Source organism: Haliotis rubra, unplaced genomic scaffold (assembly GCF_003918875.1).
Source record: "Haliotis rubra isolate DU_JTF1 unplaced genomic scaffold, ASM391887v1 Scf855, whole genome shotgun sequence".
Lineage (NCBI taxonomy): Eukaryota > Metazoa > Mollusca > Gastropoda > Lepetellida > Haliotidae > Haliotis > Haliotis rubra.
The window spans coordinates 301,375-436,796 of record NW_025767585.1 but is presented as its reverse complement, the minus strand read 5'-3'; the positions used below and the strand labels follow the sequence as shown (position 1 = coordinate 436,796).

Here is a 135,422-nt window from a genome sequence, read left to right as displayed (position 1 = left end):
CATGTCCCAGTTAGGGCTGCTACAACAGCAAGTGTATGTAGGCTACATGTCCCAGTTGGGGCTACTACAAGAGCAAGTGTATGTAGGCTACATGTCTCAGTTGGGGCTGCTACAACAGCGGGTGTATGTAGGCCACATGTCTCAGTTGGGGCTGCTACAACAGCGGGTGTATGTAGGCTTCATGTCCCAGTTGGGGCTACTACAAGAGCAAGTGTATGTAGGCTTCATGTCTCAGTTGGGGCTACTACAAGAGCAAGTGTATGTAGGCTACATGTCTCAGTTGGGGCTACTACAAGAGCAAGTGTATGTAGGCTTCATGTCTCAGTTGGGGCTGCTACAACAGCAAGTGTATGTAGGCTACATGTCTCAGTTGGGGCTACTACAACAGCGGGTGTATGTAGGCTTCATGTCCCAGTTGGGGCTGCTACAACAGCGGGTGTATGTAGGCTTCATGTCCCAGTTGGGGCTGCTACAACAGCAAGTGTATGTAGGCCACATGTCTCAGTTGGGGCTGCTACAACAACGGGTGTATGTAGGCCACATGTCTCAGTTGGGGCTGCTACAACAACGGGTGTATGTAGGCTTCATGTCCCAGTTGGGGCTGCTACAACAGCAAGTGTATGTAGGCCACATGTCTCAGTTGGGGCTGCTACAACAACGGGTGTATGTAGGCTTCATGTCCCAGTTGGGGCTGCTACAACAGCGGGTGTATGTAGGCCACATGTCCCAGTTGGGGCTGCTACAACAGCAAGTGTATGTAGGCCACATGTCCCAGTTGGGGCTGCTACAACAACGGGTGTATGTAGGCTACATGTCCCAGTTGGGGCTGCTACAACAGCAAGTGTATGTAGGCCACATGTCCCAGTTGGGGCTGCTACAACAACGGGTGTATGTAGGCTTCATGTCCCAGTTGGGGCTGCTACAACAGCAAGTGTATGTAGGCCACATGTCTCAGTTGGGGCTGCTACAACAACGGGTGTATGTAGGCTTCATGTCCCAGTTGGGGCTGCTACAACAGCAAAGTGTATGTAGGCCACATGTCTCAGTTGGGGCTGCTACAACAACGGGTGTATGTAGGCTTCATGTCCTCAGTTGGGGCTGCTACAACAGCAAGTGTATGTAGGCCACATGTCCCAGTTGGGGCTGCTACAACCGGCGGGTGTATGTAGGATACATGTCCCAGTTGGGGCTGCTACAACAGCAAGTGTATGTAGGCTACATGTCCTCAGTTGGGACTACTACAACAGCGGATGTATGTAGGCTACATGTCTCAGTTGGGACTACTACAACCCGCGGGTGTATATAGGCTACATGTCCTCAGTTGGGACAACTACAACAGCGGGTGTATGTAGGATACATGTCTCAGTTGGGACTACTACAACCGCGGGTGTATATAGGCTACATGTCTCAGTTGGGACAACTACAACAGCGGGTGTATGTAGGATACATGTCTCAGTTGGGACAACTACAACAGCGGGTGTATGTAGGATACATGTCTCAGTTGGGACAACTACAACAGCGGGTGTATGTAGGATACATGTCTCAGTTGGGACTACTACAACAGCGGGTGTATGTAGGATACATGTCTCAGTTGGGACTACTACAACAGCGGGTGTATGTAGGATACATGTCTCAGTTGGGACTACTACAACAGCGGGTGTATGTAGGCTACATGTCTCAGTTGGGGCTGCTACAACAGCGGGTGTATGTAGGCTTCATGTCCCAGTTGGGGCTACTACAAGAGCAAGTGTATGTAGGCTTCATGTCCCAGTTGGGGCTACTACAAGAGCAAGTGTATGTAGGCTACATGTCTCAGTTGGGGCTGCTACAAGAGCAAGTGTATGTAGGCCACATGTCTCAGTTGGGGCTACTACAACAGCAAGTGTATGTAGGCTTCATGTCCCAGTTGGGGCTACTACAAGAGCAAGTGTATGTAGGCTACATGTCTCAGTTGGGGCTGCTACAACAGCAAGTGTATGTAGGCCACATGTCTCAGTTGGGGCTGCTACAACAGCGGGTGTATGTAGGCTTCATGTCCCAGTTGGGGCTACTACAAGAGCAAGTGTATGTAGGCTTCATGTCTCAGTTGGGGCTACTACAAGAGCAAGTGTATGTAGGCTACATGTCTCAGTTGGGGCTACTACAAGAGCAAGTGTATGTAGGCTTCATGTCTCAGTTGGGGCTGCTACAACAGCAAGTGTATGTAGGCTACATGTCTCAGTTGGGGCTACTACAACAGCGGGTGTATGTAGGCTTCATGTCCCAGTTGGGGCTGCTACAACAGCAAGTGTATGTAGGCCACATGTCTCAGTTGGGGCTGCTACAACAGCGGGTGTATGTAGGCCACATGTCTCAGTTGGGGCTGCTACAACAACGGGTGTATGTAGGCTACATGTCCCAGTTGGGGCTGCTACAACAGCAAGTGTATGTAGGCCACATGTCTCAGTTGGGGCTGCTACAACAACGGGTGTATGTAGGCTTCATGTCCCAGTTGGGGCTGCTACAACAGCGGGTGTATGTAGGCCACATTTCTCAGTTGGGGCTGCTACAACAACGGGTGTATGTAGGCTACATGTCCCAGTTGGGGCTGCTACAACAGCAAGTGTATGTAGGCTACATGTCTCAGTTGGGACTACTACAACAACGGGTGTATGTAGGCTTCATGTCTCAGTTGGGGCTGCTACAACAACGGGTGTATGTAGGCTACATGTCTCAGTTGGGGCTGCTACAACAGCAAGTGTATGTAGGCTACATGTCCCAGTTGGGGCTGCTACAACCGCGGGTGTATGTAGGATACATGTCCCAGTTGGGGCTGCTACAACAGCAAGTGTATGTAGGCTACATGTCTCAGTTGGGACTACTACAACAGCGGATGTATGTAGGCTACATGTCTCAGTTGGGACTACTACAACCGCGGGTGTATATAGGCTACATGTCTCAGTTGGGACAACTACAACAGCGGGTGTATGTAGGATACATGTCTCAGTTGGGACAACTACAACAGCGGGTGTATGTAGGATACATGTCTCAGTTGGGACAACTACAACAGCGGGTGTATGTAGGATACATGTCTCAGTTGGGACTACTACAACAGCGGGTGTATGTAGGCTTCATGTCCCAGTTGGGGCTACTACAAGAGCAAGTGTATGTAGGCTTCATGTCCCAGTTGGGGCTACTACAACAGCAAGTGTATGTAGGCTACATGTCCCAGTTGGGGCTGCTACAACAGCAAGTGTATGTAGGCCACATGTCCCAGTTGGGGCTACTACAACAGCAAGTGTATGTAGGCTTCATGTCCCAGTTGGGGCTGCTACAACAGCAAGTGTATGTAGGCTACATGTCCCAGTTGGGGCTACTACAAGAGCAAGTGTATGTAGGCTACATGTCTCAGTTGGGGCTACTACAAGAGCAAGTGTATGTAGGCTTCATGTCTCAGTTGGGGCTGCTACAACAGCAAGTGTATGTAGGCTACATGTCTCAGTTGGGGCTACTACAACAGCGGGTGTATGTAGGCTTCATGTCCCAGTTGGGGCTGCTACAACAGCGGGTGTATGTAGGCTTCATGTCCCAGTTGGGGCTGCTACAACAGCAAGTGTATGTAGGCCACATGTCTCAGTTGGGGCTGCTACAACAACGGGTGTATGTAGGCCACATGTCTCAGTTGGGGCTGCTACAACAACGGGTGTATGTAGGCTTCATGTCCCAGTTGGGGCTGCTACAACAGCAAGTGTATGTAGGCCACATGTCTCAGTTGGGGCTGCTACAACAACGGGTGTATGTAGGCTTCATGTCCCAGTTGGGGCTGCTACAACAGCGGGTGTATGTAGGCCACATGTCCCAGTTGGGGCTGCTACAACAGCAAGTGTATGTAGGCCACATGTCCCAGTTGGGGCTGCTACAACAACGGGTGTATGTAGGCTACATGTCCCAGTTGGGGCTGCTACAACAGCAAGTGTATGTAGGCCACATGTCCCAGTTGGGGCTGCTACAACAACGGGTGTATGTAGGCTTCATGTCCCAGTTGGGGCTGCTACAACAGCAAGCAAGTATGTAGGCCACATGTCTCAGTTGGGGCTGCTACAACAACGGGTGTATGTAGGCTTCATGTCCCAGTTGGGGCTGCTACAACAGCAAGTGTATGTAGGCCACATGTCTCAGTTGGGGCTGCTACAACAACGGGTGTATGTAGGCTTCATGTCTCAGTTGGGGCTGCTACAACAGCAAGTGTATGTAGGCCACATGTCCCAGTTGGGGCTGCTACAACCGCGGGTGTATGTAGGATACATGTCCCAGTTGGGGCTGCTACAACAGCAAGTGTATGTAGGCTACATGTCTCAGTTGGGACTACTACAACAGCGGATGTATGTAGGCTACATGTCTCAGTTGGGACTACTACAACCGCGGGTGTATATAGGCTACATGTCTCAGTTGGGACAACTACAACAGCGGGTGTATGTAGGATACATGTCTCAGTTGGGACTACTACAACCGCGGGTGTATATAGGCTACATGTCTCAGTTGGGACAACTACAACAGCGGGTGTATGTAGGATACATGTCTCAGTTGGGACAACTACAACAGCGGGTGTATGTAGGATACATGTCTCAGTTGGGACAACTACAACAGCGGGTGTATGTAGGATACATGTCTCAGTTGGGACTACTACAACAGCGGGTGTATGTAGGATACATGTCTCAGTTGGGACAACTACAACAGCGGGTGTATGTAGGATACATGTCTCAGTTGGGACTACTACAACAGCGGGTGTATGTAGGCTACATGTCTCAGTTGGGGCTGCTACAACAGCGGGTGTATGTAGGATACATGTCTCAGTTGGGGTTACTACAACAGCAATTGTATGTAGACTGCATGTCTCAGTTGGGACTACTACAACAGCGGGTGTATGTAGGCTATATGTCTCACTTGGGGCTGCTACAACAGCAAGGGTATGTAGGCTACATGTCTCAGTTAGGGCTACTACAACAGCGGGTGTATGTAGGATACATGTCTCAGTTGGGACTACTACAACCGCGGATGTATGTAGGCTACATGTCTCAGTTGGGGTCTGTGACATTTACCAGGAAATAGTGTTAACATCCGTTCTTGAGATATGTCGTTTTTCAGAAGCATGAACGGCATTGTTTTCTTTGGTGGATTTTTACTTTGTTTCCTGATGCTATCTGGACTGAAAATAAGACCATATCTGCCACATTCTGGCACTGGCGTTGTTGATGAGAGGAGCTGGCGTTAAGCCATCGCAATGCAACGTGGAGTGAGAGCTGGATATGGACATTCCGTGACATAAACATACATAATCTTTGTGTTTGTCATATAGCTTAGTCTGCAGTCAAACCAACACAGTAGTCGATCTTCGCAAAGGTCACCGTTAGTTCATGTTCACAGACATATGTGTATACGAATATGTTTCTGTGTAAGTGTACATGTTTAATGAATGAATGAATGATCTTTATTTCCTCCAGTAACTCCGGAGAGTGACATATGTTCGTTACTCTGTTAACACAACATTCTTACAGAGGCATTATAAAGAAAACTTGAAGTTTTACAAAGTCACATATTTACATGATTATGGCGGGAAATAAGTCGTTGTCTTTAGATCACTGTCTATAGATACAGCAGTGATCGCAGGCTCTTGGATCTTATGATACACATCCTATGAATTCAGCCCAAGTGTCATTGTAATCTTTACACACACAAGTGGTTATACCACCTGGTAATGTCACAAATTTGACTTCGTCATCTGCACAGTGTTCGATACAGATGTACTGTTCCAAGCTTAATGTGTCAAACAGATGCTCATAAAGAATGTTTCTTGCATCAGCTAAAGCTGTACAGTATACTAGTTGGTGTTTTATTATATCATTGAACTCTTCATTACACATTAAACACTGACCAGGTGTTATCGGTAGTGATGGTTTCACAAGTGCATACACAGGTCTGATTGGGATAGTGTTAGAATACACATATTCCAAAGTCTATGTTCAACAAGATTACTGTGGATTCTACAGAATCTGTTCAATTCTGAGCGATCTTGCAGGCAAGTGTGCCAATGAGCAATACCATGTGTGAGTGTACACGTAAATATACACATACAGACGTGTCTAGTTATGTTCTGGAATGTTCGTTTGGAATCGAATATATGTTTGTGAATGTGTATTCGGATGTGTTTTTGTGAACGAAATTGTACGAATATCTGCGATTACAGAAAGAACAAATAGTCAAAGGGGCGTAACTGGCATTTGGAAGACGGGCGAAGTCTTGGTCACCATCCGCTGATGTAATCTCAAACGCGCACGTAAAATCATTATTCTAGCTCACCATTCCTCCGGTGTTCGCGTAGCAGCAACTTATGTGCTGGTAATTTGTTTTTCTAAAGTATTTTGGACACTTTATCTTTTTAGTCAATACTTGTAACTTGATATGTAGCCTGGGTCAATACTTGTAGCTTGGCATGTAGCCTGGGTCACTACTGGTAGCTTGGTAATTAGCCTGGGTCACTACTGGTAGCTTGGTATTTAGCCTGGGTCACTACTGGTAGCTTGGTATTTAGCCTGGGTCACTACTGGTACCTTGGTATTTAGCCTGGGTCACTACTGGTAGCTTGGTATTTAGCGTGGGTCACTACTGGTAACTTGGTAATTAGCCTGGGTCACTACTGGTAGCTTGGTAATTAGCCTGGGTCACTACATGTAGCTTAGTATGTAGCCTGGGTCACTACTTGTAGCTTAGTATGTAGCCTGGGTCACTACATGTAGCTTAGTATGTAGCCTGGGTCACTACTTGTAGGTTAGTATGTAGCCTGGGTCACTACATGTAGCTTAGTATGTAGCCTTGGTCACGACTGGTGGCTTGGTATTTAGCCTGGGTAACTACTGGTAGCTTGGTATTTAGCCTGGGTCACTACATGTAGCTTAGTATGTAGCCTGGGTCACGACTGGTAGCTTGCCATTTAGTCTGGGAAACTACTGGTAGCTTGGTATTTAGCCTGGGTCACTACATGTGTAGGTAGTATGTAGCCTGGGTCACTACTTGTAGCTTAGTATGTAGCCTGGGTCACTACTTGTAGCTTAGTATGTAGCCTGGGTCACTACTTGTAGCTTAGTATGTAGCCTGGGTCACTACTTGTAGCTTAGTATGTAGCCCGGGTCACTACTTGTAGCTTAGTATGTAGCCTGGGTCACGACTGGTAGCTTGGTATTTAGCCTGGGTAACTACTGGTAGCTTGGTATTTAGCCTGGGTCACTACTTGTAGCTTAGTATGTAGCCTGGGTCACTACTTGTAGCTTAGTATGTAGCCTGGGTCACTACTTGTAGCTTAGTATGTAGCCTGGGTCACTACATGTAGCTTAGTATGTAGCCTTGGTCACGACTGGTAGCTTGGTATTTAGCCTGGGTAACTACTGGTAGCTTAGTATGTAGCCTGGGTCACTACATGTAGCTTAGTATGTAGCCTGGGTCACGACTGGTAGCTTGGTATGTAGCCTGGGTCACTACATGTAAGTTGGTATGTAGCCTGGGTCACTACTTGTAGCTTAGTATGTAGCCTGGGTCACTACATGTAGCTTAGTATGTAGCCTGGGTCACTACTTGTAGCATAGTATGTAGCCTGGGTCACTACTTGTAGCTTAGTATGTAGCCTGGGTCACTACTTGTAGCTTAGTATGTAGCCTGGGTCACTACTTGTAGGTTGGTATGTAGCTTGGGTCACTACTTGTAGTTTGGTATGTAGCCTGGGTCACTACATGTAGCTTAGTATGTAGCCTGGGTCACTACTGGTAGCTTAGTATGTAGCCTGGGTCACTACATGTAGCTTAGTATGTAGCCTGGGTCACTACATGTAGGTTGGTATGTAGCCTGGGTCACTACATGTAGGTTGGTATGTAGCCTGGGTCACTACTTGTAGCTTAGTATGTAGCCTGGGTCACTACTTGTAGGTTACTATGTAGCCTGGGTCACTACTTGTAGCTTAGCATGTAGCCTGGGTCACTACTGGTAGCTTGACATGTAGCCTGGGTCACTACTGGTAGCTTGGTATGTAGCCTGGGTCACTACTTGTAGGTTAGTGTGTAGCCTGGGTCACTACTTGTAGCTTAGTATGTAGCCTGGGTCACTACTTGTAGCTTAGTATGTAGCCTGGGTCACTACTTGTAGCTTAGTATGTAGCCTGGGTCACTACTTGTAGCTTAGTATGTAGCCTGGGTCACTACATGTAGCTTAGTATGTAGCCTGGGTCACTACTTGTAGCTTGGTATGTAGCCTGGGTCACTACATGTAGCTTAGTATGTAGCCTGGGTCACTACTTGTAGCTTACCCGAGATGTAGCCTGGGTCACTACTTGTAGCTTAGTATGTAGCCTGGGTCACTACTGGTAGGTTGGTATGTAGCCTGGGTTACTACTTGTAGCTTAGTATGTAGCCTGGGTCACTACTTGTAGCTTAGTAAGTAGCCTGGGTCACTACTGGTAGCTTGGCATGTAGCCTGGGTCACTACTGGTAGCTTGGTATGTTAGCCTGGGTCACTACTTGTAGCTTAGTGTGTAGCCTGGGTCACTACTTGTAGCTTAGTATGTAGCCTGGGTCACTACTTGTAGCAGCTTAGTAAGTAGCCTGGGTCACTACATGTAGCTTAGTATGTAGCCTGGGTCACTACTGGTAGCTTGAGTATGTAGCCTGGGTCACTACATGTAGCTTAGTATGTAGCCTGGGTCACTACTTGTAGCTTAGTATGTAGCCTGGGTCTCTACTTTTAGCAAGGTAGTATTAGCCTGGGTCACTACTTGTAGCTTAGTATGTAGCCTGGGTCACTACTTGTAGGTTAGCATGTAGCCTGGGTCACTTCACTTGTAGAATAGTATGTACCCTAGGTCACTGCACTTGTAGGTTGAGTATGTAGCCTGGGTCACTACTTGTACGTCAGTATGTAGCCTGGGTCACTACTTGTAGGTTAAGTATGTAGCCTGGGTCACTACTTGTAGGTTGGTATGTAGCCTGGGTCACTACTTGTAGCTTAGTATGTAGCCTGGGTCACTACTTGTAGCTTAATATGTAGCCTGGGTCACTACTTGTAGCTTAGTATGTAGCCTGGGTCACTACTTGTAGCTTAGTATGTAGCCTGGGTCACTACATGTAGCTTAGTATGTAAGCTGGGTCACTACATGTAGCTTAGTATGTAGCCTGGGTCAATACATGTAGCTTAGTATGTAGCCTGGGTCACTACATGTAGCTTAGTATGTAGCCTGGGTCACTACTTGGCAGCAATTCTACACTGGTATGTAGCCAGGGTCACTACTTGTAGCTTAGTATGTAGCCTGGGTCACTACTGGTAGAGTTAGTATGTAGCCTGGGTCACTACTTGTAGGTTAGTATGTAGCCTGGGTCACTACTTGTAGCTTAGTATGTAGCCTGGGTCACTACTGGTAGCTTGGTATGTAGCCTGGGTCACTACTTGTAGCTTGGTATGTAGCCTGGGTCACTACTTGTAGGTTGGTATGTAGCCTGGGTCACTACATGTAGCTTAGTATGTAGCCTGGGTCACTACTTGTAGCTTAGTATGTAGCCTGGGTCACTACATGTAGCTTAGTATGTAGCCTGGGTCACTACTTGTAGGTTAGTATGTAGCCTGGAGTCACTACTTGTGGCTTTAGTATGTAGCCTGGGTCACTACTGGTAGTTAGTGTGTAGCCTGGGTCACTACGGCTGGCAAGCTTAGTATGTAGCCTGGGTCACTACATGTAGCTTAGTATGTAGCCTGGGTCACTACTGGGGTCAGCTAATAGCATGTAGCCTGGGTCACTACTGGTAGCTTAGGTATGTAGCCTGGGTCACTACTTGTAGGTTAGTGTGTAGCCTGGGTCACTACTTGTAGCTTGGTATGTAGCCTGGGTCACTTAGTAGCCTAGCCTGGTCAATACTTGTAGTAGCCTGGGTCAATACTGGTAGTAGAGTAGCCTGGGTCACTACTTGTAGCTTGAGTATGTAGCCTGGGTCACTACTTGTAGCTTAGTATGTAGCCTGGAGTCACTACTGGTAGCTTAGGTATTTAGCCTGGGTCACTACTTGTACTACTTAGGTACCTTGGTATTTAGCCTGGGTCACTACTGGTAGCTTAGTATTTAGCGTGGGTCACTACTGGTAACTTGGTATTAGCCTGGGTCACTACTGGTAGCTTGGTAATTAGCCTGGGTCACTACATGTAGCTTAGTATGTAGCCTGGGTCACACTACTTGTAAGCTTGGTATGTAGCCTGGGTCACTACATGTAGGTTGGTATGTAGCCTGGGTCACTACTTGTAGGTTAGTATGTAGCCTGGGTCACTACTTGTAGCTTAGTATGTAGCCTGGTCACGACTGGTTGGTATTTAGTTGGTATATAGCCTGGGTCACTACTACTGTAGCTTAGTATGTAGCCTGGGTCACTACTGGTAGCTTGCCATTTAGTCTGTATGTAGCCTGGGTCACTACATGTAGCTTAGTATGTAGCCTGGGTCACTACTTGTAGCTTAGTATGTAGCCTGGGTCACTACTTGTAGCTTAGTATGTAGCCTGGGTCACTACTTGTAGCTTGAGTATGTAGCCTGGGTCACTACTTGTAGCCTGGTATGTAGCCAGGTAGCTTAGTAGCCTGGGTCACTGGTAGCTTGGTATTTAGCCTGGGTCACTACTGGTAGCTTGGTATTTAGCCTGGGTCACTACTTGTAGCTTAGTATGTAGCCTGGGTCACTACTTGTAGCTTAGTATGTAGCCTGGGTCACTACTTGTAGCTTAGTATGTAGCCTGGGTCACTACATGTAGCTTAGTATGTAGCCTTGGTCACGACTGGTAGCTTAGTATTTAGCCTGGGTAACTACTGGTAGCTTAGTATGTAGCCTGGGTCACTACATGTAGCTTAGTATGTGGCCTGGGTCACTGACTGGTAGCTTGGTATGTAGCCTGGGTCACTACATGTAGGTTGGTATGTAGCCTGGGTCACTACTTGTAGCTTAGTATGTAGCCTGGGTCACTACTTGTAGCTTAGTATGTAGCCTGGGTCACTACTTGTAGCTTAGTATGTAGCCTGGGTCACTACTTGTAGCTTAGTATGTACCCTGGGTCACTACTTGTAGGTTAGTATGTAGCCTGGGTCACTACATGTAGCTTAGTATGTAGCCTGGGTCACTACTTGTAGCTTAGTATGTAGCCTGGGTCACTACATGTAGCTTAGTATGTAGCCTGGGTCACTACTTGTAGCTTGGCAATTAGCCTGGGTCACTACTTGTAGCTTAGTATGTAGCCTGGGTCACTACTGGTAGGTTAGTGTGTAGCCTGGGTCACTACTTGTAGGTTAGTATGTAGCCTGGGTCACTACTTGTAGCTTAGTATGTAGCCTGGGTCACTACTGGTAGCTTGGCATGTAGCCTGGGTCACTACTGGTAGCTTGGTATGTAGCCTGGGTCACTGCTTGTAGGTTAGTGTGTAGCCTGGGTCACTACTTGTCGCTTAGTATGTAGCCTGGGTCAATACTTGTAGCTTAGTAAGTAGCCTGGGTCACTACTTGTAGCTTAGTATGTAGCCTGGGTCACTACTTGTAGCTTGGTATTTAGCCTGGGTCACTACTGGTAGCTTGGTATTTAGCCTGGGTCACTACTGGTACCTTGGTATTTAGCCTGGGTCACTACTGGTAGCTTGGTATTTAGCGTGGGTCACTACTGGTAACTTGGTAATTAGCCTGGGTCACTACTGGTAGCTTGGTAATTAGCCTGGGTCACTACATGTAGCTTAGTATGTAGCCTGGGTCACTACTTGTAGCTTAGTATGTAGCCTGGGTCACTACATGTAGCTTAGTATGTAGCCTGGGTCACTACTTGTAGGTTAGTATGTAGCCTGGGTCACTACATGTCGCTTAGTATGTAGCCTTGGTCACGACTGGTGGCTTGGTATTTAGCCTGGGTAACTACTGGTAGCTTGGTATTTAGCCTGGGTCACTACATGCAGCTTAGTATGTAGCCTGGGTCACGACTGGTAGCTTGCCATTTAGTCTGGGAAACTACTGGTAGCTTGGTATTTAGCCTGGGTCACTACATGTAGCTTAGTATGTAGCCTGGGTCACTACTTGTAGCTTAGTATGTAGCCTGGGTCACTACTTGTAGCTTAGTATGTAGCCTGGGTCACTACTTGTAGCTTAGTATGTAGCCTGGGTCACTACTTGTAGCTTAGTATGTAGCCCGGGTCACTACTTGTAGCTTAGTATGTAGCCTGGGTCACGACTGGTAGCTTGGTATTTAGCCTGGGTAACTACTGGTAGCTTGGTATTTAGCCTGGGTCACTACTTGTAGCTTAGTATGTAGCCTGGGTCACTACTTGTAGCTTAGTATGTAGCCTGGGTCACTACTTGTAGCTTAGTATGTAGCCTGGGTCACTACATGTAGCTTAGTATGTAGCCTTGGTCACGACTGGTAGCTTGGTATTTAGCCTGGGTAACTACTGGTAGCTTAGTATGTAGCCTGGGTCACTACATGTAGCTTAGTATGTGGCCTGGGTCACGACTGGTAGCTTGGTATGTAGCCTGGGTCACTACATGTAAGTTGGTATGTAGCCTGGGTCACTACTTGTAGCTTAGTATGTAGCCTGGGTCACTACATGTAGCTTAGTATGTAGCCTGGGTCACTACTTGTAGCATAGTATGTAGCCTGGGTCACTACTTGTAGCTTGCTTAGTATGTAGCCTGGGTCACTACTTGTAGCTTAGTATGTAGCCTGGGTCACTACTTGTAGGTTGGTATGTAGCTTGGGTCACTACTTGTAGTTTGGTATGTAGCCTGGGTCACTACTTGTAGCTTAGTATGTAGCCTGGGTCACTACTGGTAGCTTAGTATGTAGCCTGGGTCACTACATGTAGCTTAGTATGTAGCCTGGGTCACTACATGTAGGTTGGTATGTAGCCTGGGTCACTACATGTAGGTTGGTATGTAGCCTGGGTCACTACTTGTAGCTTAGTATGTAGCCTGGGTCACTACTTGTAGGTTACTATGTAGCCTGGGTCACTACTTGTAGCTTAGTATGTAGCCTGGGTCACTACTGGTAGCTTGACATGTAGCCTGGGTCACTACTGGTAGCTTGGTATGTAGCCTGGGTCACTACTTGTAGGTTAGTGTGTAGCCTGGGTCACTACTTGTAGCTTAGTATGTAGCCTGGGTCACTACTTGTAGCTTAGTATGTAGCCTGGGTCACTAGCTTAGTATGTAGCCTGGTCACTACTTGTAGCTTAGTATGTAGCCTGGGTCACTACTTGTAGCTTAGTATGTAGCCTGGGTCACTACATGTAGCTTAGTATGTAGCCTGGGTCACTACTGGTAGCTTGGTATTTAGCCTGGGTCACTACTGGTAGCTTAGTATGTAGCCTGGGTCACTACATGTAGCTTAGTATGTGGCCTGGGTCACTACTGGTAGCTTGGTATGTAGCCTGGGTCACTACATGTAGGTTGGTATGTAGCCTGGGTCACTACTTGTAGCTTAGTATGTAGCCTGGGTCACTACATGTAGCTTAGTATGTAGCCTGGGTCACTACTTGTAGCATAGTATGTAGCCTGGGTCACTACTTGTAGCTTAGTATGTAGCCTGGGTCACTACTTGTAGCTTAGTATGTAGCCTGGGTCACTACTTGTAGGTTGGTATGTAGCCTGGGTCACTACTTGTAGTTTGGTATGTAGCCTGGGTCACTACTTGTAGCTTAGTATGTAGCCTGGGTCACTACTGGTAGCTTAGTATGTAGCCTGGGTCACTACATGTAGCTTGGTATGTAGCCTGGGTCACTACATGTAGGTTGGTATGTAGCCTGGGTCACTACATGTAGGTTGGTATGTAGCCTGGGTCACTACTTGTAGCTTGGTATGTAGCCTGGGTCACTACATGTAGGTTACTATGTAGCCTGGGTCACTACTTGTAGCTTAGTATGTAGCCTGGGTCACTACTGGTAGCTTGACATGTAGCCTGGGTCACTACTGGTAGCTTGGTATGTAGCCTGGGTCACTACTTGTAGGTTAGTGTGTAGCCTGGGTCACTACTTGTGTATGTAGCCTGGGTCACTACTTGTAGCTTAGTATGTAGCCTGGGTCACTACTTGTAGCTTAGTATGTAGCCTGGGTCACTACTTGTAGCTTGGGTATGTAGCCTGGGTCACTACTTGTAGCTTAGTATGTAGCCTGGGTCACTACTTGTAGCTTAGGTATGTAGCCTGGGTCACTACATGTAGGTTAGTATGTAGCCTGGGTCACTACTTGTAGCAGTATGTAGCCTGGTATGTAGCCTGGGTCACTACTTGTAGCTTGTATGTAGCCTGGGTCACTACTGGTAGGTTAGTGTGTAGCCCTGGGTCACTACTTGTAGGTTAGTATGTAGCCTGGGTCACTACTTGTAGCTTAGTAAGTAGCCTGGGTCACTACTGGTAGCTTGGTATGTAGCCTGGGTCACTACTGGTAGCTTGGTAGGTATGTAGCCTGGGTCACTACTTGTAGGTTAGTATGTAGCCTGGGTCACTACTTGTAGGTTAGTATGTAGCCTGGGTCACTACTTGTAGCTTAGTATGTAGCCTGGGTCACTACTTGTAGCTTAGTATGTAGCCTGGGTCACTACTGGTAGCTTAGTATGTAGCCTGGGTCACTACATGTAGCTTAGTATGTAGCCTGGGTCACTACTTGTAGCTTAGTATGTAGCCTGGGTCACTACTTGTAGCTTAGTATGTAGCCTGGGTCTCTACTTGTTAGGTTGGTAATTAGCCTGGGTCACTACTTGTAGCTTAGTATGTAGCCTGGGTCACTACTTGTAGCTTAGCATGTAGCCTGGGTCACCACTTGTAGGTAAGTATGTACCCTGGGTCACTACTTGTAGGTTAGTATGTAGCCTGGGTCACTACTTGTACGTCAGTATGTAGCCTGGGTCACTACTTGTAGGTTAGTATGTAGCCTGGGTCACTACTTGTAGGTTGGTATGTAGCCTGGGTCACTACTTGTAGCTTAGTATGTAGCCTGGGTCACTACTTGTAGCTTAATATGTAGCCTGGGTCACTACTTGTAGCTTAGTATGTAGCCTGGGTCACTACTTGTAGCTTAGTATGTAGCCTGGGTCACTACATGTAGCTTAGTATGTAGCCTGGGTCACTACATGTAGCTTAGTATGTAGCCTGGGTCACTACATGTAGCTTAGCATGTAGCCTGGGGCACTACATGTAGCTTCGTATGTAGCCTGGGTCACTACTTGTAGCTTGGCAATTAGCCAGGGTCACTACTTGTAGCTTAGGTATGTAGCCTGGGTCACTACTGGTAGGTTGGTGTGTAGCCTGGGTCACTACTTGTAGGTTGAGTATGTAGCCTGGGTCACTACTTGTAGCTTAGTATGTAGCCTGGGTCACTACTGGTAGCTTGGCATGTAGCCTGGGTCACTACTGGTAGCTTGGTATGTAGCCTGGGTCACTGCTTGTAGGTTAGTGTGTAGCCTGGGTCACTACTTGTAGGTTAGTATGTAGCCTGGGTCACTACTTGTAGCTTAGTATGTAGCCTGGGTCACTACTTGTAGCTTAGTATGTAGCCTGGGTCACTACTTGTAGCTTAGTATGTAGCCTGGGTCACTACTTGTAGCTTAGTATGTACCCTGGGTCACTACTTGTAGGTTAGTATGTAGCCTGGGTCACTACATGTAGCTTAGTATGTAGCCTGGGTCACTACTTGTAGCTTAGTATGTAGCCTGGGTCACTACATGTAGCTTAGTATGTAGCCTGGGTCACTACTTGTAGCTTGGCAATTAGCCTGGGTCACTACTTGTAGCTTAGTATGTAGCCTGGGTCACTACTGGTAGGTTAGTGTGTAGCCTGGGTCACTACTTGTAGGTTAGTATGTAGCCTGGGTCACTACTTGTAGGTTAGTATGTAGCCTGGGTCACTACTGGTAGCTTGGCATGTAGCCTGGGTCACTACTGGTAGCTTGGTATGTAGCCTGGGTCACTGCTTGTAGGTTAGTGTGTAGCCTGGGTCACTACTTGTCGCTTAGTATGTAGCCTGGGTCACTACTTGTAGCTTAGTAAGTAGCCTGGGTCACTACTTGTAGCTTAGTATGTATGTAGCCTGGGTCACTACTTGTAGCTTAGAATGTAGCCTGGGTCACTACATGTAGCTTAGTATGTAGCCTGGGTCACTACTTGTAGCTTAGTATGTAGCCTGGGTCACTACTTGTAGCTTAGTATGTAGCCTGGGTCTCTACTGTTAGCTTGGTAATTAGCCTGGGTCACTACTTGTAGCTTAGTATGTAGCCTGGGTCACTACTTGTAGCTTAGCATGTAGCCTGGGTCACTACTTGTAGGTTAGTATGTAGCCTGGGTCACTACTTGTAGGTTAGTCTGTAGCCTGGGTCACTACTTGTAGGTCAGTATGTAGCCTGGGTCACTACTTGTAGGTTAGTATGTAGCCTGGGTCACTACTTGTAGCTTAGTATGTAGCCTGGGTCACTACTTGTAGCTTAGTATGTAGCCTGGGTCACTACTGGTAGCTTGACATGTAGCCTGGGTCACTACTGGTAGCTTGGTATGTAGCCTGGGTCACTACTTGTAGGTTGGTATGTAGCCTGGGTCACTACATGTAGGTTAGTATGTAGCCTGGGTCACTACATGTAGGTTGGTATGTAGCCTGGGTCACTACTTGTAGGTTAGTATGTAGCCTGGGTCACTACTGGTAGCTTGGTATGTAGCCTGGGTCACTACATGTAGCTTAGTATGTAGCCTGGGTCACTACTTGTAACTTAGGTATGTAGCCTGGGTCACTACTGGTAGCTTGGTATGTAGCCTGGGTCACTACTTGTAGCTTGGTATGTAGCCTGGGTCACTACTTGTAGGTTAGTATGTAGCCTGGGTCACTACTTGTAGGTTGGTATGTAGCCTGGGTCACTACTTGTAGCTTAGTATGTAGCCTGGGTCACTACTTGTAGGTTAGTATGTAGCCTGGGTCACTACTTGTAGGTTGGTATGTAGCCTGGGTCACTACATGTAGGTTAGTATGTAGCCTGGGTCACTACATGTAGGTTGGTATGTAGCCTGGGTCACTACATGTAGGTTAGTATGTAGCCTGGGTCACTACTTGTAGGTTAGTATGTAGCCTGGGTCACTACTTGTAGTTTGGTATGTAGCCTGGGTCACTACATGTAGCTTGGTATGTAGCCTGGGTCACTACATGTAGGTTGGTATGTAGCCTGGGTCACTACTTGTAGGTTGGTATGTAGCCTGGGTCACTACTTGTAGGTTAGTATGTAGCCTGGGTCACTACATGTAGGTTGGTATGTAGCCTGGGTCACTACATGTAGGTTGAGTATGTATGTAGCCTGGGTCACTACTGTAGCTTGGTATGTAGCCTGGGTCACTACATGTAGCCTTAGTATGTATGTAGCCTGGGTCACTACATGTAGGTTGGTATGTAGCCTGGGTCACTACTTGTAGCTTAGTATGTAGCCTGGGTCACTACTTGTAGCTTGGTATGTAGCCTGGGTCACTACATGTAGCTTGGTATGTAGTAGCCTGGGTCACTACTTGTAGCTTGGTATGTAGCCTGGGTCACTACTTGTAGGTTAGGTATGTAGCCTGGGTCACTACATGTAGGTTGGTATGTAGCCTGGGTCACTACATGTAGGTTGGTATGTAGCCTGGGTCACTACATGTAGGTTGGTATGTAGCCTGGGTCACTACATGTAGTTTGGTATGTAGCCTGGGTCACTACTTGTAGGTTGGTATGTAGCCTGGGTCACTACTTGTAGCTTAGTATGTAGCCTGGGTCACTACTTGTAGCTTAGGTATGTAGCCTGGGTCACTACATGTAGGTTGGTATGTAGCCTGGGTCACTACTTGTAGGTTAGGTATGTAGCCTGGGTCACTACTTGTAGGTTGGTATGTAGCCTGGGTCACTACATGTAGGTTAGGTATGTAGCCTGGGTCACTACTTGTAGGTTAGTATGTAGCCTGGGTCACTACTTGTAGGTTGGTATGTAGCCTGGGTCACTACATGTAGGTTGGTATGTAGCCTGGGTCACTACTTGTAGCTTAGTATGTAGCCTGGGTCACTACATGTAGGTTGGTATGTAGCCTGGGTCACTACATGTAGCTTGGTATGTAGCCTGGGTCACTACATGTAGGTTGGTATGTAGCCTGGGTCACTACATGTAGGTTGGTATGTAGCCTGGGTCATGTAGCCATTGTAGGTTGGTATGTAGCCTGGGTCACTACTTGTAGGTTGGTATGTAGCCTGGGTCACTACATGTAGAGTTGGTATGTAGCCTGGGTCACTACTTGTAGGTTGGTATGTAGCCTGGGTCACTACTTGTAGTTGGTATGTAGCCTGGGTCACTACTTGTAGGTTGGTATGTAGCCTGGGTCACTACTTGTAGCTTAGTATGTAGCCTGGGTCACTACATGTAGGTTAGTATGTAGCCTGGGTCACTACATGTAGCTTGGTATGTAGCCTGGGTCACTACTTGTAGGTTGGTATGTAGCCTGGGTCACTACTTGTAGCCTGGTATGTAGCCTGGTATTGTCACCACTTGTAGCTTAGTATGTAGCCTGGGTCACTACATGTAGGTTAGTATGTAGCCTGGGTCACTACATGTAGGTTAGTATGTAGCCTGGGTCACTACTGTAGGTTGGTATGTAGCCTGGGTCACTACTTGTAGGTTGGTATGTAGCCTGGGTCACTACTTGTAGGTTAGTATGTAGCCTGGGTCACTACTTGTAGGTTGGTATGTAGCCTGGGTCACTACTTGTAGCTTAGTATGTAGCCTGGGTCACTACTTGTAGCTTAGTATGTAGCCTGGGTCACTACATGTAGGTTGGTATGTAGCCTGGGTCACTACTTGTAGGTTAGTATGTAGCCTGGGTCACTACTTGTAGGCTGGTATGTAGCCTGGGTCACTACTTGTAGCTTAGTATGTAGCCTGGGTCACTACTTGTAGCTTAGTATGTAGCCTGGGTCACTACTTGTAGCTTAGTATGTAGCCTGGGTCACTACTGGTAGCTTGGTATGTAGCCTGGGTCACTACTGGTAGCTTGGTATGTAGCCTGGGTCACTACTTGTAGGTTGGTATGTAGCCTGGGTCACTACTTGTAGGTTAGTATGTAGCCTGGGTCACTACTTGTAGCTTGGTATGTAGCCTGGGTCACTACTTGTAGCTTAGTATGTAGCCTGGGTCACTACTTGTAGGTAGTATGTAGCCTGGGTCACTACATGTAGGTTAGCATGTAGCCTGGGTCACTACATGTAGCTTGGTATGTAGCCTGGGTCACTACATGTAGGTTAGTATGTAGCCTGGGTCACTACATGTAGCTTGGCAATGTAGCCTGGGTCACTACTTGTAGGTTGGTATGTAGCCTGGGTCACTACTGGTAGCTTAGTATGTAGCCTGGGTCACTACTGGTAGCTTGGTATGTAGCCTGGGTCACTACTTGTAGGTTAGGTATGTAGCCTGGGTCACTACTTGTAGCTTAGTATGTAGCCTGGGTCACTACTGGTAGCCCTTGGTCATGTAGCCTGGGTCACTACATGTAGGTTGGCATGTAGCCTGGGTCACTGCTTGTAGGTTAGTGTGTAGCCTGGGTCACTACTTGTAGGTTAGTATGTAGCCTGGGTCACTACTTGTAGCTTAGTATGTAGCCTGGGTCACTACTTGTAGCTTAGTATGTAGCCTGGGTCACTACTTGTAGCTTAGTATGTAGCCTGGGTCACTACATGTAGCTTAGTATGTAGCCTGGGTCACTACTTGTAGCTTAGTATGTAGCCTGGGTCACTACATGTAGCTTAGTATGTAGCCTGGGTCACTACATGTAGCTTAGTATGTAGCCTGGGTCACTACTTGTAGCTTAGTATGTAGCCTGGGTCACTACTGGTAGGTTAGTGTGTAGCCTGGGTCACTACTTGTAGGTTAGTATGTAGCCTGGGTCACTACTTGTAGCTTAGTATGTAGCCTGGGTCACTACTGGTAGCTTGGCATGTAGCCTGGGTCACTACTGGTAGCTTGGTATGTAGCCTGGGTCACTGCTTGTAGGTTAGTGTGTAGCCTGGGTCACTACTTGTCGCTTAGTATGTAGCCTGGGTCACTACTTGTAGCTTAGTAAGTAGCCTGGGTCACTACTTGTAGCTTAGTATGTAGCCTGGGTCACTACTTGTAGCTTAGAATGTAGCCTGGGTCACTACATGTAGCTTAGTATGTAGCCTGGGTCACTACTTGTAGCTTAGTATGTAGCCTGGGTCACTACTTGTAGCTTAGTATGTAGCCTGGGTCTCTACTTTTAGCTTGGTAATTAGCCTGGGTCACTACATGTAGCTTAGTATGTAGCCTGGGTCACTACTTGTAGCTTAGCATGTAGCCTGGGTCACCACTTGTAGGTTAGTATGTACCCTGGGTCACTACTTGTAGGTTAGTGTGTAGCCTGGGTCACTACTTGTAGGTCAGTATGTAGCCTGGGTCACTACTTGTAGGTTAGTATGTAGCCTGGGTCACTACTTGTAGGTTGGTATGTAGCCTGGGTCACTACTTGTAGCTTAGTATGTAGCCTGGGTCACTACTTGTAGCTTAGTATGTAGCCTGGGTCACTACATGTAGGTTGGTATGTAGCCTGGGTCACTACTTGTAGGTTAGTATGTAGCCTGGGTCACTACTTGTAGGCTGGTATGTAGCCTGGGTCACTACTTGTAGCTTAGTATGTAGCCTGGGTCACTACTTGTAGCTTAGTATGTAGCCTGGGTCACTACTTGTAGCTTAGTATGTAGCCTGGGTCACTACTGGTAGCTTGGCATGTAGCCTGGGTCACTACTGGTAGCTTGGTATGTAGCCTGGGTCACTACTTGTAAGTTAGTGTGTAGCCTGGGTCACTACTTGTAGCTTAGTATGTAGCCTGGGTCACTACTTGTAGCTTAGTATGTAGCCTGGGTCACTACTTGTAGCTTAGTATGTAGCCTGGGTCACTACTTGTAGCTTAGTATGTAGCCTGGGTCACTACATGTAGCTTAGTTTGTAGCCTGGGTCACTACATGTAGCTTAGTATGTAGCCTGGGTCACTACTTGTAGCTTGGCAATTAGCCTGGGTCACTACTTGTAGCTTAGTATGTAGCCTGGGTCACTACTGGTAGCTTAGTATGTAGCCTGGGTCACTACTGGTAGGTTAGTGTGTAGCCTGGGTCACTACATGTAGCTTAGTATGTAGCCTTGGTCACTACTTGTAGCTTAGTATGTAGCCTGGGTCACTACTTGTAGCTTAGAATGTAGCCTGGGTCACTACATGTAGCTTAGTATGTAGCCTGGGTCACTACTTGTAGCTTAGTATGTAGCCTGGGTCACTACTTGTAGCTTAGTATGTAGCCTGGGTCTCTACTTTTAGCTTGATAATTAGCCTGGGTCACTACTTGTAGCTTAGTATGTAGCCTGGGTCACTACTTGTAGCTTAGCATGTAGCCTGGGTCACCACTTGTAGGTTAGTATGTACCCTGGGTCAATACTTGTTGGTTAGTGTGTAGCCTGGGTCACTACTTGTAGGTCAGTATGTAGCCTGGGTCACTACTTGTAGGTTAGTATGTAGCCTGGGTCACTACTTGTAGGTTGGTATGTAGCCTGGGTCACTACTTGTAGCTTAGTATGTAGCCTGGGTCACTACTTGTAGCTTAGTATGTAGCCTGGGTCACTACATGTAGGTTGGTATGTAGCCTGGGTCACTACATGTAGGTTAGTATGTAGCCTGGGTCACTACTTGTAGGCTGGTATGTAGCCTGGGTCACTACTTGTAGCTTGGTATGTAGCCTGGGTCACTACATGTAGGTTGGTATGTAGCCTGGGTCACTACTTGTAGCTTAGTATGTAGCCTGGGTCACTACATGTAGGTTGGTATGTAGCCTGGGTCACTACTTGTAGGTTGGTATGTAGCCTGGGTCACTACATGTAGGTTGGTATGTAGCCTGGGTCACTACTTGTAGGTTAGTATGTAGCCTGGGTCACTACTTGTAGCTTAGTATGTAGCCTGGGTCACTACTTGTAGCTTGGTATGTAGCCTGGGTCACTACTTGTAGCTTAGTATGTAGCCTGGGTCACTACATGTAGGTTTAGTATGTAGCCTGGGTCACTACATGTAGCTTAGTATGTAGCCTGGGTCACTACATGTAGCTTAGTATGTAGCCTGGGTCACTACTTGTACTACATGTAGGTTGCAATGTAGCCTGGGTCACTACTTGTAGCTTAGTATGTAGCCTGGGTCACTACTGGTAGCTTAGTATGTAGCCTGGGTCACTACTTGTAGGTTAGTGTGTAGCCTGGGTCACTACTTGTAGGTTAGTATGTAGCCTGGGTCACTACTTGTAGCTTAGTATGTAGCCTGGGTCACTACTGGTAGCTTGGCATGTAGCCTGGGTCACTACTTGTAGCTTGGCATGTAGCCTGGGTCACTGCTTGTAGGTTAGTGTGTAGCCTGGGTCACTACTTGTAGGTTAGTATGTAGCCTGGGTCACTACTTCTAGCTTAGTATGTAGCCTGGGTCACTACTTGTAGCTTAGTATGTAGCCTGGGTCACTACTTGTAGCTTAGTATGTAGCCTGGGTCACTACATGTAGCTTAGTATGTAGCCTGGGTCACTACTTGTAGCTTAGTATGTAGCCTGGGTCACTACTGGTAGGTTGGTCACTATGTAGCCTGGGTCACTACTTGTAGGTTGAGTATGTAGCCTGGGTCACTACTTGTAGCTTAGTATGTAGCCTGGGTCACTACTGGTAGCTTGGCATGTAGCCTGGGTCACTACTGGTAGCTTGGTATGTAGCCTGGGTCACTGCTTGTAGGTTAGTATGTAGCCTGGGTCACTACTTGTAGCTTGGTATGTAGCCTGGGTCACTACTTGTAGCTTAGTAAGTAGCCTGGGTCACTACTTGTAGCTTAGTATGTAGCCTGGGTCACTACTTGTAGCTTAGAATGTAGCCTGGGTCACTACATGTAGCTTAGTATGTAGCCTGGGTCACTACTTGTAGCTTGGTATGTAGCCTGGGTCACTACTTGTAGCTTAGTATGTAGCCTGGGTCTCTACTTTTAGCTTAAGGTAGTATTAGCCTGGGTCACTACTTGTAGCTTAGTATGTAGCCTGGGTCACTACTTGTAGCTTAGCATGTAGCCTGGGTCACCACTTGTAGGTTAGTATGTACCCTGGGTCACTACTTGTAGGTTAGTGTGTAGCCTGGGTCACTACTTGTAGGTCAGTATGTAGCCTGGGTCACTACTTGTAGGTTAGTATGTAGCCTGGGTCACTACTTGTAGGTTGGTATGTAGCCTGGGTCACTACTTGTAGCTTAGTATGTAGCCTGGGTCACTACTTGTAGCTTAGTATGTAGCCTGGGTCACTACATGTAGGTTGGTATGTAGCCTGGGTCACTACTTGTAGGTTAGTATGTAGCCTGGGTCACTACTTGTAGGCTGGTATGTAGCCTGGGTCACTACTTGTAGGTTAGTATGTAGCCTGGGTCACTACTTGTAGCTTAGTATGTAGCCTGGGTCACTACTTGTAGCTTAGTATGTAGCCTGGGTTACTACTGGTAGCTTGACATGTAGCCTGGGTCACTACTGGTAGCTTGGTATGTAGCCTGGGTCACTACTTGTAGGTTAGTGTGTAGCCTGGGTCACTACTTGTAGCTTAGTATGTAGCCTGGGTCACTACTTGTAGCTTAGTATGTAGCCTGGGTCACTACTTGTAGCTTAGTATGTAGCCTGGGTCACTACTTGTAGCTTAGTATGTAGCCTGGGTCACTACATGTAGCTTAGTATGTAGCCTGGGTCACTACATGTAGCTTAGTATGTAGCCTGGGTCACTACTTGTAGCTTGGCAATTAGCCTGGGTCACTACTTGTAGCTTAGTATGTAGCCTGGGTAACTACTGGTAGCTTAGTATGTAGCCTGGGTCACTACTTGTAGGTTAGTGTGTAGCCTGGGTCACTTCTTGTAGGTTAGTATGTAGCCTGGGTCACTACTTGTAGCTTAGTATGTAGCCTGGGTCACTACTGGTAGCTTGGCATGTAGCCTGGGTCACTACTTGTAGCTTGGCATGTAGCCTGGGTCACTGCTTGTAGGTTAGTGTGTAACCTGGGTCACTACATGTAGGTTGGTATGTAGCCTGGGTCACTACTTGTAGGTTGGTATGTAGCCTGGGTCACTACATGTAGTTTGGTATGTAGCCTGGGTCACTACATGTAGGTTGGTATGTAGCCTGGGTCACTACATGTAGGTACGTATGTAGCCTGGGTCACTACATGTAGGTTGGTATGTAGCCTGGGTCACTACATGTAGGTTGGTATGTAGCCTGGGTCACTACATGTAGGTAGGTATGTAGCCTGGGTCACTACATGTAGGTTGGTATGTATGTAGCCTGGGTCACTACATGTAGGTTGGTATGTAGCCTGGGTCACTACATGTAGGTTGGTATGTAGCCTGGGTCACTACATGTAGGTTGGTATGTAGCCTGGGTCACTACATGTAGGTTGGTATGTAGCCTGGGTCACTACATGTAGGTTGGTATGTAGCCTGGGTCACTACATGTAGGTTGGTATGTAGCCTGGGTCACTACATGTAGGTTGGTATGTAGCCTGGGTCACTACATGTAGGTTGGTATGTAGCCTGGGTCACTACATGTAGGTTGGTATGTAGCCTGGGTCACTACATGTAGGTTGGTATGTAGCCTGGGTCACTACATGTAGGTTGGTATGTAGCCTGGGTCACTACTTGTAGGTTGGTATGTAGCCTGGGTCACTACATGTAGGTTGGTATGTAGCCTGGGTCACTACTTGTAGGTTGGTATATAGCCTGGGTCACTACTTGTAGGTTGGTATGTAGCGTGGGTCACTACATGTAGGTTGGTATGTAGCCTGGGTCACTACATGTAGGTTGGTATGTAGCCTGGGTCACTACATGTAGGTTGGTATGTAACCTGGGTCACTACATGTAGGTTGGTATGTAGCCTGGGTCACTACTTGTAGGTTGGTATGTAGCCTGGGTCACTACTTGTAGGTTGGTATGTAGCCTGGGTCACTACATGTAGGTTGGTATGTAGCCTGGGTCACTACTTGTAGGTTGGTATGTAGCCTGGGTCACTACATGTAGGTTGGTATGTAGCCTGGGTCACTACATGTAGGTTGGTATGTAGCCTGGGTCACTACATGTAGGTTGGTATGTAGCCTGGGTCACTACTTGTAGCTTAGTATGTAGCCTGGGTCACTACTTGTAGCTTAGTATGTAGCCTGGGTCTCTACTTTTAGCTTGGTAATTAGCCTGGGTCACTACATGTAGGTTGGTATGTAGCCTGGGTCACTACATGTAGGTTGGTATGTAGCCTGGGTCACTACATGTAGGTTGGTATGTAGCCTGGGTCACTGCATTTTCCTTCTTCTTAACTAGTATAATATATGCGCCTTGTTTCATGTTATGAGAGACAGCATATAACATACATAAGCATGTACATAAATGCAATGTCAGTGAATTTCTCATCGGACAATTCAGTTTTTATTTAAAATAAATAGCTTTCATATCAGAAAATAATCTCAACTTAATAGGCAGTTGTTTTGTTATTTAGGTTTACAGTGAAACACATTTCCCAAATATATTCATTTTTAAGATTTGAAATGATATAGCAATGATATGATAGAATTTCCTGGTTACAAACATCCACATACCTGTATAGATGTGGTTACATGATGAACTGATCTTACATCTTACATCATGAGAACAGTCTGGTACTCATGGTGGTGCAACATCATCGTGATGAAACTCTCCTTTAGATACCATTTAAAGCAATGACGGGACATTCCATTTGGGGGATATTACTTAGGAACCAAGTTGTATGATTGAATATGGATACATTTACAAAAACGATTATTCTATTCACAGCGTGTTATTAATTTCGTGCAAACACGCCAATTTCGTGGAAGTGTTTTTCATGATATGCACATGAACATGGTCGGGGCAAAATTCAAATTTACATTGAAACGTGGCAGGGTGTTTCTGCACATTTTAGTGATAAAAGCCACTGAGAGTTGTTTTGAGAGTTGTTCGATATTGTTTCAAACTCAGCTGAACGGATTTTTCACCTTCTCCTTCTGTCACGTCACGAACGAATTGGAAATGTGGCTCGAGCTCTTAACGTTCTTGACGTTGGACAGGCAGACATTAACACATAACAATCACGATATCGACAGAAAACGTCGCGGACAGACTCCGATCTGGGCGACCAAGGGCGACAACTGGCCCACAAGACCGTTTCATCAGAACAAGTGTGTAACGAAACCATGGTCAATGTGCCTCTCAGACTGGAGATGATCGTCTCCTCTTTCCCCTGAACACAACAAACTAATCCAATCATAACATAGCGGGATACTTACGATGCGCTGACTGACCGCAGTTTATTCATTGTTTCATATCCACACCAACCTCTCCAAAATCATTATCGACACATCTCTATTGATATGTGACTGACTGAGTTTGGTTTTACGCCGCTTTTAGCAATATTCCAGCAACATCACGGCGGGGGACACCAGAAATGGACTTCACACATTGTACCCATGTGCGGATTTTGAACCCGGGTCTTCGGCGTGACGAGCCAACGCTTTAACCACTAGGCTACCCCACCGCCCCCATTGATATGTGAACTGATTCCCATATCCATCATATATAAACAGGCATCAATTCCTAATCACGTATTCTAATGGCTCGTCAGCGCATACCCAGGGTAAATCCCAAATACATACTCTCATGACTGGAGTATTTGAAACTCTAGCAATAGATACCGATCCATCCCATAACGTATTGTAATGGCTCGTCAGCTCAACATGCGCACAAAGCACACCATCCTAGTCATCATATAGCAGCAGCTACGTAACACACAGACAGACCTGGAACATTAGTCCAGCTTATTTTTCATGGACACCCCGTTCAGTACCATGCATAAATGATGAATTCAAATGTTCAGTATCTACAGATGAGTGGACTGACGGACGTAATGTCCACATGTCTCACGATTGACGGACCGTTACATGGAAGGTGTTGATGTCAGGAGAGGCCTCGCTGGACGAACCGTTGATGGGCAAATGTTATGTTTTGGGATGAATCAGAGACCATATACCGATATCGGTATATGGTCTCTGGATGAATCAAGGTTCAGTTGGAGTTTCTAGACAGGCACAACAGAGGCTGACGTAGATGCAATTGGTGTTTCTACGCCATTAACGTTAGACAGAGCGATCGTTTTGGGGATGGCTCAGTAATGGTGTGGGTGGGATCACTGCCAGGCAGAACACCTTTCCATGTCATTCCCGAGCGTGTCACTGGGCAGTTCTACCGAGACAACTTCCATCTGCACTCTGACGTGGGCATCTTTTTATATTTCATAACAACGCAAGAGCACACAGGGCTCGTACTTTTACTGAGTACCTCCAACAGGAAACATAAGCACGTTACCATGGCCAGCACTCAGTCCAGGCTTGTCACCCACTGAACATGTCTGGGATGACCTTGGACGTCACCGTCAGCAACCACCGATCACTCTCGACTGCCCTGCAGAACAAAATGGGATGGAATGAACAGAGCGGATACTGGAAATCTGATTAGAAGTATGCCTCGTTGAATGAGGGATTGTCTGGAGAATAGCTCTAGGCGGATTCACGCCATATTAATGACATTGGTACCGTTCCTGGCAAACGACGCAATGAACAGTGGGGCGCTTTTGGCCAATCATCTTACAAAACTGACTTTCAACGACTGATGCAAATTTCAGTCCGATGTCCGTGTTACTCTGTTGAACTATATATTTATCTCATTAAAGAAATAATAGTTGTGATACATTTATATTGAATATCCCCTACTTTGTCAACGGTATAGTATTGGACCAATGGGGATTCGTGGTTACATAATGGCCACTCCTGCTTGTTGTTGGAGGAAACTAGGTGGATTAGGTGGACTGCCTGTCAGCATGCCTCAGTCACACGGGACGTTGCCTATCACAGTAGTCACTGGTTTGTCAGTTCAAGACTTAACAATCACGTGAATGTTCCCTCGAGCTTCCTAGTACATGTGTATATACTACTGGAATAAAGTAACTTGCATTATTTGATGTTATGACGTTTTAATGCAAAAAGATAATAACATGATTTGTGGTGTTTTCCTTTATCACTGTTTAACTGTTGACAGGATAATATCGAAATCTGTATGATCTGACACTAGGCATCTTGACACGTCCTTAAAGAGATGTATTGTCAAAGGTCAGTTCTCAAATTCAATATCGTGTGTCTTCCCCATTGGGGTTGATGCTTTCTTGACAACAACGACGCATAGACGTCACTAAGCGATTGAAGAAAGCTTGGGGAATGTTGTTCCATGTCAGAACCAACGCTTGTCCCAATACAGTTACTGCCGCTTGGTCAGTGAATATTTCTCCTTGGTTTTATCTTTACAATACAATTTGATTTATGACATTTAGAATCTAAAAACAATTACATTATGCACAGCTGCTGATTGGTGTCTTAGATATGTTACCTGAGAAAATCGATCAATTTGTCTGTTTCGGCACACGTTTTCATTTCAAACGCGGTAGGGGTAGGGTGGATGCAAATATATTTCTTAACCCAGTTTTCATTAAACCAAATTGTATTTACACCCCAAAAAAGACACAGATTAACGTTCACTAACTGTTGCAGGAATGAGTTGTTGGTACATATACAACATTTACCAAGCGTGAGAATAATTCTTTCAATTTTGCAATTGCATAACATACTTTGTTTTGCTTAAGTATAGCATATCAACACTATAGTTCAGTGGTAGACGCTTAGCTATGGCCTATCAACACTATAGTTTAGTGGTAGACGCTTAGGTATGGCCTATCAACACTATAGTTCAGTGGTAGACGCTTAGGTATGGCATATCAACACTATAGTTCAGTGGTAGACGCTTAGGTATAGCATATCAACACTATAGTTCAGTGGTAGACGCTTAGGTATAGCATATCGACACTATAGTTCAGTGGTAGACGCTTAGGTATAGCATATCAACACTATAGTTCAGTGGTAGACGCTTAGGTATAGCATATCAAGACTATAGTTCAGTGGCAGACGCTTAGCTGTGGCATATCAACACTTTAGTTCAGTGGTAGACGCTTAGCTATGGCCTATCAACACTATAGTTCAGTGGTAGACGCTTAGGTACAGCATATCATTACTATACATGTAGTTCAGTGGTAGACGCTTAGGTATAGCATATCAAGACTATAGTTCAGTGGTAGACGCTTAGCTATGGCATATCAACACTTTAGTTCAGTGGTAGACGCTTAGCTATGGCATATCAACACTATAGTTCAGTGGTAGACGCTTAGGTACAGCATATCATTACTATACATGTAGTTCAGTGGTAGACGCTTAGGTATGGCCTATCAACACTATAGTTCAGTGGTAGACGCTTAGGTATGGCCTATCAACACTATAGTTCAGTGGTAGACGCTTAGGTATGGCCTATCAACAGTATTGTAATTATTTATCATAGTAAATGCTTTGGGTCAATTTTTTTAACGTACCAACATTGTACTTTTCGTGGTTGTCGACAGCGGTTACTGATTCGTAATAATTGTGTGCGTGTTCTAAAGGATATGTCGATTAAAATAGAACAGATGGGTTTGATGTTGACTCATGTACACCTCATAAGCTGAGCAGGGGGCAAAGTCCAAAGTACGCGGGACTTTACCCTCAGTGTGCAGAAAGCAGGTAAGTGACTTAAGTCACGGACATAAGTACCATTTCTACATCTCTGGCTATGTTAGTATCTAACTATCAGCATTGTATCTCATTAGATATACCTCTATATATGTGTAGTAGTAAGATATTGTGTTAGGTGTGCTGGAAGTTTCACTATGTGGTATTAGGTGTTATGTTATCTAACATGTTATAAGATATCATATATCAGGTGATCAAATACGTTTATTTTATTCGTTATATTTAGGTTTAAGGTACATCTGGTTGATTACTTTATCTTTATTTTACATTCATCAGCAGGTTCAGTCTATATTGTAAGGTACAACAGTCTATATTGTAAGGTACAACAGTCTATATTGTAAGGTACAACAGTCTATATTGTAAGGTACAACAGTTGATGAATTAAAACACAAAGGGTGACAGTTTACGTTAACACACAAACTTACACACACGCGCGCACGCACAAGGGCGACGGTATTTCTGTTACGATGTATACATAAACAAAACTAAACAAATATATAAACGACTGACAAAAAGGGAAAACGTGTTTTTTTATACATAACCTTATAATAATGTCTGTTTTACAGGTTTATTCTCACCAGTCAACAATGCTCCTTAATCCCTTTCTACAAAGATATTACCGTAAACAATAGAATATATAAACTGAGAAATTACTCAGTCAGGTGCCAAAATGTGACGTTCCCGTCTTTTCAGATTGTCCACTATATATATGTTTGAGTAGTGGCGTACCCCCTCGACAGTGTCTGGGTGTGGAACTCTCTACTTGGAACATTTCTTGCTAGCATGAATACTAGTACATCATTTGTAGTCACTTGTAAGGATTTTTGTAAGAAACACAATAGCTTTTCGAACAATGCTTCAAACGCAATCCTCAAGTGTGAGAGGAAGAAATGAAAATTAAGTTAAATGCATTCTAAACACTTTTAAATCAAATCCATCAAACTGTGCTTTCTCCATTAGTGCAAGAGCAATTGTACAACATGACACTAACTTATTTAAGACAACTTCATCTTAAACACAAGTCATCCGAGTATTTACTAGTTTGTGAGGCGCGACCTGCCTTGCTACAGTCGTCCGAATACGATGTATTATACCACATGTATATATATATGTACATCTACTGGTGTAACACGTACGGTAGGGTTTGGGGGGTGAAACCCAAGGACAAATTCACAAAACAAATCCCAAATCTATTTTGCCACCATTTGATTGGTGGTACCAATGTATGTTTTGCTCCACCCGTGGCCATTCTCGTGAAATGTATCATAACAGTTACAGCTGTCAAAGTGGGGTCAGGGCTGTGCGAATTGTGGTGCAAGGGAGCTAACTCTAACATCCACAACGGAAGTTTGACTCAAAGATGGCGTCTGCCTTATTTCGAAGTGGCCTTACGGCTGAAAGATTAGCCGTCCAGCATGCCGCGCGGGTAAGTTTCCATGAAACAATCTTTGTGGGTAGCATTCATTTTACGACAAACAATATAGTAAATATTGTCTTGCATGTACATAGTGTTCTGCTGACGCATTTTGTCTAAATCGACTCTGCTGTAACAAGTTTGACATTGCAATGTCAATGGCTGTATCCCTGATTCTGCTACATATTTTGAGTATACCAGTCACATGATTGTTTACGTTACACTCACGACTAGTAGTTGCAAACACTGACGAATTTATGCAAATATTGGATGCGTCATGTCGGATTGGTGGGGAGGCGATATCTCCGCCATCACGATAATGCATATTTGTTTCGGATCAAATGCTTTATCATGTTTATAGCAGCTCTATAACACAAGACTGACATTGGATCCCAGAAGTGAAATGATCTGAATATATATACAGCAAAAATGAATATAATCACTGATAATACAAATGGAGCCCAGAACAATTCTTAAAATCTAAGAGCAAAGGTAATCTAGACTTGACAAATCTTAGCCTAGACTAAGAGTAAGACCATTTTTATATTCATTCTTTAGGGTCTTGCAGGCAGGATATACAAAAACATTACTACTGAGGTTATGTCTTGTCTCTTCTTGCCCACTATACACAGGGCAGACATGCACTTGAGAGTAACCATGGTTATGTTGTCCCGAATCATCTTGCAAGTGTTCAAGCCCATGAATCAAGTTCTCATTAACCTACTAAATGAAGGCAAAAACGAGATGGCGGCGTGCTTGTCGCAATTTGACAACTCAATTTTAATTGCACTATTTCAAAGAAACTTGAATGTACCTACCTAATATTTTGTGATATACCCCTTAGACACAAGAACTTGACGTATCCTCTTTCGAATGCTTAAATACAAGTTTCTTATGTATGCAAGCGGCAAAGACGTCCACACCTCATTAATTGCTGCTGCAAGGTCCTCTTTTGAATGTATGCGATAGGTGCGACACTGCAATTCTCTCTTAAGCCTATGCCACACATTTTCAATTATGTTCAAGTCCGGACTCTGGGCTGGCCATGACATGCCTTTTAAATTATTTTCTGTCTTGTAAACTTGAACAGTTCTAGCCCGATGGACTGGGGCATTATCATCTTGAAATATGTATTGGTCATCAGGAAAATGACGAGCAATAACTGGCCAAATATTGTTATCTATAATTTCAACATATTTCTCAGCATTTGTGTTACCTTCTACAACGGCTACAGTTCCCACACCATGGTATGTAATGCAACCCCAAATCATCAAAGATAGGGTAGGGGTTTGGGGAACACCCAAACACTGGGGGGCCCACTGTTCACCAACTTTTCTCCAAATGAATACTTTTTTCCTTTCCATCAATGATCATTTTGCACTCATCACTAAATATGACTTTGTTCCAATATGTGTCCACAGATCGATGTAATTTTCCCCTGCACCATGCTAATCTATTTTTAATGTTCACTTTCCTGATTCTGATTTTCTTTCGAATTACACGTCTATAAAATCCTTCAGAAACAATTTTCTTTGAACAGTTCTGTATGACACATGCTTGTTGTTGTCCTCATTAAATATGTTGGTAATATCCTTCAAAGATCGCCGACGAGAATTTTTTAAAATCCGAAAAGTTTTGCGAGAGTCACTCTGAGTCAAAAGTTTCTTCCTTCCCGTTCTTGGCTTGTTTTCCACAGAACCACGCGATTTATACCGATGAATCACATGATAGACAGTTGATGACGATAAATCAAGTAATTCTGCAATATTTGCAGGTTTCTTCCCGTGCTCATACAATTTTACTATTGATTCTTTTACGCCAATGTCCAATTCTTTTCGTTTTGGAGGCATCTTGTTTACCGCCGTGAATGTAAACAAGCAGACGACATTCTAACCGGAAGTTACGGTCACGTGACTCGCACGTGATCCACTATCTAAAAATATACATCAATATCGGTAAAGGTAACACAGCGCGGTACAACAATGCGTCGAAATAATGAATCGTTTTCTTTAAACTGTCCGCGGTCATTTCTGCCTTCATTTATGGCACAAAGCTGTAACATTAACATGAGGATAACACTACAGATATGATACCCTTTAACTTTATGCAGTTTTAATAACAAAACTTCTATAATGTTAGATTATTCATCATAATGACATTAGATGTGATTTGGAAAAAGATTGATTGCTTTCCCGCACATACCACACCTGTTTCCATGACAACCAAATCTGCTGATTGGAAAAACTCACTGGAAACACTGGATGAGCTAACATTCTTTCAGTTGAATTTTAACATACTCACCTTTACTCGAACTTTAAACGACAAATGCGATGATATAAAGAGAAACTTTGGAACTTTAATACAATGAAGCATGGCATACACAATTAAGTGTCGTGAATATAGAAACCCTGCGAGGCAGATAAGATTACGGACACTTAAGTGATACCCCCAAATAGTTCCTCAAACCAATAATTACTACTGGGAGGGTGGGTTGGGTGTTGAAAGCCTGACGCCGTGTGGGTGCTGACGTTAATGAAAGGGAGATAACTGCAGCGATACTGTTGTAGAAGCAAGGGACGTTACTCGTACCATACCGTAATCAAAATCTATTTTACTTTGTAAAATATGACTTTAACATACTCACCTTTACTCGAACTATAAACGACAAATGCGATGATATAAAGAGAAACTTTGGAACTTTAATACAATGAAGAATGGCATACACAATTAAGTGTCGTGAATATAGAAACCCTGCGAGGCAGATAAGTTTACGGACACTTAAGTGATACCCCACACCCCAAAGTAAGAAAGTTACAAATACAATAGGCATGAAGGAGATAATGATTTGTGAAAGGGGGATAGTTATAAATAGGCAAAATTTCAATAGAAAGATTTCAAAGTTAATTAATTCGCAGGTAGACATGTACCAAAAGTCAGTAAAGCATTGAATTTGCGCTGAGAACTGAACTCAAGGTAACGCAAATATGCTGAGCTCTTCCAGAACCCAATGTCCTGAATCAGCTCTCCAGGTATGCCGATGTTGAACGCCCAGGTCGCACCATCGGCGTCGGAACGAGTGACCGGTGATGTCTGCTGCAAGTCCCTGTCTCTGCAATATTGCTCGAACAGTCTCCATGAAGGTACTATATGCTAGAGGAGAGACGTCCTCGAACAGTCTCCATGAAGGTACTATATGCTAGAGGAGAGACGTCCTCGAACAGTCTCCATGAAGGTACTATATGCTAGAGGAGAGACGTCCTCGAACAGTCTCCATGAAGGTACTATATGCTAGAGGAGAGACGTCCTCGAACAGTCTCCATGAAGGTACTATATGCTAGAGGAGAGACGTCCTCGAACAGTCTCCATGAAGGTACTATATGCTAGAGGAGTGACGTCCTCGAACAGTCTCAGTAGTAGAGGGAATGATTGTACGGGACCAAGTCCAACAAAAGCCTCTGCAAAGCCTTATTCCCCAAATAAGGCTTTGGTCGGACCCTTAGCTCTTGCTACCATTACCCCTACTATAAAAAAGTTTGGGACGCTAGCGGGATGCGAACGCACCTCTTAGCCGCACCACTTAACCGACTGAGCTACCGGGGACATTGCTGAAAGTATGTTGGTATCCTGGGATTGCATCATCCAATACTGGGCTGCGTCTAACGTGCCGCTATGACACTATACCATGTTTACCTCCATGAAACAGTTTAATGTGAATCGCCTATGATCTCTTTGGTGTTAAGTAATAAAGGCTTGCTGGGCTTTTTCACCCCTTGTTCTATGTACTTTTTTTTTCGTCCCTCGCTTATAGCAGACTTACGAGACTTGGATCGAATCTCTTGTTTCATTCTATGATATTTTGCGAGTTCAGAGAGGACTAAACGAAACTCCTCCTCTGAGATCTTACTGTCAGTGAGTCGCGGTGGAAATAAGATCGCTTATAGTGTTAAGCTTTGCTTCAGCTAGAACCCGATCTCATTATGCTTCAATGCTTTACGATGCAGTCTGCGGGATACAAGCTTAAGCACCACCCCCAACACCCTGTCACCCCAGCTGTTATTTGAGCCCCATCACTATAGGTGCGGCCACGATGGTAGCTAACAACCCAACACCTGCCACCCCTAGGCCCATGCTGGCTACCATAAGGGTAGTATCAGTCCGTCCACGGCATTGAAAGCTCTATGGTACTTCTTATATAGTGCTTTCCGGCTTGTCGCGGTCTTGTTCTAGTTGGCGTTTTACATCGCATAACTGCCTCAAGCGGAACCCGTCTACGGTTTCCAGGGTCTTCGCTACTTCCTCTACGACTGGGTACAGCCCCATCCTGTGTGCCTATAATATATCTTATGAGATATTTTTTAATTGGGCTTCAGTTAACAGTTGATCAACGTACTTGAGGCTTATAAGGAATAAATCCTCATGTAGGAAAATAGGTGAGAATTTAATAGGTAACTCTGTAGCCACAACAGCCCCTCGTCAGGGTTTATTGAGTGGGTTATAGAACCCCTTGAGGGGTCCAGTTGTATGATGATCTGGTATCGTTTCACGATAGGTTCGGGGATACCAGAGTACTCTGACCCCAGGTAAAAGTTGTTGTAATTCCTTATTACTATTAACTCTGTCGATATGGACGTCTATGATAAGTGTGGAGCCTGGTACCATAGATGGAATCCCTATGTGCCCGTAGCAGTCATACCTTAACTCACCCCCTCGAATGACTGTAACATATTGGGTAAACTTCGACCTTAGTATCATCCTTGTATTAGGGCCAGGAGCGAAACACGCGGGTAAGATACCGCTGTTTTAATTTCAGAGATATAACTGTGTTCCTTTAATGTGATATAAGGTGAGGTGAGGGTTAAGTTGACTATCCATTCAGGCTCTTTAAAATCTGATAACGACACCCTCCTATACACGTTGTCTTTCAAGTGCAGGATGTATAAGGTGTCTTCCTCACCAGGCTGGTCGAACCCCTCCGTGTCCCCTAGGTGGATTAAAGCGTGGTGTTGGGGCGATGACTGGTCATTGCTATAATACTACTACAATATAGTTTCCAACTGGTTTTCTGATAATAGTTCAGGGGTGCACTTCACCCCCATGAAGTGTATGTTGTCGGGTAGGAAGATCTTGGTTAGTGATATCGTGTCTTCCACGATCACGGTGACACCCTGCAGACTGGTTTTGGAGTCGACACCCACCCGCGCGTAAAGCGTTGCAAGCGTGATACTGTTGTTGTTTCCCCACGGAGTTTGACCCCTTCACGATTTCGACATCATTCCGCGATGGTTCCCTAGGTAGACTTGGATGACCAGTGTTGAGTTCGCGGTAGACTCTCTAGGATCTTGACCACGCCTTCAATTCAGACACCAACTGCAATACCACGTTTTGCATCCCGGTTTACCTGATAGCATGTGGGCTGCCATACTGGCGCGAGTGGGCTGATGACTACGCTTACGTCTCTGAGTCGGGATGTAAAGCCACGAGCAGGGTTCCGTTGTTCACGACTTTGTTTAGGTGGTTGTCTTTATTATCCGTGAACCGCGTGGGGGGAGCCGAGCCTAATATTGAGAAACCAGTCGGCTTTATCGGGTAACAACACCCACTTATCATCATCGGTGAAGACGAGTGTATATGGCTTATTTTTGGTGATAGCCGTCACGTTGCTCTCAACATCGGTTAAGTCGAACAGTTTGCCTCCGAACGATGGGTATACCATCCATTTATCATCACCGGTGTTGACAAGGGTGTACTTAGTGTTGACTGCGCTCTTGTGGTATCTACTATATCACTTAGGTTGCTAGTACCACGGAGGACTTCAACGCGTTTGTAAATGCTGTTTTCAGTTGCAAAGTACAATTTACCATCTACTCCGGGTCGTCGAATCAGCGTGTGTCCCGAGGTCGGAGATCCCCACATTGATGCATTTTTTCAACTTCATTCCGGGACCTTGTGCGCTGGTCATTTTATGTGCAGCGTTATGCTAAGGTATCCTATATTCACGGGATTATGATTTATATCTAACACCGATATTATCAGCTCAGGGATGTTGCCCTGGGTTAACCTCTTATACTGCCGAGGTGAAAACGATTCAGTTCTACCGTCGTTGTATTTCTCCGTTTTCACCGGTACAGCTCTCAGTATAGTGGAAGGGTGACCCCCTTGAATGTTGTCAGTTGTGCTAACCTGGCTGAGATGAATGCACAGCTCTCGATACGGTACTAGGTCGGGTAACTTAGTGCCTGTGGTGGTAGTCGTTGGTTTTATCTCGTCAGGCTGCATACCGAGTGTCCTCGCCAATGGTCGGCCAAGTCTCAAGGAGTTTCTTCCGTTGTTGATTAACACCACTGTGCCGTTTGAGTCGTTCATCTTGAGTTCGGCTCCTATGGGTTTGAAGACCTCGTTAAATTAGGAGAGAACCTGCGCTGTAGTAGCCGGCACTTATCTGGTTGCGAGCACCACCTACTGAACAGTTTATTGTTGCTAAGCGTTGATGTTAGTCCATCGCGGTAGGTAGGTTATATCGCACAGTGCTACTTCGAGTTGACCCGGCGTATTATCGATCGCGTCGTCAGCTGAGCGGCCTCACCGCTAGTTATTCCTGGAAGTGTTATGTGCATGTTAGAGTATATATGCTCATTATATAATAGTTTTAAAATGTACTCCCCTGGAGTGTTTTACCCTAAACTGGGCGTAGATTTCCCCACATGAAGATCGTTAATGGCTGCGGGTTGTATTTCGACGCCCAGTTCATAGATGTGTTTGATAAGTATAAGTTTTCGGTGACTAACGCTAAGGTAGTTCACGCTTGGTTCAACAAACCGATGCAGTTCTGGCAGAATCAACTCAACTTCGTGTGAAGTGCGCTACAACGGGGTGTGGTGTGACATTGACCGACACTTTCGGCGTGGACCGCTGAGTCAGTCTGTGTTCACGTTTCACGTGTACTACCAGGTCAGGCGTATCCTCAAAGAGATCAGCCCCGCTCCCACAGGAAAAGCGTGGAATGCAGTAAACAACCAATACGATAGGCGGGCCTCTGAGCGTATTTGCAACGAATTCGAACTAAACACGAAGCGGATTGGCGTTTGCGGGACCGAACCATGGGTTGGGTATCCCCATCGTTCACAATATACCCCTCGTGGAAGCCAGCGAAGTTGAAAGAATGGGATTACGAGTGGTATCATCACCTCACAACCAGCGAGTGGGATGACCGTTACATGGCTTTTCGACAACAGTAAGGATTACAGAGTCTGGAGGTTTGAGCAGGGGCAGCGGATGACTGGAAAAAGTTCATGCTGGACACATCGAAAGGGTTTACTTCGTGCGGGGTAATCAGGTTAAACGACTTCGATTCGAGCGTGCGTGTAGAGCTGTTGGGTGCGCGGACGCCGCAGCGTTCAATATCCTCGGTAAGGGGGACTGCTTACGGCGGCTCAGAAACAGTTCGTTGTAAACGTTGAGGATGCTATCAATGCTCCAGTTGATCTACCGAGTGCCATCAAAGCGCTACCAAAGCGTGTTGGAATATGCCAGGTCGAAGTCGACTCGTCTTCGACGTGGGGTTGTACATGGCTCGGCGATATGCAACTGAGAGTAAAAAAGTAGTGGGCTACAACAACGAAATAGTCATAGCCACGGCGGGTCAAAAGTTGGGCGTCAACCTCGATGTCAACGCGTCCCCGCGTCCCCACCACCCGACCGGGTGAAAGCGGGTATAGTAAGCGCCACCCCCGAGCCTAGGATTCAACACACACCCCTGTGGGGTCACCCACTGTGGGTTCACAGCACATCGATCGTTAAAACAGCCCTGGTGGTTGGCGGGTAGCTTTGGGACTTATTTGGTTAAAATTTCCTTAGCCGCTCGTACACCAGACCCACCACGGCGGCGATGGCTGCCCACAGGTTTTGACTGAGCCACGTGGCAGTTTTAGCCAGAGCCCAACAACCACGAGGGCGATGCTACCCAGGATGCCAGGCAGGGCTTCGCAGCCTTACCAGCCAGTTTAGCCAGGGCCTCCCGAGTTTTTATCCAGTCTTTGACTCCACCACTTGGTGGTGTGCGCCGCCACTTGGGGTGTGGGGGTACCCCACTCAATGACACTACCAGGGTTGATATGATGAACCCCAATGCGGTCAGAATGCTGGCGATGGTGATCCCTTGCTCCGGAACAGGATCCGAATCCTGTCAGCTAACGTGGTGTCTTGGTGGAGGACTCTATCAGCGGTTTCCGCACCACGGCTGACCTGGGATCGAAGCTGGTCTCGGAAGGAGGATGCCGTTTCTAGCGGGTCTTCTTTTCATCTTCCAAACTACGTATTCGTTCCTCGATGGTGGCTTTCAGAGACTCATCCTCCGTTTCACCGAGTTTGGCCTTTTCATGGGCGATGTGGTCGTCTATCGGCGTCCAGTTTGGCGTGTTGTTCCGCGAGATGTCCGCGAATGGTTTGCATGGCCTTGTCCAGCCCCCGTAGTTCCCGGCGGTAAATTCTAACCGGGTAAGGGTTTGTTATGGTAGGTGGCCAACAGCTTTTCAATGTTATCAGTCATATCTTGATCGATGTGGCCCTGATGTCTTGCAGATCTTGAATGGGAAGGGCTTTAGGCCGTCGCCCCGTAATCTATGAAGCCTAGTTCATCAGCGAATAAAGTCACCCCATGGCGACTGGTGAGTGTTGATAAGGCAAGCGGTTCTCGTCGCTTATTCATGAGATCAATCTCCGGGCGACCCCTCAGTCGCGAGCGTGCCATTGCCATCAACAAAAACTTGGAATAGTCTCGCCCCAACGGCTCTCACGTAATTTCTATCCCCTTTTAAACCATCATAAAACCCGTTGACGGCCTGCTGCACTAGTTCGTTGCCTTGCGAGAATGAGGTTTCATCATCTTCGAATGCCTGGGTATTATCCCACATATTATCCATAGGTATGTCTTCATGACCGCCTTCAGCCATTATTTAGTATTAAAACTTATATATTTCATTTATATAACAATGTGCGGTAGAAAACTAGATCCTTTCAGAAGATCAAGAGAGCCTCTAGAAGCCAGAGCCGTCGCCAGTCGGTGACCATCACCAACAATCCCAGCAAGATAGACCAGAACCAAACTCTGCTGGTTAGATTTCCAAACCTTGGCGAGAATGACCTCATTGTACCAGGCACGGTTCGACTGGCGTTCAACATCACGTTGACCTCCGACAACGACAAGCGTGAGCTAGTGCGGAACGTAGGTCGAGCCATTATCAAGAAAACCACCATCAAGATCAGCGGTAACTAGGTGCTGAGCATCGGCGACAGCGGCGTGTTTCACTGCTACGGGGATCTCTGGAAGCGAGGAGAACGTGTCAATGGCGTGTACCAGGGTATCAACAAATCGACCGGTTGCGTGGTTGGGTATACCTTCCACGGCAGACCAGTTATCCAAGATCACGGACGGTGAAAAGGCCATCGCCCAAGCATCACGGGAACAGGTTCTGCGTGCGCTTCGACTTCGAGTTGCTCACGGGACACGCGCCGTTTTACCAGGCAGCTGGGTGATAGGCTTGAATCACGAGCTAACGTTTAACGACTACAGCAAAGTAGTGCGTCGCCGAGAGAGCGGTGATGAGGCCAGTTACACCATAGACAACATCTCTCTGGAGTTCGACATGGTCACTAGCCGGAGCTGGCCAGGCAGGTTGAAGCCAGTACTCTGGGAAGATGGCCATCCTGTACGACGCATACTGAGGCATAGATCAGTCGCGTGCGAGATAAGAGCGACACTGTGTGGAATATCAACCTGAACGCGTGCGGCGCGATCGATGAAAGGCATCCTGGTGGGTCCCCGTGGAGGATTACGAGAGCGTTCGGAGGGACAGCGAAGAAGTTTTCAACCCGAGATTGAAAAGGTGGAAGTGACCATAGAGGGTGCCCAACCAGCTGTTCAGTCATGGTATGAGGCCATACCAGCAGTGGGATGAGATAAAAAGCTGCCGAGCAAACATCCATACATAACCAAGGACCTGGACCTATCCTCCATGCAAATCGGGTGAATACCTGGCCACCAAGTGCAGCTGTGGTTGGACATGCGATCCACGGATGGCGATAAACTGCACGGTAGCGGGCGCCGCATAGACAATGGCAGCGAAGGGATTACTATCCAGATTACCAAGAAGGCTCAACCCGCTGGCAAGTTGAAATTATATCTGTGCGTGATTATGGACGCGCAACTTAACATAGACAATGGGAGATTCGTGCAAGCCATCTACTGATTTACCCCCGCGACCCACACTGCGCCATGGTGTGTGCGGGCAGACTGGCTGTGGGAAGACCGTTTTCGTGTTGGATATGTTGGAGGGTACTACAGGGATGTGTTCGACCACATCGTTATCATGTGCCCTACTCTGAGCATGAATAAAACGCGTACGGAAAGACCTTGGGTGATGACCGGACCGGGCCGTACACAGAGTCGACCGGGACCACGTCTGCAGGACTGGTTGAAAGCTTACCATATGAAATTTAAAGGGGAGTCGGCGTTGTTCATACTGGATGACTGCAGCTTAATCGTGAGATAACAAAAAGAGAGACATGCTATCGTACCTGGCCTTCTCTGGCCGACACGCCAAATCACAGCGTCTGGGTACTGGCGCAGAAGTTCAACTTCGGTGTTGAAAGACCTAAGGGAGCAGACGCGATGGGTGGCCTTATTTCACTGCAAGGACAGGGATTCGCTTCGAGGAGTGTTTGAGAGAGAACGATGTGATGAGTAAATTAGAACGGGCACATGTGAAGAAACAGCTCGCTGAAACTAAACACGCTAAGCTCGTGCTCAAGACCGACCAACCAGTAGCCTATAGGGTGTTTTAGCTTAGCAATGCTTAGCAAATGCTTAGTAAATGCTTAGCAATGCTTAGCAATGCTTAGTATAAATACTTAGCATTTAGTTATAGCTATGGTATTTGAAGTGTTTGTCGTGTGCAACTTAACCTTCATTTCCCTGTGTTTTGCCTGCATCGGGTATTATATTGTTAAAACTAAAACTTACTTGTTACATTATAAGATGGAGTGTGATGAACTGCTCGAACAATTGTTGGTACCCCAATCATCACAGGTGGACGATGACAAGCGAGAGAAACTGATGGCGTTGGCTGTTGGCGGCAAAGCCAAACATTACTTTGGGGACTACACTTCCGATAAAATTCTTAAAATGTCAGCTGAAGAAATCGATAAACTGTACGCTAGATACGAGGCTAGACTAGGTTCAGAAATGACAAAAACAATAGGATCGGCTATGACCCAGATATACACTGGTATTGCGTCATACTTTCTTCCCATCCCCCCGGAGCGCCGACTTTACCTGTGGGAAGACCTTGAGAAAGACCCTTTTATCGAACACGCCTTGAGCTCTATTAGCTGCGAGCTGTACCACAAATACGGTATGTTGTTAGCCCCGGTGACGGCGGCGATTATTACGGCAAAGCATTGTCAATTTGAGAGGAAAAATAATAATAATAGTATAGATGGATGCTGCACAGGAGACCCCACCTTCAGAGGAGACCCCACCCCAACAACTGGAGGAAACCTCCAGGGAGGTGACCCCTCCCACAGTCACCCGGCAGAAGAATCCTAAGAGAGTAGCTGCCGGTAAAAAACGGTGGTGTAACCAACATAAAATTATCAGGGTGACTCACCCGGAGCGACTCTTGTTAGTTGTATGCGCAACTGCTGCCGTGGCTATCTCGTGGTTATATACACGACACAGGGATCCCAGGGAGACCCCACAATTAGAGGTCAACCCGCATATCATGTTATAATTTAATATTTTTATATCATATACATAATGTCTGAGGGGAAAACGTTCGTCAACGACGCATACCACGCCACAGTGGTCGCCAGTCTAGCCGTAGGGATATGCCTTCGGTTGACTAAAATGGTGCTTAAACAACCGACTATCAAGCTAGATTTCAACCTGCAGGATATGGGTATGCTCATAATGAACCTTGGTATGGCGATGGCTACAAAAGACATCCTAGTAAAACAAGGGATACTACCTGAAAATATTATGAAGTAAATATAGGATGGCTACGATTGCCATGATGGTTGGTGGGGCGTTAGTGAATGCCCTAGCATTTTCGGGGAGTAATTTCCTCTTCTCCGAAACTACGAGAGAGTCACACGCAGGCTGAAATACAGGAAAAGAGGAAGCGCACGATCTCGCTATTGAGAAATTACAAACAGAACAGGCTGAGTGCGGCTAAAAAACGCGCTCCAGAGGATCGATTACATTAACGAACAACTCAGGCGTGAAAACCATGCCGTTCAAACATTCCACGATGTCGACGATGCAGCGAAAGAATACTACTTATTAACTGGTAAACAATTGGAACCACTGAATAAACCCACACTCGCTCAGTACTACACACCATCCAAGGGGCAAATGGACCGTGAACTGGTATTCATAGCGCTGGGTATTGCAGCGACTGCGTTGGTTCTTGAAACAATTAGACTAAATACTCATATAAGTATGCTAAACATGAGACCTGCTCCATACCGATGCTTGAATACATACTTATGGGGAAGAAAGAAGCCTGTGATAGGAGATGCAGGACTCAGGGGTACTGTTGTTTCCACATGGGAAGCCCGAACTACGTGTTCTGTGTGTGGTATAGGGTCAAAGGGCACTACTGTTTATGTAAAGCTCACGGAGCTGCAACGTAGTCAGACATCACCTCATCTACGAGAATAAAAGGCCTACATAAAAGAGCGTGAAGCTTCTCAAGATAACAGTGTAGTGAGTACTGGATTGAAACAACCTCACTATATTTTTATGAGTTACCTCCCTTTACTGTGGTCCAATTAGACATTAATTCTCTTAGGTGTGTACGCAATTATGACTACTATCTGTGAGCTTAAGCAAATCGCCAGACAGAGAGGTGTGATAGGGTATTCTAGAATCACGAAGCCAGCCTTGTTGAGATTACTAGGTTTAGAAACTCCTCTCACGGTAAAACAATTAAAAGCTCAAGCAAAACAGCTTGGGTTCACGGGTTATTCAAACCTGGGGAGAGCCGGGTTAATTACATTGTTATCACATGCCCCCGTAGCAAAACCTCCCACTGTAAAACAATTAAAAACCCAGGTACGTGATTTGGGGTTAGGTGGGTATTCCCATATGACAAAACCACAGCTTGTAGAACTGTTACGGCAGAATAGAGCTATTGACCTACAGTTCATACCCACTGAGCGCGCTGTAGGTAATTATTTAAGAGGCTGGCGCATGCATGTTGATAGGAACATAGACATTACAGATATTAAGCCACTGATAGCTGATAAAATAAATCAGGAACTAACCAGTCTGGGAAGCATCAAGTTTCAGATCACAGTTAAAATATCACTCGATAAGCAAGTTGGGGGAGGGGTCACTGAGTACGTTCAGCCTTACTTCAGAGGTAGGCAAGAGGTTGTCCATACAGAGACCATAGGCGCATCGATCGATGCCAGTTTTCAGCGAATCTGAGGAATACCTAGAACGCTACACACACTTGGGGTCGGGTGGGCTGTAGATAAAATCGATAATGTCTATCTAGACATAGCTAACTACGATGCCGTTAAGAGGCGGGTCATACCTAGACTTGCCCCTACTATAGGAAAAAACAGGCCATGGTAAACGCGTCAAGAATAGAGGAGGCGATTGCCTGAGGGTAGCTATCAGGTCAGCCTTGTTTCCAGCTGACACTCATTCAGACAGGCTTTCTAGCTATCCCCAAGATGATGGGCTCAACTGGGATGGTATAGATGAACCAACCCCCATATCCCAGATCACTAAAGTAGAAAAACAGAATAATCTAGCTATAAATGTCTTTGGGCACGAAGGTAACACAACAATAGTACACAGGGTCAGCCCATCGTTGGGGGTCAAGTTATCAATATATTCATGATCCAACGAGGTGAAAAGTATCACTACGTGGATAAAACATCTCAGCCGGTTGTTGCACTCGACCAGTCGAAACACGTTGGGAAAAACTTTTTGTGTGCGATGCCTACGGGTTTCAGCCAAGCTGATTTATTAGAATCCCACCGGGAGGATTGCCAAGGTGTGGGGCAGACGGCCATATCGGTCGACATGCCCAAGGAAGGTGACAATATCCTAAAATTCGACAACCACAAGAACCAAATGTCTGTGCCTTATATCATATCGCCGACTTTGAAGCCTTGGTCAAACCTATTAAGGTTGTTGGGGATACCCAACCACACTCAAAACACAGGAGCATGAAGCCTGTGGGTTTGGATCGTGGTCGATCCGTTGTGATGGGGAAGCGAAAGCTCGGTAGTGTACAGGGGTCCCGGCGGCTGAAAGGTTTCTAAAGTGTTTGCAGGAGGAAGAAAAATTATTAGGAATGCACTGTATAGAGTCGCTCCCATGCGTATGACCCGAGCCGACCGACTAGCTCACGCCTGTAGCACTAATTGTCACGTGTGCGACTCACCACTGAATGGTGATTCCGTGAGAGATCACTGTCACGTAACCGGTAAGTATAGAGGCGCTCTCAGCAGCGATGTAACCTCAAGCTTAGAATCAACCCTAAGATAATAAACATCCCGTTGTCTTTCACAACTTGAGAGGGTGCGACTCTCATTTGATCATGCAGGCCATCGCACAAAATCGATGGTAATATAACGTGCATCCCCAACAACATGGAGAGATACATCTCCTTCAGCTTAAACGGCCTTAGGTTTATAGATTCAGTACAATTTCTATTGTCTTCATTAGACAGTCTGGTCAAGGCCAGCGATACCTTCCCTATCACCGACCGATACACAGGCGGCGAGACTAGACCCCTGCTTATGAGGAAGGGTGTGTACCCTATGAGTACATGGATAGTTGGCCCAAGTTCGCGAGACCAGACTACCTCCCATCAGAGAATTTTACAGCAATCTGACCGACTTCGAAATATCCCAAGGCGATTACTCGCACGCGATTAACATATGGAATAAACTGGGTTGTAAGAACCTGGGGATTATCACGACCTGTACTTGAGGACAGATGTACTGCTGTTAGCCCGGCGTGTTTGAGACGTTTAGGCGGACATGTTTCAAGCAGTATAAACTTCGACCCGCGTGGTATTACACCAGCCCAGGTCTGTCGTGGGATGCCTTGCTTAAAAAGACCGGAGTTAAGTTGGAATTGCTTACAGATTATGACATGCACCTATTCATTGAGAAAGGCTTGCGGCGGGATCTCCATGGCAACCAAGCGATACAAATGAAAGCAAATAATCAATACGTGAAGGGTTACGACCCTAGCAAGCCAACCAATCACATTCTCTACCTCGGCGCCAACAACCTGTATGGCTGGGCTATGAGCCAGTATCTACCCACAGGGGATTGAATGGGTGCCACAGGAGGTCGATGTTATGAGCATCGCACCAGATTCAAACAAAGGTTATATCCTCGAGGTTGACTTAGAATACCCCAAGGTATTACACACATCACACAACAGCTACCCCTGGCCCCGAGCGTATGAGGGTTAACCCAGACTGGATGTCTGAGTACCAACATAACTTGTTAGGTGGGCGGGTGACAGACGTTGAAAAACTTCGTGCCTAACTTAATGAATAAGACCAAGTACATCGTTCACTATCGCAACCTACAGCTGTACCTGCGCTGGGTATGAGGCTGACCAAAATACACAGGGTGCTAATGTTCGACCAGAGCCCATGGATGGAACCCTACATCAGAATGAACACAGACCTCCAGCTTGCCACCAGTGACTTTGAGAAAAACCTCTACAAGCTCATGAACAACTTCGGTGTTCGGTAAGACTATGGAGAACCTGAGGAAGCGCGACCGTGAAGCTGGTTCGATTCGAATGAGGAAGACAAGCTCAGGAGACTGATAGCCAGTCCGGCATTCAACCGTAGCAAGATATTCACCGATGACCTAGTTGCCCTACACATGAAGAAAAGCCACATAAAATTCAACCGGCCTGTTTACGTGGGGATGAGCATCCTCGATTTATCCAAACACCTGATGTGCGACTTTTATTACAACGAGCTTAAGAAACAGTACGACGACAGGTGTGAAGTGCTGTACACTGACACGGATTCCCTGCTGATGGAGATTCGAACCGAGGGCGTGTGCGAGGACATGAAAAACACCTCGATTTGTATGCGACACCAGCGACTACCCCAAGGACCATACCATACACAGCACGGTGAATAAAAGGTCCTAGGTAAGATGAAGGATGAGTGTGCTGGCACACCCATAGCTGAGTACATAGGGTTGAGGCCTAAGATGTACTCCATACTGAAAGCCGACAATAGTGAGATCCGGAAGGCTAAGGGTGTTAAGAAGTGCGTGGTTAAACAACACATCAAACACGCCAGATTCAAGGAAGCCCTGTTCAAGACCCGCACCTTTAGACATAAAATGAACACACTTAGAAGTGATGGCCATAGGATATCTGGACTGACTATAAACAAGGCGTCCCTGTGTCGCCTATGGATACTAAGCGTTGGATAGCTATTGATGGGATAAACACGCACGCGATGCGGGCATGAAAAATTGAACCAAGAACATAGATATATATATATGTCACGGAACCAGAAAAAGTTTGAGGCTATTTACTATAGCCCGCGTGGGTACTGGAAAGGAGCTAGCGCTGTAGATAAGCTGGCTAAAATGGCCTGAAAGTACGCGCCGGAGGAAGCCAAAGCGTGGCTTGAAAAACAAGCCCTGTGGCAGATCTATTTGCCACCACCACGCTACGTGCCTAGAAGGAAGTTCGGTATTAACATACCTAATAAGCGTTCACCAGGCAGACCTACTGTTCCTACCCACGATAAAAGGTACAAGTATGCCTTAACAGTCGTGGATGTAGCCAGTCGCTACAAGGAAGCCGAACCCTTGACCACGAAAGATTCGGTCCAGGTAGCCAGAGGATTGAACGTATATACAAGCGCCAGTCCGCTGGCGTGGCCAACAGAGCTGCAAGTTGACCCAGGGCGGGAGTTCATGGGTGCCGTGTCACAACTGCTAGCCAAACACGATACAAAGGTCAGAAGCGTGGCACGGGCGGAGTCCATCGCAGCCAAGCCATAGTTGAAAGATTTAATAGGACTTTGGCTGAGCGCTTATTCGGACATCAGTATGCGAGAGAGATGGCCACCCGGGAAGCGATCGACTGAATGGGTCACGAGGTTACCTAAGGTGGTGTCGGCAATCAACCATGAAGTCACCCGTCTCACCGGTAAAAAGCCGGCAGACGCTATCAAACTAAAATCAATAGTTGCACAGTCGGCCGCTCCTTTGCGTGGGAAGGAGAAACAGATACCAGACAGGGTCCTAGTGAGGTATCTATACCAGCCGGGGAACACGAGGGTGATAGCCGTAGCGAGCGAGCCACCGATCCTATATGGTCAGTCAAAACTTACAACATAGATAAAGTGGACATTAAAGCAGGCGAGCCTAACTTGTACTACTTGAGGGATGGGCGGGCAGAGGCTTTGTAAGAGAAGAATTATTGATCGTGCCGTGCGACACAGTGTTACCGCATAGTGTCACGTGATCAGGAAAGTGCTAGTTCAGGATAGACCCGTTAAACCGAGAGATGATTCAGCTATGTCCCCGGTAGCTCAATCGGTTGAGTGGTGCGCCCATTATGTATAGTTTGGCGCCGAGCTATACATGTGGGTTAAGATCCCGCCTTTGCCTCAGGAGATTCCTTGCAACTTTGTGTGATGTGAGGTGTTTCGGTAAGGAATCAAGATCATATCAGTTGGGTCGCTTAAAGCACTTAGCTGAGAGGGGCACTCTCATGGTGAGAGAAAGGCAGCCGGCACAATTCCCAAGGGGAGGAAGCGCAACATCATCTTTCGATTTCACCCTTGGGGAATTGTGGCTGCCGGGGACATTTTACTACTTTTTAGAACCTTTCTATCTTTCTATGTCATAGCGGCACGTTAGACGCAGCCCAGATAATACAATCCCAGGATACCAACATACTTTCAGCAATGTCCCCGGTAGCTCAGTCGGTTAAGTGGTGCGGCTAAGAGGTGCGTTCGCATCCCGCTAGCGTCCCAAACTTTTTTATAGTAGGGGTAATGGTAGCAAGAGCTAAGGGTCCGACCAAAGCCTTATTTGGGGAATAAGGCTTTGCAGAGGCTTTTGTTGGACTTGGTCCCGTACAATCATTCCCTCTACTACTGTCTCCATGAAGGTACTATATGCTAGAGGAGAGCCGTCCTCGAACAGTCTCCATGAAGGTACTATATGCTAGAGGAGAGCCGTCCTCCAACAGTCTCCATGAAGGTACTATATGCTAGAGGAGAGCCGCCCTCCAACAGTCCCATCCAGTCTCCAACTATATGTCTCCATGAAGGTACTATATGCTAGAGGAGAGCTCGTCCTCGAACAGTCTCCATGAAGGTACTATATGCTAGAGGAGAGCAGCCGTCCTCCATGAACAGTCTCCATGAAGGTACTATATGCTAGAGGAGAGAGCCCTCGAACAGTCTCCATGAAGGTACTATATGCTAGAGGAGAGCAGCCCTCCTCCAACAGTCTCCATGAAGGTACTATATGCTAGAGGAGGCCGCCCCTCAAACAGTCTCCATGAAGGTACTATATGCTAGAGGAGAGCCGTCCTCGAACAGTCTCCATGAAGGTACTATATGCTAGAGGAGAGACGTCCTCGAACAGTCTCCATGAAGGTACTATATGCTAGAGGAGAGCGTCCTCGAACAGTCTCCATGAAGATACTATATGCTAGAGGAGAGCCGCCCCTCGAACAGTCTCCATGAAGGTACTATATGCTAGAGAAGGTAGAGCAGTCCTCGAACAGTCTCCATGAAGGTACTATATGCTAGAGGAGAGCCGTCCTCGAACAGTCTCCATGAAGGTACTATATGCTAGAGGAGACGCCCTCGAACAGTCTCCATGAAGGTACTATATGCTAGAGGAGAGCCGTCCTCGAACAGTCTCCATGAAGGTACTATATGCTAGAGGAGAGACGTCCTCGAACAGTCTCCATGAAGGTACTATATGCTAGAGGAGAGACGTCCTCGAACAGTCTCCATGAAGGTACTATATGCTAGAGGAGAGCCGTCCTTGTTGCACAGCAGCGGCTGTGATGATGAAAAGTTTGTATGATGCTGCAATAGACGTTCCATAGCCGTCGCTGGATTCAAGGGGTGTTTACCAGTATCTGGTAGAAATACGTCCAACAGCCTGTCTCGGAACTGCAGCGTCTTAGTCCTTTTCAGGGACACGATATCCCCTCTGCTTCTTAAACACATCAAGTACAGTTATGTGCTTACAGGGATCAAAGTTTGATCCACACAAAAAGTTTCCTGGGCGCAACATTCCATAGAAGCCCAAAACACACGCTACCCACACAGATGAGCCACACAATGTCAGTAAGTTCAGATTATTCTTTAGAATTAACAAGTGTTCGGGGGTGATCGGAGTGGCACCAGACTGGGAGTCTCCCAATTCCCGTTTGACTCCTTTTAGTTTAGCAAGTGATATATACGCCAATCTGCTGACATTGGATCTTCAAGGCCACTTGCCTTATGTAAATTTGTTACAGCACACAAATACTGTATAATTGAGGAGTATTTCATCTTCTTGATATCTACTATAAAAGCCACATATATAGAGACACATGTTCACAAGTCATGGGCACTGGTTGTAGACCTGTAATATCACAGAAATTCAGTAGGCACTTCAGCTGAGTCCCCCTGCGACATAACTCCGACCACCCCTGCGGCGTAAGGCGAGAGACTGCTTCCCCATCTAGAAGCAATAAAATCATCAGATATATGGCAACGTGATAAATGTACATCAGAGTTAAACAAGCAAAACCTGTAGTAACAAGTCAAAAACTTCAGACAATCGGCCTGGTTCATGCAGTCTGGAAATATAGTCTGCTGAAGTGTTTTTATGACCTGGAATGTAATCTGCACAAAGAGAGAAGTTTAAGCTCGCTTTTAGCGTTCATAACTATTGGTATTTTGCATGACCCTTTGTTTATAAAGGCCTTTGCCACTTGATTGTCAGTCTTTACAACTATTTTCTTATTCTGCCAGTCATGACACCATCTACTCACAGCCAGTATGATGGCGAGAGTCTCCTTAACGTTGATGTGAAGGTCACTTATCTCTCTCATGTCCGCTTTCCAATTGACATAGAAGTCCCCATTATATTGACCTCCAGCACCTTCATTGCATGCATCCGTGAACACACTCTGTACAGGGCGTTTGTCTAAGAACTTAGTTGTGCCGTTGTATTGCTTCAAATAACACAACCACCAATCAACATCAGCATGAAAGTTATCATCCCGTTTGAATTTTCCATGTTGAGACTTAATAGCATTCTTCAGATCTAATACACAGCGCAAGCATGTGCACCCACCCTGAATGACCATCTAATACTTGCCCAACTTAACTGTCCGACCAATCTTTCTAGCTGCCGCCTACTGGCCCTGGTTCTCTTAGAGAAGGAGTCGATTTCTTGGTAGAATGAATGCAACTTATCCTGTTGGAGGGATAATGTACAACATTGTGTGTCAATAACAATTCCAAGGAACACAATGCCCGGACACGGCCCATCTACCTTGTTCCAGTTTATCATAAATCCGAGTTTACGTAACAAACCAAATAAACGAGATAGAGCTTAAGAACATTCCTCAAGTGAGTCCCAGATAATGAGGAAATCGTCAATATACGCAATAACATCCACATTATATTGTTTTTTCATTATTCGATACACAGATGCACTCAAAGTTTGGAAGATTCGACAACTCTTAGATGCACCGAACGGAAGTTTCCTGTCATACATGTATGTTATATCAGACCCGCCCTCGAAGAGCCAGTATAATCCTGTAAACACGTAATTACTGGGGTGTATGTTGACAGATCTGTAAACGCTCTTTAAGTCCACTTTTGCTAGGTAACTGCCTGTCTTGATTTTTTGAGGGCATGTCTCAGGTCCATATACTCACACTCACAATCTACCATATAACTGTTCATACCTGTATTGTGCGGAACACTTCCATCGTGTATCAAACGAACATTACCATTGTCTTTAGAGATTGCACCCAAAGGGCTCACAATTGTGGGTTTGGAATTGGATATCACATAATTACCCAATGACAATTCTTCTTTAATCTGTTTTTCTGTTTCCTGACAATTTGTTATATGTAAACACTCCACGTAATGGAATGGTCCGCTAATTTAAATCCATATTTCACACCTGACAAAATATAATCTCTATATGGGTCATCTTGTGGTAACATGAGATTCCAAGCCTCATATTTTAGAGTGTTTATTGGGTTTGGTGAAAGTTTTTGATTCATGGTCAGCACTCCTACCCTCTGAGTGACCACTGTTGTGGCCAGGCAGGCTTCTGAAAATAGGAGCACCTGCATTGTGTTGGTGGGCAGAATGACCTGTCAGTTGACAGATACTGCATACATGTGCCAGTCTCCACCACTCTCCTTGCATACAACGACTGTAGTTGAATCGTCGACAAATTTCTCTACTGTCATTTGTGAACGGATCACGTGATCTCTGGCGTCGATTTGTGTTGCTTTCACGTGCACGATTCATTTGTTTCATAGCCCTCTCCGTGCTTGAATTTCGTTTCGGCCATAACTGAAAGTCACGTATTTCTTGATAAGGTGCTCCCCACTGAAATCCTTCAGCATACCGTCTCTCACGGTACTCATTATCATACAAAAGTACACTGGCCCACTCGTACTTCGATGCTAATCGTGAGATGTCCTGCATGTATTTCAGGTACCCCATAACACTGGGCATGTCAAGTTCGCTGGCATTTATCATGTCCTTTAGCACACCAATACTGGCATAGATCCACCTTTCCGGGGACAAGTGAGACAACTGACCCAAAACACCCGATTCTTTTATGTTGTCAAGGTCAAGGCCTAATATAATGCCATTGCCAATACGAGCAGCTTTTCTGTCAATATTATGGAGGGAATCTACCCATGAGTAGTCTGTTAATTTTCTTAGTTTAGTATTCTTCTTACCCGAAACAGGTTCTGAAGCATGTATATTGCCTGCACCCTGAGCCACTTGACTGCCGTCGGCATCTCACTGGCCACCATCTTGTTTGGCTGCGTCGCGTTGCCGCGTAGATTAACTAACTTCCAACTCTTGTCTAAGGCGCTCCACTTCCTTCGCCAGAGTAACACTCTTAGCTTCCAACCTGAGACGTTTCATTTCGTTTCTAATTCGGCACATTGCAATTTCGAGGGCGTGTGTGCTCCGTTCCATGTTGTTGGCTGATGCATGATGTAATGGCGGGCTACCAGACGACATGGTTTGCCTAGTCTGCGGTGAGAGAACGTTAGTAGACGTCCGTGGAGAAGGTTTTAGTGACTCTAGGGCTTCCATCATCTTTAGTCCAGCTTTCTGGCATTTCGGTTTCACGTCGGTTTGCTCTGAAACCTCTTTTGATGACATTTTCAATACAATTTATCGCTGCTCCGTGATGTGATGTTGAAAGCCTGACACCGTGCGGGCGCTGACGTTAATATAAGGGAGATAACTGCAGCCATACTGTTGTGGAAGCAAGGGACGTTACTTGTACCATCTCGTAATCAAAATCTATTTTACTTTGTAAAATATGACATTGAGAATTAAATTAGGAAACAGGGTATGAAGTAATGTGTGTTGTGATGTCAATTTAATATGCATTTAATTGGTTTAAGGGTAAATGTCACTCTTTAACATCTTCAGTGTAAAATCGACTTCAAAAGTTCTAAGTGTATGCAACTTCATTGAACAAACCTTGACAGTGGTCATGGTGACAGGTTAATTGTATTGATAAAGAGAAAGAAACCCTTTAATACTGTGTAATTAGAACATAGAAATATTGGAAATTAGAAGTAACTTTAGTTTCATTCTGTCAATGACTGTAATAGGCAGGCCTATACTTGCACAGGGCTCCAGATAATTTTTGGACATCAGGAGTATGTACTCCTTATTTTTCAGTATAGGAGTACTAGAAAAACTTAAGAGTACATTTAGAGTACTGAAAGGGATTTATTGGAGTGTGACTGCGATAAGACGAACAAGTGATATTGGTAAACAGTTCCTTCATTATTCGTACAGCAATTTGATTACTTGACCCTTTACAAGTCGTCAGATCACAGTCTTGTTTCTAAAAGAAACTTGTGATTTGATTCCGCGCCGCCATGTTTTAATACACATGCACAATTTTGGCCAATCAAATTTAACTGAGATGATTCGCTGTGGTACAATTCCCAAAACATGGCAAGGGAAACCACAATATGTATATATCACGTAAATTCAAATGTGGGACACTGCTTGATATCAGATTGATATGTTTTAGATAAATACGTCTGTAAACGATTCTAAGATCGTACACCATTGCTGTGGTGCGTATCTGCTACGTTTTCTAAATTATTTCCTACCATATTGTGCATACGTCGATACGGTCCTTATCTGGAGCCCTGCTTGCATTGAGATGTTGAAGTGTGTATTGACTTGTATTTTTGATGTACCTAACCTTCACAGAAGCACTAAATGCGTGACCTTATCTGAAACTAACTCTCAGGCCTTGCCTAATGACTGATAATGGTCTTGAGTGCAGTTAAGATTGCAAGGCACTGACCCTTATTCTTCTTGCTTATGAAAATAAATGTGTTTTTGATGAGATTATGTTGAAGATGAAACTGCTTTGTTCACAGGTAATGTGTGTAGCTAATGGTGGTGTGCCCTGTCAGCAGAAACGCCACCTATCTGTCCATGAATACATGAGCTTTGGCCTATTACGAGAGGCAGGAGTGGCTGTGCCAGCCTTCAGGGTTGCCCAGACAGCAGATCAGGCATATGACTTTGCCAAAGAGCTGGGTGAGCACAATACACATGTTTCCCGATGTAGCAAACTTGCACATACAAGAGTTAATTTATATATTACTTATTCCAATTGAATTGTACTTATTCCTGAGATATTGCATTCAGGGTTGAATACTTTTGTGGGTTTATAGTATTTAGGAGATAAACATAGTGTGTTGGAAAATAAGAGATATAGAATGAAATTATAAGAGCTCTAAATTTCTCATTTAATGCCTCACGCTACACATGTATTCTTTAATCAGCACTTAACACATCCTCGATAATCTCCAGGGTATACGTTCCGATAAATCTCCACTATACCCTGGATGCATCTATGGCTTGGGCTGATGATTTTATTACCTCCCTTGGCTGGCTTTTTATCCAATTAGGTGTTTACACTGGGACGTTGAGCGTACCAATCACAACTCACTTTCACTTTTTGAATTATCTAACCGATTAAACTTGGCAACACAATAATATATTGTTGCAGAGGTACTCTGAAAGAGGTAAAAGGAGTTCTTGCATATATATATTTTTTTAAGTTTCAGACCTGTCAATTTGCCTGTATGATTTTCCTTAAAATCTCCGAACAAACTTTCACGCGGCTGCTACTGCTATCTTTCTTGAAACTGGCAAGCTCGGTTGTAACAGTGGCTTATCTGATTGGCTACTGTGAGAATGCGAGCCAGCAAAGGGGGGTAATAAAATTATCGGGCCAAGCCATAGTTGCATCCAGGGTATAGTGGAGATTTATTGTTTATATACAAATATATACAGAAAATAGTAAATGTAAGTTTCTGAAACATTTGCACATAGGTGATATTAGCTGTTAAAAATCGTCAAATTTGTTAAAATTATGCACATTTTTGTCAATATTTGACTATTTAATCTATTCTTTTTATGTTTTTTTATTCATGTCATTCAATAACTTGAACATCTGTCAATGACTGTATCAAAGTTTGTTTAATTATGTTCATAAATAACACTTTTGCCTAAACAAACAACACCTGGTGCAACCCCGCATGTTTGATTCCACTTGGCTGGCATTTGTGAACTTTCGTCATTTGAAAAACATTCCGGTGACTGTGTACATGTTCAGTGTCTTGCTGTCATACCCACAGTTTGCCATTTTCTGTTTTTACTGAGGTGCTGTTTTGGGGGCATGTAAGCATGTTCTTCGCTCGAATTCGACCTGTAGGCACATGCATAGGGTTCAATGTACAGGTGCATCAAATGACGTCATGTATAATGTGAAATTTAACTGTGATTAGATTTTGCATTCTGATGCAATGCCATGGTATTGTAAATGTACACCTCAATGACAGCAACATTGAAATCATGAGCCCCCATATTTTTGCTGATAGTTTAATGAGAATGTTGATTTCAGGCCATGTTGCCGGAACACCTGACGTTGTGCTGAAGGCCCAGGTGTTGGCCGGTGGAAGGGGTAAAGGATCATGGGACAGTGGACTCAAGGGAGGAGTTAAGCTGGTGTTTTCGTAAGGACACACTCTATTATAGACATTATTTCCATGAATGGGTTTTATGAATAGTGTTCTTGTAAGGACACCTATATGATCAATGAAGCAATGTTTTATTATGAATGCATCTTTGTTTATTGTCTATTTGTGATAGGTGAAATACCGTAAACATTATCCTTATTCTACAGTCAACAGAACTTTGTCTTCAGTGTCCGCAGATAACTGTCTGATTTTCAGGAATCTCATTTGCAGTTAAGAAATATATTTAGGGCTCCTTGCCTCTAGGCAGGAGACCTATTGTAATCGTTCGGATTATTATTATTATTATTATTTATTATTCCGCCGATTTTTGTACCAAACATAACTCCTAAACCAATGCTCCGAATCGCTTACCAAAAATCACACAGATGTGCACCGAGGTGTAGATATTCCCCTTAAAAATCTCTAGGCTCTTGGTCCAATAGCAAAAGGGAGATAATTCAAAATTAATTCCAAAATTTCAACGTTTGAAAGCAAATATCTCAAGAACTAATTGCTCCAACACTTCCAAATTTCTTGTACAGATGCACAATCGAATTCCCAACAATTTTGCCTAGACGGGTCAAGTCGCTAAAATGTACAGTTTGGCAGTTATTTTTGTTTTCAGTTTTTGGCCATGTTTTTCAGCAGTTTTCTGAGTAGTTTGCTCCCAAAATGTGCAAATTCTGCACAAAAAGTGCCAGTATGGTAGGTGATGTCTTGGTGATTCCAGAACACTAATTGTTTTGACCGTAGACCCAAGAACAACTGAGATACAGCCTTTTAAAGAGGGAACTATTTCTTCTCCGGAACTTCTTGAAAGGTACATGACCCCCGCGACCCCGGCTGTATTTGGGAGATCCGCTCGCCTGTCAAAACACGTGTTGGACGATGATATCTAGTCCTCAGATACAATAGATAGAAAGTAAAGCCAAGGAGACCTCATCGTTGCCTGCAACTATAATTTTGCTATTATATATGTTTTGCTTTGTTATTTTCAGGGCTGATGAAGCAAAGGATTTGGCATCAAAGATGTTGAACCACAAGCTGTTTACAAAACAGACTGGGAGTGAGGGGAGATTATGCTCCAATGTAATGGTGGCAGAAAGACTGTACTCAAGACGAGAGTTCTACTTTGCCATCACCATGGAGAGAAGTTTTGGGGTATTCTGTCTTTGAAAAAACTGGGGCATGCCAGTGTTCCTAATGCTTTTGTGTGTATGGATTGTGAGTTGAAATTCCCAAGCCTGAGCTAAGTTGGCAATGAACTGGCTTGTCATACTTGGTTGATAGTTTGTAACAGTGGCACTAATCTGAAACAAGCAAACAAATATTCTGTTGTCAATTTGCACATGTCACATGACATGTAAACCATTCTCTGGTTTTGTTTTCTGTTCACCATGTAGATCTGCTCTGTTGTTTGAATCTCTCATGGAAATGTGGAGGATCTGCATTTATGAACTGTAGGATTGAAATGATCTGAAGTTTTGTCTCGATTATTCAATGTGAAGACTTTCCAACTCTATTTCATTTATGCTAAGCTTACTTTGCTACATGAGTTTTCCTCTGAGACCAATGAAGGTTAACTGTTGTGTATTTCCAGGGCCCAGTGCTGGTTGGCAGTTCACAGGGAGGTATGAGTATTGAAGATGTCGCAAAAGACAACCCTGCCGCTATTCTCAAGAGTGCAGTTGATATTTCATCTGGTCTGTCAAAGGAGCAAGCAGTCAAAATGGCAGCAGATATGGGTTTTAGTGACCAGTGTGTTGACGAGGTTAGTCATTCAAAATGTTCAAAGTTAAAATGTGTGGTTTCTGATTGAATATGAGAAATTAATATCCCATATAGTGAAGGTTCTGATGGTGAGATATTGAATCTGTACACCATGTAGATGTGCTGTTACACTGGTTACTATGATTTTTTGTTGGATAAAACTTGATTTTGTTTCATTCTTCTGCAATGAGTACTGGGTGGTAAAATCATAATTTTTCCTTATCCTGACTCATGCTCTTTTGCTTGTCTTCTTCTTCTTGCGAACACAGTGGAACACTTGTATCTCCCAATTGAAGCTCCCTTCAATGTAAAATCACTAATTAGTACTCACCAAAGCTTGTCTCCTTCCCAGCCATTTGCGCGGGAACGAGGGCGCCACCTCTTGCCACATGCCTCACTCTCTCCTTCTTCGCCCAGTGAGCAGGATGTGAGAGCGCCTGTGTCTCCCTACACATTATATCCTTTGTTTATTCTTAGTTATTTACCTCTCATAGGCTTCTATAGAGGTGTAGCTAGTATCCTTCAACATAATGCATTGATATTTATTCGTGTTTGTTCAGTAGATTGCGTTGATGAAAATCTGCACTATTTGTAAATTACGTCTTTCTGCTGCTGACCCGCATTTAATATGCCCTAGTTGTACTACGCCATGCTCTACAGTTTCACGTTGCAATTATTGTACTAATTTATCCAATTCTGCCTTTGATAAATATTTATTTTGCGTCTTGAGACGCGCAGCAGATAGGTCACGTAAACAGATTTTAGCCATGGCTAATACACCGGAGCCCTCACCCTGTCAACTGCTGTCGGACGACCCCCTCCCGTCTGGTGTTCCGCTAGAGTTACCCTCGGAGGAGAGGCGTGGGACGCAGTCCGCTATCTCCAAGAAGCGACCTGCATCCCCGGACATCCCGTCGTCGCAGCCAAAGACTAGGAGGGCTTCCACGTCGTCACAACGCAAACTCCGCACCCCCAAGGCTACAACCACGTCAAAGGGGAAACCAACGAAGTCCAGCAGTACTTTCTCAGCCGAGATTGTTCCCGTTGCAGAGTTGGGCCTGTATGATGACGATCAACCTATCATCATACCAGATTTACGGCGGAAGAAGCGGCCAGTGTCGGCAACTATAACATAAGCGCAGATCAGCACGCAGTCTGAGGCACCTACACTGATGTCACAGAATCTTCCTGAGGGTCCCGTCGCTACCATCGTAGAAAAGGCAGCAACTACTTCAGCGCAGACCGTCCCAGACGACCTGATGAACCGCATAATGAAGTTGATGGAAGATTGCTACGGTCTACAGAGGCCTCTAGAGCCACCTCCACGAAGAGCGGCCCAGCCCGCCTCCACACCTCCACGAAGGGCGACCCAGCCCGCTTACACGCCTCCGCGTAGGGCGACCCAGCCCGCTTACACGCCTCCGCGTAGGGCGACCCAGCCCGCTTACACGTCTCCGTATAGGGCGACCCAGCCCGCTGACAAGCCTCTGGGAAGGGCGACCCAGCCCGCCTCCACGAAGGACTCTGATCCTCAGCATTCACGGAAGGCTTCACGAAGGACGACTACTTCACCTACCTCAGACCTTGATGACCAGAGAGGACGTTCGCGAAGCAAGATCCTCTCATCCCATGACTCCAACTCAGACTCTCAACCTTCACGAAGGTTAAGTGGCTCCAAGTCATCCTCATCTAGAAGATCATCAAGGGATTCACCGAGAGCTTCGCGAAGCTACCAGCTTTCGCCAAGGAAGTCTCCGCGAAGGTCACCTTATAGATGCCACTCGTCAGTCCGTTCACCACGATCACCTGAGTCACTATCGGAGGAGCATCAACACATTATCTGTGACCCGACGTCAGAAGATGAAGATGGTATCGTATTTTCCGACGCAGAAATAAGATACTGGATGGTGAATAGTCTGGAACTATCCTCTCCGTCTAAGAACGAGAACTCAGCCCACACATATCTTATGAAGGAAGATGATGCTGACACAATCACCTTACCTCCGATTGACCCGATAGCAGCGGTGCCAGCTAATCTGGATACAGCCTTTAGTAAAGCCACGAAATCACAGACACCACATGTGCCGCATTTCAACGCTAAGAAGCTCTTTTTACAAGGCACAAGATATCGATGATAACTATAAGATGATCAGTGATGCCAAGTCCAAGACTTACAGAATAGATGACCGCAAGCTAGTCCAGATGGAAACCATGTCAAGGAGGATGTTCTTTGGTCTGAACAGATCAAGAACAGTCAACGAAACTCTGAAAGTTCAGAGACTCTACATCTGAGGACGACAGGATGATTTACTCGGCCCTCCTCATGCAGAAGGACCAGCAGTTCCTAACGGATCACTTGACAGCAGTATCCGCAGCTATAACTATGGCTCTTCGTCAAGGTCTCCTCGCCTCCTGTAATTGGGGTGATAACTTCACCGCATCACTCCACACAGCCCCGTTGTCATCACCGTCAATCTTCGATGGAAACATAGACAAAGTCTCTAAAGAAGTCTCTAAAGACTCAAGAGAGGTACTCATGATAAAGTCTATGGATACGCTAGCAAGCATCATCAGACAAACTTCGCAGAGGTACTCAGGCAAATCGAAGTTCTCCGGTCTACAGAAAGCACGGGACAGGAAGATGGCAAGTGTAAGAGGAGCAAAAGAGGCTCCCGCAACTATAAACGATGAAGGACAGGTTCGGAACGACTGGAGTCTTCCACCCCCAGCCGTTCCAGTACAACCATCACAAGTGGGTGGACGCCTTCAACTGCACTGGGAAAACTGGGGATTCCTAGAGGATCCATATGTCTCCAACATCCTACAGCACGGATATTGAATACAACTACAGGCCACGCCCCCGCTGACAGTCATCCCTCCGAGGTTCGACTTCCAGGCTCTACAACTACCAAAGTTAAGAGAAGCGGTATCAACGCTCCTAACCAAGCAGGCCATAGAAGTACTGGACCAAGTAAACATCAAACCAGGCTTCTACTCCCCAGTTTTCCTAGTGCCCAAGAAAAATTCCAAGGAAAAGTTTCGTCTCATCTACAATATGAGCACGTTCAACAGAGACTATCTACGCAAACCGCCAGCGTTTGCATGATACACCTACCACAACTACGGCACTTAATTCGTCCCAGAGACTACATGGCCAGCATAGATCTGCAAGACGCATATCTACACATCCCAATACATCCCGACTCCAGGAAATACCTTCGGTTTGCACTAGACGGGCAATGGAAAGTACTACCTTCCGGAATCTCATCGGCCCCCTGGTTATTCACAAGAGTGACGAAACCTATCGTCTCTTACCTACATCGTCAAGGACTACGCAGTGCGTTCTACCTGGACGACGGGATACAAGTGGATCCAGATCCACAGCGTCTCAGACTACAGTTAAACTTCATCATCAAGCTACTAACACAGCTAGGATGGTTAGTAAATCTACTCAAGTCGGACCTAGAACCTCACGCCAAGATCTGCAATTTCTGGGCATTCGATTTCTCCGGCGCAGAATCGTATCGTCGTACCGGAGGACCGATGGGTCAAGATCCAACAGACAATCCCTCAAGCCTTACTCTCTCCGCTACCACTACGACAATTGCAGAGCCTGTTGGGTCTACTCACTTCAGCTCAAGACATGACAGTCAGAGGCAGACTACAGCTACGTCCGTTACAGGTCCTCATCAACTCTCATCTCGACGACCCTCAACCATTCAGTCTACCGAATCACGTCAAACCTCACCTACTATGGTGGACCAAGAGATTGAATGTTTGCGATGGAATCTTTTTAATAGAGCCGGAATTGAAAACACATCTCTATGTAGACACGTCGCTCCAAGGTTGGGGAGCACACCTCGCCAACAGGACGGCATCAGGGTTATGGAGCCAACAAGAGAGCAAACTACACATAAACTTGCTAGAAATGCAAGCAGTAGTAAACACCATACATCATTGGAGCAACTTACTAAAGAATGCCCAATTGATGATTCACACAGACAATTCAACAGTGGCGTTTTATGTAAACAAACAAGGCTCAACCAGGTCCCCGAACCTATTGACTCTATGTTTTCAATTGTTCGATCTAATCGACAATCTCAACATACATGTCAGAGCATGTCACATTCCAGGAGCAAAGAATGTAATAGCAGACGCTCTCTCTCGGCCACACCTACCATCACCGACAGAATGGATGCTCCATACAGAAATATTTGCACAAATTATCAAGAAAATAGGAGCTCCACTAATAGACCTATTTGCCACTTTCGCTTCAACAATCAGCTGACAACATTCAGATCACCAGTCCCAGACCCACTAGCATGGGCAACGGACGCGCTAAGCATATCGTGGGAAGGACTCAACGCTGCACGCTGTTCCTGCCACCAGCGTTAATCCCACAGGTGTTACAGAAAATCAAGCAAACTCGAGCCTCCAAATGATTTTGGTCGCCCTACTGGCCAGCGAGCGAACGGTTTCCAACTCTTATTCAAGAAATCGGACAACCAATACTACAACTTCCAAAGCGCTCGAATCTACTAATACATCCTCACACCAAACAAGCGCGGAAAGCCAGAAGCATTCCAACTTCAGGTATGGACTGTATTAAGGCATGTCTAAACAAGAGAGGTTATTCAGCCAGAGCGGCGAAAAGCAGTCACGCTTTGCCTTACGCGCTCCACTCGCAACTTGCGATAACAAGTGGCACAGTTTTGAAAATTATGCTGCAAAGAAAGGATTTACAGCTAGATATGCTACACATCCACAAGTGGCTGACTACTTATGTTACCTACGACAGACTAAACGTCTAAAAGGCTCAACATTATCAACATATCTCGCAGCTTTAAGTCTGGCGTCATAACTATGAGAACGGGTGTCAGGTTGGCGAAGACCCCAGAGTTACTGCCTTACTACGTGCATTCCGATTGGAAGATCAGAAACAGATTTCAAGGCCAGCATGGGATCTAAATATAGTGCTCCAACACCTCACAAGTGAGGCATATGAACCACTGGAATCAACATCATTCAATTTCTGACACAGAAAACTTTGTTCCTGTTATCCCTAGCAACAGCAGCCAGGATGTCAGAGATTCACGCACTAGATTACGAGAGAACACGCTTTGATGACAATCATAACATCGCATATGGGACTACGCTGGGATTTCATCGCCAAGAACCAGTTGCCAGGTCAACCAGACAGATTATTCAACGTCCCAGCTCTCTCATCAATTCTCGGACCTCATGATACACTGGATCTATCATTATGCCCAGTCAGAGCACTGAAAATATATCTAAAATGCGATCCAAACCGGTGACAAAAAACTCAAATGATTATTCATCCCTCTATCGACAGCTACACAGACTGAAGTCTCACATACAAGTATCTCGATATGGATCAGAACTGTCATACTACGCGCCTTCAAGGCTGCAGGACTCGACCCTCCAAGAGCATCTAATCCACATGAAATTAGAGTGCTAGCTTCAACACTTGCTCTACACGGCAATTGCTCTTGGAATACCATCATGGAGGGCTGCTTCTGGAGATCCGATATGGTGTTTGCCAACCACTATCTGAGAGATATCACCACCGAGGACGTCTCAGGTATTCACCATTTCGGTCCCATGGTCCTCGCACAGCAGTTGACAGTCCCTCGGAGAAGATAAGTCAATCTTACGAGATTTTTTACTGCTTATTTCACAACAGTACTATATAGCTAATAACTCCACGAAGTTTATGCTATTATATATTTTAGCTTAAGTCCAATCATAATCTTAAGCTCAGTACTATGTTTGTTATATCATAACAGTATCATTAGCTAACAACTCTATGAAGTTTATGCTATTATATTATCAAGCTATCTTAGTCTTAAGCCTAGTATTCATGTTGTAAATACTTTAGTTAACTTCTCCATTAGGAGTAGTTTATTTATGTTTATCATAATATCTATATATTGTAGTAACCCATATATGGCAGCTGATAAGTTTAACAGCAGGAATTATCAATTCAGTGCCTTTATGAAGTTCCCATAGGGGTTATTACAGTTATTACAGTTATCAAATCACTAATTATCTAAATCCAAAGTATTCTGTATTCCAACCTCCGTATCCGTAGGATTCTACAAGCAAAAGAGCATGAGTCAGGATAAGGAAAAATGTGTAATTTTCTGAATAAAATTGATATTTTATACTTATCCTGACTCATGAGGTAAGCCCTCCCATCCTCCCCACATAACACTTTGGATTTCCCTGAAAATTCAAGTGTTGGGCTCGCTATATAAGGAAAGAGTGAGGCATGTGGCAAGAGGTGGCGCCCTCGTTCCCGCGCAAATGGCTGGGAAGGAGACAACTCTTGGTGAGTACTAATTAGTGATTTTACATTGAAGGGAGCTTCAATTGGGAGATACAAGTGTTCCACTGTGTTCGCAAGAAGAAGAAGACAAGCAAAAGAGCATGAGTCAGGATAAGTATAAAATATCAATTTTATTAAGAAAATTACATTTTTGAAACTTATCCTAGCTCATAGAGTTTACCATCTCTCTCTTATAATCGACTGTTGAGTGGAAACTAACAGTAAACAAAGTTTTTGGCCTATCTTGAACCCTTTGCCCGAACACACACTACTGCTCCCATTCCTGGACAGGCTGGTATCCTCCTGAGAAGCATGCACCATGCTGTCTGGTTGGTTATGTGACTCCTCTGTCTAGTCATTCTCTTTCTTGTCTCTTACACTGACTTAAATAACATCATGGGGAAAGAAGATTCACCGTCAAGGAAAAGAAAGTTTCGTGGGCTGCAAGAAGACTTTCTACATTGTGTACCTATATGTATCCTGCATGGACTGCTTTGGTCTTTTGCATTTGAAGAATAGAGGAGGAAAATTAGGTGCAGCCTATGCGCCAGGGTAGTTGATGGCAACTTTGCTAACTATATAGAAGAATCAGGCTCGACTTCAGCTAAGAACAGGGATCGAAGAAAGAATGAATTTGAGATGACTATTTCAGGGGTCCTGGCGTCTTGCTGACACAAGTCAGAAGAATTCGGCTCTTTTTCAACTAAGAAAAACCAAGGAGTCCATGAAGAAGGCACATAGAATGACCACACATATATCAGATCAAACAACTTCTAGATATGCTGTCAAATTATTATTGAGTGAGAATTCACATGCATTGAGTGGATCGCCGATCCCCCCATACTTTTGCGATGCGGAGAACCCACATTCAATGGTACTAAAAGATGCAGCCATCCCACATTAGACGAACTGGCAAGAAGTGGCAGTTCCTCATAATTCCACGATCCCCTTGAATTCAGCGAGACATCAGACATCGGAGAACTTGAAACGACTTTTACGTTGTTCGAACACACACCAATGAATCGCCGATCCCTAGACCGCCAGATAGTGGTCATACAATGTTCTTCGAACCCACATGATTCATTATCCCCCGCAACGCGTTTTGCGGGGGGTATTAAAATGGACTCTGTCCGTGCGTGCGTCCGTCCGTCCGTCCGTGCACATTTGTCTTTTCCGGAGCAGAACTCTAAAACCGTTCAATATTTCTTCACCAAACTTGGCACATACATGGATCTGGTGGTGTACTGGTGCCTTTTGGTAGTTTTGGAATTCTGAATTAAATGTTTTTGGCGTTTCCATGGCAACAAGTTCGACTTTGACTGAAATTAGTGGTAGTGCTCTTTTCCGGAGCAGAACTCTAAAACCGTTCAATATTTCTTCACCAAACTTGGTACATGGATAGATCTGTTGGTGTACTGGTGCCTTTTGGTAGTTTTGGAATTCTGAATAAAATATTTTTGGCGTTTCCGTGGCAACAAGTTCCACTTAGACTGAAATTGGTGGTAGTGCTCTTTTCCGGAGCAGAACTCTAAAACCGTTCAATATTTCTTCACCAAACTTGGCACATAGATAGATCTGGTGGTGTACTGGTGCCTTTTGGTAGTTTTGGAATTCTGAATAAAATATTTTTGGCGTTTCCATGGCAACAAGTTTGGCTTAGCCTGAAATTGTGGTAGTGCTCTTTTCCGGAGCAGAACTCTAAAACCGTTCAATATTTCTTCACCAAACTTGGTACATGGATAGATCTGGTGGTGTACTGGTGCCTTTTGGTAGTTTTGGAATTCTGAATAAAATATTTTTGGCGTTTCCATGGCAACAAGTTTGACTTAGCCTGAAATTGTAGTAGTGCTCTTTTCCGGAGCAGAACTCTTAAACCGTTCAATGTTTCTTCACCAAACTTGGCACATAGATTGGTCTAGTGGTGTACTGTTGCCTTTTGGTAGTTTTGGAATTCTGAATAAAATATTTTTGGCATTTCCATGGCAACAAGATTGACTGAAATTGGTGATAGTGCTGCTTTCTGGAGCAGAACTTTAAAAACCTTTCAATACTCTCCTTCCACTTTTCTATATACACACCTAAATATTTCTATATACACACCTAAATATTTGACATAATCATAACTCGTAGACATAATCATGAAGAGTATTTTGCCATTGCGGGGGATATTGATGACTTTGTCTTCTTGTTGAACTTGATCCTCCAACCTTTTACGATCGCTATGGTTTGCCGATCTCACCCACATTTTGCTGAAATCAAGGAAATTCCTGATGGCTCTTCCATACATCGGACACCTCCAACAGCCTGGTGTACTGCAACAATCTCTCACGAATCAGCCGATCTCTCCGGATATCTCGGGATGTTCGGTGATCCTATTGACATCAGTGAATTCCTCGCTCTCAGTTCAGCCATCCTTGACAATTACGACCCAGTTCTCGACTGCATCACCGACCAGCGATTTTGACTTACCTTCGGCGAACCAACCATTCACCGATCCATGGTCGATGAACCCCTTTGTCTCGGCTACTTTCAGCTTCGGCAATCTCGTTCATCTCTACCGATTCTTCGCAGCCTACTAGAACGACACAGCCGAACCTACATGTCTCATTCCCATAATACACAACATGAACATGAACTTTGACTTGATGGTGCAAGTCATGGTGACGGCTATGAAGCAAGTACAGCAACTAGATCAGTTACTGTATCTGGATCGTTATGTCCTACGTCCAAGTTCGCTGATCTCACCAGTCAATGTTCGGGAACGTCCTCTCCTTCTCCCATGGGGAGACCCCTACATCGCATCTACACTCAACTCAGGCTACTAACTACTTATTATAGGATCTCCATTGCTGACAAGCAATTCAGTTGCAAACCTACCCCTCGGCGCAGATGCCAGGTCTATAACACTACTAATGGGATTCCTCCCCCCGGCATTTCTATGACCCACAGCACGAAACACATCACTCAGTCACTGAGACATCGTGTTCAAGGTTTGCACAGAAATGCCAACCCATGCGATTTTATAATATTCGTTACGAAAAACAACACAAAATGCAACGACTACGATAGCAGTAAAATATACAATTTAAAAAAAATAAATTATATTAAATTATCAAATAGCATACGTACCATAGACAACAAATTTCAACCACATTTTATTCAGTATCAAACATGTAAAGACCAGTGTCTTGAAAATCATTTAACTTTACATGCAAACCGGAGGTAAACGAAGACAGTGGGATGTTAGAGTTAAGTCCTTTTACGGAAACTTGTCTTAGGACAAGCGTCAGCGAAGCGGCAAAATGTCGAACCGTCACTCAGGCAGACGATTTTTATCTGTCACTTTCTTAAGTTTCAAACTGAAAGTCACTGTGGAGCCATCAAAGCTTAAAAATCTTAAAATTGATCGGCAAAGATCACAAAAATTCCTTTCAAGCCACAGTTCAGAGTTTCCACTCATTGAAACATCTTTGATTAGTGAAAAACATGCTTTTTGTCGTGTGTGCATATGTGATTTTTCTGTTGCTCATGGCGACGCTGATGACTGTAAAAAGCATCTGATTTCAAAGAAACATTAGATTAACTTTGAATTACAAGGGCATATGAAACCTCTTATTTCTTATTTCTCTCATAAACCGAGTGAAAATGACAATGGTGTTTATTACATATGAAAATTCTTTGGAGATGTTAATATCAATTTTGGCCAATAAGGACTAATTTTTGCTTCAGTTTTTGCCCAAAATACTATGTGGGCTAAATTAGGGTTGTCATCTCTTCTTACGTCGATGATTGTATACAAGCTCAAAGAGATTGACACATCCTCCTACAACATCTACAATTTACCACCTGCCAGAGAAGATCTTATCAAGTAATTAGAGCTGATTCCAACTTCATACGGGTGTACTCAGTCTACCATCTAGTGCATCAAATATCATGGAGGTCAACCTGATAATGCACCGTGACATCTTAGAGGAAGTTGACTGGAGGTAGTTCTTTGGAACACAGTAGACGACTACGCTGGCTACTATACAGTTTCACTGTATAATCACATGGGAAATTTGTGTGTGAAGTTTCAACAGAATGCAATGCCTGCACACCGGATCTATAACATCAACAGGGGACTACTGCATTCTGCAAAATAATAAAGAAAGCGGTGAAGCACGAGCCAGTGTTATAGCGAGACAATGAGACAGGGTGAAGCGCGTTAATTGCTCCCCATGCACAGTTCCGCGACGAATCCACTTTTACGTAAGGATTTCATTTCACATCTGTTCCTGAGGCTTGAAAAAATGAAGAGAGCAGTTATGCCTGAGCCAGCGTTATAGCGAGACAGTGATCGCGCTTTAGCGTGAGAATTGCTCCCCATGCACAGTTCCTACTACCTTCGTCAATCCATCAATGCATTCAGTGGTGGCTTGGCGAATCAACTTTTACAGAAGAGTTCCGTTCTAAAACCACTGTGACAGTGGCAGGAATTGCTGGGCTTTCTAATGTTAGCCAAAGCCCTCATGACCAGAGATCAACTACAACTACGGCCGATCCAGAGGATTCTACAGACGTTCCCATGTGCAGATCCTTCTACCTTCCTCGCTCCTTCACCACCTGCGAATGTCTGCATAGGAGTTGACACCGTTCACTCCCACTCATCATCACTTCAAGGATGGGGAGCTTATCTTCACAATCAACAAGTGGCAGGGCTGTGGTCACCCAATGAACAGTCCCTCCACATCAACAAACTGGAGTTCGAGGCAATCACCCTAGCCATTGCACATTGGGCTAAGGATCTACATTCACACTGACTTCTCATACGATCAGACAGCTCGAAGGTGGTATGGTTCATCAATCATGTGGGTTCTACAGGATCGTCACACCTTCTAGAGTGGGCAATCTAGTTCTTCCAACTGCTAGACTCCCTGGTGATCTCCACAAGACCAAGTTAACACATACTGGGAGTAAAGAACATCATCGCAGACTCACTGTTGCAGTCTGACCTTCTTTCCCCAACAGAGTGGAAAATACACCCAGAGATCCTCAAGACAATCTTCCGATTACCAACCCGCAGAGAGATCTGATTGCGATCAGGCTCAACAACCAGTTACCCAGATTCGTGTCACCAATTCCGGACCCTTCAGCCCCTTATCAGGACGCCCTAGCGATCTCTTGGAGGACCTAATACACTCACTAGCCTGACTTTGTCATAGGCTGAGAGGCCAGCCTTATACTTTGACACAGGTGATTGACTTTCATGCTTACTGACCTCTACTCTCACAAGCAATCACGTCAGTGAAATGTGAATACCGAATTCCAGTGGATTTCCAGCGTTCCACTCTTAGTTGCTGGGCACATCCTTGGTTAAGCTTCTGCAAAGGAGCAAGGGTCATTCGATGACGTCCAGAACTGAACATTAAACTGTTGAGCACACTTGGCTGTTTCACCTTTCACCTTACTGTGTGATTGTAGGAAACGGTTTTGAAACAGGGGCTGGCCAGATTCTAGTCGCAAGACTTTAATTCACTGGGCCTTTCTGATAAAAATTGGTGCAAGGCTTTCTGATAAATCTGCTTGCCGAGTTCCGTCCTTTTGTCTTGAAAAAAATGTTTGAAAAAAACACATTTACTCGGGAGCGCCCACTCCCTGGGAGTTTTTGTGCTGAGTACGCCAAGGGTTTTTTGAAGAAGTAACCCATCACAAGTATAGGAGTTATGCAGTCAATCACATTACTTTCATTTGAAAATCAAAATGATAGAAATATGTAAATACTTATTTTGATCATGTGTGTTTGCACACACAACAGAAATTGTACATTTAAAAAATGCTCATGTTTGGCATCTGATTGTTTTTACTTCATTTGTTTAGTCTAAAATAAGAATGATAATGGCCATTTATTAATGTTCTAAATTATTATGGTAATAAACTTGTGACCTTATATTTTTTAAATGGTGTTTATAGTTCATCAATGCACATGCCTTGTTCTGATGACTCTCCTCTCTGTGTATTGTGTATCTACTCTGAACCCAGTCAACAGCTGACACATAAAATGTATGTTACAGGCGGCAGACTATATGCTGAAGCTCTACAATGACATCTTCCTCAAGTATGATGCTACATTAGTGGAAATTAACCCAATGTCAGAAGATGCCAATGGACGGGGTAAATACATTTATTCCAGCATTAAAAAGGTTGTTATTGATATTTCTATTGTAGGTCTCATTGAGATTGGAAAGTGTAACAGGAAGGTAACATCTAGATTGAGTTGGATGTAATTACTGCTGTATGTCATGAGACAAAATAGTATAGTTACCGTTTAAACATGTAGCTTTAATTCATAGGAAAATCATCTTGTTCAGAGATATTGATAAATTGTGGTAAAAAGTGTTCATCAACACCAGACTAATTTGCCGTCTGATAATGCCTAACATGATGTTGCTTGGAAAAATCCCTGTAAAGCAGATTCGCCATCTAAGTACTGTACACTAGGTCTGTGAACTGGCAAATAAATTGTATTGCAATTTATAGTGATTCTGGCACCCATATTGCGATCTGTATTGCGATATATTAGGAGCCTAAGTGTTTGACAGTGATTGACTCTGATTGTACATGCAGTGCCTATTTTCTACACACTATATCCATAAGATTAAACTTTATGGTTGTCATTACAGAATTTGAATTTAGATTTGATTTTGAGGGATTGTATTTTCTTTTTTATAAAATGTATTGTATGAAAAGTATGCTGTGTTGTCAATTAATTACAATGGAAAACTTCAGTGTAAATGAAAGTCTGTGTCCATTTTAAAGGTCACATGCAACGTAAAACACAACTTTGCAGATTCTGATACCTTTCGGTATGGACTTACCGAAACAAATCATCAAAAATGCAAATTCAACTTATAAAGTTGAAAAATACCGCGATGAAAAACCCGGAGTTCAAACGATTCACTAATTTTCCCCCAGCTCTTGGGGGAAAAATGGTTTCAAAAGCTGGGCTGCGCTGTGCTGGGCTGCGCTCATAGCACATGCGCAGTGAAATAGGTTCGCGCAGCTTGGAAGCGGGTTGTCCGGTGAATACTCGGTGAAGGCTTTGGTGTGAGCTATTTTTCTAATGTTTTGTTGATATTTCACAGGTGTGAGCTTTTTATATGTTATGACAGTAGATTACCGATTTAACTGTTTATATAATTTCATTTGTCTATTTCACCACACGTTCTTCTTACCGAGTCACTTTCTCAGTTCGATACTTAAAAGCAATGTCATTATTTAGCATTGACAGAATTTCTAACTGTGATATAGATATGTCGTTGTCACAGACAAAACTCAATGTCTGTATAATTGGCACCTATATGTCTGCCTGCCTGTCTCCTAATGACAATATTCAATACACAAATTCGATCACTGACCACATGCAATTTGAACTTAACACCTATCAGGCTATACACCATAAACAAAACACATTGATTTATGGCCCGAGTTCGGTCTCTGTCACATTATGTAATTACACAGACAGGCAGGTGTGATACTTGTACACATGACATGTTATGATGTCTGTTGATTGCAAAATGTATTACACAAAAAATGAGCATGTATTTACAAAACCAACATCTCTATATATACACACACAATGAGCCGTGAGGGCATCTGCAAATGAACCAGCCTTTACACTTGAGTGCACACCCACCCGCTCTGACTGGGTTCGCTATCCCGGCTGCTTCATTTCTTGGGAAGTAAATCCAAGTACAAAATATTGCACTTTTGATTTGCGATTGTACGCTTATAATTTTGTTTATGTTTTTTCATAACCAGCAATGTATATTATATGTCATGAATAAGTGATAAATTGTGTTATAATTATGTTTGGTTTTTTGGTTGCATGTGACCTTTAAGTTCAAACATAGAGATAGTCACAAAACTTCAATACTTTATTCCCCAATGTACCGGTTCTGAGAAAAATCATTGCAATATGTATCGTTTGAAAGGCGTTTTGCAGGTTTACTTGTAATTTTGTGCGGTCCTACTGTACACAGAATGTTTCCCATGGTACTTACCCTCGATGAATAAAGCACTGCAACTGCACATGGGAGCAGCATAACCTTCTATATAGAAATGCCACAACACAGCAAAAGTGTAAATCATATGGAATCAAATTCTAATGTTGGAACTTGAAGCTACATGCTAATGGTAGTGCTCACAAACAAGCTGTTTAGACTAAAAGTACGAAATCTGACATTGTTTCTGCATTATATGAGAAAGAAGCCATGCGAAACATTTTGTTTTGCTAATTTTACTTACCTCAGATAGTACCAATTGACTTTGATTTGCACAAAAACTGTGCATGTAGGTTTTACCCAAGTGGTAGGCATCTAAGAACTGCATCACAAAAGTGGTTCTTCCTACAGTTAGCTGATATGCATTGATAACATGGATGCTGTTAAACAAAACTGACTCACTTACCTGTGTAACAGGTTTTAAGTTACATTTCATTTCTCAGAGTGTGGCCCCTTTAGCATGATGAGGATTGAAATTACCTTATTTTTTCATGTTAAAGCAATGAAGCAATAAATACTCAGTATAATTATGATAATGGACGTCTGTAATGCATATTCAATCATTAATGTATGCTCATAGCATAGCATGAGCATCAAAGAAGATCACTAATGGATCAGACAAAGGCGGGAATTATATTTCTTTTTCAGAAGAGGTCTCCTTGGGGTTTATATACGCATTTTTGTGTCCATTAAAAATTCCTAAGGCAGGAATAATAATACTTGGCGTCAAGACCCTCTTCCAAAACGAGTAAGCCAAGACCTCTAAAGAGGTGAAAATCCTAGGTTTCTGAGGAAATTCTTTTCTCTTCCCCAACCTACATCTCCCCCACAAACAATGTTGCTGCACTACTAGCGATTGATTTCTTACTTATAGCAGCAGCAGAGATCGTCTGTGATCTCAGACGTATCTGGGCTCCAAGAGGAGCATGGTACCTGGTCTATGGGTAGAAATGGCACCGGCGGATCTGTTGAGGGAGGTCCGACCTGAGCTCTGGCTCAGGAAAAGGTCTTACCTCTGGAGGACGATCAGATCCGAGCTTCGGCTCCGGGGACGCTCTGAACCTGGGGACCTGAACCAACCCGTACTTCGGCCCCGTAAGGTGCTGGTAGCTCAGGTCTCAGTGTCTATCGATGTCCTTGCAAAGAGGGTGTTGAGTGGGATGGAGCTACAGGTCACCTCGATGCTCCTAGGTCTACCTGAGTACCAGGAGAACCCTGTATACAGTCCGTTTGACTTCATTTGAGACCGATGAATTGCTCACCAACACAAAATCTAATAAATGCAACAAAATCAAACTTTGCACAGTCACATGAAATCGACAGACAAACTCTGATGATTTGTCTCATAATTTTGGACACCCGAATAACAAATGATCTTTATTTTGTTGTCACTTTTCGCTGTTTTTTACGAGGGGTGAACACTTGCTGGTATAGCAGCCAGGTGATCAATAAGCATGTGCAGTGAAAATTCAATTTCACACGTACAACTCGTACACCTGGCTGTTCTACCAGCAAGTGGTCGATTTCATGTGACTGTGCAAAGTTTGATTTTGTTGCATTTATTAGATTTTGTGTTCGTGAGGAATTCATCGGTCTCAAATGAACTCAAACGGACTATAGTCAGGCTACTTCCATGTGTCTCGGCACCGGGGTTCGGACTCTCTGAACCTGGGGACTAGCACCAACCCAGGCTTTGTTCCCGGTACGGCGCAGATCTCCGGCGCTGGTATCTCAGGTCTCGGCCTGATGTCTTTCAACTCGAACCGCGAGCTTCAGCTCCGCTGACGCTCTGAACCTCAGGAGTAGTACCGACCCGAGCTTCATCCTCGGAAGGGCGCAAATCCCCAACGCCAGTAGTTCAGGTCTCGGCCCGATGTCTATCGACGCCTTGCCCAAGAGCCTGTCAAGCGTGCAGGGGATACCAGTCACCTCGATGCTCCGAGGTCTTACCTGAGTGTTCGGGGAACCCTGATTTATCAGGTTACTCCCAAGTGCCTTAGAACCGGGGTTCAGGCTCGAACAGTGGACAAGTCAGTTTGAGCATCGGCTCTTTTCAATACTTTGATCCTTACAATGAGTCAGTTCGTCTCTGGGGCATCTGCGGGATAGAATTGCGGCTGTGTTGCCTAAGGCATTGTCCACGAGGAGGGCCCGAACCATTAGAGTTCCGCCTCCCGGGAGAAGCCTTTGCTTCCAGCAAAGGGGACACGGCCTCGCATTCTACCATCAGTCTGTCTTCCTTCCCACTTAACAGCCCAACGCTGTATGCTCCACTTGGCGCATCTCTCTGCTCTGCAGGGGGAGCTGGTGGAAAGGGGAAAGAGCGCCGATGATTCTTCACTGGTGACGCTGGCATGGCAGCTGATGGAGGTCCACTCTCATCTGGCTAGGGACAGCATTTGTAGCTGTGCCAGCAATATGATGATTGTGGTTATGGGCCTATGGCACCTGTGTCTGTTTCGAGGAAAACCTAAGTCTGTCGAGCTTCTCGTTAATCCCTCAGGTGCCCCAGCACCAGCAAATGACATGTTACCGACTGCAGGGGTTTACTGTATTCTGCCTCAAATCCCTGGGAGAAGGCGGAGATACTTCGTAGCGAGATCCAGTCTCTGCTGGGCAAGGCAGCCATCAACATGGTTCCAAAAGGTCAGGAAAATGTGGGGTTTGACTCCACTTATTTCCTTGTTACCATAAAGAATGGAATGTTCAGAACCATTCTTAATCTGAGGGCTGAACAAGTTCATAGAGGTACTGTCCTTCAAGATGGAGTCACTGCGCTGAGTGATCTCATCTGTCGTGGCAGGGGATTGACCTCAAGGTTGCATACCTCCTTGTTCCAATGCACCCCGATTTCAAGAATTACCTTCGGTTCTCCTACGAAGGGACGTGCTACCAGTTTTGTGTGCTCCCCTTAGGCATCTCCACGGCGCCAAGGGTGTACACCAAATTGAGGTCTCTAGAACAACTGTTGAGTCTGGAAGCCACACGGTCAGTGTTGTACACCCTTACGAAACTGGGCTAGATTGTCAGTCTCAAGAGTCAGACCTCGTCTCAACGCAGGATCTAGTCTTTCTTGGGAGTGATGCGAGTTTGAGGATGAGCCCCATACAGCAAGCTTTGACACAGCTTGGGTCCCACTCAGAGAGCTACAAGATGTTTCTCGAAAAGCCAGAGTGTTTGATTCCTCGTCTGCAGTGGTGGACAGACGTTGGGCGTCTCTCCACGGGGCTCCCCCGGAAGACACCGACGGCTCTCAGACCAAACAGACACATCCCTCCCAGGTTGGGGCCGTGTTCTGGGCGACCTCAGTCTCTGGACAACGAGGTCACAACCTGCACATTAATATGCTGGATTTGACACCGGTTCAGTATGTGGATAGGTGGGGCGCGCTGGTAGCAGACAAGGGGATTTCAGAATCCCTTTTCTGCAGCTTTAGTTCGGATATTGGAGTTACTTTAACATTGTTTTGGAAGAGAGCCTTATGGCCTCCACCATTCGCAGGTACTCCATGGCTGTTGCAACCTTTCACACCCCATTCAATGGTCCTCTGCCTGGGCAGCACAGCGCTTCATAGCTGGCATAAACAGGGTTCGACTGCCTCGGCGGTGACCTAACCCACCTTGAAAATTGCCAATTGTTCTCAATTGGCCGTCTGCTCCTGACTTTTCAAGTCTATCATCTCTCTCACTTGTTGACATGGAAGATGGCTTTTCCTGTGGTGGTGAGCTCTGGTAGACTATAGTGACTATAGTGAATGAACAAAAGGGATCTGTACAGGTACCCATCTGTTCTGCTACTTTGTAGTGGAAAGACTGGAGAATCTGCTCGATTACAGTGCTAAGGTATGCCTTCCCAGAGGGGTTGAAGGCACATTCGGTGAGGGCAGCTTCCGCCTCAAAGGCAATATACACAGCAGCACTGCTCAGTGAAGAGATCTGTTCTACCGCTCTTTGGAGCCGACCAAGCACCTTCTTTCGCCATTACAGATTTGACATCCATTCTAAGGATCGTGCTCGGTTCGGTCTTTCGGTTCTCTCCAGTGGAGACTGTCCTGCCACCCTGACCAAGTGAGTAACTGGTCATTGGTATCGGTTCTGTGTTCAATGTCTATATGGTTCATATCACTACATCGTTTTGCCTTACCACCCTTTCGGGTTGGGTTTGGGTGTACATGCGTCCCTTACGTCTTCTTCATCTAAAGGCAAGAGAGAGCAGTGCAGGTTATGAACGCTGTAGCAAGTTATATGCTATTATGACGAAAATTGGTACGAACCCCCAACGGGTCACTGTTTTGCATGCCTCTGTTCCATCCGAATGTCATATGACCAGGTAAGTGTAATATTGAGCCAACCCTACTTCGGCTATGCTTTTTCGCTGTTCTGGGGATTTTTGTACGCTAACAGAATTTCCCTCTTCTGGAGACTTCGGTATTTGGGGGTCTTTGTTAATCAGCACTTTGAGTGATTGGGATTTACACGTACCCTCCTTGCACCGAGAGCATTAGGTGGGGGTGTTTTATCCTGCTTTTCACTCATACAATTGCGATTGCACTCGTTCAGTTTCCTTAGAAAGTTTTTAGTGGGGCTAATAATTTCTCCGGGTTTTATCAAGGCCCCAGCAAAGCCCTATTCCAAATAGGAGGGGTGCCTTCGAGCCATTAGTCCGCAGTAACTTATTAGCTCGGCAATTGTTCGGCCCCTGATCCTGACTCGTGTCCTCACCTAATCGGCGTAGGAGGTCATGTGACTGGGTAAGTGCTATCTTAATCTATTTTTAGATTTTTAGAATTCCACTTGAATTGTGATTCGTATTGCCAGACAGAATGACACTCCCGATGCTATTCTTTGGGAGTCTGTGTTATGCTTATAAGTAACCCAAGGAGAACCTCTTCTGAAAAAGAATCGAACCAACCTGCAGAGGTTGCTGATTCTTTAAAGCGAGCCCTCCTTGGGGTAGGCCACCCACCTCCCCACTTTCTGTCTGATCACGATCAGCATGGAAAGTGAGTTACGAGGTTGAAGGTTAGAGTTACCTTCTCTTGGCTGTGGGGTCCTGCGGGGCCCTGCAGGGGTGGTCAAACAAGACAAAAACATGTTGGTTTTTTTTCTAAATATTTTATTCAAAATATAGTTAAAACTGTCGTAGGAAGTTTTAATGAACATAAAAATGCTTGTAAGTACCCCAAGGAGGACTCTCTTCAAAGAATCAGCAACCTCCGCAGGTTGTTTCGAATAATAAAGTCTAAAATGATTGGAAAGGGACTGATTGATGGCAGCAACAGAGAAGTGGCATTGTTCATTGGTAATGTTCTGAGACAGGTGGATTTATGCTTTGTCTTGATACTGATAGCAGATGTTAGTGATTTGATTTAAAATTTCTGTAGGATAACCAGTCTAAGTAAACTTAGGCTCAGTATAACAAAACCTAGTAGAAGGTCGCGTCAGCTAACCTTTGAGCGACCTATGACCGTCAAATCAAACGTGAGACGGCCGAACGGATTTAGCCAATCAGACAACGACTACTTTTAGGGTTTGGTGGGACTTACAAAGCGGTTTGGGATTTTCTCTTCCCTGGTCGCTGACACTGATTTATCAACAAACTTAAATCCGCATAAAAGACAGATATTTGATCTGCAGTATATATGCTTATGGGTTTCTAAAGACATGGTTACTATTGGCTTATATCTTCGCAAGATGACATCCTTGATTATTGACAAAAACGCTATTTTCAGCGACTGTTTACTCATTGCGTGTGTCACTCGGAAGCGATCGTGTGGAAAATAGCATTCGGAATCGTTCGAGTTTTTTAGGTAAAGGTTCAAACGGTATGTCCGAATATTAACTTTCGCAATTTGGTAAGCTGTGTTCTGATTGGTCAGTCCAAAAGGTTAGCTGATGCAACCTTCTACTAGGTTTTGTTAGACTCAGTATAGCAGTGTAACGAATAATACTGAGCCTAAGTTTATTAGACTGGTAGGAGAACATTCCAATTATCACTATCAAGAATCAGTTATGTGATAATGTATATGAAATTCATTGTTCACAGTATTCTGCATGGACTGCAAGTTGAATTTTGATGACAATGCTGCATACCGCCAAAAGGATATTTTCTCTCTCCGTGACTGGAGCCAGGAAGATGACAGAGACCAACGGGCTGCTGAAGCAGATCTCAATTACATAGGGTTGGATGGCAGCATCGGATGTCTTGGTATGTCTGTAGGTTAAACAGATAATACTACTCTGCAAGCACTTGTATATTTATAGCAGGGAACTGACAGATTGTAGTGAACTGAACCACTAGTTGTATTCATATGTCTGTATGTCACTGGTAGACATTATTTATAGCAGGGGACTGACAGAGCACTGGGATGCAACATCATGTGTATTGATATGTCTGTATGTCAATGTTAGACATTTATAGCAAAGATTTATGTTTCAGATGTTTTATAGTTGTTATTGTGTATATTATTCCTTCTGGACAAAAGATTCTGATCTGGGTGGTTACCACATGATATTATGCGGGATTTATTACTGACCCAAGACTTATCCTATTCATGTGAGATTTGCTGATTGTAACTTTGTGTTAATGTCTTCCATCATGTTTGTCATACATGTGGTAAATCGTCACATTTGACAAAGTAATATTTATGAGGCTACAAACCTTTCAATTTACCCTGTTAGGGTATATGATAACAGATACAGAGGCTCGGTATGATAAGTGATTTGTTCTGTTTGACTGGGAATGCAGCAGTGTAAGAAGTTAGAGAGTTGAGGTGTTTTATAAGGACTTGAAAATAATTTCAGCTGAGCAATGTGTTATTTGACAGTAAATGGTGCTGGTCTGGCCATGGCCACTATGGATATCATCAAGCTGCATGGAGGCACTCCAGCCAACTTCCTGGATGTTGGTGGTGGTGCCACCTCACAGCAGGTGACCGAAGCATTTAGACTCATCACATCAGACCCAAAGGTAAGGGTTAACACAGTTTGGTAGTGGTTTTAATTTCAATGTGATTAGGCATTGTCAGCTCATTTTGCTATTTCATATAAATGCCGGATTTATTATTGTCATTTTCCATTTTCGAATGTATTAATTATTTAAGCAAATACTTAATTTTTTGGTTTGGAATTCATTACAGTTACATTGAGTCAGGATAATAAAGACAGAAACAGGATTGTGTTTTAGAAGAGTATTACTGAACTATTGCACTGCTTTGTTTTCCGACAGGTTCATGCGATATTGGTGAATATATTCGGTGGGATCATGCGATGTGATATAATTGCTCAGGGCATTGTAGCAGCCGCAGCAGAACTACAGCTGAAAATACCAATAGTTGTCAGATTACAAGGTGAGACACACATGGAAGAACATCCATACACTGCTTCTGTGGTGGCTGTTTATTTGTCCGCTATTGGATTGGTGTCCTCAGTGAGGAAAAGGTGCATATAGGCTGAGCATGTCAACCCTCCGGGCCAAAGTTCACTCTCATGGAACTTTTGTTTAGACTAGAGCCACAATCAGGGTTGCATCCTATTTGTCAGAAGATATCAACATGGCACAGCTATTTTTGTTTGGGCTTGAGTGGCCATTATCCGCACCTCCAGACAGGGACACTACTTTGAGGATGTTACTCTGAATATTCCACAGCTTCGGGTGACCTAAGTCTAAAGGCTGTTCATCTTGAGGTAACAGATATTGTAGAAAAGCCAGAGATAGTGCCTCCATTAAGGGCAGAAAACTTGTTTGATTAAACTTGCCTCCTGGTGTCCATGTTGTATATGGAGGCTCTGCAATCAGTATTGTCAATATTACAACCCAGCTTAGTTCAGCGTGCAGGATTAGTATTTTCACATGTCTATTCATTTGTACTTCAAGAGTTTGGTTTTCTGTAGAGGAATTAGCAGTGTGCGAAATTTACGCTGGTCCTGTGGTCCAGGGCTAGTAAAAATTCATCAGGACCACTAAATGATAAGTTTGCAGTGTTCCTGGTAGCCAGTGAATTTTGTCTTTATAGTTAAGTAAATCTATGAATGTTATTTTGGACCAGTGAGACCAGTACAGACAGGACCACTAATTATTGTCCACTCACTGGTCCAGTTGGTGCAGACTGCTGTAGCATTCAGTTGTTCATTTAGAAGTATGCAGCAGCGTCGTGGTCAGATCTGCAAGATCTGTGTTATTTTCTGTACTTTTTTCCAGGAACAAGAAACGAAGATGCAAAAGCTATCATCGCAGCCAGTCAAATGAAGATCTTAGCCTGTGATAATCTAGATGAGGCAGCTAGAATGGTGAGACACTATTGCTTGTACTGAAGTACTGCGGCAAAGAACATCTGTAACACAAGCACATCAATATTGCCTGTCCCAGGATGAGCAGAGCATCAGTACTGCTACTCCCTGGACAGAATTATGAACCTTTCACCTTTTGTAGCATATAGTCCTGATTTTTAAACTTATCCTATCTCACGACTTGCACCTCTCTCTCTTCATTCGACCATGAGTGGAAACGAATTAAAACTTTGCTCCAAGGCCTACCTTGCCCCTCTCCCGTGCTGTGCGTGCCTTCTGTCAGTCGTGCTCACTAGTCCATGACAGCACGAGGCATGCGCAGTCCTCACCCACGTGATCACTTCACATACTCATTCTCTTTCTTGTCGCTCCACTGAGTGGACGTGAAAAATTTTCGTCTGAGAATTGCTCAAAATGGTTAAGCCTGTTAAGGCCAGTAAACGGAAGTTTTACGTCCGTTGTAATAAAGTATTTTCAGCATGGGACCCTCACACATCGTGTATGTTGATTGTGTGGGTGTTTGTGGACTGGGACACACGCTGTCCTAAGTGTTCAGGTCTGTCTAATGAGGCGTTTAATCTTACAAGCGTGCTTGTGCCAGGCGTTTGGCAGATAGGGCTAGGACTATTTCTGCGGGTCTGGTCCATCTCCGCTAAGAAACAATGCTTAGATCACCCCACCCTCACTGCTCACCGTTCTCAATCGGCCGTCCTGCCTCGACGAAGATTTTATGGACGCTTCGTCAGATTCCTATTTATCTGAGAACGTGAGACAGCTTTTAGGGGAGGTTCCTCACCCAGTTTACGTTCTCAGGAGCCGCACCAGGGTGGTAATGACCGATATTTCTTCTACGCCAGACCTGCGATCTACATTATCTCGTGGGGTCTGTTTCTTCGAACGATCACAGACTTTGAGAACTTCTAAGCATTCATCGTCAGAGCGGGGGATCGGCGCGGTATGATCGTGCCCGCTTCTCCTAATTCCACGGTTTCATCTAACCGGAACAATTCACCCACACGAAGTTGAATCACCATCTGGTGCGAAGGTTCAATCGTTCTTCCACGGCTGGCAAGAGTTGTTCTAGGTCTCGTTCACTTTCCCGAGCCGGCTCACCCCGCCGAGCCTGCCGAACCGACTCACATCGCCGAGCCGGCTCACACAGCCGAGCCGACTCACATAGCCGAACCGGCTCACCTTACCGAACCAACTCACATCGCCGAGCCGGCTCACACAGCCGAGCCGACTCACATAGCCGAACCGCTCACCTTACCCGAACCGGCTCACCCTGCCGAACCGACTCATCATCGCCGAGCCGCTCACACGGCCGGCGGCTCACCAGAACATCCTCGAATGAGTTCAGTTGATCGAACTGATTCACGTAGTCGAATGGGTTCCTCTGGCCGTACTGTTTCACGTACTCAAATAGGTTCACCAGGACGAACCGCTTCACATTCCCGACTCAATTCACCTCAACAGGTGTTTCCGTTCGACTCACCACAGCGTTTTGATTCACACAACCGAACCGGCTCACACGGCCGAGCCGGCTCACACAGCCGAACCGGCTCACACGGCCGAGCCGGCTCACCAATACATCTTCGAATGGGTTCACCTGACCGAACTGATTCACGTAATCAAATGGGTTCACCTGACCGAACTGATTCACGTACTCGAAGGGGTTCACCAGGACGAACGGGTTCACATTCCCGACTCAGTTCACCTCAACATAGGTTTCAGTTCGACACACCATCAGCGTTTTGATTCCCGTAGTCGTTCAGTCTCGCCTGGTCGAGGTGGTTGGCCATTTCGATCCGGTTCACCTAGCCGTAAGGTGTGTTTTCGTCAGAGTGATTCTCGAAGTCGGTCTCATTCACTTTAGGTGAATCAGGATATCCCGTCTTGTCAGTCCAGACTCAGTAGCGTAATTTTGCGCACACTGTAACAATATTTACTTCCTCGGATCCCCAATCGTCATGTTCCTGGAGCAAACGCTGTCGGAATGTGCTCCCTTATTAAGGGCGTTTTTAGAGCATGTAGACATACTTGCTCCCGATGGCTGGCAGACAGAGCTCGTTACACTTCAACAGTTGATCACCCGACAAACCCCGCTTTAACGACCGGTATTAACTGCTCGTCGTCCGCGCAAGTTTCCCATGTCGAACGGTGATAATTTTATGGGCGCATCATTAGATGTCTTCGTGGTTCCGCCTTATCAAAAGCGCTCTGTGTTGCCAGTTGACTCACATCCGATCTACTTCGGCCAAATCGCCATATACCGAATGGATTCACCAGACCGACCCGTTTAGCCATACCGAATGGATTCACCACACCCAATCGGTTCGCCATACCGGGGATTCACCACACCCAATCGGCTCGCCATACCGAATGGTTTCACCAGACCGTACCATCAAATTGCCAAACCGGGTTCACCACGCCGAATCGGTTCGCCATACCAAATGGATTCACCAGACCGAACCGATTCGCCACACCGAATCGGTTAAGCCATACCTAATGGATTCACCAGATCGAACCGTTTAACCACCGTATGTGAATAATGACATTGACTCAGTTTGCCATAATATTAAGACTGTTTCTTATCGCGAGAAACAGTTCACATCATCGATTCAATTCACAGCAACGAAACGATTCACCTCGGCCGGAACATTTCACCTCGCCTCACTGGTTCATCTGAGCGTTCTAGATCTCTCCATCAGCTGAGATCATTTAACCGGTTCGGATTACCGAACCGATCCAGATCAGTCACGATTCAGATCACATCGACTGATTCAGATCACGCCAACTTTCCGCTCACCACCCTGAACTGATTTACCAGCCGGCTCAGTATCGTTTCACCAGGTCGAAAGCTCCCTATCGTGGAACCAGTTCACCTGGCCGTTCAAGATCAATGTACAGAGGTAGTAGCTATGTGCTTCACCATGCCGATTTTATTTACATGTGTAGCGCAGTCATCTAGAGATATCACGCTTCGGCACTTGAGCGGCCTGGCGATCCCCAGTTCTCAAGAGTCCTCCGTGACGGAGCTCATCTCATTCAGATTTAATCTACCATCCGATCTTCACTTTTGATGAATGATTCGGTTCAACGATTCTACCCTCCGGTGTAGATATCAGTTCTGCAACCACCGATATGGCATAACTAGATACGCTATGCGAGCCAGGAATACTCTCTGACGCCTCGATGAGTCTTGTTACTACAGACTACCGTAACAGCGTGTTTGTGTATCCTTTGGTGCAATTGTTGCAGACGGCTCGTCATCTTCAGCTCCTTTGTTTTACATGTTAAGCAAGTTTCTGGACAGATCACAAATGGATGAAGTTCTTAGCATGGTACCCGGCACTGTTTTGTCAAATAGCCAGCATAGCTCAGCCCGAATTTATGGGTTGCGCACTTCGCCCGGTTAACCAAAGACCAGGTTGTCCGTATTTTTGTCACCGTCGTGTAAGCGTTTGCAAATGGTGGACTACTGTTTGTTTACATCGAATTTTGATGATTAGAGTGACTATGAAGTGCCCTTTGCAGAATTCTCTTGGTCCCACGAATCGGATACCAAGTCCAGCCTATAAATGCAAGTAACAACGAACGCTGCCATTCCCCGATAAGAGTGACTGTGTCGGGATTTTGACAGCCAGTCGAGAGACTGCTTATTGAGGGTGACGGACAGAAACACCCGTGAACGGTTTGCCTAGTCAAGCACCGAGTTCAGAGGTCACTGCATTATGCAAGGATTGTCACCAGGCAGCGATCTACTACCTATATCACTCCACCTGGCGCACAATTATTTGTTCGGCCAAAGAAACGTTCCTGAGGTCACCGATCCTACTGAATTTCTACAATTTGTTTATAATGTGAACGTTCCTGTAGATTGACTGACAATCTCCATCGCCGAACATACTACATTGAGCACTCCGTCCAGAACTGGCGTAGTTGTTCGACTTATTGAACGTTCTTACATCAGGAGATATCTTTTTGTCAGAGGCAAGAGTGGTTAGACCTCTCATTTCCCTCGACCTCGCGATGGCCGTGGGGTAGCCTAGTGGTTAAAGCGTTGACTTCGTCGCCCAAGACCCCGGTTCGATCCCCACATGGGCACAATGTGTTCAGCCCATTTCTGGTGCCCCGCCCCGTGATTTTGCTGGATTATTGCTAAAGGCGGTGTAAAACTAAACTCAGTCAGTCAGTCAGTCCCTCGACCTGTGAGACGCCTTACCTTCACATCCGGATACATCCAGACTATTGGAAGTATCTTCGATTTACTTTATGGGCGCCCTTGATACCAATGGAGGATCCTGCTGTATAGGCATATGCGCAGCCCCGCGGGTTTTACTCAGATAGCCATTCTGTTAACCAGCTACCTGCATTGTCGAAGCGTGACAATTGACAACAATATCGGCGACTGTGTTCAAGCCCAGCAGGATCCAGTCGTCCTTCCTTTCCACAGACAGTTCATCATCAAGTTGCTCACGCAATTAGGATGGCTGCTAAATTGAGCAATCAGGGGTAACACCGACCGCTGTTTCTTCTTATTGGGACAATATTCAACACGCCAGGTCATGATGTTTGTGCCCTAGAAGAGGTGGGACAAGATTCAGTGCAACGCACCACTAGTGTTGGTCCAACCCACACCTTTTAAGCCAGTGGCAGAAGTTACTAGGGTGGTTGGCGTCGGCACAAGTGCTGACTGACAGGGGCCAGCTGCAGCTTGCCCTCTTCAGATGGTTCTGTGCCCACACATCGGGACGACAACCCCAGGGAGTTGATTCGTCTTCCGCGCAACTACATTCAGTCTTTCGTTGGTGGCTCAACAAGTGGAATGTTTGTGTTGGAGTCTCTAGGGTGCCCTTCATACCGACTCAACACCTATTCGTTGGCACATCTTGCAAGCTGGAAGCTCACTTTCTCCATCAAGTGGCCTAGCAGTGGTCATCAGGAGAAAGGGCCCTTCATCACAACGAATTGGCATTCAGCATTGTCATTATCGCCTGTTCGGCACTTGGGACAACCATCAGCTTCAGCGCAGATGATCACCAGTTGCGATCGTTTCTGCTTTGTGTACAATCTGAATAAAATTCTGAATTTTGTTTCTGATTTGTGTCTTCGATTCTTCTGGGACTTGTGAGTTTCCGATTCAATTACCCTTTCACTCTCCACGGGACGGTGTCTGTGGGGGTTGTGTCGAAGCAGGGGCTGGCCCGATACTGGTCGTCAGACCTGGAAATCGTGGTAATGCGACTGTTTACACTCGCTAAGCTGCGTCCTTTCACTTTCATGAAGGTAGTGACTGAACACCACATTGCTCGGGAATCCCGGTCCCTGGAGCACTTGTATTTAGTAAGTCAATGGGTTCGAACTGACCATTGCAGGTCTCGCTTTTAAGACGCTGGAGGGTCGCCACCTCACTTACTGTCCTCTGCTCCACGGATTTATTACGTCCAGTAAAGTGAGTCATTCCCCGGTGTTACACTTCAGTGGCGTTACCTTAAAGCATCGCAAGAGCCGCTGTCTCGCGTAAGAGACTGTTTATACCCTTGTCTACTGCTTCCAAGGCGGAAGTCTCGCGACAACACTCTCATATTGGCTACGAGCTACAATACTCACGAGCCTACACTTTTGCGGTTTGCCACCACCTCGGCAGTCAACCCTCATGAAACCAGGGCATTGGCTTCTACTATGGCGTTGCATAGCAACTGCTCCTTAACTGCCATAATGGAGGGTGGTTTTGGCGATCTGACACAGTATTTTCGCCTCATTACCTCAGAGATGTGTCGGGTGGCCGGATATTCAAGGCCTTCATCAGTTTGGACCATTCGGTCCTTGCCCAGCAGTTATCAGCGGCACAACATCGCAGATAATGAACTTCCTTGTGCTCCGATGCTATATGGATCCCACTGTGCAGTTGATCCCAAGTCGCGATCGTTTCTGCTTGTGTACAGTCTGAATAAATCTGAAATACTTTTTCTGATTTACGTCTTCGGGATTTAGATTTCTCCTCTCATTTGTTTGAGACTACAGAGAGTCGCCACCTCACTTACTGTCCTCTGCTCCACGGAGTAATTAAGTCAGTGAAGTGAGTCCTTCCCGAGTGTTACACCGTGGCGTTCATGCTCCTAAGTGCCTATACACATCTATGTGATCTTATTGTGGTAAGTAATGGAAGTCATAAGATGATGTTGTGGTACTGAGCGTTAAAATTGTGAGTTTTACCGATTCAATTTCTCTTTCACCCTCCTCGGGGCCGGTGTCTGTGGGGGTTGTTTGAAGCAGGGGCTGGCCCGATACTAGTCGTTAGACTTTTATTACGGGGTACCTTGGAAATCGTGGCGATGCGACTGATTACACTCGTTAAGCTACGTCCTTTCACTTTGTGAAGGTAGTGACTGAACACCACATTGCTCGGGAATCCCGGTCCCTGGGAGCAATTGTGCTTAGTAAGTCAATGGGTTCGAACTAACCCTCGCACGTAGTAACTTGGTAGTTATTGGCCTACCTTGTAGTTGCTTCCCACGGTTGTTTGGGCATAACACTTAGCTGTTATCGCTTGAATTTCGGTAATCTATGATATTTATATACTTATCCTATCTCACAGCGATAAAGTCCCTCCCTACCTCCCACTACATAGATTACCACCGTTCCGGTTTTGTCCTTTTATGGCTCCAAGATCGAGAATGAGTATGTGAAGTGATCACGTGGGTGAGGACTGCGCATGCCTCGTGCTGTCATGGACTAGTGAGCACGACTGACAGAAGGCACGCACAGCACGGGAGAGGGGCAAGGTAGGCCTTGGAGCAAAGTTTTAATTCGTTTCCACTCATGGTCGAATGAAGAGAGAGAGGTGCAAGTCGTGAGATAGGATAAGTATATAAATATACAATTTATAGTTAAAATTTTCAATTTCACTGCATTTCGACAAGAAACTATAGATTTTTCCTTATCCTGACTCATGCTTAATTGCTTGTCTCCTTCCTCTTGCGAACTTAGTGGAACACTTGTATCTCCTATTGAAGCTCCCTTCAATAAAAAGAGACGTAAAATCACCACTCACCAAGAGTTATCTGTCTGGCCGTTTTGGCAGAAAGTGGCGCCACCGTACTCCCATGCTTCACTCTCTCCTTCTTCGCCCTAGTGGGCGGTTGGGGGAGCTCCTGTGTCTCCTATACGGCACTATATCCTTTTATTGATTAGTTATTACCCTCTATTTTACTTTAATAGAGGTTTAGGAAGTTTCTTACAACATTATGGGTTAAAAAATTATTCGTATTTTGCACTGTTTATGCACGATTTGTCCGTGTTTGTTCAGTTGTTTACATTTCATGAAAACCTATTTTCGTTGTAGGTTTAGGTTCGCTGCTGCAAACCCGCATTGACTGTGCCCTAGCTGCACAACAACATGTACTTCCAGCTATAGCTGTAATCTTTATCAGCATTTAACAGAAATTCAATTTAATAAATAATTTTTCTCTGTACTTAGACGTACTACCGACAATCCAGGTGACTTTACAAGTCATGGATAAACTGGCTGAGTCCCTCACGAGCTGTCTACTGCTGTCAGATGACTTACTACCATCAAGTGACCTGCCGGAGGTGTCCTCAGAGGATGGGCGTGGGATGTTGTCCGCCATTACTTCAAGACGTTGGCTTCTACATCAGACAACCCCTCAACGCAGACGTAGAAGAAAAGCCATCCTCTTCGCAGAATGAAGCCTCACACCCCTACGACGCCTAGCAGCTCTACGGGGACTCCTGCGCAGACTACAGGGACCTTTCGGCAGACATCGTCCCGATGGCAGTGAGATGACTTCATGATGAGCCGCTGCTGATCATCCCAGAGATACAGCACGCAGTCCGAGGGCGTCATATCGCTATCAACGCAGAGAGGGCACGACCAACTCTACGGGGACGTCTGCGCAGACTACAAGGACTTTCTCAGCCGAGATTGTCCCGATGACGGAAAGAGGACTCTATGATGAGCCGCCGCTCATCATCCCCGAGATACATCACCAGTAGAAGCGGGCCTCAGGTATCGGTAACGGCGGCAGTTGTCGATCCGCCAGTCCATATCTACACTGAAGGCAGATGAGCGATCCCTGGGCCATATCGCTACCAACGCAGAGAGGGCAGCTCATCTCTCACCGCAGGGGGACTTCTTGTAGCAGTTCTCACAGCAGACCCTGGAGATGATGGAGAGGCGCTTCACACTGAGAAGAGCATCGCATGATCAACAGGACCTTTCGCGAAGGTTCCAAAGCAGACGATGCTTCAGAGAGGCCCTCCAGCTACGTGATGACCGGGAACAGATCTACACTTCAGGATGTCAACCAGCCTGCGCGAAGGACGACACGCCTATCCCCAGATGCCAAATCAGATGATTAGCATTCGCGGAGGCACTCGCGAAGGACGACACGCCTATCCCCAGATGCCGAATCAGATGATCAGCATTCGCGAAGGCACTCGCGAAGGACTTCGGACACAGCCTCAAAGACATCCTCAACATCGCATAGATCGATGAGGGATTCACCGAGGCATTCACGAACCAAGAGATGCTCACCTCCGCGCAGGTGTACCCGCAGGTCGTCTTACAGACGCAGTTCACCGGGCTCCTCTCCACGCCGATCTACACGCAGGTCTCCGCGCAGGTCGCCTTACAGACGGCTCCTCTCCACGCCGATCTACACACAGGTCTTCTCGCAGGTCTCCGCGCAGGTCTCCACAAAGGGCTTCACGCAGGTCTTCACGCAGGTCTCCACGCAGATCCCCAGCGAAGCAGAGACATCGCAGTACTTAGTCTCTCAACTGAACGCTACATGCCATCAACAAGCCTTCGCGAAGGCATTCGCGCAGGCCATCTACAACATAGAGACGGCGCAGTACTTAGATTCTCAGCAGAACGCTACATGCGGTCAACACGCCTGCGCGAAGGCATTCGCGCAGGCCATCTACAACGCAGAGAAGCCGCAGTGCTTAGATTCTCAACAGAACGCATGTCGCCACATGCCGCGAGAAGCCACCGAAGCCATCTACAAGAGGCGTCGCGAGTATTCGCTGACTACATGCCATCTACAACGCAGATCTACAACGAGACGCCGCAGAACTTAGCTTCTCAACAGAACGCTACATGTCGCCACCGAGCCTGCGATTCGCGCCATTCGCGACAGGCCATCTACAACTGAACGCTAGAGTCAACGCCTTCGGCGAAGGCATTCGCTACAACATAGAGACGGCGCAGTACTTAGCTTCTCAACAGAACGCTACATGTCGTCTACAACCTGCGCGCAGGACGGCGCTATCTTCAGAGACCGTCAACAGATGATGAGCCTAATAAAGGATCTTCAGGCCGACTACTTACATCAAGGGCATCAACGACGCCTCTCAGATCATCACGGGAATCACCATTTCGGAACATATTGCCAGGAAGGCAATCCCGGACTACGAGCCGATTACTGACATGCAAGGCGCCATATAGACACACCACGCCGACCACATCGTGATTGCTACGCAGATCTTCAAGGTTATTCAACCAGGACACGAGGGCGAATGAACCTAGCGTCACCCTAGAAGGGAAAGATCTTCGTCGGCACACAGACTGAAGGGCATGTAATAAAGTTCAAGAGGGGTACTCTTGTCCGAATTCATCACCGGCACGGCTCTTCAGACTGAATCCAGGACGGGATTCACATAGATTGATATATCTACTTTAGAAGACTGATAGCCATATAGAGATCTTCACTTCCGTACAAATCTGCAGATATTCTCACTGGCGTGGTTCAACAGCAGCCTTGCTAAGGCTACGTAACTACATACTCGTCAACGATTCCCTGAGTAGAATTTCCAACAAAGTTCAGCATTAATTCTACAATTACGACGCTTCATTGAGATGACTGTATGCAGTCTACAGGAGCAGCACTGACAACGTGACGATTTCAGCTGATCATCTGTATAAAGGGCGACGACATTATCTTCAGGACTGAAGTAACAGTCACAGCAGCCAGGAAAACAGCCTACCTACATCGGTATTACGCGGCGAAATATTTCGGCGCTTAACCATTCAACCCGATACACGTGGTCACTTAACCAACTTCAACCCTACGATACAGACAAGACCGAGATGTGATCAGATATCAACGGCGCACTAGATTCTACAAGGATCTTTTTCCTGCTACAACGGTGACGCCACAGCCAGCCAAAGGAATCAAAATGCTTTATTTTGATTGGACCACGAGACAACGCCTACGCGCAGAGGTTCACACGATGGGTCAAGAAGTGGGTTACAAGTGACAACAACCTGTCAGCGAGAGAGGAAGGCCTCAATTACAGTCCAGTTAGGCACCCACGTGGATTTGGCTGCCTTCACGGTCATCATTGCAGACGATTCATCAGGGTTTGCAGCAACATACGCTGGACAGGCTTTGGGTGACGGCAGCCAGATATATAGACTTCACAAGATGGCAGTCACGGAGCTGGACATTGCTTCATTCTCTTACGGACACGGCAAGGGTTTCAAGATCGTTATAGATACAAGTCCTTGTATCTCAAGCACTACTCTCCGCTATTACTACGAAGGGCAGAGTCTGTTGGTTCTTCTCACGTCAGTGCAAGACATGACACGCAGAGGGAGTCAACCACTACACTCACTACAGGTCTTCGTGAATGTACAACTGGACGATCCGGACCCCTTCGGACTCCCGGACAGATTAAAATCCATATCTAATATGGTGGACTCAGAGATCGGAGGGTCGCAGACGCACCTATTTAGCAGAGCCGGAGTACAAGACGCATCTCTATGTGGACGCATCTCTCCAAGATTGGGGAGCACACCTCGACACCGATGTGTCAGCTGGGATATGGACCATAGCAGAGAAGATCTGCACTTCCACATGCTGGAAATGAAAGCAGTGATAAACGCCATACTCTACTGGACCAGCATTTTTAAGAATGCTCATCTGACGGTACATACAGTCACCTCCACAGTGGCGTTCTACATCCACAGAAGGATCAACAAGGTCGGCGAACCTTCTGGACCTCTGCTTTCAACTGGCCAGCATAACAGTCAACCTGAATGTCCACATCAGAGCATGCCACATTCCAGGAGCCAAGAATGTGATAGCAGATGCACTATCCTGTCCAACGCAGCCATTCTCAACAGACTGGATGCTACATCCAGAGATCTTCAAGCAGATCATACAAGAGATGGGAGCACCTCTTACCAGAGGTGTTCCGGCTACACGTGTGGACTGTATCAAGGCATGCTTGAACAAGAGAGGATATTCCGCCAGGGCAGCAAAAGCAGTCACACTAGCTTTACGCAAGTCTACACGCAACTTGTACGACGACAAGTGGCGACGCTTGAACATACGCTTCGAGGACCGGCTTCACAGCCATGTAAGCGACACATCCTCAAGTGGCGGACTACCTTTGTCTCTTAGACAACCGAAGCGGTTAAAAGGGTCAACACTCTCAACATACCTAGCGGCATTGAGCTCAGTTATCGCCATGAGGACGAGTGCAACTGACGAAAGTACCAGAGTTACTGGCCTTACTACGCCCTTTTAATTGAAGGACCAACAACAGAGATTTAAAGCTCCGGCGTGGGACCTCAACGTAGTTCTACGACATCTCACTAGTGACATCTACGAACCATTACAGAGAACATCATTCGAGTTCTTGATGCAGAAGACGCTGTTCCTGATAACCTTAGCAACAGCAGCAAGGATGTCGGAATTACATGCTCTGGACTTCAAGAGAACACGATTTGATGCAAATCAAAACATCGTGCATATGGGACTGAGATGGGACTTCATAGCAAAGAATCAACTGCCAGGTCATCCAGACAGACAGTTCCATGTCCCAACACTATCATCAGTCCTTGGACCACAGGATACGCAGGTCCTATCCTTGTGCCCAGTGAGAGCATTGAAAGTCTACCTACAAAGATCCAGGTCCAGGTGACGGAAATTCAAGTGTCTTTTCGTCTCGATATCGACAGCGACACAGACGGAGGTCTTCCGCACTAAGATATCAAGCTGGATCAGAACTGTCATACTACGGGCCTCCAAAGCAGCAGGACTTGATCCTCCAAGAGCCTCCAACCCACATGAAGTTAGAGCTCTGGCGTCAACGCTCGCTCTACATGGGAATCGCTCTATCAGGACGATAATGGAGGGCTGCTTCTGGAAATGGGACATGGTGTTTGCCAACCACTACCTGAGGGACATCGCCACTGAGGACGGCTCTGGCATTCACCATTTCGGCCCACTTGTTGTAGCACAACAATTGACAGTCCCACAAAGGCTCTGAGACGGAGTCTCGCCCTTTTATCACATGACTTACAAAGCCTACACTCAGCAGAGTTCTGCTTAAGTCTCAATGCACATCTAACGACTAGCATAAGTGATATGACCCAGTACTAGTAAGGATACTCTTACAGAAAAGGGTCGCTTCTCCACTTGGTGCTTGCATCAAGAAATGGAGTCACAAAAATCCACATAAAATGTTAACAGAAGAAAGGACCAAAAGTTAACTATTGTGGTCCCCCCATCAGAGAAAGCTGGAAGTGAAGGGTTACAGCAGCAGCAGAGCCTAACAGTAAAAGAAGTGCAACCAGGAAGTTCCCATAGGGGGGTATGTAAGACGTAAATCACTACATGGAATCCAGAAGTGGCTTGACCCACCACCAAATCCATCGGGAATTAACTACATACATACATACTAACATTTGTATAGCGCCGATATCCAGCTCAGCTGCTCAAAGGCGCTTTGTTTTTCCCTCGTTCACTGGATGTCAATCTCAACGGCACATCGTATTGTCAATCTCAACTCCCTGGGGAGCATACAACTCTTGCAGCCACTAGGCGCACCGAGTTAGTGTGGCATTCCCATCCTTACGAGGTACCCATTTTACAGCTGGGTGGACTGGGACACATAGTCACAGTACTTTGTCCATGTTTACTGCACGTTGCTGTACCCTCAACTGGGTGTTTGCACGTATTCATGTGGCCACCATCTGGTCATATACCAACGGATTCGTGGGTTCTTTTAAGTGCACAGGGTTGTGTACTGTACACTAGGGGTTGTGACAACACTGAAAGAGTCTGCACACAAAGTTGACTCCAAGGGTTTTACACCCGGTCACAGGTGGGCTCGATCCCGGCACCGCTGGATCACTAGCCTGGCGCTTTAGCCAGTTCGCCCACCGCACTCCCAAGCATGAGTCAGGATAAGGAAAAATATGTAATTTTCTGAATAAAATTGATATTTTATACTTATCCTGACTCATGAGGTAAGCCCTCCCAACCTCCCCGCTAGACACTTTGGATTTCCCTGTAAATTCAAGTGTCGGGCTCATAATTCGGAGAGAGTGAAGCATGGGAGTACGGTGGCGCCGCTTTCCCGCCAAAACGGCCAGACAGATAACTCTTGGTGAGTGGTGATTTTACGTCTCTTTTTATTGAAGGGAGCTTCAATAGGTGATACAAGTGTTCCACTAAGTTCGCAAGAGGAAGGAGACAAGCAATTAAGCATGAGTCAGGATAAGTATAAAATATCAATTTTATTCAGAAAATTACATTTTGGAATCCCACCAATCTCCTAGAACATTACATTATTCCTGTCAGTATTATTATGAAGATTGACACGTAGTAATCGTAGTGTATTACTAACTCTAATATTTTCTGTTTTACTGTGACATGATGCTTTGCCCATCGTGCCATGGTAGTCAAGTTGAACATGTAATTTGGGTCCTTTGCTTAGCCAGTTTTCAATCTCATTGAAATCAGATCTTAGTGCTGGTACACACAGATATGAACTACAGCCCATTCCAAGCAGTATTTCCCACAGGTCATGGAAAGTCTCTTCCATTTGAAATATTTCTCCCATTGAAATAGGAGATACAGACAAGGATTTCATGAAATGAGCTGCGCAGCACATAACTGCAATAACCGTGTAAGCCTGTTCAAGGCTCAGTCTGGAAAGTGATGTTCTTATTGGTCAGGCACGGGTTGTTCTGGCCCATAATGGGATGTCCTCAGATGTTTGTTTTGTGGCAGCAGGAAATAAGATCTAATTTTAATATGATTGAGCCAGTTCTTCATGCATCATTGTTATTGGACATTCTGTGAATGTCTGTTGAGTAAGTATTTCTGTTAGGTTGTTTTATCATTGCCCATTACCTTTGTAAGACCTTTTTCATCTGATATGATAATCAAGAAATGTTCCCGTGAACCGCAGAGTCTTTATTTGTTTAAGTATTGCCTTTTTTCCAGGCATATTTTATTACTGATTAATTTGTTTTGACATTTCTATGTCTCATTATGCAAAGAAATATGGTAGAGGATTTTACCAAACATCTTTTCCTTGTTTTCAGGTTGTAAAGCTATCAACAATTGTGACCCTTGCAAGAGAAGCTGACATACATGTCAAGTTTGAACTACCACTGTAAATAATCCTCAGTAATGTACTGTTTCCATGAAATGTTCTGAAAGTTGTTTATTTGAAGAGACTGTGTAGATAAAAGCGCACACACCAGACTTCCAGTATGGGTGACTGGTGGTAACTGTTAACTCTCTCTGACAGGAAGTGCTGAATCATGAAATGTGAGCCCAGGCTGTAGACAGGCATTCACATCCACAGATGCTAGATTTCAAAAAGAACTCTGTTTGATGCTGAAAATTGAAGATGTTTGTGTAGCCATGTCAGCATTAATTGGTACAGTGTTAAACCGATGTGGTCTGTGTGGTCAGTGAGAGCAGGCACTGGATGTGAGGCGATGTATGTGTTTACAGTGTTGTATGTGTGCATGGAGTGACACACCAGTGTTGGTTATTTCAGGTTGTAGCAGAGCTTGGGTAAGTTTGCTGGTGGGTTGAGTATACTGCTGCCTGTGTAGGTGTACGCCAAAGGTGGTCTAACCATGTCCCTGCCACAGATCACCCTCCTCTCTCTCAGACTAGTTGTATTCCTTGTCAGTCTGCCTCTTACGTCCCTGGCCTTCTACACTGGCTGGTCATTAGAAATGTCTGACTTGGCATGGAAGTAGATTACCAGCTGCAGGCCCTAATACATGTATATTGTTCAAAAATACCACTTGTTAAGGCCAGGCTATAACAACTTTCATATACTCACTTTGATAACGTAATGTCCTCCAGAACAACATGAAGTGACTGACCAGGAATATACCCTGGCTCTGTTTAGACTTTGGCCTCCTGTGTTTATCCAGTGTTTAGAATGTAGTAACAGTGTATTTCGTCACCCACTGTTTTCTTCACATATCATTGACTCTGGAGAGCTATGATGAACACTTCACTGTGTTGTCTGTTCACTGTTTTTTTCTCATTCCCTGGATTACAATGATGGCTGAGCATAATATGGTGTCTGCCGTTAGTACTATTTATATCATATTTGTCACAGTAATAAGAGAGAAGAGTTTTCAGCTTAGTATTGGTAGGTTGAGATAACTTCAGTGGAATCTGTCTAAAGAATGTTTGTGAGAAAAGTCAACACAATGATTATAACAAACTTAATCTCGTTGGTCACATTTACTTTCGATTCTGTTCAGTTGTAACTGTTTAAACTGTTTGATAGTTATGTAACTGTATTTCTGAATAAACCTTTTGACCCATGCAACTTTTAGATCAACTTATTTTGCACTTGGTAATATTAGCTATGATACTGCTATGCCCACAGACATTTTCACTGTCAATCTTTGTTGTGATCACGTTGTTATTGAAGAGAACTGGACATGTCTAAACTTCAAGTGGTCCTCTGTTTCAGTCCAGATCAGACAGATTTTACTTGAAAACAATGTATTTAGGATATTTGGTCATAATTTCACCGAGATTTGTATTGTACAGATTCCACTGTATTGCCACTATTTTGCATCTTAACACTACTGTGACTGTTTTAACTGCAGGCTGATGAAGCAGAAATAGGAATGTAAAGCATGCTGAATAAAATTGTGGGATGAATTATTTTTCACATGCTTGTCACAGAGAGTTTTTGTCTTTCCATCTTGCACAAAGTTGCTTGGTATAACTATCTAGAACAGGGCATTGTCATGGTTTCCACTTAGCCATGTATGCAGGGCATGCAGGTACCTTTGTCAACAACATTGACCTTTGTCAGTGTATGGACATGATTAGCATGTATGAAATAGTTACACTCTTAAATAATTTTTGTTCCTCTCTGTGTACTGAACTTCTATTTCCACTTCATATGGCATGCTTAGCTGAGTGAAATAGTGCTCTAGTCTAAACCATATTTTTTTCACACCTAATAACATCTCCCCTGGATGGTGGAACTGGTTGGTGGAACTGGTAACTGTTGACTAATTGTGCACATGACTAATACAGGGGTAGGAGACCTGATTGTGTCATTGAAACTATCAGCATTGCATGTATTTGTATTAACAACTCACCAACTCATTCTTTGTCCTGTTACATGTTGATAACACACTCATTCTTGTTTGTCCAAATCTAACAACTAAACTATCAGTTGAAACAGTTACAGGTATTCTGTGTGAAACAATGCTGGGATGGGTAACCAATATTCTGACTTGATAAACAAGACATGTGCAGGGTAAAATGTACCCAGACTCCTAGCTTTCTCAAACTTCGTCTATTTAAAACAGAAAACAAATAATATGAAACTTTTGTAATGTTTTCTTTTGGGTCATTTTTTAAAATTCTTTCTGTAATGTACATGTTATAGGTTAAACTTGTTAGTACGTAACAAGAATACTTATTCAAACTTCAAAATTGATCATAACATAACCAACTTAACACGTAAAGTTATGTTCAGAGCAGGTACCCTACTTGGGTACTGGGATACAGGACTCTTTCCCAGATTATATTTCTAGGGCAATTTTAGTGGGTAGTGTTCAAATAATGATGCTCAAGAATTAATGAAAAATCCTTAATATGTAAATGATATGTAACTTTTCACTAATTGATGCATATCTTTGTTACAACTATTTACCATTCCCAGGCTCATGACTTCTATAAAGGACACCCTGACTAGCCTCCAGCCTGTTGTGGATCACATAATCCAGTACCACCTTGCAGTGTGGCTGGCAGGACATGTAGATACTGACTGTACAGAAACCCAGTTGCTGTGTAAAGAGAGATGATACAATGTGCTGACTGATGCAGAATATTCATTCATGCCACCATTAAAACATGTTATTCTTTTCCCATGCTTATGTCTTCATGTTTGTAGAATTTAAGTTACGAATATTACTTCGCAATGCCAGTTGATGCTTGAAATCCTAGATATGCCAAAATAAACAATCAGCTTAACCATGTTATGACTGAAAGGGCCTTTACTCCAACAAAGACCTGTGAACATTATAATTAGTGGAGATATACTCTGCCTTGGGCTGTTGTTTATTATTGTCATACTGTAGTATGTAGACTGAGGGGGTGATCCAGACTTTTGAAAAGGGCATGCATGTGGGCCATACTAATCCTTAGAACAGTGGGGATTAAGGCTATAATCTGTATTAGAAATGCAAGTATACCAGCAAATATGGAGAAACGGTTAAGTTCATCACATTTTGTCAATTGCAACTACAATAAATACACAAATATGAACCATTTGACAAATATGGTGACATTTTTAATTTTACTAATATTGCATATATAACATCAACAAATACACAATATTGCATATATAACATCAACAAATACACAATATTGCACATAACATCAACAAATACACGAATATGAATTATTTGACAAATTAGGTGAGAGTTTAGATTTTATTGCAAATACTTTCAGCAAATGCATGGATATACATTAAATGTTATTTATCATTTATTTCACGTGACATAAACACATTCACAATCCCACCAGATTATCAACTTGTTGTCTTCAGAGTGCAGAAGGAAGCTGGTCTCCGGTTGTTGTCTGCTTATAGTTGTCAGGAAGGTTGATGTCTGACTGTAGGGTGCTAACAAGATTGTTGGCAGTGTTCATGGTTGCAGGACAACATTTTTTACAGCATCCCCAGAGGACAGTTTCATTTCTTCTTGATTTCACTCTAAACATATAACCATTGGATACTAAACTCTGGCCACCCAGGGAATTGGGAACAAATTGAGCATGTGCCTCTGCCATTGTAGAATGGCTTGTTGTAAACTAAATTGCTGTTTTATAACCCTCTTTCCTCATGTCATATTTGATTACTGGGAATTCCCGTATTTAAGCCCTGGGAAAATCACTGTTCTTGTGATGAAATATTTTAACCATATTTAAGCCCATGGCTTAAATTCGAAAATGCACAATATTTTGATAAAAAGGAAAAGAATCAGGATTTTTTAAAAGTCTCTAATCCGGAAACAGGTCTGTAAATTCAAAATTTAAAGTTATGAAAATGTTTACTGGAGTGAGTACATGTGAACGTGAATGATAAAGTTATAAAAGTATATTCAATGCAAAACATGAACTTCAAACTAATAGTTTGAGTTGAGTTTAGTTGGGCTTTACGTCACATCGGCATTATTCCAGCCATATAGCGACCAGATCAAGTCTGAATTCATGAACATTTTACCTTCAAACTAATCTGACAGGACTGACTGATTGATATCTATGGCAGTGACACTATTCAGAGTCAAAGTATCCGCGTTTGGAAAGGGACGACACTCTAAACACCCAAGAATTAAATCCAAATTTAAGCCCATGAAAATAAAATCCCGTATTTTAGCCCATAAATTTCGCGTGGACCTAAATACGGGTACTTTCAATGAGTTAGTTCAATAATCATTATGAAGTGAGGTGAGGTCATGATCAGTGAGTGAACTTGGTGGTCAGTGAGCTCCACTTCCTTGAACGCACTATAATTGTGCAAGCACTGGACTGTTAATCCTAATCCACTTATAGCCAATTAAAGTGCAGGCAAAAAAGAGATTACACCTAATACCTAATACCATGCTTTGGTAGTGTGTCATCATGCCCACTTTTGCAATATCTATTTGACAGAGTATGTGTTACAAAGAATAACCTATTTTATAGTATTTATAAGGCTTGATATTTACACAAAATACTCCTTAACTTATAATAGAATTTACACAATACAATAATCAATGCACTAAATTTACACAACATTTAATACACAGCAGTCAATAGAAAGGAAGTGTACACTAAAGGATCATATTTTTGTTGTGTGAAACAAAACGGAATTTTACAATTAGTTAATATTAGCGTTTGAATATATGCGCTCATTTTTCTCACATTAAAAGTAAAACTCCCAAGATAAGCGTTGACATTTTATGCCATGTATTGAGGAGCCTTTGTTTTCTAAGCTAAACGGACTAACGGGATCGGGTGGTCAGGCTCGCTGGCTTGGTCGACCCATGTCATCGGTTCCCAATTGCGCAGATCGATGCTCATGCAGTTGATCACTGGATTGTCTGGTCCAGACTCGATTATTTACAGATCGCAGCCATATAGCTGGAATATTGCTGAGTGCGGCGTAAAACTAAACTCACTCACTCTCAGCTCAACGGGCCAGAGATACCCCCATAGATTAATTGGTGTCAATTGATTTAGACTGGTCTCCTGTCTCGTCCCAAAAGATGAAATTAAACACGTGAACAAGTGTGCAAAAAGTACAAAAGATGCATGCATGACTGGATGTCAGTGATTGATAGTGTGCATTTTCATTCATAAACCTCACCTCAATGTTCCCAAATATGTAGAATAATATTGACGTTCGTGTGACATCACTTTAGGTAAGCGACTTTCCCAAAATGACCAGTTCACCGACAGGGCGCTGGGAGTAAAGACAATGAGACCAGTTGGAGCACGGATCTTTTACAATATGGGAAAATGATAGTGTAAATTTTTTGTGTGATATATCCCCATGTTACTACAAGCTCTGGCTCTTTTTTCAAATAACTGTTTGCAATTCTTGGACTAGCTGCAGAAAAATAATTGACTCCTCAACAAGTGAAATCACTTTCTAATTTCCTCCAAAGTGCGTCCTAGAGTAAGATGTTATACATTCTTGACTGTTTTGCTTGCTGTTTAACACTGCACTCAGCAATAATCCAGGTACAATGTATATTTAAGTAATATTTGGAAGTAATCTAGTCTGGACCTGTCTGTCCAGTGACTGATGTCATGAGCATCGATCTACACCACTGAGATACGAAGAAATGTGTCAACCAAGTCAGCGAGCCTTCATCAACCGTTCTCGTACGACAAGCATGGGTAGCTGAAGGTCAATTCTTACCCGGATCTTCACGAGTGCAAAATAAATGAGATGTAGCGAGAATATGCATACTGAGAGAAAAGTTCTGTTTGCAGCGTAATATGACAGAATGAGGAAAGTATCAGCGCTAATGTTGGGTCTGGTGGTGTTGGTGAGTGAGTGAGTGAGAAGGTATAATTAAAATTAGGCCCCTTTTAGCAAGATTCCAGTAATACCACGGGATTAGTAGTAGTGGGTGAATGTGGTTTAACGCCGCTTTTAGCAATCTTCCAACAATACGGGCTTCACACATTGTACCCATGTGGGGAATCGAACCCGGGTCCTCTATGTGACGGGCAAACCCTTTAACCACAAGGCTATCCCACCACATGGAAACTTCTGACATTAAAGTCGATCCTTTAGTTACTGCGGGCAATATCAAAACCAATGTATGTTCTCTTAAAATATTAAAGGGGTACTCGCAGTTTACAAATACAAATCCACGATCTTGAAAGACATAGGAAATGTCAATGTAGACATGTTTGAATCAAGAGTTCGCAGTACCGACACAATCTATCAAACTCGTAACTCATACTCCAGTAGCCTGGCGAAAGTGTGCAGCATTTTGATTGGCTGGTTGACCTCGGTTTCGTCGAGCCAGGTTTTGGATCAATTGATCCTGTACTTAGGTGGTTGAGCTTGGATGCCTGAAGGAGTCAGTCAGCAACGTTTTGGATTTGTTGGTACCTGTTTCGTAGTTTGCAATCACTACATGCACAGACGTTAAACAATCTGGCCACTGCTCCGGACTTTGCAAGTTTCGGAAATGCAAAAAGTCTTGGTCGATGTTATAGCCATCGCTGTCGAATGTGCACTCGAATTATTCCAAACACTGAGCTAAGGCAAATGCGTGTTTTCGAAAGGGTTCAAAGTTACAAGTCGCAAAAGTATTGTTAGGTCACCAATAAATATCTTTACTGTGGTTACCTGTCGTTATTTGGCTGTCGTGGATAAAAATCTAATCTAATCTAATCGACCACGTGGTCTTCTCTGGTAGTCATACTACTGGAAGAAAGTAACTGTGCATTATTAGAGGTTATGCCATTTCTTAATGCAAAATGATAATAACATGAGTTGTGGCACATGAGGAGGCCCAATGATCTCATCCCTATATTGCAGACCTCTTAGATTGTCATTGACAGTCAGAACTTCCGACCATGAGATGTGATTCTCACCCATACCATAACGCTTTCACCTCTATCTACGCCGAACAACGCACTCGTCAACATTCCGTTCACCTCGCCGTCTGTACAACCTTGCCCTGCCATCAGAGCTATCCAGATGAAATCTCTACTCGTCAGTGAACAAAACACCATCCCAATCTTGTCTCCTGTACCGTAGATGCTGTCTGCACCAGGCAAGACGTGCCTGTCGGTGACGTTGGAGCAAAATTGGATATATTGCAGGTCGTCGGGACTGGATGTTGTGCTCTCAGTCGGGTCCGTACAGTCCTGAAAACTGACTGGACGTAAGCCAGGAATGGTCCGAGCAGTCAAACTGGCAGTCTGGAATGGATTCCTTAGATGGGTCAGCCGAATGTGCTTGTCTTGCTGACGTGACGTCACACGTGGACGGCCAGTCAGACGCAAATCGCTCATGTTCCCATTATGTTGAAAACGTCTCCATAGAGATGAGATCGTGTTTCGATGGACCCCAACATTCACAGGCTTGTAGAATCACCTGTTCTCCTATTTTTAAATTTTAGGTGTGTGAACTTTAGGTGTCAAAAAGCATGTAAAAAGTGATTAAGTTCATTATGCACAAAGTGTAGTGCCACGCGCGATATGTGACATTATATGCCAAGTGCTCTAGCAATAATTTGTAAGCTGCTACATGTTTATTTGGGGTTATTTTTATCATTTTTCAAATAACTGTTATTTTATGCAATTTTATGTTATGCAGAGTTACGTTTTTCCGTTAGTATATTTGAAATGAAGTTTGAAATAAGAACAGCGATCTGATTGGCTATCATCTTCATCACAGTCATTATCAAGCAAGAACAAGTCAACTTGACATGGAAATGGTTGAAACTTTTCTTTGTTTTTGGCTTGTTGCCAGTCGTCTGAATAACAAAGCACACAAGCACTAAGAACGGATGCATTTTTACGCGTCCACTTTCAAACTGATGCAATAATAGTTAACTGAGAAATGTGTAGGCAAGGCAACTGAGTGTGAAACCTTCAACAGTAAAACATCACACCATTGCACGGCAGCATATTTACAATTGAAGTATAGAACAGCATTTGTTATGATATGTTATGCAACAGATGTCTATAGCTTCTAAAACAGGGCTAGTTCTGATATACTTATGTCTTATGCAATGCGAGGCATGCGCTTGATCATTCGTGTAGTCCTAAAACATCCCAGAAATATCTAAATCGTCAAGTCAGAGGAGCTTAAAAATTGTGTTTTCATAACCAAGCTCTTATAAATTCATGTCTGTGTGGAAAGCGCATTGCGTGATACCTGTGACCAGAAGTGCACGACATTCGGCTCATCGCTTATGAAGGACCACTAAATCTAATTTCAAAACGAATAATACAAATTAGCAACAACAAATGTCATCCCCGCCCGCTTTCCCCCCGGCAACCTCCATACATCTCTGTGTTAAGTGGTTCCCTTCGATCACGCAGCACAGGCCGGTTTGTAATTTATCCTTTGGCCTTTTTCTACAATGGCCGTTTTCACTTGAATCGGCTACGTCAACTTCCGGGTGAAATGGATGTGTGTCGTCGCTTGCCAAAGAACTGCGAGCCTGGTCCGACATTTTCTGCTACATAAAAACCTTTTAGCTTTGTGATTCACTGCCCCTGTCAGCCGGAGTGAATATTACCACCGGGCGTCGCGAGCACGTGACCGTCACGTGATGTAAATATATCCTCACGCCTGGAGTGGACTTGTCTGAAAGAAAAGTCACAGAATATTTATAATAGGTAGTGATATATATATGACAATACGCGGCAGTTGATCACTGATAAAATTAGCAGATTCGATAGCCGTTTGTTGTCAATGCTATCAACCTTGTTCCCACGCACGCGCTTTAAAATAATTTGTTTACAGTTACAGTTATGTGACAATATATTTAACAATTAAAATCTAAGATTTTAAAACAAATATATCATACGAAACTAATATATAAATAACCACGTTTATGACGTACTGAAATTATAAGTTTTCTTTAAAAAATTGCGGTTGCGGACAGGGGGCGGATATTGCCGACTTAGCCGATGATTCGATTCTGGCGCCTAATCCGAAATCGACGTACGTTCAGCTCGACGATGAAAGACAGAGGGGCGTTGGTCGTGTTTGAAGGGTGCGACAGGTGTGGCAAAACAACCCAGTGTAACCAACTGCTCCAGAAACTCACGGCAGATGGAATACCAGCGAAGCTGATGAAATTTCCTGGTAAGAGTGTTGATGATGATGATTTTTATGGAGAAGCATGTGCAATGTAAATGAATGACTCACACCCCTAAACTTTATGTACAAAGTAAGTCAGTCACACACACGCACGCACACACACACACACGCACGCACGCACACACACACACACACACATACACGCAAACACGCACGCTTTTGTTTACAAAATTGCTGGCCAAGCTCCCTAGTACATGTGTACAACATTGATGATCCCCTTTGGCTTTACCACCCCAGAACAAAATGGGTGACCACCAGATCCAGAGCCATTAATGTTTCTTAAAGGGGCACTGATCCAGAGTGATTAATGTTTCTCTCCAACAGTCTAATCACGAAACCACGCGTCAATCTGGTCGGCACCTGCTCCCTGGACCGGGACGGACGAACACAGGGACAGAGCTACTGTCCACCTTGGCAAAATGCCTTCAACCTAAACAGCGGGACATTGGGAAGGGTGGATGCCCATCAGATGCCGTTGTTTGTTTGAAAATATCCACAGTAGTTCTTGTCTGATCGCAATAAAGTATCCCACCACTGTAGGCTTTTCAGATATTCTAATGCCAGGATGGTATAGTGACTGATCCTATTTGATCTTATTTCTGTGTTTTTAATATCATAAATATAAGAGACATAATAATATTTTTACATGACATGATTAAATATCATGGTTAAAAATAACCATGATATTTAATCATGTCATGTAAAAATATTATGTCTCTTATATTTATGATATTAAAAACACACATTTGGTTTATTTGAATCCGTAAACTAAACAACCCCACTTTGCCATTGATAGAAAAATCTGAAAATTGGGTAAATAAGGTAAATATACAGTTTTAATTTAAAGGGCCACTGATGCAGAGCGATTAATGTTTCCAGCCAACACTCTAATTACGAAACCTAGCTGCAAATTGGTCAGCCCCTGCTCCCTCGACAGTGACAGACACGGGGACTGGGCTGCTGTCCACTGTGGCAGAATTTCTTCAACCTAATCAGTGGGACATTAGGAAGGGGTCTTCTCGTTCACACAGCAGCTTAGGGGTTTAATAGTTATGCTAAAAAACAAAAGGTGCTGGGTAAGTGAGAATGACCACCTATGATAATAGGGCTGCGCGATATAACCGGTTTACCGGTATTTACCAGTTCAGACATGAAAACGATGCGTATTGTGATACGCTGATCGAAAACCGGTATTTTGACTTGCATTAGGAAAACTTTGTAACACTAGGAAATCTTCAGATATTTCCTTTTTTCATTTGTGCCAAATATTATTCACATTTTTATTTTTAATCATGAATAAAAGTTGTTATTAAAGCTTAATCAAGCATAGTGATTTTGCTGTGTATTTCCTCTATAAATCAAGCATTACCTCGCGATTATAAGTAGTTTTTTGTTTAAAAATACTTCATGCAATATATTGCAATACATATCTCAATACATGCTTTCGCATCGCAATATATCGCAATGTGAAAATTCTCTGCAATACCCACCCCTATATGATAATAAGGGTGGATGCCCATAAGATGCCGTTATTTGAAAATATCCGCTACAGTTCTTGTCTGATTGTAATAAAGTATCCCAGGCAGTGTAGGCTTTTTCAGATTTTCAAATGTTTGGATGGTATAGTGACTGATCCAATTTGATCCTATCTCTGTGTTTTTACCTCGATATTTAATCATGCAAAAATATGATGTCTATTATGTATGCTATGATATCAAAAACACACATTTGATAAATTTGAATCCATAACCTAAACAACCCAACTTTGCCATTGCTAAATAAAATCTGAAATTTTACTTAGGTACTTAGGTATATACAGTTTTTAACGAAGTAATAATAATAATTGGCTTGTATAGCGCCTACTTTCCATCACAGATGCTCAACGGCGCTGCATACATCGTTAAAAACACAATAAGTGTGAAAAGAGTTCTATTCAGAAGCCATCTTGAGGAAGTAGGTTTTGAGCAAGTTCTTGAAAAGTGACTGGGACTCAGTTCGTCTGAGGGTGACTGGACGATTGTTCCATAGAGCTGGTGCTGCTACAGAAAAGGCTCTATCACCCATGGATGTTTTAGTGCTGGCTGTGTTAGTCTTAACGTATCTATTGATCTAAGAGCTCAGCAAATGCTTATATATATTTCTTATGCAACAATGAAGTTCGATCCGTTCATATCCTCAAAACAGTGTCGGCCCATAAGGTTTTCTTCAGACAATCAAACTTGCATGCAATACAGCGATTACTACCAGTGTTCACGAATAGCGTCTGACACTCTGACAAATCCAGCAGATTCGCCAAAGGTCTGATAGAAGTCTACAACCCGCCGGCCCCAGTGTCCGACTGTATATTTTACAATGACTGACTGAAGTTGTGACATGTGTCACTTGTTTGCTGTTTATAAATCTTATGTTTGTTAATAATTTCAATGCCGGTATATAGCGTTCATTCTGTCCATCTGTCTGTCCGTCCGTCCGTCCCGAAACTTTGTCTGGAGCATATCTCTTAAAGTTTACATGCTAGGTTCACCAAACTTCACACACGATAGTCATTACCCATTGATGTGCCTTCTGCTATTTTGAATGTTTTCAGAATTTTGGTTTTTTTTGCTGTTTCCATGGAAACACAACTTAGTGCCAAATGTGTTTGATGGTTTTGTCCGGAGCATATCTCTTAAAGTTTACATGCTAGGTTCACCAAACTTCACACACATGTTATTGTTAATCATTACCCATTGATGTGCCTTTTGCTATTTTAAAGTTTTTCATAAGTTTGTGCTTTTGCTGTTTCCATGGAAACACGACTTAGTGCCAAATATGTTTGAATGTTTTGTCTGGAGCATATCTCTTAACTTAAAGTTTACATGCTAGGTTCACCAAACTTCACACACATGTTAATCATTACCCATTGATGTGCCTTTTGCTATTTTGAATGTTTTCAGAATTTTGCTTTTTTTTGCTGTTTCCATGGAAACACAACTTAGTGCCAAATGTGTTTGATGGTTTTGTCCGGAGCATATCTCTTAAGTTTACATGCTAAGTTCACCAAACTTCACACACATGTTAGTCATTACCCATTGATGTGCCTTTTGCTATTTTAAAGTTTTTTCAGAATTTAGTTTTTTTGCTGTTTCCATGGAAACACAACTTAGTGCCAAATGTGTTTGGTGGTTTTGTCCGGAGCATATCTCTTAACTTAAAGTTTACATGCTAGGTTCACCAAACTTCACACACATGTTAATCATTACCCATTGATGTGCCTTTTGCTATTTTAAATTTTAAATGTGTGCAACATGAGTCAGTGACATTCTTCACCAACGTCCACTTTATTGTGTGCAACATGAGTCGGTGACATTCTTCATCTACGTCCACTTCATTGTGTGCAACATGAGTCGGTGACATTCTTCATCTACGTCCACTTCATTGTGTGCAACATGAGTCAGTGACATTCTTCATCTACGTCCACTTCATTGTGTGCAACATGAGTCGGTGACATTCTTCATCTACGTCCACTTCATTGTGTGCAACATGAGTCGGTGACATTCTTCATCTACGTCCACTTCATTGTGTGCAACATGAGTCAGTGACATTCTTCATCTACGTCCACTTCATTGTGTGCAACATGAGTCGGTGACATTCTTCATCTACGTCCACTTCATTGTGTGCAACATGAGTCAGTGACATTCTTCATCTACGTCCACTTCATTGTGTGCAACATGAGTCGGTGACATTCTTCATCTACGTCCACTTCATTGTGTGCAACATGAGTCGGTGACATTCTTCATCTACGTCCACTTCATTGTGTGCAACATGAGTCAGTGACATTCTTCATCTACGTCCACTTCATTGTGTGCAACATGAGTCAGTGACATTCTTCATCTACGTCCACTTCATTGTGTGCAACATGAGTCAGTGACATTCTTCATCTACGTCCACTTCATTGTGTGCAACATGAGTCGGTGACATTCTTCATCTACGTCCACTTCATTGTGTGCAACATGAGTCGGTGACATTCTTCATCTACGTCCACTTCATTGTGTGCAACATGAGTCAGTGACATTCTTCATCTACGTCCACTTCATTGTGTGCAACATGAGAGTCAGTGACATTCTTCATCTACGTCCACTTCATTGTGTGCAACATGAGTTGGTGACATTCTTCATCTACGTCCACTTCATTGTGTGCAACATGAGTCGGTGACATTCTTCATCTACGTCCACTTCATTGTGTGCAACATGAGTTGGTGACATTCTTCATCTACGTCCACTTCATTGTGTGCAACATGAGTCAGTGACATTCTTCATCTACGTCCACTTCATTGTGTGCAACATGAGAGTCAGTGACATTCTTCATCTACGTCCACTTCATTGTGTGCAACATGAGTTGGTGACATTCTTCATCTACGTCCACTTCATTGTGTGCAACATGAGTCGGTGACATTCTTCATCTACGTCCACTTCATTGTGTGCAACATGAGTTGGTGACATTCTTCATCTACGTCCACTTTATTGTGTGCAACATGAGACAGTCAAGTTCAGTTGTATGTCAGGTTTCCACAGAAAAAAAAAAAAATAATGTTTCCATAAATGATTACTGTAATCAGTAAGTACATGGCAAAACTATTATCTAACATGTATATAAAGTTTAGTAGAGTCAAGGAGAAAGTCTTGTGAGCTGCTGATCCTTGTCACGTTATATATAGCAATATCAGTCATTTCCATGTCCCAAAGTGGGAAGGGGGGGGAAGTGAGCTGTGCTCACTTGTACACTTGTTAGTGATAACACCACTCAGATTACCCTACAAAGGTTCCCATTTGGCATTTCTTGTGTCTGGAGTAAATACTCATCATTAGAAATAGATGTCTGATGTGGCAAATGTATTACATCTTATGTAATATGCGCATGGAAGTGCAGCAAGAGGAATTATCAGCTGAGTTTAAAAACAAACATCGATCAAAGGATTAACCGATAATACGCTGTTTGATTAATTGCTCTTATCCTGCACAGCGGATTTGTCAAAAGGTAGTGTTTATGGATGTATATTTACTAATCTATACTGAATACACCCTGTCGTAAAGTGTCTGTGTAAAAACAACGTCCTTCCTTCAAAGGATTAACCGCCAATACATTGATTGATTGCTCATTATTGTCTAACTAAATTACTTTTTTAAAGAATGGCGGATCAATAGGATAATACCAATGTGAAAATCCTGAAACGATAGATCACGTTTTCGCATATTAGACTGCTAAAAGACACATGACATGGAACAGGATTCTTTGTCAGCTGCAGATGAATGGCATCTCATTCCTTTATGTGGATATTGATGGATATTTCCCTGAACAAGGTAATAGCCTGATATCGTTGCTATAACTTTAGTGTGTTTTAAATTTTAATCTTTGCATTTTGTTTTAATTTGTTTGTTATGGCATTCAACAGAATCATTTTTTGTTGCCGTGAAGTGTAATGAGACAGACAACATACACTAGGTCGTACTAAGGGCATGTGTGTGAAATATGATACACGTTGGCAATCTATAAGATGTCTAGATATTACAGTCATGTTATAAATTCACTAAGTATAAGCAGATCGTGTGCATTTTATTAAGTTTCAAAATGCATACAAATATGATAATAAACTAATTAGGATTATAAGACAAAATATTAAGACGTACATTGACTTCTTTATTTCAGTCCTAACATTTCTTACCACTGGCATATGGTTAAACTTAAAATGTTTTCATTTGTTATCAAAATATTGCCATTTAACAAACATTCAGATTGACTAGTAGTGAACCCAAGCTCACTACTCTCCCCAAGACTCCCCATGTACTTAGTTACTCTTACTTTCAAACAATGCTATTATATCAGGCTTCTCACCAAATTCAAGGTCAAACTATTTCCTAAATCAAATTCTACATACATTTACGTTAACATTTTTATAAAGTCAACATTACTATGAAATCAAAATTTTACATCAAAATCAGCATTTTTATCAAAGTGAACATTTTTTTTATAAGAAACCAAATTATAATTATTCATCACATGCAGTCTACATAAATTTACAACAAAATCAAGATTATCGAGTAAAAAAGATTTCATCTTCGTTGATCAGTCTATACCTATACTATCAGTTGAGCATGAGGGTGGCGCAGCAGAGGTAATGAACCAGTCACAAATTCTGTGATATCATCCGGGTACTCACTGGAGAACAACCAGTCCACGGAAAGTGCTCTGCATCAGTGGCCCTTTAAGTACACATGAAATGCTTATATGTATTTCTTATGCCACAACGAAGTTCCGTTCATATCGTCCAAACAGTGTCGGCCCATAAGTTTTTTTAGGCGATTAAACTTTCATGCAATACATTGATTACTACTCCCTTGCTGTAACCCATGTTTGGTGGTATAAACCTACACATGTTATTTGTCATCATTCACTTGATGGTCAGGTAATGAATTTATAACAGGTATGATGGTAACACCACTCAGATGACCCAACAAAGGTTCCCATTTCGCATTTCTTGTGTCTGGAGCAAATACTCAGCATTATAAATTAAGGTCTGATGTGACAAATGTTTTACATGCAGGGGTGGAAATAACTTTAAAATTGTTCCTGAACTCCGGTACAGTGGCACATGTAAAATCACTTGCCCTGATAATTTTTCCACTATACTGGCCAATTTTCTTGTTGATTTTTTAAATAAACAACATAATTAACATTGGAAAGTCAACTGGACACCGGTACAGTGTGTTATACGAATTTGCTTGCCCGACAGAAAAAAACACTGGACTGGGGCGTCGGGCAATGGATTATTTCCACCCCTGTTCATGTTATGTAATATGCGCATGGAAGTGCAGCAAGACAAATTATCAGCTGTGTTACAAAGACAAAGATCGATCAAAGGATTAACCGATAACACGCTGATTGATTAATTACTTCAAAGCGGATTTGTCAAAAGGTAGTGTTTATGTATGTAGATTTACTAATCTATACTGTATACACCCTGTCGTAGAGTACCTCTGTAAAAACAACGTCCTTCCTTCAAAGGATTAACCGCCAATACATTGATTGATTGCTCATTATTGGCTAACTAAATTTCTTTTTTAACGAATGGCGGACATCATGCAATTAGTTGCCAGGTGTGCTATCTTGGGTGACCATTGAGACTATACACCAATGTGAAAAGCCTGAAACGATGTATCACTCTTTCCCATTAGACTGTAAAAAGATACATGACATGGATCAGGATTCTTTGTCAGCTGCAGATAATGGCATATCGTTCCTTTATGTGGATATTGATGGATACATTCCTCGAACAAGGTAATAGCCTGACATTGTTGCTGTAACTTTAGTCTGTCTTAATTTTAATATTTGCATTTTGTATTTATTCATTTGTGGTATACATTCATTAGAATCATGTTATTTTGCTGTGAAGTGTAATGAGACAGACAACATACACAGCGTGTGTGAAATATGATTCACTTTGGCAATCTATAAAATGTCTAGATATTACAGTCATGTTATTAATTATCCCCCGCCGCGCGCTTAGCGCGAAGTGGGGGATATAGTATTAGGCTCCGTCTGTCCGTCTGTCCGTACGAATTGGAATAACTGAAGAACTGTTCTCTAGATTCTTTTCATATTTGGTACCTAGGTTCATCACAGTATATGAAAGGTCCAAGTCAGGTTTGGTGACCTTGACCTTCATTTCAAGGTCACAAGGGGACTTTAACATTTTACCTGCATTTTAAGCTATCTCAAGAACCGTTCACTGGATTAGAAACAAGAATACCAAGCCGCCCCCTGTCAACGACAGTCAATTTTCTGGGCCTACCTGCGCCTCACTGGTGCTCAATGCCATATCCATTTGCAATATTTTTCAAAACACGATAAACAGTGGACAAAGTGATGCCTGTTCTACTTGAAAGCACTTTAGCTGATCTGATGTCCTTGTTATAAATTAATATAATACTCTAAAATCTACTTCCTCTTCTCTAAATCATCCATACTGAGGATCACTGAAAATGCTAGCAAGTAAACAAAGGGGGATAACTCTTCACAAACTAATGAAAAAGGAGTAACAGAGTTGTCTCTCTTGAATGAAACCAAGCACTTGATAGCTGGTCAAGGTTGTTAATACTAGAAATCCAATTAGACATATTCCTAAAATTCTCAATAATTTCTGGTCATGCTATAATACCAAAATATGTGATGATATAAAGAGGTCTGCTGAACATGGAGATTGTAAGAGTTTTTGGAAGATATTAAAGAAACTTATACGTGGATATGTTTCAAGTTATTCGATGTCTCCTGATATTTGGTACGATTATTTCAATTATTTGTTAAATCCGAAAGTTGAAAATGTTGATGTAAACGATTTTGATTGTTTGGTCTCCCAGTATATTAATTAACGTTCTTGTGAGGATTGTAATGATTTGCCTTTCACGGATGATCTTATGTCAGGTGAAATAACAGATATGGAAATAGTAGATGCTCTGAAAAGTTTGAAAAGTGGTAAATCTGCAGGTGAGGATGGAGTACCCCCTGAATTTTTTAAGATGTCGGGAAATTTTATTGTACCTTATTTGAAACTTCTTTTTAATAGAGTCTTAAATACTGGCGATTTTCCAGAATCATGGAATATAGGTATGATTTTGCCTTTGTTTAAGTCAGGTAAACGTTCTGACCCCAACAATTATGGAGGTATTTCTGTTCTGAATGTCACAGGTAAATTGTTCACTATTGTCATAGAAAAGCGCCTTAGAATTTGGTTAGATATAAATGATCTTTTATCAGAATGTCAAGCTGGTTTCCGTCAAAATTACTCTACAGTTGATAATCTATTCATATTGCAAGCATTGTGTTCAAAATATTTATGTCAGCCGAAAGGTAGATTCTATTGTGCTTTTATCAATTTTAAAAAAGCTTTTGATTACGTTGATAGAAAGAAATTGTTATATGTACTGCTTATTAAAGGTTGTCATGGAAAATTGTTTAACGTCATTTGTAATATGTATTCTTCTGTAAAGGCTTGTATTAAAACTTCATATGGTAGAACAGAAGGGTTTTCCACTTCTAGTGGTGTGAGACAGGGTTGCATATTAAGCCCAGCTTTATTTGTCTTCTTCATTAATGAACTTGTAACAGAAGTATATAAAGAGTGTAGTTATGGTGTATTTGTGACACAGGATATTGTTGATTTAATGTTACTTCTTTTTGCTGATGATGTTGTCATGTTTTCATATACTGTTAATGGCCTGCAGAAACAATGAAATGTACTGTCTTCCTTTTGTAAGAAATGGTGTTTAGAAGTCAACTCACAAAAAACAAATGTCATTGTATTCAGAAATGGAGGTAAAATTGCTAAGTATGAACACTGGGCATATGACAAAGTTCCTTTAGAAATTAAGACATATTATAAGTATTTAGGATTAGTTATATCTTCTAGATTATCATGGTCAGTATCTTGTAAACAATTAGCATGTCAAGCCTCTAAAGCTGTTACTCCAGTTTATACATTTTCCAAAAAACTTGTAAATGTTCCATTTTCTACAGCATGTTCTATTTTTTATGGTAAAATTGCTCCGATTTTGTTATATGGGGCAGAGATATGGGGCACAAAATATAGTGAGGCAATAGAGAAAGTCCAATTATCTTATTTTAAACGCTTTTTACGGGTTGGGAAGTTTGCTTCAAATAAGGCCATTTTAGGCGATACAGGGCGTTATCCTCTTTTCATTCTCAGCTAAGTTAGAGTGGTTAAATATTGGTGTAAATTACTAAAGATGGAACGACAACGATATCCTTATCACTGCTATGATTTATTAAAAACTCTTGATGATAATGGTAGGACCAGTTGTAACTGGGTTTCAAATGTAAGATCTTTGCTTTTTACTTGTGGGTATTCTTTTGTTTGGATTACGCAAGACCTTGGTGATGAAGAGATATTTCTATTTTCATTAAAACAAAGATTACAAGATATGTATTATCAAACATGGCACAATAGTATTTCGTCTTCGTCCTTTCTATGTCATTATAATTCGATTAAGTCAGCTATAGAACCAGAGAAATATTTAACATCATTAGAAAATAAGGATTTGATAAGAGCCATGTGTCAATTTAGACTTTCCCTACACAATTTTAATGTCAATTTTTCCAGAAGGTATAAACAAGACGATATTGAATTAATTAAATGTGCAAACTGTAAATTGGGTTTTATTGAAGATGAATTCCATGTATTATTAGTTTGTGATAAATATAAAGATTTGAGAGAGAAATATCTTCCACACATTAAACATGTCCATAGAAACAATATGTTAATGGTAAATTTATTAAACTCTCAAAATCCTCTTGTTATAAATGCAGTTGCAACATTGTTAAAACATATATTTATTGCTAGATAACTACTGCAATTTGTGCTCACGTGACATTATAAATACATTATATATTAACTGTAAAATAGGCCATAGGCCGTATATTACCGAATAAAGTGTCTGTCTGTCTGTCTGTATAGGGAAGGCGCAGGGCCCAGTCAATTTTAGTGACCTTCACTTAATTTTCAAGGTCACAGAGACACTTTGAAGATTCAGCATATTAACCTACATGTTATGCTTGTCAGCGAGATACCTCAAGAACCATTAACTCGAGTTTCTTCATATTTGACACCAAGCTTCATCCAGGGAAGGCCCAGGACACAGTCAATTTTGGTGACCTTCACTTAATTTTCAAGGTCACAGAGACACTTTGAAGATTCAGCATATTAACCTACATGTTATGCTTGTCAGCGAGATACCTCAAGAACCATTAACTCGAGTTTCTTCATATTTGACACCAAGCTTTATCCAGGGAAGGCCCAGGACTCAGTCAACTTTGGTGACCTTCACTTGATTTTCAAGGTCACAGAGACACTTTGAAGATTTCAGCATGTTAACCTGAATTGTCAGCAAGATATTTCAAGAACGGTTGACTGGAGTTTCTTCATAGACTTTCAAGACTTCCCTTGAATGTTTTTCAATAAGCAATTTCTTTAGTACTATTTTTGCATATTTCATACACTATGACATTCATGTCAAGGTCAAAGTCAGTCTTGAAAATATGTGTGTGTTGGAACACCTAAAGAGCAAGATATCAGGAGAGGTTGACAGGTCATGTTTTTGTTGACATTTAACTTATAAATTAACTTATACTTTATAAGTTTGATTTGATAATTTGCGGCAGGGGATTATGTCACCTTAGTGACAATGCTTGTTCACAATAAGTATAAGCTGATCGTATGCTTTTTATTATGTTTCAAAATGCATACAAATATGATAATAAAGTAATTAGGATTATAAGACAAAATATAAAGACGTACATTGACTTCGTTATTCTTCAGTCCTAACATTTTTACCACTGGCAGATTGTTAAACTTCAAATTATTTTTTTATGTGTTATCATTTAAATGAAGATGGAAATCAGTTATCGAGTAAAACTGGACCAGTCAAGAATTCTGGGATTCATCCGGATACTCACGGGAGAAAAACAATAACAAAAGCAACAACCAGTCCACGGAAATTGCTCTGGATCAGTGCCCATTTAAAATAAAAATCTACCACTGTTTTGATTGATAAAATACTCTAAATATAATCGAATTTTGATGCAATGAAACTGTTACTTTATCAGAAATTATATGTTCCAGTAGTATGACTATATAAGTTATTTTAGTTTCTGGTTTGCTGTATGTTAGAAAGATAATAATAGCACTTTGGAACAACTAACTGTTTTTGCCAGAATTTGTTACGAGTGGAACAGTCACTACTGATGCCTCCCACGTTGTTACAGCAAATGCAAGTGAATGAAAACAAAACACAGATATCCTAAATATATCCAAAATAGGTTATGTGTACAGTATGAGACAGTTACCTTGATATCCACACATTATCCCATATATCTTCAGCTTGTTCCTTGTCACATGGGTACAATGTGGGAAACTCCTTATTTCTGGTGGCCCAGATATTGCTGTGATAATACAGAGATGTTGCTACTCCTTACTCGCTTACTTACTCAACTTAGAGCATCCGCCTGGAGAGCGGATGGTCGCGGGTTCGATCCCCGACCGCGTCATACCAAAAGAAGTTAAAATATGGTACTTGTTGGTCCCTGCCTGGCGCTCGGCATTAATGGGTACAACAAGGACTGGTCGGCTCGGAGTCAGTATAATGTGTCTGAGTGGGGTATTCATGCTTCACTGCGGCATGGTATCTCAGTGGGGTAGCACTATAAAACCAGCTTCAGTCTGGGCTAGTACAAGCAGCCGCACATACACATACACACGCATGCGCTTCGTCATATGAGCGAAATATTCTCAAGTACGACGTTAAACCCAATTTTTACCTCACCTAACCTACTTACTCAACTGATCATGTAAGTTTTTTTAAGGTATTTCACTGCAGAGTTATTTCTCACTGGTCAGCTGAGATAGTACATGTGACATGTATGTTGATGGCTTTAGTGAGATAACATAATGTTACAAAGTTTATTGTTTTTACAGAATCACCATGGATGTTGGTGTGCTCTGTCTTCTCTAGTAATCCTACATATATAGCCACTTTTGTCAAAGCCACTGTGCAAGATAACAGTGATTAATCAATCAGCACTTTATTGGTTAATCCTTTGATGAATGTGTTTTGCACCTCAACTGGCTATTCCTCTCTTGTTGTTCCGTTACATGCATATCACATGACGTAATAGATTCACTACAGGTATATGTCAAGTGCCAGCCACTGGTTGCTATATACCCTTGACACCCTTAGAGGCAGGGGGAACTTTACTGAACTTTATTAATAAAATGTAGTTAGCTGGACGACTCTGAGTTGAGTGCTCTTTCCCTTTACTGAGAATAGGTACTATGAGTCTTGAAACCGATTTCTGTAATCATGTACTAAAATCCACCAGCATTACCATTTAAAGAATGTATTACATACCCATGAACTATTGTATAGGATTTTATCAACTACTTAGTGATAAAGATTCTATATCATTTTGTATTGTAATAATGCTCTTGGTTAGTTTGCTGCTGAGATTCCCTGAGGGTAATGAAACCTGTTATCTAATGATTATAATCCCTAGGAAAGTATGTTAAATGTGGGTGTAGCTGTGAAGATAGCTATGTAGACTAACACTTCGTTTATCTGGACTTGCTTCATTTAGGGCTTTAGCATTGCAGGAAGGGCTTGACAGTAGGGAAAATAATGTGGTTCAGGGACTGAGACAGACTACCAGTTATGTTCAGTAGACACTTCTTCAAGCCTAGTGTATGTACCTGTTGTCGTGTGTGGCTGGTCTGTGTTCTCCAGAAGTGAGTGTATTCTTTTTGGTGGGTATGTGGATGGGGTGGGTGGAGACATGAGCAGAGTAAAGCCAGTTTTGTGGTCAGTAACATACTAAACAATTGATCCTGAAATTTTGCAAGCTAAGGGAGTTTAAATTTAGAAGTGGAACTAGGGAATAAGTCTATTCATTCCTTAAACAAATCTGACATACACTCATGTGCCATATTAAAGTTCACAAAAGGCGCTGTGATTCTTGCCAACAGTAGCTGGTTCTTTTAAATGAAAGTTTATTTCATCTTAGCAATAGTTATAGGGTATGACAGTTTCGGGGGTACACATTTGACTTAACACCTGTTCCATTTTGTAAACAAAAGGGGAATAACTCTCAAGTGCTTGGTATGACGTCTGCTCAAAGTGTCATGGCACCTAGAGGAAAAGATCTTACTGCCTATCAGAAAAAGCTCATATTAAGTTTGAATTCAGAAGGCAAGAGTGGAAGTGAAAAAGGCAAAATAACTGGAATTAATAGGGTTACTGTCTGTAAGTTTCTGAAGAGGTTTTCTCAAGGAGGAAATACAGAAAATTATCAGACAAGTGGCAGGAGAAGAAAATCAACTGACAGAGATACTAGGGCTTTATTGAAGATTGTTAAGTGTAATAGGAGAAAGTCTCTTCAGGATATATCTTCACTTTGGTACCAGACATCTCAAGTAAGACTATCCAAGAGGACAATACAAAGGCGTCTTCATGAAAATGGTTTTCATAGAAGAGTTGTGAAGAAGAAAACCACCATATCCTCTCAAAACAGGTTGAAGAGAAGAGCGGCTGAGCCTTTGCCAGAACACATTTGAGATGGAATGTAAATAGAGATTGGTCTAGGGTAATATTTTCAGCTGAGACTCAAGTTGTTGTAGGAAAAGATCAGAAAGTTTATGTTTGGAGGACTAATGAAGAAAAGTGGAAACCCCGGTGCCTTGGTGTGTATAGGGATAAAAATGATCCACGTCTCAGTGTGATGTTCTGGGGGTGTATTTGTTTTGAAGGCGTTGGAACCCTTGTCGATGTAGATGGCCATATCATCTCTACAAAGTATGTTGATATACTGGACAGCAACCTTTGGCCAGTTATAGCCAAAGTTCCAGCATATCGGTGCTATGTATTTCAAGAGGACAATTGTCCTGTCCATGTTTCTAGACAAACAATTCAGTGGAAACGTGACAATGACATTCAGACAATGAATTGGCCTCCTCAGTCCCCAGACTGTAATATCATTGAAAATGTATGGAGAACTCTGAAAATCAGGCTACAAAGACAGTTACATGAAATAAAAACCAAGCAGGATCTGATAGATCACGTTCAAGGTATCTGGACATCACTTACTCCAGAGTACATAAAATCACTGTATTCTACTCTACCTAAGCGAATGAGGGCTGTACTTGCAGTAAATGGCTGTATTACTAAATACTGAAAATATCAGGTAAGTGGCTTCAGGCATTATTTTGAAATCAAACTTTATTTACATCTCATCACAGTTAGTGAAACTTACATGGCGGCCATTTTGTGAACTTTAATATGGCACTTGAGTGTATCTTGCTTATATTGTATGCTCTCCAAATTACAGAAATACAAACAGTCTGTGAGTTATGGTAATGGATAAGAAAAAGGTAGGATTGAGTGGGAACATGACAGTCAGCAGAACGTGTTGGCAGTGTGTTGTCAGGGTGAAGACAACCATTTGACAACATGTCATGGTCCGCAGGCAATGTCGGGTGTTTGGCAGAAATTATAAATCTTTCTTCCGATGATATATATTGGTTTTTGAAAGTATATAAGCTGTGTTTGATTCCCTGACAGGCATTCATTGTGTGCAGGGGTGGGGTAGCCTAGTGGTTAAAGCGTTGGCTCGTCACGCCGAAGACCCGGGTTCGATTCCCCACATGGGCACAATGTGTTAAGCCCATTTCTGGTGTCCCCCGCCGTGATATTGCTGGAATATTGCTAAAAGTGGCGTAAAACTAAACTCAGTCAGTCAGTCATTGTGTGCAGTACAGCTGGTGTATTAAATTTATGAATGATACTCAATAAGTATGACAGTCACTTAAAGCTAGTTACAGTTTGTCAGTTGGAGTTTGATTATTCACATTGTTCAGGATCAAAGGCAACATTTTGCGCATTCAACAGTGTAGGCAGTGTTGCTATTTGTGTTGCATTAAAGGGACTAGCAGGAGCTGTATATGTAGATGCTGAGAATTACAAGATAGATAAACATGGCACACAAGTCGGCAGATCGGCATAGCAGAGGTTCACGCTTCAGCGTGTTCCGATGTTTCCTGTGGTATGATCACGCGTTCGGAACACAGAAGGATAGTGTCTTCAGCCTTCCTGACCACAATCCAACAAGTACAACTTACATAAGTTACATTTTGTCTTTTCAAAAAAAATTATCTCCCAAACCTGAGAAAGGGTACAGCTAACTTTATCTATGTTATAAAACCTGGCAGCAACCTCTCTTCCAGTCACATCATGCAGTGCTCCAGATAACTGTTGACCATATGAGATCACTACTGGTCATTATCAGAATGTACGTTTACCAGACATACTTGCACCATCAAGTACTGTACTTTAACAGCTGAAAAGTACTAAACGTATGGCAATGATAAAGACCTCATGTTATGAATTCAGTTTTTGGTGCTAAACTTATGTTAACATATGCAAGTGTGATATTAACCAATGGCAATGCAAGTGAAAGCGTTGCACATAAACATTTTGAAAATGTTTTTGAGAATAAATAGACAAAGTATTGTAATTCTTAAATCACGAGAATGTACACTGTACAAGGGTAGAAATAACCCATTGCCCGACGTCTGAGTTCAGTGTTATATTTCTGTCGGGCTTGCAAATTTGTACACACACTGTACCGGTGTCCAGTTGTCCAATGTTAATTATGTTGTGTATTTAAAAAATCAACAAGAAAACGGACGGTATAGTAGAAAAATTATCAGGGCAAGTGATTTTACATGTGCCACTGTACCGGAGTACACTAGCAATTTTAAAGTTATTTCCACCCCTCACTGTAGTATGTTATGAGAGATTACTTGCATTGTTGTGGATTAAGTGAGTGAGTTTGAGGAGAGGATAATGCTCTGATCTATTTGCAGTGCTGTTGTAGCAGTGGTGTATCTTCTTCAGCTGACTGATGAGGCTGATGCTGATGATGAAGTTCACAGATCTATGTCCAAGCCCACTTGTACAGACATCCTTGTCTATGTTTCAGACAGGACAACTGTCATTGGTCAGATGATTAATGAATACCTACAGAAGAAGGCGGAGTTAGATGACCATGCTGTACATCTGCTCTTCTCAGCTAACAGATGGGAGCGTGTGTAAGTCCCCACCAGACATGTTTCAGATGGTAGTGTGTGTAAGTCCCCACCAGACATGTTTCAGATGGTAGTGTGTGTAAGTCCCCACCAGACATGTTTCAGATGGTAGTGTGTGTAAGTCCCCACCAGACATGTTTCAGATGGTAGTGTGTGTAAGTCCCCACCAGACATGTTTCAGATGGTAGTGTGTGTAAGTCCTCACCAGACATGTTTCAGATGGGAGTGTGTGTAAGTCCTCACCAGACATGTTTCAGATGGGAGCGTGTGTAAGTCCCCACCAGACATGTTTCAGATGGGAGCTGCAAAGTCCCCAAGTCCCTCAGATGGTAGTGTGTGTAAGTCCTCACCAGACATGTTTGAGATGGGAGTGTGTGTAAGTCCTCACCAGACATGTTTCAGATGGGAGCGTGTGTAAGTCCCCACCAGACATGTTTCAGATGGGAGAGAGTGTAAGCCCTCACCAGACATGTTTCAGATGGGAGCGTGTGTCAGTCCCCACCAGACATGTTTCAGATGGGAGTGTGAGTAAGTCCTCACCAGACATGTTTCAGATGGGAGTGTGTGTAAGTCCTCACCAGAAATGTTTCAGATGGGAGAGTGTGTAAGTCCTCACCAGACATGTTTCAGATGGGAGAGTGTGTAAGTCCTCACCTGACATGTTTCAGATGGGAGCGTGTGTAAGTCCTCACCAGACATGTTTCAGATGGAGAGTGTGTAAGTCCCCACCAGACATGTTTCAGATGGGAGTGTGTGTAAGTCCCCACCAGACATGTTTCAGATGGGAGCGTGTGTAAGTCCTCACCAGACATGTTTCAGATGGGAGAGTGTGTAAGTCCCCACCAGACATGTTTCAGATGGGAGCGTGTGTAAGTCCCCACCAGACATGTTTCAGATGGGAGCGTGTGTAAGTCCCCACCAGACATGTTTCAGATGGGAGCGTGTGTAAGTCCCCACCAGACATGTTTCAGATGGGAGTGTGTGTAAGTCCCCACCAGACATGTTTCAGATGGGAGAGTGTGTAAGTCCCCACCAGACATGTTTCAGATGGGAGCTGTAAGTCCCCACCTGACATGTTTCAGATGGGAGCGTGTGTGTAAGTCCCTCACCAGACATGTTTCAGACGGGAGTGTGTGTAAGTCCTCACCAGACATGTTTCAGATGGGAGCTGTGTGTAAGTCCCCACCAGACATGTTTCAGATGGGAGTGTGTGTAAGTCCCCACCAGACATGTTTCAGATGGGAGTGTGTAAGTCCCCACACCAGACATGTTTCAGACGGGAGTGTGTGTAAGTCCCCACCAGACATGTTTCAGATGGGAGTGGCTGTGTGTAAGTCCTCACCAGACATGTTTCAGATGGGAGCGTGTGTAAGTCCCCACCAGACATGTTTCAGATGGGAGTGTGTGTCAGTCCCCACCAGACATGTTTCAGATGGGAGCGTGTGTAAGTCCCCACCAGACATGTTTCAGATGGGAGAGTGTGTAAGTCCCCACCAGACATGTTTCAGACGGGAGCGTGTGTAAGTCCCCACCAGACATGTTTCAGTTGGGAAAGTGTCAGTCCCTACTATACTTGTTTCAGTGTGTTTGGGCTTCTAGCTCCAAAGGGGGCGTGTAGTCAGGGTCGCTGGGGTATTGAACAACCACTAATTATTCTGTTCCAAACTAATGCTAAGTCCCCACCAGACATGTTTCAGATGGAGTGTAAGTCCCCACCAGACATGTTTCAGATGGGAGTGTGTAAGTCCCCACCAGACATGTTTCAGATGGGAGTGTGTGTAAGTCCCCACCAGACATGTTTCAGATGGGAGCTGTGTAAGTCCCCACCAGACATGTTTCAGATGGGAGTGTGTAAGTCCCCACCAGACATGTTTCAGATGGGAGTGTGTAAGTCCCCACCAGACATGTTTCAGATGGGAGTGTGTGTAAGTCCCCACCAGACATGTTTCAGATGGGAGTGTAAGTCCCCACCAGACATGTTTCAGATGGGAGCGTGTGTAAGTCCCCACCAGACATGTTTCAGACGGGAGCGTGTATAAGTCCCCACCAGACATGTTTCAGTTGGGAAAGTGTCAGTCCCTACTATACTTGTTTCAGTGTGTTTGGGCTTTTAGCTCCAAAGGGGGCGTGTAGTCAGGGTCGCTGGGGTATTGAACAACCACTAATTATTCTGTTCCAAACTAATGCTAAATGTTTTGAGCCAACTGATAATGTTTGTAGGAAGGGTTCAACCTTCCTTGAGACCCGTGAAGATTTGGGTTAGAAAGAATATTAATCTTCAGTAACCCATGCTTGTCGTAAGAGGCGACTAACTGGATCAGGTGGTCAGGCTCGCTGACTTGGTTGACACATGTCATCAGTCCCCATTTGCGTAGATCGATGCTCATGCTGTTGATCACTGGCTTGTCTGGTCCAGACTCGATTATTTACAGACCGCCACCATATAGCTGGAAAATTGCTGAGTGCAGCATAAAACTAAACTCACTCACTCACTCAACATTCCTTGAATTCAAGTGTCAGTGATATGATTATGATGGCAACAAAAGTTGCGAAATGGGTGAACATGCTGTTTACACAAGTCATTTCACAGAGAAATTTAGAGATTCACAAGTTGAAGTTGATTGGTCATAATGGAAAGGGAGAGGTCAAATTTCTGGTATCTACCTCATTGTGAAAGTGAAAAGTGTTGGTTTTGTTAGCCCAGATGTGTTTCACACGTGAATGAGTGCACACATGGACATTCCCCATTCCACTTGATTTGTAGGGTAAATGGTGACAATCAAGTTGGAGTGGATAAAGCTCCTCTGTTGCAACTGAATGTTAAAGTGGGCTAATGATGCGGAGGCTTCATTTTTCAGAAAAGACATCTACCAGTTATTGAGTGAAGGCACAACCTTGATAGTTGACAGATATGCATTTTCTGGTGTGGCATTCACAGCGTCCAAAAAGGTATTCATTGATTATGCTCATGAAATGAACAAAGAAATTAAATGTAATTCTGCTTGCTTTCAGATTAACTTTTAGACTGTTAATTCATTGCCTGTCAGTAATGTCATTAACAGGAGCAAACTCCTGCAGGATGTTATGGTACATGTTGTACTCATCCAGTGTCCACTACAGAGATGTTCTCGTGGTGTTTTGTTCTTGTCAGGGGTTTTCCTTGGACTGGTGCAAGCAGCCAGATGTTGGACTCCCCTGCCCAGACAAAGTGTTGTATTTGACCTTAACCCCTGAAGCTGCTGGGAAGCGAGCTGGATTTGGAGGGGAAAGATATGAGCAGAAGGACTTTCAGAAAAGGGTTGCTGAAAACTTTGAAAAGTTGCAAGATGAAAATTGGCAGGTAAGTGTCTAATGATTGGTCAGATGTACTTCCAGTCGTAATGTGTATAATGTACCACTGATGAGTCTTGGCAGACAGTCATGTCCTATGAGCAACCACTGATGGGACTGGTAGACAGTCATGTCCTATGAGCAACCACTGATGGGACTGGCAGACGGCCATGTCCTATAGAGTAGCCACTGATTGGACTGGCAGACGGCCATGTCCTTTAGAGTAGCCACTGATGGGACTGGCAGACGGCCATGTCCTATAGAGTAGCCACTGATGGGACTGGCAGACGGCCATGTCCTATAGAGTAGCCACTGATGGGACTCGCAGATGGCCATGTCCTATAGAGTAACCACCGATGGGACTGGCAGACAGTCATGTCGTCAGATAGAGTAGCCACTGATGGGACTTGCAGACGGCGCCATGTCCTATAGAGTAACCACTGATGGGACTGGCAGACGGTCATGTCGTATAGAGTAGCCACTGATGGGACTGGCAGACGGTCATGTCCTATAGAGTAACCACTGATGGGACTGGCAGACGGTCATGTCCTATGAGCAACCACTGATGGGACTGGCAGACAGTCATGTCGTATAGAGTAACCACTGATGGGACTGGCAGATGGCCATGTCCTATAGAGTAACCACTGATGGGACTGGCAGACGGTCATGTCCTATGAGCAACCACTGATGGGACTGGCAGACGGCCATGTCCTATAGAGTAACCACTGATGGGACTGGCAGACGGTCATGTCCTATAGAGTAACCACTGATGGGACTGGCAGACAATCATGCCATATAGATTTACCACTGATTAGACCATGACACATGTAAACTTTTAATGTTGTTTGGTGTTTCAGAGGATTGATGCTGACAGGAGTATAGAGGATCTCCACTGTGAACTGTATGCCATTGTGAAGCAAACCATTCAAGAGGCAAGGAATAAGACAATCGAAAAATTGTGGGTTGAAACATAGTGCAACCCAAGATTCATGTCAACTACTGGCATAATGACTGTCACATCCCACCACCCCACTTATCATCAGTATAACATTTGATGCTGCAGACAAATGTTTGAATGTCACATACTTGAGAAAACACATATTAAAAGTAAATGTTATTTTTTGGTTCAAACTTCCTTGAAAACAAAGTGCAAGCAGCAAACTCAAAACTACCATAAAAGATCATGCTTAAGCTACCAGATCATTGCTGACAATATAGTTAATGTAAACAGCTGGGATTGCACGCTAATCTTGACTTAGAGCTTGCTGTGATCAAGGCAGTCAGATCTATCTTTGGGGAGCATGTCCACATTCAAGGTTGTTTCTACCATCTCACTCCTGAACACATTGAGGAAGATCCAAGAATTATGCCTTTCACAGCTACACAAAATGATGGCTATACAAAAAGATATTAAGATGCTTCAGCATTTCTGCCTTGTGAAGATGTCAAAGATGGGATGAGTGTTTTGCAGTCTGAGTGCCCTGATGAACTTCAAGACTTGGTAGCTTACTTCAACTCCACACATGTATCAGGAAGCTTTCGTACCATTCCAATTCCAGGGGCCATAGGAGAGTAACAGCCACCATTGAGATTAAGAAGAGTAGCACCCATGTTTCCACCAGAACTTTGGAATGTTCATACAGTCACTGTTGAAGATCACCATTGTTTCAACAACAGATGTGAGGCATGGAACCATGGCTTTCATGAAATGATTGGTCATGATCACCCATCCGTTTGGGTGGCAGTTGAATCAGTTCAAAAGACCAATAGACTAAATGGTTAATATTAGATTAAATCTGTTAAAGTGCTATCCATTTTTACTCTATCAATGTGCTATATTATATGCTGCTTCTGTGTAGTTGAATAAAATAATACACGCTTATTTTATATAATGTTGTATTATTAATGAGGGCAATATATTACTATTGTTGGCAAAGGTCCTCCCCTGTAAAATTTGTGGTAGGCAGTGTTCCTGTGGGCAAAGTTCCGTACACCGGTTGAAGACAAATTCTAACCCACATCTTCACAGGTCAGTTTTGAATGTGAGTCTGTGTAGATTTTAATTTGCACAATAAAAATAATTAGAAAACTTAATGATTTTAGTTTATTTTTTATCCATTCTGCCCCTTCTCAGAAAGACCGCCTCCATGGTGTAGTGATTAGAGTGTCAACCCGGAGAGCGGAAGGTCGCGGGTTCGATCCACGATCGCATCATACCAAAAGACGTTAAAATATGGTACTTGTTGGTCCCTGCCTGGCCCTCTGCATTAATGGGTACAACAAGGACTGGTCGGCTCGGAGTCAGTATAATGTGTCTGAGTGGGGTATTGATGGTTCACTGCGGCATGGTATCTCAGTGGGCTGGCACTATAAAACCAGCTTAAGTCTGGGCTAGTACAAGCAGCCGCACATGCACATACACATGCATGCACTTCGTCATATGAGTGAAATATTCTCAAGCACGACGTTAAACCCAGTTGCACCTCACCTCACCTTTCTCAGAAAAATATTGCAATATGTTTGAAAACCATATTGTGATATACTTGGTAATACCGTGCAGTCCTACCATCAACATGCTGACCCAGACAAGAGTCCGGACAAATAGCTAAGTCCTTGTAAAAGTTTCAAACATTAATATGCATTGGTGTCCGTAGAGTTATAGAATCAATACAGATGGAGTAGAGATCTTACTTTATTTCTCTACACAACTCGACTCTGACATTTTTCTCACATTCATGTGACATTAACAAATGGTTTGATGATCAGGTGATGGGTGATCTTACATATGATCATACAACATGTAGCGAGACATTCAAAATAGCAGGGGCGTAGCTACCATTATTAAATAAAAAGCCCGGGATTACACATGATTGTTGCTAACATGGTTGGACAAGCCCTCAATACTATACTGAGAGAAACAAATCAAGGATCACAGGAAAATGCAAGGGTACTTTTAAAATTTTGGAAACTGGAAAATAATAAAGGAACGCTTGAATTTTCCTGTGAACCTTTATTATTTTCTCTCAGTATATTTAAATATAAAGCTTTGCAACCTATTGGCTTGCTACGCGCCTGGGTTGCCTAATGCTAGCTGATTGTGAATCAGGCTAGTAGTATATTCTTAAAGCTATCCTGAATTGCTGAAAATCTCCGATAATTTGTTCTGTATTTAATGCACATGAATATAATGAAGTCAGTAATTAATGTGTTAAAAGTCCGTCCGCAAAAGTTTCGTGATATATATTGTATCTTGTCACGAAGATTGTTATATAAATATGTTAATAGGGGTACGCAAAAGAGGTAAGGAACCATTAAAATACAAGTGTAACGTTGTCTGAGACTGTACTAAAGTAAGGCCAGAAATGCTTGGAAAAGGCTCTACAGAACGCTGTCACCCTGTCTTCCTGCAAGATGGGTCACATTATAGTTTGTTTCTTAGAAGTGTTTCTACCATGGACATTTTTCTAAGTTTTCGATATTTTACGAGTAATGCTATTAATCGTTAGGATTAGGGAATGGTACATCGTGATTACTCATATGCCATATTAGGTCGAGGTGATATGAATGATTATATATGAGTTTTGAATCTGAAATATCAACCATTATCAAATAATTGCCAAAAAGCATTTTCCAAGCATTTCTGGCCTTACCTGTAGCATCCAATCAGCTTCGTTGTTGTTACCCTAAACAGTGTACACTGACAAGCCCTCCTGCTCAGAGACTTTTCAAAATATATCATACACTGATTTAATCATTACAGACGGCTGATCTTACATATGACCATAAAGCATGTAGTGAGATGTTTACTCATTAAATGACAGGTGATCTTACAGATGACCATACAGCATGTAGTGAGATGTTTACTCATTAAATGACAGGTGATCTTACAGATGATCATACAGCATGTAGTGAGATGTTTACTCATTAAATGACAGGTGATCTTACAGATGACCATAATTCAGCATGTAGTGAGATGTTTACTCATTAAATGACAGGTGATCTTACAGATGATCATACAGCATGTAGTGAGATGTTTACTCATTAAATGACAGGTGATCTTACAGATGATCATACAGCATGTAGTGAGATGTTTACTCATTAAATGACAGGTGATCTTACAGATGACCATACAGCATGTAGTGAGATGTTTACTCATTAAATGACAGGTGATCTTACAGATGATCATACAGCATGTAGTGAGATGTTTACTCATTAAATGACAGGTGATCTTACAGATGATCATACAGCATGTAGTGAGATGTTTACTCATTAAATGACAGGTGATCTTACAGATGATCATACAGCATGTAGTGAGATGTTTACTCATTAAATGACAGGTGATCTTACAGATGATCATACAGCATGTAGTGAGATGTTTACTCATTAAATGACAGGTGATCTTACAGATGACCATACAGCATGTAGTGAGATGTTTACTCATTAAATGACAGGTGATCTTACAGATGATCATACAGCATGTAGTGAGATGTTTACTCATTAAATGACAGGTGATCTTACAGATGATCATACAGCATGTAGTGAGATGTTTACTCATTAAATGACAGGTGATCTTACAGATGATCATACAGCATGTAGTGAGATGTTTACTCATTAAATGACAGGTGATCTTACAGATGACCATACAGCATGTAGTGAGATGTTTACTCATTAAATGACAGGTGATCTTACAGATGATCATACAGCATGTAGTGAGATGTTTACTCATTAAATGACAGGTGATCTTACAGATGATCATACAGCATGTAGTGAGATGTTTACTCATTAAATGACAGGTGATCTTACAGATGATCATACAGCATGTAGTGAGATGTTTACTCATTAAATGACAGGTGATCTTACAGATGATCATACAGCATGTAGTGAGATGTTTACTCATTAAATGACAGGTGATCTTACAGATGACCATACAGCATGTAGTGAGATGTTTACTCATTAAATGACAGGTGATCTTACAGATGACCATGACAGCATGTAGTGAGATGTTTACTCATTAAATGACAGGTGATCTTACAGATGATCATACAGCATGTAGTGAGATGTTTACTCATTAAATGACAGGTGATCTTACAGATGATCATACAGCATGTAGTGAGATGTTTACTCATTAAATGACAGGTGATCTTACAGATGACCATACAGCATGTAGTGAGATGTTTACTCATTAAATGACAGGTGATCTTACAGATGATCATACAGCATGTAGTGAGATGTTTACTCATTAAATGACAGGTGATCTTACAGATGATCATACAGCATGTAGTGAGATGTTTACTCATTAAATGACAGGTGATCTTACAGATGACCATACAGCATGTAGTGAGATGTTTACTCATTAAATGACAGGTGATCTTACAGATGACCATACAGCATGTAGTGAGATGTTTACTCATTAAATGACAGGTGATCTTACAGATGACCATACAGCATGTAGTGAGATGTTTACTCATTAAATGACAGGTGATCTTACAGATGATCATACAGCATGTAGTGAGATGTTTACTCATTAAATGACAGGTGATCTTACAGATGATCATACAGCATGTAGTGAGATGTTTACTCATTAAATGACAGGTGATCTTACAGATGATCATACAGCATGTAGTGAGATGTTTACTCATTAAATGACAGGTGATCTTACAGATGATCATACAGCATGTAGTGAGATGTTTACTCATTAAATGACAGGTGATCTTACAGATGATCATACAGCATGTAGTGAGATGTTTACTCATTAAATGACAGGTGATCTTACAGATGATGATACAGCATGTAGTGAGATGTTTACTCATTAAATGACAGGTGATCTTACAGATGATCATACAGCATGTAGTGAGATGTTTACTCATTAAATGACAGGTGATCTTACAGATGATCATACAGCATGTAGTGAGATGTTTACTCATTAAATGACAGGTGATCTTACAGATGATCATACAGCATGTAGTGAGATGTTTACTCATTAAATGACAGGTGATCTTACAGATGATCATACAGCATGTAGTGAGATGTTTACTCATTAAATGACAGGTGATCTTACAGATGACCATGAAGCATGTAGTGAGATGTTTACTCATTAAATGACAGGTGATCTTACAGATGATCATACAGCATGTAGTGAGATGTTTACTCATTAAATGACAGGTGATCTTACAGATGATCATACAGTATGTAGTGAGATGTTTACTCATTAAATGACAGGTGATCTTACAGATGATCATACAGCATGTAGTGAGATGTTTACTCATTAAATGACAGGTGATCTTACAGATGATCATACAGCATGTAGTGAGATGTTTACTCATTAAATGACAGGTGATCTTACAGATGATCATACAGCATGTAGTGAGATGTTTACTCATTAAATGACAGGTGATCTTACAGATGATCATACAGCATGTAGTGAGATGTTTACTCATTAAATGACAGGTGATCTTACAGATGATCATACAGCATGTAGTGAGATGTTTACTCATTAAATGACAGGTGATCTTACAGATGATCATACAGCATGTAGTGAGATGTTTACTCATTAAATGACAGGTGATCTTACAGATGATCATACAGCATGTAGTGAGATGTTTACTCATTAAATGACAGGTGATCTTACAGATGATCATACAGCATGTAGTGAGATGTTTACTCATTAAATGACAGGTGATCTTACAGATGATCATACAGCATGTAGTGAGATGTTTACTCATTAAATGACAGGTGATCTTACAGATGATCATACAGCATGTAGTGAGATGTTTACTCATTAAATGACAGGTGATCTTACAGATGATGATACAGCATGTAGTGAGATGTTTACTCATTAAATGACAGGTGATCTTACAGATGATCATAAAGCATGTAGTGAGATGTTTACTCATTAAATGACAGGTGATCTTACAGATGACCATAAAGCATGTAGTGAGATGTTTACTCATTAAATGACAGGTGATCTTACAGATGATCATACAGCATGTAGTGAGATGTTTACTCATTAAATGACAGGTGATCTTACAGATGATCATACAGCATGTAGTGAGATGTTTACTCATTAAATGACAGGTGATCTTACAGATGATCATACAGCATGTAGTGAGATGTTTACTCATTAAATGACAGGTGATCTTACAGATGATCATACAGCATGTAGTGAGATGTTTACTCATTAAATGACAGGTGATCTTACAGATGATCATACAGCATGTAGTGAGATGTTTACTCATTAAATGACAGGTGATCTTACAGATGATCATACAGCATGTAGTGAGATGTTTACTCATTAAATGACAGGTGATCTTACAGATGATCATACAGCATGTAGTGAGATGTTTACTCATTAAATGACAGGTGATCTTACAGATGACCATGAAGCATGTAGTGAGATGTTTACTCATTAAATGACAGGTGATCTTACAGATGATCATACAGCATGTAGTGAGATGTTTACTCATTAAATGACAGGTGATCTTACAGATGATCATACAGCATGTAGTGAGATGTTTACTCATTAAATGACAGGTGATCTTACAGATGATCATACAGCATGTAGTGAGATGTTTACTCATTAAATGACAGGTGATCTTACAGATGATCATACAGCATGTAGTGAGATGTTTACTCATTAAATGACAGGTGATCTTACAGATGATCATACAGCATGTAGTGAGATGTTTACTCATTAAATGACAGGTGATCTTACAGATGACCATACAGCATGTAGTGAGATGTTTACTCATTAAATGACAGGTGATCTTACAGATGACCATACAGCATGTAGTGAGATGTTTACTCATTAAATGACAGGTGATCTTACAGATGACCATACAGCATGTAGTGAGATGTTTACTCATTAAATGACAGGTGATCTTACAGATGATCATACAGCATGTAGTGAGATGTTTACTCATTAAATGACAGGTGATCTTACAGATGATCATACAGCATGTAGTGAGATGTTTACTCATTAAATGACAGGTGATCTTACAGATGATCATACAGCATGTAGTGAGATGTTTACTCATTAAATGACAGGTGATCTTACAGATGATCATACAGCATGTAGTGAGATGTTTACTCATTAAATGACAGGTGATCTTACAGATGATCATACAGCATGTAGTGAGATGTTTACTCATTAAATGACAGGTGATCTTACAGATGATCATACAGCATGTAGTGAGATGTTTACTCATTAAATGACAGGTGATCTTACAGATGATCATACAGCATGTAGTGAGATGTTTACTCATTAAATGACAGGTGATCTTACAGATGATCATACAGCATGTAGTGAGATGTTTACTCATTAAATGACAGGTGATCTTACAGATGATCATACAGCATGTAGTGAGATGTTTACTCATTAAATGACAGGTGATCTTACAGATGACCATGAAGCATGTAGTGAGATGTTTACTCATTAAATGACAGGTGATCTTACAGATGATCATACAGCATGTAGTGAGATGTTTACTCATTAAATGACAGGTGATCTTACAGATGATCATACAGTATGTAGTGAGATGTTTACTCATTAAATGACAGGTGATCTTACAGATGATCATACAGCATGTAGTGAGATGTTTACTCATTAAATGACAGGTGATCTTACAGATGATCATACAGCATGTAGTGAGATGTTTACTCATTAAATGACAGGTGATCTTACAGATGATCATACAGCATGTAGTGAGATGTTTACTCATTAAATGACAGGTGATCTTACAGATGATCATACAGCATGTAGTGAGATGTTTACTCATTAAATGACAGGTGATCTTACAGATGATCATACAGCATGTAGTGAGATGTTTACTCATTAAATGACAGGTGATCTTACAGATGATCATACAGCATGTAGTGAGATGTTTACTCATTAAATGACAGGTGATCTTACAGATGATCATACAGCATGTAGTGAGATGTTTACTCATTAAATGACAGGTGATCTTACAGATGATCATACAGCATGTAGTGAGATGTTTACTCATTAAATGACAGGTGATCTTACAGATGATCATACAGCATGTAGTGAGATGTTTACTCATTAAATGACAGGTGATCTTACAGATGACCATAAAGCATGTAGTGAGATGTTTACTCATTAAATGACAGGTGATCTTACAGATGACCATACAGCATGTAGTGAGATGTTTACTCATTAAATGACAGGTGATCTTACAGATGACCATACAGCATGTAGTGAGATGTTTACTCATTAAATGACAGGTGATCTTACAGATGATCATACAGGATGTAGTGAGATGTTTACTCATTAAATGACAGGTGATCTTACAGATGACCATACAGCATGTAGTGAGATGTTTACTCATTAAATGACAGGTGATCTTACAGATGATCATACAGCATGTAGTGAGATGTTTACTCATTAAATGACAGGTGATCTTACAGATGATCATACAGCATGTAGTGAGATGTTTACTCATTAAATGACAGGTGATCTTACAGATGATCATACAGCATGTAGTGAGATGTTTACTCATTAAATGACAGGTGATCTTACAGATGATCATACAGCATGTAGTGAGATGTTTACTCATTAAATGACAGGTGATCTTACAGATGATCATACAGCATGTAGTGAGATGTTTACTCATTAAATGACAGGTGATTTTACAGATGATCATACAGCATGTAGTGAGATGTTTACTCATTAAATGACAGGTGATCTTACAGATGATCATACAGCATGTAGTGAGATGTTTACTCATTAAATGACAGGTGATCTTACAGATGACCATAAAGCATGTAGTGAGATGTTTACTCATTAAATGACAGGTGATCTTACAGATGATCATACAGCATGTAGTGAGATGTTTACTCATTAAATGACAGGTGATCTTACAGATGATCATACAGCATGTAGTGAGATGTTTACTCATTAAATGACAGGTGATCTTACAGATGATCATACAGCATGTAGTGAGATGTTTACTCATTAAATGACAGGTGATCTTACAGATGATCATACAGCATGTAGTGAGATGTTTACTCATTAAATGACAGGTGATCTTACAGATGATCATACAGCATGTAGTGAGATGTTTACTCATTAAATGACAGGTGATCTTACAGATGATCATACAGCTTGTAGTGAGATGTTTACTCATTAAATGACAGGTGATCTTACAGATGATCATACAGCATGTAGTGAGATGTTTACTCATTAAATGACAGGTGATCTTACAGATGACCATAAAGCATGTAGTGAGATGTTTACTCATTAAATGACAGGTGATCTTACAGATGATCATACAGCTTGTAGTGAGATGTTTACTCATTAAATGACAGGTGATCTTACAGATGATCATACAGCATGTAGTGAGATGTTTACTCATTAAATGACAGGTGATCTTACAGATGACCATAAAGCATGTAGTGAGATGTTTACTCATTAAATGACAGGTGATCTTACAGATGATCATACAGCATGTAGTGAGATGTTTACTCATTAAATGACAGGTGATCTTACAGATGATCATACAGCATGTAGTGAGATGTTTACTCATTAAATGACAGGTGATCCTACAGATGATCATACAGCATGTAGTGAGATGTTTACTCATTAAATGACAGGTGATCTTACAGATGATCATACAGCATGTAGTGAGATGTTTACTCATTAAATGACAGGTGATCTTACAGATGATCATACAGCATGTAGTGAGATGTTTATTCATTAAATGACAGGTGATCTTACAGAT

At 43.4% G+C, this 135,422-nt stretch overlaps 2 protein-coding genes across 5 annotated transcripts; both read left to right on the top strand.

Moving 5' to 3' along the window:
* The first annotated feature begins 31,056 nt into the window (after positions 1 to 31,056).
* LOC124262777 (succinate--CoA ligase [ADP-forming] subunit beta, mitochondrial-like) lies at positions 31,057 to 98,191 on the top strand. Its single transcript, XM_046697318.1, has 13 exons — positions 31,057 to 31,208; positions 54,904 to 55,066; positions 56,439 to 56,550; positions 57,552 to 57,714; positions 58,154 to 58,324; positions 70,723 to 70,822; positions 78,757 to 78,918; positions 79,538 to 79,680; positions 79,939 to 80,059; positions 80,911 to 80,999; positions 95,371 to 95,441; positions 95,835 to 95,851; positions 97,989 to 98,191. Exons 1-12 carry the CDS (start codon positions 31,143 to 31,145, stop codon positions 95,839 to 95,841), a joined length of 1,368 nt encoding a protein of 455 aa, XP_046553274.1. The 5' UTR covers positions 31,057 to 31,142; the 3' UTR covers positions 95,842 to 95,851; positions 97,989 to 98,191.
* Positions 98,192 to 103,954: 5,763 nt separating this feature from the next.
* Positions 103,955 to 125,803, top strand: LOC124262786 (thymidylate kinase-like). 4 transcript variants are annotated; one of them, XM_046697330.1, is made up of 6 exons: positions 103,955 to 104,120; positions 104,456 to 104,657; positions 121,251 to 121,359; positions 124,215 to 124,305; positions 124,508 to 124,696; positions 125,544 to 125,803. In XM_046697330.1, the coding sequence occupies exons 2-6, from the start codon at positions 104,480 to 104,482 to the stop codon at positions 125,658 to 125,660; spliced, it is 684 nt and encodes a 227-aa protein (XP_046553286.1). In that variant the 5' UTR covers positions 103,955 to 104,120; positions 104,456 to 104,479; the 3' UTR covers positions 125,661 to 125,803. The 4 variants fall into 4 exon arrangements, with proteins under 4 accessions (XP_046553286.1, XP_046553283.1, XP_046553284.1 ...); XM_046697327.1 differs by having other exon boundaries at positions 103,955 to 104,184; positions 104,443 to 104,657; XM_046697328.1 differs by having other exon boundaries at positions 103,955 to 104,185; positions 104,455 to 104,657.
* The last annotated feature ends 9,619 nt before the right edge of the window (positions 125,804 to 135,422 follow it).

Bases quoted from the DNA above. Each gene is read 5' to 3' on its own strand.
- LOC124262777 (XM_046697318.1), top strand. From the start codon at position 31,143: ATGGCGTCTGCCTTATTTCGAAGTGGCCTTACGGCTGAAAGATTAGCC. The intron at 78,919-79,537 runs GTATGTCTGTAG...GTTATTTGACAG, and splicing joins TGGCAGCATCGGATGTCTTG to TAAATGGTGCTGGTCTGGCC. The intron at 79,681-79,938 runs GTAAGGGTTAAC...GTTTTCCGACAG, and splicing joins TCATCACATCAGACCCAAAG to GTTCATGCGATATTGGTGAA.
- LOC124262786 (XM_046697330.1), top strand. From the start codon at position 104,480: ATGATTCGATTCTGGCGCCTAATCCGAAATCGACGTACGTTCAGCTCG. The intron at 121,360-124,214 runs GTAAGTCCCCAC...TTCATTTTTCAG, and splicing joins GCTAACAGATGGGAGCGTGT to AAAAGACATCTACCAGTTAT. The intron at 124,697-125,543 runs GTAAGTGTCTAA...TTGGTGTTTCAG, and splicing joins TGCAAGATGAAAATTGGCAG to AGGATTGATGCTGACAGGAG.